Below are 144,179 nucleotides of genomic sequence, written 5' to 3'. Positions count from 1 at the left end.
TCTTAGTGATGAGTGAAGCGATCACTCTAAGCCACTATAACTCTTTTCCACCTCACATGATTTGGCGTTCTGAGGTTTAGTCAATGGGAGTTTTGCCTGAGTAAAGTTAGCTTTGAAATCGTGCTATCCATATAGTGCCATTGATTTTTAGCAAACTCCCCATTGGTTTCATTTGGGGAATTCTAATTCCCTTAAAAATTGATGGCACAATATGATCCATTATTATTCTCTTACATGTGAAACCAAAGTCAAATATTCAGCACTTGGTAAATGATTCCTGCAGTGTAACCCTGGATACTTAACTACTATTTACTTTATTTAGGTCCTTGTCTGTGCAGTTTCCAGAGTTAGCCAAGTACTTTTTTTAAAGTTCTGCAAATCCATTTAATATGTTTCCTTAAAAATGAATCAGAATTATTTTTAAAAACATTTTGTAAATCACATCTGTAACATGCAACAGGATTCCCGCACCCCTAGGAAAGAGAAACTGCAACCATAGTGACAAATCACTCTCTGAACAGTATCTTTTTTAAACAGCGCTGAGAAAATAAAGTCAATTTCCAAGTCTAAGGAGAATTTACACGTGTTTTGGCATCAAAGGTTGATATGAGCATATCAGCCAGAGACTGTCATGGTATCCAAGAACCCATGTATCAGTAGCACGATAACATTGTGTGGTTTACAGCTGTGGCAACAGCTGCATATTTTCTGAATTAACCTAGGCTAGGATTTATATAAACTATCCTTGATAAGATCTGACCAGAGTCCCCCTTTGAAAATGTGCTAAGATCGTGTTCAGCTACAGTGGGTTTCCCTTTTACAACATCTGATCTTCCAGAACACAGAATGAAATAAATCAAAATGAAAGTGATAGCAAAATATGCCTCTTGTGTGGCATTAGAAAGTTATATTTTATTGGATGATGATGATTTTAAGAAATTGCACAAAAAACGAAAACTTTAGTAAAGAAGGTAGAACAATAAAGATGTCAGGCAGCTTCTTGGGAGAGGGCTGGTATGTCTTGTCATGCTTGGACATGAACAGGGAAAAAAATGTCTTTATTACCCAGAATGGTAACCTTGAAGTGCAATGGCCGCCTGATCCTATAACTTTCCCATTAGAAGAGGGCGCCCGCAATCCTACTGAGGCACAATAAGTAGATTATGAGACTCCTTTTGTTTTGCTAAGCAGCAGCTTTTCTTCACAGAGTATCACAAAGGTGTGTCCGGGCCTCCTGAATGGAGCCACTGTGACTGATATGTCGATTTGTTCTGTAGAGCTGAAGAGAAGAATTGAAGAAGACAGCACTAATGTTCACTAGAGCAGTAGGGGGCGGGTGCCAGAGCAGCCTAAATTAGACTCATCAGTATTGAGGCTCTGCCCATTGTGTCCCAGGCTATAAAGCTGTCAGAGGCTAGCACATTTGAATGTTCTCCCATTCCTACATTGGCACTTTCTCTGCTCTCAGCAGAGAACTAAGCCCCAAGGTCTTTTGTTTTCATGAGAAGCCAATTGCATCTAAATATATAAGGTCTTTTAAAGCTCTGGTATGAAAAATAATTTTGATTTGAAATTTAAAGTTTTTGGTTTTTTTAATTGCTAAAGAAGCAAATTGTGAATTTTAATGCTCCTCCTCAAGGCTATTATCTTTATACACAGACAGAAAGTCAGTTAAGATACACACCGCATCACAGTTATGGGGCTGTGGTCTCTTCGCCTTGCGTATTCATTCACATCTACACACCTTATGAAAATGAAATGTCATTACAAATTAGAGCTGGGCTTAGAACCCGAATCAAATACCCCTGGTGTTGAGGGGATGTTCAGATTGGTTCAGGCCCAGCACTGTTCTAAATAGGCTTCAAATCAACCCTCCTGCAGTCAGTCCAGTGCCACTGCCAGACAAACGGATGAATGCTGAGAAAGTATTAGTGACAGAAGAACCACCTACAGGTCCAGGCAGTGGCTTTCAAAGCTGTCCAATGGATTGGATACCCATTTCTTATTAATTTTTAATGACCGCTGGGCATCTGTAGCCTTGAAGCAGCTTTGAAGATCCTCAGACATACAGTTCTGGGTCAGATAAGCACCTGAAAGCTTGCAGGTTCCTCTGGAAATAATGAGCCTGCACAACAGAGGTGTCAATTTCACAAGAGCACCCTATGGTGTGAGATGGCTGCTCCTTCCCGCTTCTGGCTAGGCTGGAAGAACCTGGAGAACAGCCTCTCTCATGTTGCTTTGGCACCGCTGTGAACCTGGCAGCACAAAAATGAAAAACAAAGGAGTAACTGTACTTTTCTGACCCTCTGAAAAGCTCCACTTTGAGTTGGATTTGAGCTCCAGCTGCAGCTACAGTTCTGGGGTTCTTGGTCCCACTGGGTTTGTCTATCCCTTGTAGCTAGGCAAGGTAGGGTCTATTAATAGTCTCTCCCTGGTGTGCAGCTAACCACACCTATTTATTTGTGACCTCCACTCTAGAGATCTCCATGCTGGGCCACCCTTTGGGCCCAGACAGAAGCTTCACCCGGTGGACAAGGAAGTGATCTGACTATTTGACAAACACATTATTCTAGTGCTCCACTAATTGCGCTGGCTTCTAATTCACTTCAGGGTATAGTTCCGGGCATTGCTATTGACCTTTATGGTTTTGGTCCTACCTGTCAGGCTCTGGCTTCAAGGCAGTCAGTCCTGGTGGTCAGAGCTGGAGTCAAGAACAGGTACAAGGGTCAAAGCCAGCCATAGAGTCAGGACTTGGCAGAGGGCAGTACTGAAATTGAGGTATGGGGATAAGCTCTGGGTCAGAACTGAGATCAGTCCGCAGACAAGCCAAATCAAGATCTTAGTTGGAGTCCAGATGCAGGCCAAAGGTCAAAGCTGGGTGGCAGTCAGTCCAAGGGTCAGGAGGCAGGTGCAGGGCTGAAGAACAGTTGAGTTGGGTCTGGGCAAGGCTGAAGTGGGCTGGAACAAGGCATGGTCAAGAACAAGAACTGGATCAAGGGCAGGCTGAAAGCCTAGGGCGTCTGTAACACCCTGAGGCAGCAGGAGGGTTCCTGGCCAAATAGTTCTGTTATACAAACTAACTTGCCGTTCCTGTGGGGTCAGTGAAATACCTGTGCCTGGGGGTTATCTGACCCAGGCCCTGCCCTGGAATAGGCTGCTGCAGCATGCCTGAGTGATGAGTCACTGCAGGCTCTGTTGGAGGGGTGAATTCTGGTATCTGAGTAAGCAGCCCTGGTCTGGCTGCAGGTTTGTCTCTCACTAGCTCTCAGAGAAACTGCCTCTCTGACTATGCGCCAATGCATCAGTTGAGGACAGCCAGTAAACTCTTGATTTAGGCAGCAAAGCACTTGAACACATGCCAAAGTCCTGTTGACTCCAATGGATGGATGCAACATGTGTGTCAAGTGCTTTGCTGAATAGGGGTGCGATTACTCACATGCTTAAATGCTTTGCTGACTCTGTGTGTTACTGTCTAGGGCAGTGGTCTCCAAAGTGGGGGGTGCGCAAGACGATCGATTGGGGGGCGCGGCAGGAGGAGCACCACCGGAGGGGAAAAACGGGGGGGGGGGGCCCTGAGTCCTCCAGCCCGTGGAGGAGCCGGGGCAGCCGTGCAGCCACCGGCCGGAAAGAAGCCGCACTTTCCTCCTTCAAAGCGCCGCTTCTCTCTGGCCGCTGGCTGCGCGGCTGCCCCTGCTCCTCCTGAGTCCTCCGGCCCGTGCACGCAGGGCTGCATTCCGAAAGGAGCTTTAGAGCTGTAGGCCAGGGCCCCGGGGCCCCCTTAGCCCAGGGCCCTGAAGCCCCTAAAGCCCCTGCGTTCCTGGTGGCCCTGTCTGCCGGGGCGGGGGGGGAGGGCAGCTCCCAGAATCGTGGCCACGCGGGTGGTGCTGCGCAGAGCCACCTGCACATCCCCAGCACCAAACAAGAGCTGCCCCAGGTAAGTGCTCTGCACCTCCTGCCTGCCCCAGCCCTGAGCCTCCTCCCTCACCCCCACCCTGAGCGCCCTCCCACACCCTAACTCCCTCCCAGACCCCGCACTGCACCGAGAGCGCCCGCTGTATCACAAAGTGTTAAACCAAGATTTTCAAAAATAATAAAGCATATTCAATCACATTGCTCTCACTAAAAATATTATTAATAATAATTTTTAGTGAGAGCAAAAAGGCTTTTTGTACCATTAATAAATAAATAAAAATATTTTTAAAATATTGTTTATTTCATCTTTATCTCATCGTTTTTTAATTTCTATTTTTTGTGAATGTTTTATAATTTGCACAATATATTAGTACAGTAGTACATGTATATAATTTATACATAAATAAATATACCTATTGGGGGTGCGTGCTCAAAAATTTTGTACTGATAGGTGCGTGATCAAAAAAGTTTGGAGACCACTGGTCTAGGGGGTTTCAGGACCAATGTTTGATTGTCTAGTGGACTCTGGAATTCTCTTCTCCTGTTGGTCCAACAGAGGCAGTTTTCTAATCCTCAAGCCCTGCTGGGGCAAATCCTATCTGTTTAGCTGGGCTAACAAGATGAGAAGAGCAATATTAGACTTGTGGTTGTTACAGCAGAATCTCTGGTACTATTGTTATTATTTATGTGTACTGTGATAGCTGGGCACTGTTAACACACAGAACAAAAAGGCAGTTCCTGCCCAAAAGATCTAATTCTATATTAATGTGTTATTGTCTTTACTTGCACACAAAGATGCAGCAACAAGCATGGTGTTAAATCATTACAAAAGTTCTTCCATGTGCTTCTTCAGAAGGTGAAAAAACTCGTGTCTTTTCCCCCCTCTGTGTCACTGAAATGAGGACTTTCCAGACGGTTTTCTTCTTGCTGTCCAAAATCCTCCTCTCCTTGTTTTTATTTTCCTCTCTCTCTCCAGCGCTGCTCTCGCCTTTGCTCTAGGCACTCTCCAGCAGGAGTTGGGGAGCAGCTAGCTGCCTTCTGAAAGGGCAGCAATAAGTAACACTGTTTGCAGTCAGTGGGCAGCCTCTATGTCTTGGCAAACACCCCTTAGAATCTCAGCATTTGGACAACAATCTTTTTAAAATGTCTCTGCCTGATACTTTCCACGGGTTCTAGCGAAAAGGTTGTAGGCTATTTCTGAGACCTGGTGTACACTGGGAAATTAGGTCAGCGTAAGGGTGTGAAAAGTTCACACCCCTGAGTGACGCAGTTAAACTGACCTAATCCCCGGTATAGATAGCACTAGGTCAACGGGAGAATTCTCCCGTCGACCTAGCCACTGCCTCTCGGGGAGGTGGATTACCTGTGCCAACGGGAGAAGTCCTCCTGTCGGTATAAGTAGTGTCTTCACTGAAGCGCTACAGTGGGTCTGAGGAAGTGCTGTAAGTGTAGATAAGTCCCTAGCAGTTACTGAAGACTTCTAGGTTGCAGCCCCAGGATGCTGTGGTACTTAGAGTGGGGCCCGGTCAGGATTTGATTGAAGGAGCCTAGGTTATTAGGTCTGTCTGCACTTTACTCTTCCTTCTTTTCGAAGCTCTTCTGAAAACCTGATTGCCCTTAGAAAAAGCATCACGGACTGTGATGTAGTTCTGGGCTTTACTGTAGCATTACCTAAACTGTACGATAGGTTCAAAGAGTGCACACCAAGCAAGGTACTAAGCCCCACCTGAGCAATTGACGTCAGTGGGAGATGCCCACAATCAGTGCCTTGTGAGATGAAGCACTTTGTTCCTGGAAGTGACTTCAATGCGGGTATATTCAGGCCCTCTGTATATTTATAGTTTCTAACCTTATTCTGTAATGGTGGGCCTGATCCTGCAGTCCTCACTTGGATGACACCCCAGCTGAAAGCAGGATCGTAGGCCACACAATCAAGCCCTGTATTAGTTCTGTGGAGCATCTGGGGGCATATTTTGCTGAAAGATACTATCTAAAATAAAACATGCTTATCTGTTCGTTTGTATTCACTTTCTTGGCAGATAATTGGTAGAGGGCGGGAAAGTTTGGCTGTTGGAAAACAAACCCAAATCTCTATTGTTAGCAAGGAAAACCAGATCTAAAATAAGGCATAAAACTTCTTAACCAACAAGCTTTGCTATTTAATTCAGTGGGAGTAGGCTAAAAATTGTGAAGCCCTGCTCCCAGCACACTGAATGCAGCCTTTATAAACTAAACAAAATTTAAAAATGGAGACATCTAGTTGTTTTCTTTCTTTCCTTTTTACGCTGGGGGGGGGGGGTAATAGTGATCATATTTCCTTCTTTTTCTGATATTTTTCTGTAAATAATAATTGGTTCCTTTGTGCCGGCATTTACACATTTGCAGTTGCATGCAGTGTTTTCTTGGAGGTGAAAAGAAAAAGGGAGTGATTTGTTTCAATGGGTTATTGTTGAGTGAATGCAAATGTCTGCTACCACTGGAGCAAATAGGAGTGGGGGATTAGGAGAGGGGAGTTGGTTGAGTGGCATAGGCCATCTGTCCTGGTCCTGAGAAAAGAGGATTCTCATTTGCAGTGTATGTTAATTAGCAAGCTGATTGGCTCAGCTGTCACCTCTGTAGATTGAAAGCACACAGGCACAATTAAATGCATATCCTTATATGTTTATCAAAGCACATGTTTTAGGCTGCACTGTTTGAGTTGTAATTTTGTCGTCCTCGGTGCTGGGGTGGTTCTTTGCTATTGTGCCTACAAATATATATAAAAAAAGAAAAGACGTTAATTAAGATGTGATCTGGACTGTTTGCTCAAGCGTCTCTGGCAATTGCAGGCTGCATTCTTTAATGCACTCAAAATTACTCATTTGCATCAATAGGCATTAGCTGAATTTATTTCCATGCAAATGTATTCCCTTGATGTTTCTGCACAAAGTGCTGGGCATGGAAATATCTGTATGGCAGGCTTGGGCTCCTACAGCGTCCCCATTCAAACAAAATGTCAATATCTTACTCCTAAAAGGACACCGTTCGTTAAAATAAAGCACTGGCTGGGTTTGGGTTTGTTTGTTTGCTTTTCCCCTACAGTAACACATGCAAGACAACATCCCAGTAATGTTCCTCTGGGAGAGGAAGCTGTCTGCCTAGAAGCCCCAGGGAGCTATTTGAGCTTATGCTCAAATAAATTGGTTAGTCTCTAAGGTGCCACAAGTACTCCTTTTCTGTTTCCCATGGTGTCATTTTTTTGGTGTATTTGCTTGCTCTGTTTGAGCCCTTGTGCATGGACAATGCCCCCATCTCACACACACCCTCCTCTGTGGGTACATAGGGTCCTGTCTGCAGGTCCTTCTGCACAGGTGCTCCAGCACATCTGTAGAGCAGCAGCTCACTGGGGTCTAAGCAGACAGGAGGCGGGCAGGTCTGGGCTGATGGAGCCACCTCTGTCAGAGCTGCAAAGCCAAACAGCCAGGGAGTGCTTCTGCTGCTGCTCCTTAGCCTAGAGTGGAGGAGTCCTCCCTACTGCCTCTTCAGAGAACCCATAACCCACCCTGCCCAACCAGCTGGGATGGGTGCTGGGAAGAGGCATTGCCATGCAATACCCACACTCAGTGGGACCTGACTAGGACAGGGGCCATGTCCAGAATTCCACTGCAGTGTCTGAAAGAGGAAAGTCGCAGGAACGAACAGACTATCCTTCCCAGCCCATCTTGTGCTTTTGGTGTCAGACTCCCAGAATATAAAGAAAGGGCCACTTCTTCATTCTCCTTGAAAGAGAAACACCCGCCTGCACAACAGGAAAGATGGTATACACACCGTGTGTGTGTGAGCGCATGACTCCCTGTGAGCTGATTTACCAGCCAGGGAGGGGGGAAACAACCCCATCTATAGAGCACTTTAGGGATCACTTCACTGTCAAAATAAGGTCCCAAAACAAGAGCAAATAACCTTAAAATACCGGGCTGCGATAACCAGAGGCGTTCCCAGTGTCCAGCAGCCGGGAGGGGAGAGGACATAGCCTTCCTCTGGTATAGCTCTTCCAGGCGACGCTAGAGAGGACTTCCTGGACTCTGCATCCTCTCTTGGCAACTGCTTCTGTCTAAGAGGCAGGAAGTTTCACATCTGGTCTCCTGCTGGCTACTAGTCATGTATCCTGCAACTGCAGCTTCCAATTTCAGAGTGCCCAAGGGCCACCAGAGCCCTACTGGGAGATGCTTATGCACCCCAAACCTGAGTGTCCTGGTCCCCTTTCCCATCAAATACCTAGTCACTTAAGGGAAAGTTCACTGAGCAGGGAGCCATGAGGCCACAAGTTCATGGGCTGACTGTATTGGCTATTTCCAGCCACTTGTATTGTTTTTAAATGTGATTGTAATACACGGACATATTAATAGACACACAATATATGCACATAAATACCCATCCATGTATGTAAAGTTTTCCAAATCATGTAGGATGATATGGGGCAAAATGTACCAAATAAGTGTAAAATCTTCTAATAATTAGTAAAGCTAAAGACTTTGCTCCTCCTTTGGAGAGCTTATCATATGTCACTAATTTAGAGCTCGGTGCAGAGCCAGTGAAAGAACAGCGTATGGTATTTGTGACTAAATGGGGCTTATCCATGGCACAGACCATCAACCATATTCAACCTTGGAGATGGAGTCCCTCTGTCTGATTAGCGCACTGTTCGCAGGTCTGGTTCTAGGATACTAGGGGCAGGCAACCAGGGTGGTCACCCTAGGTGCCAACTTCCAGGGAGTGCTGTACCATTGTGCCACTCGGCTTTTTTTTTTTTTTTTTTTTTTTCCTCAGCCGCTCAGGGGTGAGCATCAAAAATGTTTTCTGCCCTGGCTGGCAAAAAGCCTAGGCCGCACCTGATTGCATGATCTATGAAAGCCAGATTGGAACTGGTGAAATTTCTCTCCCTCGGTTACTGATGATGAATCCCATTAGGAGGGAGACCCAGGAGAGCGGCACTGAGGTGGCCATTGATGGATGAGGTGTGCTGCCTTGTAAGTATGCTCCGTAATGGAGTTCCTCACAGACTAAATTCCATTTTAGCTTTTTTTTTTTTTTAGTTGCACTGTCCCTTTTTCTAATGATTCATGGGTGCTGGCCAAGTATGAAATTCCCAATCCTGTTAACTGGCAAAATTTGCAGATTTTTTTGTTTTTGTTTTTTATTTTTAAAGTAAAGCACTAAATCAGCTATATGTAGAGGGCTGGCAGATGGCTAACGGACTGTGAGAAAATGGTAATTGTCAGGATTAGAAATCTTAAAAGGGAATTTAAACAAAGCTCAGTGACACTTGATGTGATTGATCTCTGGAATTATATTTAAAATGTTTAAAAATAATGGCCAGAGGCCTCATCATGGTAGTACCTCAGTACCCCTCATGTGAGGCAGGGCAGTCCTATTAGCGCCATTTTACAGAAGGGAATGAGGCACAAAGAGACTTGTTCAAGGTTATATGAGAAGTTGGTGGCAGAGCAAGGAATGGATCCCAGGTCTCCTGAGTCACAATCCAGTGCCTTAACCACCACACCGGTGTTCCATGCAGCCTGCAAGGATCAGGGACCGGGACGGGAAGGCTATCTCCTCTGTGGGCAGCTGGGATATGTCATGTATTGAGCAGATCCTGGGACAGGAAGTGAAAGGGGGCATTGGAAAAGGCAAAGTGCCACCTTCTTGGCATCGTTTCCCCTCACCCAACCCTATAGAAGCCCCTCTGTGGATGCGTCACGAAGTGGAGGATCCATTAGTGAGGAATGGGCAGGCTGAGGGGGCAGCACTGCTGCTGCATCCTGGATCCCATGGGGTTTGATAAGTACAGTGGACCCTGTGATCATTAACGTACCAAGCAGCCCTTTGTGGAACTTTCCAGGGACACTGGCCCGTGGGAAGCCCTGCTGGAGCTCTGCAGCCTAGGCTCCAGGATGGAAACAGGGAGTAGGTACAGGCCCTCCTTGTAAGAGGCCCTCTACTTCACTGTATCTTGGATGATCTTCAGGCTTAGAAACCAGGAGCCAGTTCGGCCAGAGGAGACTCAGGGTCTGTCTAAGCTTGTCTAAAACGTATTTCTATTTAAATCTGTTAACTAACACAGCTAAAAACCCTAGTGTAGACAGAGCAAGATGTATTTCACATATGTCCGCTAGTCCAAGTGGACCCCAGGTGGAATAGCGGGTTCACTCCAATCAGCTAACAGATGCTAAAATACAGCTTGTATTGTTCTATGTTAGGGTTTTAAACTGTATTAGCTCAAATGTTTTAAAAATACGCCTTTTATCCTAATTTACACCAACCCACTCTCTGGAACTATCTTGCTTTAGTCTAACAGTTGCAATGGACAGTGAGAAATAAAACTGTTTTATTAAGAAGTTTAATGCTCAGCACCATGCTGAATGACATATCTATTTCGCCGTTGCAGTTGAAGGTAGAAGCATTGCTCCATCATCAGAACAAATGTCACTGTATGATCAGTAAAAAGAACAAGGAGTACTTGTGGCACCTTAGAGACTAAAACAAATTTATTTGAGCATAGGTTTCAGAGTAGCAGCCGTGTTAGTCTGTATTCGCAAAAAGAAAAGGAGTACTAGTGGCACCTTAGAGACTAAGAATGCATCCGATGAAGTGAGCAGTAGCTCACGAAAGCTTATGCTCAGATAAATTGGTTAGTCTCTAAGGTGCCACTAGTACTCCTTTTTTATTTGAGCATAAGCTTTCGTGGGCTAAAACCCACTTCATCGGATGCGTGCAGTGAAAATACAGTAGGAAGATATATATATACACAGAGAACATGAAAAAATGGGTGTTCCCATACACACTATAAGGAGAGTGATCAATTAAGGTGAGCTATTATCAGCAGGAGAAAACTGAAACCTGAATGATCAGTGATCCTGAGGCTAGAATACCTATGTCACAACTTTTGAGAACTGCCTGCTCTGTGGCGATAATTAACAAGTACAAAAAAATGCTAGGTTGTTATTACTAATTGCACAATTACTTGATCTACCTCTGGCACTAACACTGCCTTGTGTAGCCATTTACATGGCACAAATGGAGTGCAAAGTGGGTGTAAATCGATACTATCAATGTGAATGTCGAAGTCTGATTTACACTCACTTTATCCAAGAGTTAATGGCTCCACAAGGCAGTGGAGAATCAAATCCCTCTATTTTGGCTACAGGACAATATCACAAAGAACAGCAACATAATTTTCTCAATACTTTCTCACCCTGCTATCTCTGAGGGACCATTCCAAGGAGCGAGACTGTCAAGCAGACACACACACATATATGCTCTTTTTCCTCAGAAACACTTGTTGGGTCACCTAAAGTATTCACCCCTCTTGGCTCCTATCTTACACAGCAGCTTCCAGTTCATTTGTCTGCAAATTGGGATTCATAGTCACTTGCATTTCTATTTTGAATCCCTCCTTAGAGCATCCATAATTTCCCTTTTGGAAACAAAGCAGAACAGTTGCAAAAAATTAAAAAAAAATAAACAAGAGAGAAAAAAACTCTTAAGTGCCTCATTGAGAATCAAAGAGTTAAACTATCAAGGGAAGCTCATTTCATAGAAAACCTAGTGGAATTATTTTGAAAGCAAATTGCCCAAGGTATTCCAAGAATGTTGATATCCAAAACTGTCATAATAGTTGACCCTCAGATACATAAATATCCATCCCTTGGGCATAGTCATGGCAATAATATTACAAGTGAAAAGAAAAAGAAAACACTTGTTGTCTTTCAGAAAGAGGAGAGTGGTGTTTTACAGCAGGGATTCTGAGCAGAACATGCAGTGAAGGGAAAGTTTTTTGGTTTTTTTTTAAATAAGCTTCAAGCGCTTCCAGTCAGGAGTCTTTCATCTCCAGCTCTGTAACCATTTAAAGATGAAAGTCCTAAAGTTTCACTGGGAGTGATGAAAAACATTCCCTGGGGCCTTGCTTAAAAGTTTTGCTGTGCTTAAGAGTTTTTCCTCATACCTAAATTATAGGCAAAGAGCCAGATCTTGGAGGAGAGGCTCATCTGCACAGGTTAGGGTGTGTGCAAAAGTGGCTTAAAGCTCACATTTACACGACTCTGAACCTGATCCCCCTGCACCAAGTTAGAGCTGTAAATGGCCCCAAGAGACAAATCTGCCACTGAGGACTGGCATAATACCAAGGCATCCTGGTCACTTTTCCCTGCTATTCCAGCAGCGGGGGGGAGGCGTAAAAGAATCTCTAGGCTGTCTACACCATCACTCACATGGCCCTGCTCCTGCAATGAACTGTATTCGGTAGATCCCTTTGAAATCACTGCAGGATCAGAATGAGGCACTGTATATTACAGGGGGAATTATCTCCTCTGACTGTGGGGATCTGACAGTTTTGCTATATGTGACTGAGAAGATCATTTTCAGTAACCTAAAGTCTGAGATTTGACCTTTGACCCTTGTGATGGGGTGAACTCCCCCCACACTGGATGGGGAAGGGTTGACTCCTCACTGTGGGCAGAAGAAGCCACACCCCCATGTCCCTACTGGGCATGCTCCAGGTGTAGCACCAGTATAAGAGGGAGCAGCCCATCTTAGTCTGGGCTGACTGATGGAGAGGAAGGACACTCCTTGCCAGCTCCTGCCAGGATCCACTGGATCCGCAGACCAGGGAAGCCAGAGGCGCCGAGATCCAAGCAGATGTCCAGCTACCTGTGGACGCCCCAGGGAGGTCTGAGCGACAGGGGGTTACATCAGCCGAGGAACACAGAGACCCCGAAGACACACAGACTGCCACCGCAAGTATCACAGTAGGAATACCGTGGGGGACTAGCCATTGTCCCGATGATGGTCAGCGTGTTGTGGATGGATCCCCACTGACCTAGTAGCAGACACACGCCCCACTGACAGGGCTGGGACCCGGTGGAGCAGGGAAGGCCTGGGTCCCCCTACCCTGGCCGTCACCCATCCCTCCTGGGTGGCGGCCCACATGGTCCAACTGGCCCGTAGGTCATACAGCCTCACCCCAGAGGACAACCCTATTAACTCTGGCTGCTAGGCCATACAGCCCCGCCCAAAGGGCAATTCTATTGACTCCAGCCACTAGGCCATTACAGCTCTGCCCCATAGGGCAACTCTGTTGACTCTGGCTGCTAGGCCTTGCTGCCCTGTAAACCCAGGGCATTGCTATTGACTCTGGCTGCTAGGCCTCACTGCCCTGCAGAGAAAGACCACCCCACTGACGTAGGTTACGTGACCCCACTGCCAGCGGCGTATTAACGCCTAGGCTGACTAGAACTAGGGCAGCAAATTTGCAGGGGCGGCAAATTTATAATAGCAGCTAGAGGCTGCTTCCCTCGGTGCCGGTTCACAACCTCCGCCCCTGGCCCCACCCCAACTCCACCCCTTCCCTGCCCCCATTCCCCACCCCCTCCCTGCCCCTATTGGTCCCCTTCCCCAAATCCCCGCCCCGGCCCCGCCTCCTCTCCTGAGCGCACCGCAGTCCCCCCACTTCCCCCCTCCTTCGCGAAGCTGTTTCGCGCACAAACACTGGCAGGGAGCGGGGAGAAGCAGGACCCGGCGGTGCGCTCAGGGGAGGAGGCGGAGACGGGGCGGAGGTGAGCTGTGGGGAGGGGCCGGGACCTGCTGCGGGCGGCAATTATTTCAGGGCCTGGGGCGGCAAAATCATTAATCCGCCACTGCCTACCGCCCAACCCTGATGCCAATTTGAGACACACAGGCATTGAGCAATTGAAGCACTCAGAATCAGGGCTGCTTTTGCAAATGTTGGCTATTAAACTATTCAGTGGATTCTCGCGAATAACAATTCTGTTCTCGGAAACCAGGATCAGTCAGTGTATGCTTCACAAACAGGGGGGAAAAGGAAGAAATTCATGGGATAATTTATTCAAAATGAATAATTCAGCCAGCAGTAGTGACTACTCCACAGATTGGGTCAAAAGTTGAGTGCTTGAATAAATGAATTGCCCTTTCACAAAAATAAAAAGCAGAAATTTCAATATTTATCATTTGCAGACACACAAATATCCCAGAACAACATTTTATAATGAAGGAGAGCATTCAAATTCTATTGATAACCGGCATTAGAAAAGCAAATAATAACTGACTGGAGCATGTTTATGTATGAAAAGTGACTTTTCAAACAAACTGTCAACAGTGGGCTACGTTATAAGGCTATTAGGAAATAGAAACTCTGTAAATAACTTTCCTACCCTGGCAATTATTGAGCCTGGTGCCAGTAAATAAGCATCGTCTTGAAACACAAACTAAGCTGTTGTGAGTTCTGAGATACATGGTGAAAGCAAGACTGAAAGGTTAGTGATCCACAGCTGAGACCAGGGGACGAGCCGTTGAACCGGACATAAAAGTGAAAGCTTTCAAAGACATCTCAGTATCACAAGCCTAAAGGAGTCATATCAATCAATGGATTTGGTATAAAATATATTCTAAAGTGAAGGCTTATGAAAGGCACTAGATTGACAGAGTGGGAGACTGGAGTCTTCTTTTCATCCAGGTGGAGCCCAGGCAGTGCTTTTGTAAGAGTCTGTCTTTCTAGCTTGGGTTTTATTAGAGCTAGTAGAAAAACAGCAGTGGAGGGAGGGGAAAATCACAATTTTGGAGGGACATTGTTTGTGTGTTTTTGGAATTTAAAATATTTCATTTTTTTATATTGCACCCGTGATATCTATGAGGTATTTGAGCAACTATCCTTCTACACCCCACCAGCTTACAGAGACTGTAAAGTCTTTGGGTGAGGCACCATCTTTTGTTCCATGTTTGTACAGCTCCTGTCACAACGGGGTCCTGCTCCATCACTGGGGCTCCTAGGTGCTACTACAATACAATAAATAAATAAATTAAATTAAATAATAGCCCCATGAACATAAGAACATAAGACTGGCCATACTGGGTCAGACCAAAGGTCCATCTAGCCCAGTATCTGTCTACCGACAGTGGCCAATGCCAGGTGCCCCAGAGAGAGTGAACCTAACAGGTAATGATCTTGTGATCTCTCTCCTGCCATCCATCGCCACCCTCTGACAAACAGAGGCTAGGGACACCATTCCATACCCATCCTAATAGCCATTAATGGACTTAACCTCCATGAATTCATCCAGTTCTCTTTTAAACCCTGTTACAGTCCTAGCCTTCACAACCTCCTCGGACAAGGAATTCCACAGGTTGACTGTGCGCTGAGTGAAGAACTTCCTTTTATTTGGTTTAAACCTGCTACCCATTAATTTCATTTGATGGCCCCTCCTTCTTATATTATGGGAACAAGTAAATAACTTTTCCTTATTCACTTTCTCCACACCACTCATGATTTTATGTACCTGTGTCATATCCCCCCTTAGTCTCCTCTTTTCCAACCTGAAAAGTCCTAGTCTCTTTAATCTCCCCTAATATGGGACCCGTTTCAAACCCCTAATCATTTTAGTTGCCCTTTTCTGAAACCTTTTCTAATGCCAGTAGATCTTTTTTGAGATGAGGGGACCACATCTGTACGCAATATTCAAGATGTGGGCGTACCATAGATTTATATAAGGGCAATAAGATATTCTCTGTTTTATTCTCAATCTCTTTTTTAATGATTCCTAACATCCCGTTTGCTTTTTCTGACTGCCGCTGCTGCACACTGTGTGGACATCTTCAGAGAACTATCCACGATGACTCCAAGATCTTTCTCCTGATTAGTTGTAGCTAAATTAGACCACATCATATTGTCTTTATAGTTGGGGTTATTTTTTCCAATGTGCATTTCTTTACATTTATCCATATTAAATTTCATTTGCCATTTTGTTGCCCAATCACTTAGTTTTGTGAGATCTTTTTGAAGTTCTTCACAGTCTCTTTGGTCTTAACTATCTTGAGCAGTTTAGTATCGTCTGCAAACTTTGCCACCTCACTGTGTACTCCTTTCTCCAGATCATTTATGAATAGGCTGAATAGGATTGGTCCTAGGACTGACCCTTGGGGAACACCACTGGTTACCCCTCTCCATTCTGAAAATTTACCATTTATTCCTACCTTTTGTTCCCTGTCTTAAACATGCCCCCTCCCTATTCTAAATGGACCACCACTAGGGTTGAGAAGGAAATGTGTCTCCATGACTGTTCTGTCCTTAGCTGGTAAGCTGAGGCTACACCAACAAAGCTGACTATTAATGCTAGTTATGCTGTGAGCTGCCTGTTTGGAAGGAACTGATGTGACACCACCAAATCATATCTCACTGCCCACCAAAGCACTGCTGGACAGCAGTGACTTTTGGTCACTGCTGACCTGGTGCTAAATGAAAGCAGTAATTGAGCAGTCTGTATAGCCCATTGCACATACCCTGGGCCATCCAGCTTCAATCAGGCCATGATTCGTGTTTATCAAATCTACATTTTCAGTAGGATAAATTACCCTACTTGGAATAAGCAAAAATACCTAGGCAGCCTTTTCATATTGTCTATATCACAGCCCCAGCTGAGATCAGGGCCCCTTCTGCTAGGCACTATCCAAACACATACAGAGCTCTGTGCCCTGAAGATCTTACAGCTTGAACAGACAATGGGTGAGTGAAAGGAACTATCATAGCCATTTTACACATGGGGAACTGAAACACAGTGAGACATGTCTTCACTGCAAAGTTAATTCAGGCTCTGTCCCCGGTGTTGCTCTAATTCTCCTCCTAGCCACACCCCAAACTCTCTCGGCCAAGTTTAGCATTGCTTTAAATCTGAGCTAGCTGGGGGTATAGGATGGACTAACCACTCAAGTGCTCATGGTCCTCCAGTGCCTTCCAACAGTTCCTCCCCGTGTGCCCAGAAGGACAGACAAATTCTCCTACAGTTCACTGGGAAAGATTCAGAGAGTGGTTCAGCTTACTGCAGCACAAAGACCCATGAGATATGCCCCCTGAAGTCTATGGGGGAGTGCAGCATTAATGAGGAAAAGCAGCTCAGATATGGCTTTATAGGATGGCTACTCAGATCTGCGCTAGGCTAACCGTGGTGTGGATCACCTACATTAACTCTGAAGACATAGCCTAAGTGCCTTGGCCACGGTTACACTGGAAATCCATGGAAAGCCAGGAATTGAACTCCAATCTTCTGAGTTCTTGTCCGGTTACTATAGCCACAGAATATCTATTCTCCTAGATTGCCAGGCCCTAGAAAAACAAGAAGGGTTCTTGTTTGGTTGGTTTTTTGATAAAACACCATTTTTCTGACTGGCAATAAGAATAAAGTATTGTGGACGTAAGAGAGGCTAATGCTGGCCTTTCCTTACAGAACTGATACAGAGGGAAAAGTGTGGTCTAGTAACTGTAGCAAGGGGCTAGGGAATCAGCAGGACTCTGGTAGAAGCCGTTAAAAGAAGTGTTAGCTGTAAAAAAGTTTCCTTTCAGTTTTATAGCTTAACCCACCAACAGGAGAAATATTCCTAACTTCCAGCAAACAAGAATGACTGATTTTAATGGGAATCAGCACCAAAATGAAGGGCTTGCTTTGTAAAATACGTAATATAATCTCTCACCTATTAAAGACCTGTTTCTCCATTGCCCTGCGCCTTGTGCAGTTATTTAAACTGGTGCAAAGTGGGTGTAAAATGCTACCAAAATAGAATTTGCTACTCTCTTATGTCAGTGCTAGTAATATACCCCCACTTGACACAGGTGTGTATGACTACTCAAGACTTCAGGCAAGGCAGAATTAAAGAGGCAAGATTGATAAAGAGCAGTTGAGCAGTGGCCTAGGACTTGGGAAACCCAAGTTCTGGTCCCTCTTATAAACCTCCTGTGTGACCTTCAGCAACTCTCTCTGTTTCAGTCCCCTATCCGTAAAATGGGGTGAATCGGATTTCCCTGCCTCACAGGAGTATTTTGAGGACAAATTCATTAAAGATTCTGAGGTGTTCAGATGCTGTGGTAATAGAAGTCATATAAGTACTTAAGACAGGCCCTATATATATATTTTTTTTAAGTGCATGAGTTGTACATGACTTTAGAGACGAACAGTAAAAACTCGGCAGCAGTAAGGTGTGGCTCTGAACTTTGCCTGAGGTAATCTTAAACTGTTTGACTACCGCTGAATGCTTCAGTTACCATACCGCCTAATATTCCACGGATTGTCAAGGGGATGTTGCAGCTGCATAGTAGGAATGTGTAATGCCAGCAATAAAAGGGTTAACTGGCCCTCCGGCCATATCTACACATTCCATATAGTGTAGCAATCTACTGAAATGTTCAATGCAAAAAAAAAAAAAAAAGGTACACTTAGGCTATGGCTACACTGTGCAGCTTTTAGCGACACAGCTGTGCCGCTACAGCCATGCCGCTAAAAGCCGCGCAGTGTAGTTGCTGTTTGTCGGCAGGAGAGGGCTCTCCTGCCGACAAAAAACTTCCAGCCCCACCTCACGAGCAGCAGCAGGTTTGTCGGCAGGAGAGCGCTCCTGCTGACAAAGCATTGTTCACACTGGCGCTTTTTGTCGGCAAAACTTTTGTCGTTCAGGGGTGTTAACCTCCCCGCCCTGAACGACAAATGTTTTGCCGACGAAGTCCCCATGTAGACGTACCCTTACAGTGTGTATAAACTTTCCATTTGTAATCACAGTAGAAAATACATTACCAGCATGCCAGGGGGAAAGGGCCTTCATAGTACTTCAAGGAGCCATTGGGTTGAATCATTTTGTTGCTTTGTTCAAAAGAAAATTCATATTTTTTGTTTTATTTTTTTCTGTTAATATTTTGGGTAAAAAGAGAGTGGGGGACAGTAGAAGAGAAGAAGTAAAGCAGGGAGAGCAAGATCTGGTGAATGAGACATCTGTCAGAGGGGAACATGGCAGCAAAAGGTATCCCTGAAATAGTTACATTAATTCATCTAGACTCTAGAGCCTTGTGTTCATTCCGTTCAGGGGAGATGGATTCTCCTCTCACTAACAGTGGGGTGGCCACACAAAGGTCAGCGGAGTTGCACCGGTGCAGACCAGGTGGCCATAAGAGGAGAACTGGGCCCAAGGAGTTGGGGCAGCTGTGCCCATGGGGTGATCTCTGTTTGGAGAGGCAGTGACTTTGGCCCCCACAATGAGCCACGTCTCCGCGAGTCATTTTAAACCAGCTTTAGTTAAGATATTGTTGTGCACACCTGCTGTGCTGGGTTCTGCAGGCTGCTGATCTCACCTGTGAGATGCTGGGGGTCCTCGGCTCCCATGGAGGTCAGTGGGGCTGAGGGTGCTCAGCAGCTTGCAGGGTTGAACCCATTGAAGTCTCCGGTACTTGATACAATGTTGCCTTAAGCAATTTTTAACCTTTCTTGGATCGCTCGTTTCTAAGGCAGCTGCCCTGCCTTACTTGTGGAACAACCACCATTAACATGCTCTGAACCGTGTAACGCTGCTGTAAAAAAAGCAAACATCATTCTGGGATGTATCACCAGGAGTGTTGTGAGCAAGACACAGCAAGTAATTCTTCTGCTCTACTCCATGCTGATTAGGCCTCAGCTGGAGTATTGTGTCCAGTTCTGGGCACCACATATCAGGACAGATGTGGACAAACTGGAGAAAGTCCAGAGAAGAGCAACAAGAATAAGGAAAGGTCTAGAAAACATGACCTTTGAGGGAAGATTAAAAAAACTGGGTTTGTTTAGTCTGGAGAAGAGAAGACAGAGAGGGAACGTGGTAACCGTTTTCAAGTATATAAAGGGTGGTTACAAGGAGGAGGGAGAAAAATTATTATCCTTAACCGCCGAGCATAAGACAAGAAGCAATGGGCTTAAATTGCAGCAAGGGCAGTTTAGGTTGTACATTAGGGAAAAACTTCCTAACTGTCAGAGTGGTGAAGCACTGGAATAAATTTCCCAGAGAGGTTGTGGAATCTCCATCATTGGAGATTTTTGAGAGCAGGTTAGACAAACACCTGTCAGGGATGGTCTAAATAATATTTAGTCCTCCATGAGTGCAGGAGAGTGGACTAGATGACCTCTTGAGGTCCCTTCCAGTCCTGCAGTTCTGTGGTCCGTGCTAATGCCAGGACAACATGCACTGTTTAAACAACGTTTTAATGCTTCTCTCTAGAACATTCATTGTTCTTTGTGATGTTGTAGCACCCAAATGTGTACTGGGTGCTTCACAGAACCTGTGGAGAGAGCCAGGGGCAGACTCATCCCTGCTTTAGGGCTGGGGCCTGCACAGAGGGAAGGTGGGTGGTGCATCCCCTATTCATGGACTCCCAGGTTCTGGATCCAGTACACAAAGAAGACAAGAAGTTGGTGTAACTGGGTACCTTGGATTCCTTTGGCATAAAGAGGGTACCTTGGTGGTGCTGACCCAGTGTAGTTGCTCTGTGTTGCCTCCCCGCCCCCCCCACCCCCACTCCAGCCTGTCTCCCGGCATTGAGGCCATTTGGGGGAGGTGGCTGAGGGAAAGAGCGTGTGGCCGTGGGAGGTGTTGCAGCAGGGAGCAACTTAGAATCATTCTGAGACTGCTCCATGTTGTGCTAGGGGACAAACCAGTCCCAACCAAGCCCAGGATCAGAGGATATAAAAGCGGTATAAAGCCACCTGTGCATCTCATCCATCCCCAACTGCACCAGACATATCACAAGCACAGCCGAGCAGCTGGCCTCAAGGATCTCTCAGCAGATTCAATAAACAGATGCAGAGAAACTGAAGAGAGAGAAATGTTATAGATTAAAGAGAACGACTGTGTCTCCTGTAGGTAAGGCACCTGATGCAATGTACGTAATGCAGTGTGGGTCTGAATGGAGGTCAGTCATGGCTGTGTTATCAGCTTAATGGGCTATCATCTTTTATAGCCAATAAGAAAGGAATTGGTCTCTGTCTGATGTCTTTCCGTAAGTTGTCCACATCATACAAACCACCACAACTAGCACCTTTTGTTGTCAGGCTCAGAATAGAGAGGCAAAGGACTCAATGGTCATGGAAACTAGCCTGCTTGCTCTCACAAACTTATCACAAGGCATCAGCAAGGACCTGCAGCAGAAGCCCCACTACATGAGGAGGGGCCCAGCTGTGTCTGCCACTAGAGGGAGACATGGCTGCAGACACTTGGCCAGCAAGGTACATCCCCTCAAGATTAGTCCCTCCTGCTGGGGGTTGAGGCACAGTGACATGTGAGGAAGTTTGCGCTGCTGTTGGCCTGTTTTATGCACATCAGTTTCCAATGTGGCGCGCGTCAGGTACTGTTTATGAGCATAAGATTCATTTCTTTTAAAAGAAAGGAGGAATAATGTCCTGTCAGTGGATAAGCTCACACCAGTTCATTCCAGTCTGTGAGTGAGAGAGAAATGTGTCCATGACCATATCAGTTTTGTCCCTGACTTTTGCTGCCTCTGCCAGAACCACGCTCCTTGCTACTACAGCTAATGCTGAGCTGCAAATATGTCCTCCCAAGATCAGGTTTTGTTGTTTGCGTTGAAGAAATGTATGTTGTGCTGGGTTGCTGTCTGGCTGCAAATAAAGGAGGAGTCCTTTAGCTCCTGCTGAAAGAGGGGAAATGGATGGCTCTGCTTGTGTACACAGATGACCCAGATTTTTGCAAACAGCCAGCAAAATGTGACAGGCAAATATATCCAAACCAAAATAACTACAGCCAAGGGAACGACTATGCCTAAGGAATCGTTCAGTGATACCAACTAACTAATGATCTCATGGAGAGCATCATCCTTCTTACTGGAGCACCATCCATTACTGCACTACTTACTTTAAGCTAATAAGAAACCTCCTTTCCCAGCTGAACTTGTGTGGGCCCCAAAATGCTGAGTGGGTAAATAGGAAGGAGAGAACAGCACAGTACTCACAGTAATACAGGAGGGAGAGGCCCGCTGAGGTTGGACTGGGAATCTCTAGGGGAGCATGGAGACAAAATGTTTCTTGTATCTCAGTTATCTGCTGGGAGCCTGATGAGGGCTGTAGCAATAGGTTGTTTATAGACGGCCTTTACAGCCTGCCCTGAAGGGCCTAACTAGTGCACTTGTGCCCTTTGCATAGACACCTTAGGGTGAACAATGCTGCCTCGAGCTGGTTCGGCAGAGGGGAGGTTGGTGTGGGGATTTAGTCCTTTGATTACTGGCATGGTGGACAAGGCAAGACTCAGCAGTAGGAGATCATGCTCTAAAAAGTGCAGTGCAGCTCCAGCAACTAGCCCACACACACACAGCACCGCCACAGGAAAGGGAATCCTCATGGCCATGTTTAATTATTTCCCCTTCTTGTGTGTGCCCAAGAATTAAACAGATGGCAGAAAACAAGCCTGTCAAGCCACATAGAAGACACAGGACAAGAGAATAAACCTTCATGGAAGTCCAAGGGCATTGGACTAGAATCCACGGCTTTGTTTCCTTGCAATACCTGGGTGACTCTTGGATACATGTTTGGCCTCCATATGCAAATCTATAAGACCTTTTCAGCTGTGGCTCATTACAAAGGCACAGCCTGTTTCTGAATGGAAACTGTAGCAAAAAAGAAAATAGATCTCTGGATGTAAAACTTCTGACATCTTGAATTCATAAACTGAGCGACAGCATTTTTGTGCAGAGTCTGAGGGTGGCCTTTTCGGCACGACCCTCTTTTATACCAGATGAGTCTAACCTCAGTCAGGATGACTCCAGCAAGTATCATTATGCTAAAATGAAGAAAGAACATAACTCAAGTCTTCACTATAAATTACATAAATGGGGGGGGGGGGGGCACGGCGCACAGGGGACTGAGACTGCTGCCATCAATCCATGCTTAAGAAATGTCCATTGACTCTGTGAGGGGCTCCTCATTTCTTGGCCTATGAAGAAGTCTCCAGAGATGGTAATTCTGTGCTAGAGTCAGACAGCTTTGCTCATAGAGAGAGATTTTCCCCGTGAGTGAAATGCCCAAGAAAAACCCAGTAAAACAGTAAAAATACATTATAGAAACAGAAGAATAAACCAACAAACCATCCTGTTCCACGTATTGTATTACCAGACCACCTCCATTTTGCACAGCACACCCAGAGCCTCTCTTGTCAGGAGCCAGCACTGAAGTCAGGCACAGAGTGGGCTTCCTTTTAGAGTAGGGCTAGGGGGCACAGAGTCCCTAGTCCTCCAAGATACATACACCTCCTTCTCAATGATGCAGTGACAAAAAGTTCTTGGGCTCCTTCCAACCCCCCAGAGAGGGAGCATCTCCTTTTCTCTTCCATTTTAACTCAGCGGAAGGATAAGAACAGTTCTCTGCTCAAACAGCAGGTTGCCCTTTAGCAGATTTCCATGGGTATTTTGAATGCAGAACAGCAAGGATTGTGCATATGAATGCTTATCACCTTCATACAGAATCATGTGAAAGAAAGAGATATGGTAAGAATGTCTGGGTAAGCATTTGACAGGGAGGTGGCCATGTGATTAAGGCACTGGGAGATCTCGGTTTTATTCCTTGCTCTGCTACAGACTTCCTGTGTGACCTTGGGCAAGGCATTTAAATCTCTCTGTGCTTCTGAAAAATGGGGATGATGCTTATCCATGAATCCATCAGTGTTGGTGAGGTGTTCAAATACTGCGGAGGTGATGCCACCCTAAGTATCTGGATGCCCAGCATGTAAGGACAATTTGCAGGAGTCACCTGAGAGAGTGCTTAAAGAAAAAGTGACTTTATCTAATATGCTTATCGTGACAGTCCCTCGTTACCATGTGGAGGGAAACTGCCCTGATTTGATCTAATCCTAAACAATGTGTACCAGCCCATACTCTCACAGTAGTAGCAGGTTTCCTTCTTAGAGCTTATTCTGAAACTCCTCCAGCCTCCCCCAAATCATGCTCCTCCGGCTATTCAGCTAAGGCATCACCATTTCCCAGCAGCTTTCAGTGTCTTCCCTAATGTGACCCAGTTTGGGTTCAGTGACAGTATGCACTGTCAGCAGGGCAGTTCAGCTAGCTCAGGCTGTGCGAGCACTTTTATTTCATGATTGTTTTTTAAACTATCAGTAAAGAGAAGTGCAGGCAGCGCACGTCGTTTTCCCACCTGAGCAGTAAGACGGAAGGCGCCAGCTACCCAAGATAAAAGCGCACAGAGCTGTGGTTGTGTGGGTTCCACCTACTGTCACCAGAGCGGTAACCATTTATTCTTAATCTGTTCATCCCCTTTGCTCCATCTTTCCTCATACAGTTTAGTTGTTCACCTCATTCAACAAGTAAATCGTTCCCCTTTTCTCAATACTCTTATTCCTGTGAACCACATTTTTATGCTGGGTAGTTCGTTGCAAGCATAGGACTGAAATAATGGTTTATTGGCTGCAGCAATTCTCACTAGGTAGCTGCCTTTGTTTAACTTGAGTAAATTAGGACATTTTTCCTAACACCATGTAAACAGAGATTTTTATGGGGTGGAGGGAGGGTGTATCTCCTTGAAATCAACTTTCTGACCTAAAGCCAGAAGTGTTTCAACCTGAGACATTCCCAGAAGTTATCAAGAGGCTTCCCCACTCTGTGGCATTCCCTTCATCATTTTGTAAGGTGAAATTGTAATTTTCAACCTATATTTTCTTCCAGAGTAGAATTTATACTAGTCATAGTAATAGTCATTAGCATAGCTGTCCATTCCTTGGGAGAGACACATTAGTTGGTTTTCTTTCCCTCCTAGCAAATGTATCTTGCTATATTTTAGAAAAGAACAACTATTAAACAGTTTTACTCAGAGAGATGCATCCTGGTGTCTCTCATGAAAACCAGGCTACAGCCATATTAGGATGCTCTTTTGTATGCTTCTATAGGCATAGTTTCACATGCGGTTTTAACAGACATGGTTTAGCACAGGGGTTCTCAAACTGGGGGATGTGACCCCCTCAGGAGGTCATGAGGTTATTACATGGGGGGGGGGGTCATGAGCCGTCAGCCTCCACCCCAAACCCCGCTTTGCTTCTGGTATTTATAATGGTGTTAAATATGTAAAAAAGTGTATTTAATTTATAAGGAGGGTTGCACTCAGAGGCTTGCTGTGTGAAAGGGGTTACCAGTACAAAAGTTTGAGAACCACTGGTTTAGCACATGTGGCCTTATTGCAGAGCGGCAGTGTGTGTAAACTGTAATACAATTTTTAACAAGATGATAGCTGTCTTTGAAATGGGGTCAGGACTTGGGTTTCCAAGAAGCTCAAAGCCCAATATACTAGTAAACATTAGGTAAGGTACAGAGTTCAGTATCATGTGCCACACTGCTAACTTTCTGGGAACCCAGAGGTTTTATCTAACCTCCATAAAATGGAGTCAGTGGCAGATGGCCCAATCTTCCATGAGGAGCTGGGGTCCTTGGATGCTGCTTGGCCTCAAGAGCCATCTTCCACTTGGATCAGATTGGGCAGTGCATGCTGGGACTTATAATTTCCATGGGCTGTGCTTCTGTACTGAAACAGAAGACAGCTGTGGCCCACACTATGGGTCACCTTTAGCCCACGGGTTGCATTCTGGCCACCCATATTAGATGGACAATTTACAAAGCTGGAGGCTTGTGGGGGTCCCCTGAGAAATAAAAAAAATAAAGAAATGTTGGAAGTTCTGGCAGCTGTAAAGATGAATTTCTTTGTTGTGGTGCCCAACACTGGCACAGCATGTCAGCCGCTGACGAAAACTCTGCACTCCCTCAGTAAAAGGACCACCAACCAAGAAAACATATTGAACTATGAATGAAATTATTCTTCAGCTGTCTTAATTATACAAGTGAGGCCTTCCATAGCTGTGAGGGTGAGCCTTACTACCTGACATCCAACCTTCTTGATAAAAAAGATTGACACTTTTGCACCAGTGAAATTGAAAAAAGCAATGTCTTGGGGCCAGAGTCTGATAGACTTGCTCATGTTGATTAGCACCTTACTCTGGAATTGTTCCCATTAAAGTCCACAGAGCTTTTTGCGGAATTAAGTGCTATTCATTGAAAGTTAAGGTGACACAACTGGGCCCTCAGTACTTACTTGGGTGTAACTGCTTAGGTCGCTTTGGCTTAGAACAGTGGTGCCCAAACTGTGGGGCGTGCTCCCCTACGGGGGTGCGGAGTAACGTTCATAGGGGTGTGGTGGGGCCCGGGCCAGCTCCCGCGGGGGACAGAGAGTGAGTACCACCCAGTCCCATTCTGCCGAGGCCCCGGCTGCCCCCTGCAGCTCCACTCCCGGCCCCAGCTCCAGCCCCAGCCTCAGCCACCAGCCGCGGCTCTGCTCCCTTGGCCCCATTACCCCCGTCCGCGCCCCCAGCCCCAGAGCCACCACCCCACTCAGCTTGGGGACCACTGGCTTAAAAGGACTTGTTAAATATACTTTATTTACCACAGCTATTGTTGAAGTAGCGATCCACTCTGCAACATCTTGAAGTATTATGGTAGGCCAACAAGAATAATTAACATCAGAAAGCCTTTATATAAAGGTACAGCTTGAGCAGTTAAATGAAATGCAGACTTAAACAAATGATTTAACATAGACAATGGTGTCAAGCTGAAAATCTACCACAGGTAGAGACGGACATCTAAATGCCTCCGAAAGTAAATGCCTCCAGAAAATACTCTGTATTAAATGGAAATAAATTTATAACAAATGGTGAGACCCGTCAGAGCGTTCAGCAACTCTTCATTTCCAATGTTATCCAGAAAAGAAAATGGGACTATCAGGGACATATGTTAAGAATGAAGCGAGAGCATCTGCCAACACAGGAGTGCCATTGGGCAGCTGAAAGAACATGTGACAGACAGAATCCTTCCATCAAACATTACTTAAGAGGGGGGAAACTTATGGGACTTAACATAGAGGATGTGCAAAGCACAGTCCAGCATAGACAGGGATGGCAGAGCATTGTTTGTGCCCTAAGTGAGGTCCAGTGGCACAGGAAAGATTCAGATTGCTAAAATCCTGCAAATAGGTAACTTGACTCTCCAAAGGATTAAATGAAAGAATATGTCATTTTCAACTTGTTTTAAAGAGACCCACCTATTTGAATTTCTTATTCTTGAACGTGCCACCGTATCTCAGAAAATTCAAAACTAAATGACTGATGTTCAATCTACTTTTTTAAAAAGGGCAGTTTGAAAATGTCTTCACTAGATGCTAATTTCCTAACTATTCAGAAAGTTGAAGTCTAGGCTGTGAGAAATGAATGGAATGCAGTGGCCACTCTTTCCAGCTTGCCAAGTGCCTTAGGCCCCGCCCTGGACTTCAGTGGGGCTCTCGAAAGGGTTCAGGGGTCTGCCCATGAGTTCAGGGTAGGACTGGAGCCTTCAGTAGTTAAAACATATATCCATTGTATGCATGATATTCCCTAAAGCTGGGGTGCTTTTAAGGGTGATCACTGTGCCTTTACTCTCTCATTCTTGATCTTATGTGAATTACAAATACTGTATTCCTGTAGCCTGACTGACTGCCTCAGGGAGTACCTGTGCGATTAGAAAAACTGTCAGATATGCAGATGTCTGTTATCTGCAAAGGTATCACCTGCAGAAAAATACTGAGCCTGGAATCTCAGGCCTTTGCTTTATGAAAGAGATAGCATGCCCCAAGTATGCGGTGTTTTCTTTATACGTGTGCATTTTGTACTTTGCAAGTTCTGTCTTTGAGAGAAGCATTATCAAAATGCTGCCAGTTTAAATTCCATAGAACAGATCCTCAGCTGGGGGAAGTCAGTGTAGCTCCACTGAGGTCAATGAAGCTATACTGAAACACACCAGCTGAGAATCTGGCCCTGTTCTTTATGCAGTTCAAGTACTGGTGATAAATGAAGGTCATTTAAAATGCCATTATCAGTTTTACTGGAAGCAGGCTGATTGTGAAAAGAGAATTTGCAATGCTGACAAATTCTAAAGAATGACTCAGTAGAATACAACATTAACTGAAAACCAGTAGGCCAAATCCTCCCCTTACTTAGAAATCCTGTGCAACTCCAATGAAGTTATATGAGGGAGGTATAAATTGATAGAATTTGACCCACAGTCACTGCTTTTATGGTGCATGAGAATGATCCATGTTCACAATGTATAAAGAGATCCAACTTTCTATATGTGTATTAGCTATATGGTTTGCCAGATTCCTGGACAAGGTACATATGTTTTCCATATTGGAGGATGAAGACATTGCATTAGGACACTGTCTCATTTGCGTTGTTTTGTCATCGTGTTGTAATGACTCTGGAAACAGTACTCATCTTCCTCTTAAAATCTTCTGTGCCCTGTTAAACAGTTGACACATTCCATGCATCACAGAGGTGGCTGAATTGTAGTGATGGGTGGAAATGATTTCCTGTAAAGAAAATGTAAGTATGGGTTAGTTTCCTCTCTACTGTCTCCCTCTGCCCACCCTACCCCCACTGTCTTTGTACCCTTCCTTTCTTCCAAAGATACGTTTAGATGGGACAGAGGTCCTGTTTATACTGTAGACTTGGACTTGACAGAACCTTGCTCTTAGGATTTTGGCCTCCTGGGGAACTGAAGTTATAATACAGAACACAGAAAACACACTCAAAATAACACCAAATGATTTCAGCAAGGCAATAACTATCTTTTAGAAGCCACCTACCTACTCTGAAAATCTCAGGCAGGTTTTCTTGGCTTTCTTAACCCAGATCCCAGATCCCCTTATTCAAAGGTGGTCTTGGGACACTTCAATATTACCACCTTACAACTTTACACCCCCTATTGCAGGTGCGGTTAAATAAAAGATGCATAAAACAGGGTAGATAACACCTCCTGGAATCAAATTATTTTTTCTAGATTATGTGACATTTTATGGCCTGGTTTTTTAGTTGGTAGTTAGTGCCTCTTGTTTAGTATCAGACAGATCCAGAAGAGTGTGTGGGTCACATTCTAAATATACAGTACATACAGAGAAAGCCTGGGACATTTTTGAGACAGGTAGGGAGATAACTATGGAATAAAAGAACTAGAATCAATCCAAATGATTATGTACACAATAATAATACTTTATAATATTTTTCATCTCAAATGATGCATACAGCATCTTTGCCAGATTAACAGTGAAAGTTCCAAGCCTTTTTTGTTTTTTTTTCCCCCAGTATGATTCTGTTCTGGCTTTTGAAGAATATATTTCTCCATAAAAATTTCACTGACCCAGTTCAATTTGGTTCATGGATCTTTTAAAGTTTTCCAACATCATCAAACATAAAATAAACATTCATGATGTGAAAGGCTGCTTGATTTTTCAGGTTTTCCCTATCCATTCACAGGAAGAAGCATATATTTACCATTTTTGTGTGTGGCTACAGTGAGGGCCAGGCTGCAAACGGAATGACACTCACATTCTCAACAAGTATCGACAATTTCTCAAGCTTTACTGGTTGTCTGACAGAATGCCTCATTGAACAGACTATCTCACACAGATGTTGCAAACAAACTAGGTAGCAATTTCTCAAGAAGAAGAAAATCCTTCTTCCTGCATAGATAGATGTAGAGATGTGCAGTAGGTAATGCTGATATTCTGAAATGACTTACATGCTTCTAACTCCACATTGATTTGAGGACAGCTCGACATGCCAGGGAGCAGGAAGAAAACAAGGAAAAAAAAGAAGACGATAATGAGCAAAGAATTTGAAAGGTAAATTATTGTTGTTGCCCTTTTTGGCCAAGCAGTAGCCAAAATTTAGGACCTTGCAGTGTGGTCTCCATTTGGATGAGAAATTGGTGACATGGAGCCAGGATATGTTTTTCGTGTAATGTGTTTATTTACACCGTGGGCACACGTCCTATTTCCCTCCACAGTGGTAGGAACAAAACAACACACATGACACAGCTCTCTTTGTACAGAAGCTTCAGACCAGCTACTGCTGACGTCTCTCTTGCTTCTTTCTCTCCAGAGACCCATACAGACTCATAGCAAAAAGGAGAATCCTCTCTGCTAACTGCTGACACAATAATTTTGCCCCAACCTTCAGCCTCTGGGTTTGAAATGCAGGAAATCCTGTTAGCTCCACATTCCCCTCTCAGCTGGCTGGTCTTGCCAGGTGGATCCAGACATCAGCACCGTCCTTTGTCTGCAGCTGTTTTTCCTATACAAGGTAGCTTCACGCACCCACTTTAGTGAAGCCTGTGAAGCGGACCATTAACACCTCTTTCATAACGTTATTTGTATATGTAGAACCTAGAGTACCCAACTAAGTTCAGGGCCCCATTGTGCTAGGTCCTGTACAAACATGTAGCAAGAGCCATTTGTTGCCTAGAAAAACTTAGTCTAAAAACAGACAAAGAATCAGAGAGACACAAAGAGGGAAAGTGAATTGTCCAGGTTTACAGTCAGTGGCAAATCAAGGAATAGAACTGAAGTCTCCTAATTCACAGAGCAGTGATCCACCCAAGTGAAAGTTACATCTGCCCATGGCCAGCATTTAAGGCACCTTTAAGATTTCCAAGGTTAGTACTAGTTGTGGCTGACATTTTCAGAAGGTCTTTACCAGATTTACCCAGTGTATTGGCCTGAAATAAAAAAAAAAAGAGGTGGAAAGGAATGTTAGCTCATCTAGCGAATGCAGGGTTGATTCCCAACAATCTATATTTCCCAGTGCTTTTCCCAAGCCGATTGTAAATGACTTAACAAGGGGGCTTCCTTCCCTCAGAGTCTAATAGAGCTCACCCTTGGCACAGTTCAAGAAATGGCTTCTGTGTAGAGTCTCTCCCTCCAGAGGCCTGCACAGACTCTCTGCTAACTGCCTGAACAATAATTTTATCCCAGCCTTCAGCCTCTGGAAATGCCAACAACCCTGTTAACTCCACACTTTCCTGTGGGCTGTGTGATCTTAACCAGGTCCCTCTGTCCTTCACCGTCATCCTCGAAGACAAAGCAAACTCTTATCTGTGAAGAGCAGCAACCCCAAAGCTTTGGATCCTGAGAGCTGGATCATGTCACATTTCTCATTCTGAAAGGATAATCAACAAGAGGGAATCCCTTTCCTTGGGAATACTCCCAGTCTTAGGGTATGTCTACAATGCAATTAAACCCCCCAGGCTGGCCCATGCCAGCTGACTCAGGCTTGTGGGGCTCGGGTTAAGGAGCTGTTTAATGGCAGTGTAGACATTCAGGCTCGGGCTGGAGCCCAGGCTCTAGGACCCTGCAAAGTGGGAGGATCCCAGAGCTCAGGCTGCAGCTTGAACCTGAACATATCTACACTACAATTAAACACCCTTAGCCTGTGCTCTGGGAGCCCGAGTCAGAGTCAGCTGGCACAGGCCAGCCATGGGTGTCTAATTGCAGTGTAGACGTACCCCTAGAGTCCATCTGTTATGAGAAGTTTTCTAGGCATTTTGCCTGTTTTAAGAACAAAAAATGTCCATTTTTCAAAAAGGTTGTGGTTCTGAACACATCAGAGCTACATGGACAACTGCCCTTTCCCACTGTCATCTTTCATTTCACAGCCACTTGCAAGTCTGTTTACTTGTTGCATACTGTGCTATAACTTGAGCCATAAATTACATCCATAGGAAACATGTTAGAGTATCTAAATGTGTCTTGGAATGCACGGAAATACCTGTCAAAACACGACTCTTGTATCATTGTTAATTCTACTAACATTCTAACTTTTCCCTTGTTGATTAACTGGCTCTGTGTAACTCCTTACCTGCCTCCTGTCCAACTTCTATGTAACTACTGCTTTCAGCACCACAAATATTTTTTCTCTAAGTGATGAATGAAATAATTTATGCCACAATTACTACGTAGAGGCCTTTCCGTGCTGCACCAAGCCAAACCTCCAGGACCACAGATTGCTTTTTTTTGTTTCATTTGATCTGGACATACAATATGCTGCATCGACAGAATCACATAGAAGCCACTTCTGCAGATGTTCAGGAGCAATGAAGACTTAATATACCCTGGTTCTGACAGTGCTGTATTTGATGTCATGATGAGAGCAGAGGACTGAGAGCCAGTTAACCTCTCTGTGCCTCAGACTAACCACCTGTAAAGTGGGGATAATACTTATCTGACAGAGACCATCATCTGAGAAGTGCTTGATAATTGCAAAATTGCTAGACATGAACATGGGATCTGTAAAGTCCACTCTTATTGTTTCATACTGCAGAGCCAAAAAAAATCTCTTCATGATCATTTGATTTTAAAAATGGCTTGTATATTTAATATACTAACATGTGTCCAGTATTCATGGTAGAATCCACACACCCTCTTGTCACAGTAGTATACTCCAAGCAGGGTTTATACTGTGCTTCTAGTCAAAATTAAACTGCCACAAGAATTGCCAAGGAGATACACATACAAATCAGCCACTAGATGAGGCTGGGATGGAGTCAGACACTGTACTGTATCGGCTCTGTCTTGTGGGAATACACTGTCAGTATTAAAGTGGCTTTCAGAATGATTGATTTGTCCCAGCGTTCAGGTCCTATCATAAAGTAAGAAAAAGTGCCACTGAGGAGAAAAGCTCTGCTGGAAGCAGTAGAAATAACATCCTCATCTTGAGTAAAATTCTTCAGTCCCTAATAGATTAAAGACCTCAAATGGTTATTAATTATTGATAATTATTGTTTTAATTAAATGGCCAGTGTACGAACTTTAATAATAACTAATATTCCTCCCCCTCCCAATCAACCCACACTGTGGAGAGGAGAAGTTCCCCTGAAAATCCACAGTAAGGTGATTCCAAGGGAGAAACCAGTTAAGCAGAGTGTTTCCCTTGTAATTTACATAGCCATCTTCCCTTTCTTAGCAAAATATCTGAATGCCCAAGGAGCATGTGGATACAGTAAACAGGGTGAAAGGTTGGAGGGGGAGCCAATGAGAAGCTGCACTAAGCAGCAGGATGGCAGAGGAGCTGCAGGTAAATTAAGGCTGCACTGACTGACACTGTCTGTGCTTCAGAGTAGCAGCCCTGTTAGTCTGTATCCGCAAAAAGAACAGGAGGACTTGTGGCACCTTAGAGACTAACCAATTTATTTGAGCATGAGCTTTCGTGAGCTACAGCTCACTTCGTCGGATGCAATCACGAAAGCTTATGCTCAAATAAATTGGTTAGTCTCTAAGGTGCCACAAGTACTCCTGTTCTTTTTACTGTCTGTGCTTTACACACAGTCACCAAATGGGTGTCAGTCAGCACTAATGGCAGCACAGCCACTGCCCCTTCGGTGCTGGTGGGTAAGGTTGGGGCTGGAGGGGAGTGTGAATGGGGAGTCCCTCTATCCAGCTGGGCAGGATCTTTGGAGATGGGAGCCTGGATCTCCATAGCTCTCCAGCCTACCACTGATGATATGGATAATCCTGCCACTGCCAGTTCTGCACCTCTGCCAGTTCTGTGGATTAGGACAGAAAATGCTTAGACCCCACCCACTTTTATACAAGCGAGGAGCATATGTGGGATGCTGAGGATGACTTACTGATGAAGATTTCAATAAGGAGCTGGGCAAACTGTGTCGACAGAGTCTGTGCATGGCCTCAAACCTCATCGGAGCGAGGTCCACATCTCCAACACACCAGAAGGCTGCTTGAATCAATACCTGAGCTGGTCCACAAAGCCGCTACCCTCTCCTCCTTTAAATCCTGCCTGAAGACCCACTTCTTCTGCGTCACCTACAAGAAGTGAGGTGGATGAGTGGTCTGTTTGCTTTCTTCCTGCTCACTTACTGTGCAAAAAAGAGGCCCAATTCTGGGAGGCAGGTGACGGTGGATCTGGAGCTAGAGATTGTTGGGGAGGAAAAGAGTTTGAGAGGAAAGGGAGAGGGGCTCAGTTGCTGGAGGAAATTTAATGAGTTTATCTTAGAGCAACAAACATCCAACTAATAAGCTGTGGACCTTTAACCTGCCCGATCACTTTGCTGGCGTGTTGCATCCTCTTCCCCCTCCTTTGTCTAGCTTTTCAGACTGCATGTTCTTCAGGGCACAAAAAATGCCTTGGATATTTAGGGCTCTACCTCTGTATTAATAATTAATGAAAATAAGATGGAGCTTTGTATTCTTGCATCTGGGACTGCACCACCATGCTCAAGAGCAGGGCAGTGGCAATCTCCTGAAGTGTGGTTTAGATCTCCTCTACACCAGGCAACAGTGCAAATATGGAGTCACTCCTGACCAGTGGAATTCCTTAAGTGTGGCCGCTGGGCTCCCAGTAAATGGACAACATTGACCTTGGTTTAGGAAAGTTTAGCAGATCCTGCTACAATGCTGCATTAGTCTCATAGGGATAGGAGTACACAAGTAGTCTGCCATTTCAAAAAAATATCCCCTGGCCCCCCGAAGTAATTCTGTCTCGATGGCTATCAAAGGGAAATGTGGTGATCAAGGCTCATTTGAAATGAATATACACTGTGCATGGTGTATATTTGATAGGTCTGTCTGGCAGAAGTATCTTTACATTCTTATTCCCCAAGCCTAGAAGCAGAAGATAATTTTCTTCTAAGGGCTTGATTCAATCCCAGGCCTCTGGTAGCAGAAGCTGGTAGGATCTATGCTGGGGGAGGAAGGTATCCTACAGTCACACGCTCTAGGGGCCCAGAGCCAGCCCATGGCAGTGGAGGAGGTGACATGGCCAGCGTCCCCGGGAGATACGTTGTAGTAGGATTACTTCAGTATCCAGTTCCAAATCTTTGTTTTTCAAACCCTCCAGAGGTTCTCTCCAGCCTTGTGTCTTTCTCTTCTTCTCCCCATTTCCTCCAGTCATCCAGCACTCCCCTCCTCTCTGCGCTTTCATACTGTCTCACTGCTGCAAGAGCCCCCTCCTCTGCAGCTGCTGCAGAAGAGCCTTCCTGTAGCTCGCCAACTCACCAAAGCCTTATCCTTTTACAAAGCTCAGCTTAAAACTAGGGCTTTCAAGCAATTAAAAAAAAATTAATTGTGATTAATTGCGCTGTTAAACAACAATAGAATACCATTTATTTAAATGTTTTTGGAGCTTTTCTACATTTTCAAATATATTGATTTCAATTACAACACGAATACGAAGTGTACAGTGCTCAGTTTATATTTATTTTTTATTACAAATATTTGCACTGTAAAAAACAAAAGAAATAGTATTTTTCAATTCACCTAATACAAGTGCTGAATACAATCTCTTTATCATGGAAGTTGAACTTACAAATATAGAATTATGTACCAAAAATAACTGCATTCAAAAATAAAACAGTGTAAACTTTAGAGCCTACAAGTCCACTCAGTCCTACTTCTTGTTCAGCCAATCTCTCAAGCAAACAAGTTTGTTTACATTTGCAGGCGATAATGCTGCCCACTTCTTGTTTACAATGTTAGCTGAAAGTGAGACCAGACATTTGCATAGCACTGTTGTAGCCGAAGTTGCAAGATTTTTAAGTGCCAGATGCGCTAAAGATTCATATGTCCCTTCATGCTTCAACCACCATTCCAGAGCACATGCATCCGTTCTGATGATGGGTTCTGCTCAATAATGATCCAAAGCAGTGCTTTAGTCTATACCTCATCCCTCTTAGATTTTGGAAGGCACTTCAGATTCTTAAATCTTGGGTTGAGTGCTGTAGCTAACTTTAGAAAGCTCACACTGGTATCTTCTTTGTGTTTTGTCAAATCTGCAGTGAAAGTGTTCTGAAAATGAACAGATGCTGGGTCATCATCTGAGAGCTATAACATTAACTATATGGCAGAATGCAGGTAAAACAGAGCAGGAGACATACAATTCTCCCCCAAGGAGTTGAGTCACAAATTTAATTAATGTGTTATTTTTTTAACAAGCATCATCAGCATGGAAGCATGTCCTCTGGAATGGTGATTGAAGCATGAAGGGGCATATGAATGTTTAGCATATCTGGTAAATACCTTGCCATGTGAATGCCTGTTCTCACTTTCAGGTGTCATTGTAAACAAGAAGCGGGCAGCATTATCTCCCATAAATGCAGGCAAACTTGTTTGTCTTAGTTATTGGCTGAACAGGAAGTAGGACTGCATGGATTTGTAGGCTCTAAAATTTTACATTGTTTTGTTTTTGAGTGCAGTTATGTAACAAAAACAGCTACTTTTGTAAGTAGAAAAGGAGTACTTGTGGCACCTTAGAGACTAACACATTTATTTGAGCATAAGCTTTTGTGAGCTTTCATGAGCTTCATCCAATGAAGTGAGCTGTAGCTCATGAAAGCTTATGCTCAAATAAATTTGTTAGTCTCTAAGGTGCCACAAGTACTCCTTTTCTTTTTGCAAATACAGACTAACAAGGCTGCTACTCTGAAACCTACATTTGTGCATTCTCACAATAGAGATTGCATTACAGTACTTATATGAGGTGAACTGAAAAATATTATTTCTTTTGTTTATCATTTTTACAGTGCAAATATGTGTAATTAAAAGAATAATATAAAGTGAGCACTGTACTCTGCATTCTGTGTTGTAATTGAAATCAATATATTTGAAAATGTAGAAAAACATCCGAAGTATTTAATACATTTGAGTTGGTATTTTATTAACAGTGTGATTAAAACTGTGATTAATCATGATTAATTTTTTTAATCGTGATTAATTTTTTGAGTTAATCACATGAGTTAACTGCGATTAACTGAGAGCCCTACTCAAAAAATAGCACTTCTCCCTGATTTAGGCTTCTGACTTTCCCTCTGTTCATCTGCCCTTATTTATTACACAGTTTGGGCTGTGTGAAATAACTTTTATAAGACAAAGTTGCATTCTCACAACCTTTCAAAGTTCCATGTTTTTCATTTGCAAGCCCAGAGGAAATCTTAGCATGGTAGTTTAGCCTTATGTGATGTTTACTCTGACAATCATTTGGACTCTTACTCTTAGCAACAATGAGTATCAGCTTGAAATTCAATAAACCTGTTTGGAATCTCAATCTCTCAAACTGACGAGTTCAATAAAAAATGGTTTAGCCATTGTCACATCCGTCATTGATACAAATGGATGCTGACATGATCTGTGGCAAACTTACTTCAGTATGCATTTCTATTATGCTAATTCTCTCCAACGCTTCAATTCTAAAAGTTAGGAAACCTTGACCTCTTCTCAAGCAGGCTGATGAAGATCTGATTTTTGAACCAATATTTTAGCCCAGTCTGATATTTAGCTAATGACTTTTTATCAGTCTGGAGAAATAACTTGTTACTGTATTATGTAGGTATGGTATTGAGTGCATCCAAGCCTTCCGGTTATGACAAGATTTATTTTGGCCAAATTCATTGTATGTACATAATCTGATGTGATTCTGAGGTTTATGCAGCTGTGCCTCTGTATAATCCTGAAGCACCTGCTTCAATACATTAAAATGTTCATTAATATTTAACCTGTTTCAATGTTTTGTTCATCCTCCGTATTGATTCACACTTGTTTTCTGTATACTAAGGAGACTAAATATGAAAATGTGATGATCCACTGAATGGGCTATTATATGATAGATATTACATGATGAGATACCAACCACTGTGCTACCTGGACACATTTTACAAGGCTTAAGTTAGGTCCATTAACATTCCAGGTAAGAAGAACAAATCACCATACTCCTCTGCTGTCCACAGCTTTTCATCTGACTATTCAACTAGGAACCCAGGAATTAATAGTTTAATTGATTAAAAAGACCTGAGCAGACAGCCATCTTGCATCTTTCTCTTTATGTGACCAGATTCATACTTAAGCATATTTCTGCAGAGAGTAATTCCAGATCTGTGGGCCCGTCACTAAGAAAGTCATGCCTCTGCCTGCTATGAGCATCATCCTGGGAGCATCAGGTTCAAAGGACAGGTCTTGCAGTGATTCAGAGATAGTGAAAAGAAAAGGAGTACTTGTGGCACCTTAGAGACTAACCAATTTATTTGAGCATAAGCTTTCGTGAGCTTTCGCTGAATGCATCCGATGAAGTGAGCTGTAGCTCACGAAAGCTTATGCTCCAATAAATTGGTTAGTCTCTAAGGTGCCACAAGTACTCCTTTTCTTTTTGCGAATACAGACTAACACGGCTGCTACTCTGAAACCAGAGATAGTGAAGCAGTCCTTCAGGTAACATGGGCCTAGGACTTTCTTTATACCAATTGGTAACTTGAATTTCACTCAGCCATCAATTGGCAAGCAGCACAGAGACCTCTTGTCAGCCAACCACCCCCCCCCCCCACACACACACAGAAGACAGGCAGCTGCATGTCAAGCGAGCTGGAGTTTCCAGATGACTTTCAATGACAGTCAGAGATGCAGCCTATTGCAATAGTCCAACCAATAGGTTATAAAGATGTGGATGAAAATTGCATCTAACAAGATAAGGGGCAATGTCTTTGCCAAAAAAAAAATTTCTGGGAACTAAAGCAACTTGGAAGTCAAGGAGCCGTGTTGTGTCTAGTAAGAACTCCAGTCTATTTGATGACAATTCGACAGACGCTCTCAACTGAGGGAACAGTTGTAGATTTCACCAAGTCCTCAAAGCCCTTCCAACTGCCAATCAGTATCACCTCCACCTTGCCTGAGTTGAATTGCAGTCAGATGTCTTTCCAAATAGATCCTAGTTTTCACCAGACATTGGGTTGCCAGGAGACGACAAGGAGATGCACAGCAGAGTGACATTGGTGTAGTTATGACACTGCTGCAACCCTTATCATCTCACAATCTTATCTAGTAACTTCACATAGATGTTGAACAAAAGAGGTGACAGGATTGAGGATTGCTGAGAGTGGTCAGGAATGAGGAGAAATTACCCACCACCACACGCTGAGAAAGGAATGAGCAGAACCACTTGAAGGCTATTCTATCCACTGTAACAAGTGCCAGCAACACTTTGTGATTGGTTTCAGAGTAGCAGCCCTGTTAGTCTGTATTCGCAAAAAGAAAAGGAGTACTTGTGGCACCTTAGAGACTAACCAATTTATTTGAGCATAAGCTGTCATGAGCTACAGCTCACTTTGTGATTGACTGCGTTAATGGCTGCTGAAAAATTGAGAAGTGTCTTCTTTCAGTAAGGACAGCCAGCGTCCATCCCTTGCCTTCTGAACCCTGATCAAATGGGATACAAAGAGCTTTAGGACATTAAATGGTTGGGAAGCTAGCCAATCAGCATCTTCTAAATGAGTTTTCTTGATAAGGGGTAGTTGGCGAATGAGAGGTAGTTGGCCAAGATGCTCATGCTTAGATTTGATTTCTCTAGTGGCTGCCTGACTATAACTTGTTTCAGAGCTGTCAACAGATTGCCCTCAATAGGAGGCATTGACAGTTTCTTCCAGGACAGGGTCCAGGCATATTAACATGGTGTTAGAACAAAACATTAATAGGATCTGTTGCTGAGAACACTGGCAACATACTTATGTCACGTATTCACAAGAACAAATGCAGCCCTTGCTCTAGCTAGAGCATCTTAAAGTGACTTGATTTTCATCACAGACAACTGTGGATATTAAAGGGCACTTAGAATACTAATGTACAGTCTGTGAACGCACTTTCTATAAAGAGTAAAAACTTAACAAATGCTTAATAATGTTAGTGATTCCTACAGTCTGATAAAGGAAAAAATCCAGTATATTTTTCTTTGTTAAATGTAGCAATAAATTAAGATGAAAGGTACACTCAGTATATCTGTCTGGGGATAGATACTATGTGTCTTTTGGCATAATGACTTCAAAATAAATTCAGAGTGTTGTATAGTGTTTACATGAGCATATAAATTGACTTTTTAGTAAGAATGTGACCAAGATACAAGTCAGAATCTTAGTTTTTAGCTGCATACACTTCATCTAGGAAGCTGTTACAGTTGTCACCACAGAATGCAGTGAGGCAGTTCCCAAAAATCTGTGCTTAAGTGGATCTGTGTTCTACCATTTCAGTTGAATGTACTGGGGGCAAAGTTTGATAAAAGGGAAACCTAAAAATATTCTGCTCTGGGGAAAACTACAAACTGTGAAAGTCTTCTTAGAGTCTTCCTATCTCAATACCACTCTGATTTTCTGTTGCAAAGAGCTCCCAAAGTGTTTAGTTTTCCTCCATATGAAAAACAGTTCAAAACCATTAATGTGTTGAGTTTATATGATTGCATGTTCAGATCTTTACATATCTCAGCTAGCATAAGAGGCAATCTCCCAATTCACTATGCTGGGATCAGATGTTATATTTTCTAAACACAATTCTTGCCCCAAGACTCTGTCAATAACCCCTTTCAGGGTTTAACTTGATCCAACATTTCAATGATTCAAGGTCACGGTAGAATTTGGCTTCATCTGATGTGGCAGCAGGATATAGTGTACTGTGCACAGACCTAGGAGCAAGGAATTCTTTGTGCTATCTCTAGCTGCCTTATGTGGATTTAGGAAATTTACTTAACCTCTCTGCCTCAGTGTCCTCATGTACCATGGACAATAATAATTACTGAAGTACTATGAGGGATAATTAATTGTGTTACTGCTCTCTGTGCAGCGCCAAATTCTGTACTCTAATGATACATGTAAATGAGATCAGAATTTGGCTCAGTGTCTTCAAAAAGACAAGGGCCTAGACATCTTCAAAATGACCATGAGATCACAATGTGCCCCTTTCTGTGCTATGTTAATTTATTATTGTCATTGTAATTATTGTACTATTTATTGATTTTCTGGCACCAATAACTTAGCATTTGTGAGCGACACCATCTTGCAATTTGACACACTAGCAAATGATCCTTGTGCCTGTACAATAACCCTATTTTATTAATGTGTCTGATTCCCACCCCACCATTGTTTTCAGTTAAGATTCATGTTCAAACATGAGAGGGCTGCTGAGATCTGGGGTTTCCTTACCCTAGACCCATATCAATTTTTCCTGACACAGTACGACAGTATTGAGACATCAATATCTCTGTGACTGATAAAGGTATCTTGACAGAATCTGATCTCAGTTACAATGGTGCAATCTCAGAGTAATTCTGCTGAAGTCAAGAGTGACTGACTCCAGACTGGCAAAGAGATCTAAACGTGGATCATCATCTTTAATTTGGTTTACTACAAGGAAATCTCAAAGCTGCCAAGTGCCAAAACATTTGCCTTAGATTTTTACAATTTTGACAATGCCCTGTATCTATTTGCTTTAAGAGGTTAACTATTACACCCGCTTGCTTTATTGGATCCCCCAAGAGCTTTCTCAGCTGATGTGGATAATATCTTCATCTCCCTATCTCAGGGATTTACTATGTCAAGAGGATTAAGACAAAACTATGACTTATTCCCAGCACAAAACAATTTGAATCACCTCTTAGCTGTAAATGATGCATGACAGTGAGTCAACTGTGGTATATTACAGCGCCTGAGATGATTATGGTATATTTGTAAGATTTTAAACTAATTTTAATCTCTCACACATGTGGTGAAGAGGATGGTCTGCTGAAGAGCCTGGCTTCATTCTGGAGGAGCTGATTATGCTGAGAAGAATCTGACTTTATTTTAGGAGAGGGTGGAGTCTTTGAAAACTATGGCTTTCTGGAGGCTGTGCTTCTAATGTTACAATGCTCAGAAGCAACCTAGCAAAATGCTTTTGTCTCTTTTTGTTCTCCTTCTATTAAAAAGATACTAATAATTAATAAATCAGTGTAGCTGATGCCCACCCACAGTTTAGGAAGTTGTGGGACAAGTGATATGATCTACAAATATTTCTCTAGTGAAGATAATAACATGGGGGGGAAAAGTGTGGGATAAAAGAATAGACTGTCCCTGTTAAATAATAATAATTAAGCATAAACAATGAAAAATAGCACTTATGTAGCCTTTACTGTTGGAAAGCACCATATAAATATTAAATAATGAACTCTCATAACACCCTCTGTGTGCATACTGAGACTATAACAGCCTTTGAAAGGATGTTTTCTGTCATTTTATAAATATATATAACTAATGAGACAACAGAAGGAATCACTCAGACCCAAACATTTCTCTTCCCCTTCCCAACTCTCCTCCGCCCCACTCAGCAGAAGATGACCTCAAAGGCCTTTTCCAGCTTGGATTCCTATAACTCCATCAAATCATACAATGTAAGCAAAATAGCAAGAATAACAGGAATCAGCAAGGAGAAACTCCCTCTAGTCCAGTGGTTCTCAACGAGGGGTACGTGTACCTCTGGAGGTATGCAGAGGACTTCCGGGGGGGAACATCAACTCATGTAGATATTTGCCTAGTTTAACAACATGCTACATAAAAAGCACTAGAGGAGTCAGTGCAAACTAAAATTTCATACAGACAATGACTAGTTTATACTGCTCTATATTCTGTACTCTGAATTGTAAGTACAATAGATTCCAAATGATTTATTTTATAATTAAATGGTAAAAATGAGGAAGTAAACAATTTTTCAGTAATAGTGTACAGTTGACACTTTTGTATTGTTATGTGTGATTTTGTAAGCACATACAGTAGTATTTAAGTGAGGTGTAGCTTGGGGGTACACAAGACCAATCAGACTCCTGAAAGGGGTACAGTAGTCTGGAAAGGGTGAGAGCCAGGGCTCTAGTCCATCACCCCTGGCAGTGCAGGACTGTTCCTCATAGCATATTTTGCAGGGCTATGTCCATTCCAGTTTCAGGGGTCCCCAGAGATGTGGCACTCTGCTTGCTGTCTCTGAAAGGGAGCTTAACAGTCTAGCTCTCTGCTCCGTGTTTCCAAACCAACTCGTTCAGGGCCGTTGGGATCTGGGTTCTGGTCCAGCACGTGCTCCGGGACTGGAGTTGGGGGGCAGAGGGGCAGACCCAAACTCTCCCCAAACTGGGAGGGCTCTGAAGCCAGCGTCTTGCCCAGCGCTTAATTTGTGCCAGGAACAGGCTCGGCAGTTCCTAGCCCCGGCACCTCCGGGCTTGCCTCCTCAGTTATGAATGAAAAAAGTGGCTTGCTCCCCAGCACCTCTTGCATTACAAGTGACGCAACGCTCTTGCCGCGAACCCCTCTTTCAGGGCACCGCCGCTGACTCACTGGCCGGGCTCTGACGGCTGCGGCCCCACGTGCCCTGCCCGGCCGGAGGGAGCCGGGCCGGGCTGCGGGCCCGGGGGCAGACGGGCTGGCGCGGAGGGGAGGAGCCGCCCCCTGCTCGGGGGCCGGGGCGCGGGGAGGAGCCGCCCCACCCCCGGCCTGGCAGCCGGGCGGGGGGAGGCGGGGTCAGCGCGGCGGCTGCTCCCCTGCGAGCGGCCGGGCTGCCGGCTCAGACGCGCTGGGGCTGCGAGAGGGAAGAGGCGGCAGCGGCGGCGGCTCCATGAGCAGGCGGTGCCGGGGCAGGGAGCGCCGGGGGCTGCCGCGGGACTCGGGCAGGTAGGTGACCCGCGAACAGCCGGGCTCGGGCTGCAGCGGGAGCGCGGGGCACCGTCCCTGCCCGCTGGCAGCGGGCGCTGGAGAGGCAGCGGGCTGGGCAGGGCAGCCACCGCCGGGCGCCCTGGGGCGCTGCGTCGGGGGGCAGCTCCGCTCCCTCGGGGGCTCTGAGCGGCCCCCTCCCAGGGCCGGCTCGTTCTCCCTTTGGGGGGCCTGCATTGCAGCCGGTAAAGGGGGGGGTGCTGGCAGGGACCCCCCAGCTCCTTGCACTAGCTGGCGAAGGGGCTGCAGCCCGTCCGCCCCGGGGATCCCCAGGCGAAGCCCCCGGGGCTGCTTTGCAGAGATGGAGGAAGCGCATCGCTGCGCCTGGCAGGGGGTTGCTGGGCTCTTGCCTGGGACTTGCGGGCTTGTTTTTCAAAGGGAATGAAAAAGAAAAGTTTCCCAGGGACGTGCGAGAGCTCGCAGCGCCTCTCTGTCGCCTCGCGGCTCCTGGTTGTGCTTGTTCTGCGGCGAGAGATGCAGCCCGAGCCAGCTCGTTACAGTGTGGCCCTCTCTAGAGACCTTCCGAAACGGGAGGGGAGCGGGATGGGGATGGAGGCTTCATTTGCACATTTTAAGAACAAGGCAGAGCGCAGCTTGATTGGGTTACATTTACCTTTGCTGTATTGGGCCGCAAAAATGGAAAGCTGGTAAACAGGGAAAGAAGGACAACCGAGTGCAACTTCTGTGCATTAAAAAAAAAAAAAAGTAGAGAAGCAGATTTTCCTTTAAAAGAAAAGGACAGATTGCAGCGTTGACACACACAAGTCTAAGGTAGTTTTTACACACTGCTAAAAAGCAAACGAGCTGGTGTCTTTAAGTGGCTTGCATCCTGGGTACACAACGCCGATGAACTGTGGCGGCGGTGTTTCGGGAGAGTGCCCCGTTAGTACGTGGTAAAGCAGATCAGTGAAGTAGCTTTTGCGTGGCTTGCAAACTCGTGTACCCCGGAAAGCTGTTAATCGGGTGGTATTTTTAATAACAGTCCTGCAACTTCTGCGCTTAAAAGAAGACGCGGCTGCAGATCGCAACGCTTTCACGTGAAAGAGAAAGTCTGTTGCTTTAATTCTGCGGTGCTGCTCCCTGAGACTCACCGGTCTGGGCGCGTCTCTCACTCTTGTGGCAGAGCCGTGGTGGTGGTGGTGCAGCAGTGATCCCCATCGCAGCCGGGACCCCGGGGAAGGGACAGCATGCGGCCGGAGGATGTCTGAGGCTGGCTGGGGCAGTTTTCATACTACTCTGCTTTCTCCGAGCGTTGCCAGAGGAATGATTGCTGCGTGGGGTGCCTTCTTTTGCTTTTACCTGGTGGTGACTGTCAGCAGCCTCCCAGAAGCCAGGCTGCCCATCTCAGACCTAGAAGACAGGATCACTCGGAAACCAACAGGTAAGGGCAGCTGTACAGGATGCTGGGTGCTGTGAATGTTGGTACCGGTCCCATCCAGCGGTTGGGTTTGCTCTTGCAGTCTTCCAGGGGAGGGGGAATGGGGACAAATCTCCAAGGAATCCTTGTTGCTTTGCCAGCTTACTTCACCAGCAGTCATGATAAATGCACAAGACTTCCATCTCCTTGTGCAGTTGCAATCCTGGTGTTCTCCCAGGCAAACGAAATGTAAACGTTAAGGCAGCAGGAGGAACAGCCCTGTTGAGTGCATCTGAGCTGCACAGCTTTGCAGGTGCATTGTTTTGGCAACACAGTTCCAAACTAAAAAAGAACAGGAGGACTTGTGGCACCCTAGAGACTAACCAATTTATTTGCGCATAAGTTTTCATGAGCTACAGCTCACTCACTTCATCAGAAAAGTTGTTGGTGTTTTGTTTTTCCGGCCACCTTCATCTGCATGGGCACACCAATGAGAACTGGTGTTACTACATTAATTGATAACTGAGGCTCTTCAAGGGGTAAAAATTAAGATACACTAAAACTGCAGTAAGTTCCACCTATACCAGCCAACCAACCCCCTGTCCTAAAAGGTGATTTTTAATCGTTCACAGGGTTTCCAGTAACATTGAATTTGACTTTCAGTTGACAGCCAGGTTTTTTTTTTTGCGTAGCTGCTTAAGAGCATTGTGACAAAGGTGGCCCACAGATAAAGTGAATATATGCCCATCCTCAGCAGAGTGATGGAGAGGGCTAGACTGTATAAATGATAATCTTTATTTATAAAGAGCTACGCCCACTAAAATTCTGGTTAGCAAGAAATATAAGCACCTTTTAAACTCACATAGAGTGACTATCATGATGTTTTAAATATTGGAGTCCAAGGTCAGGATTTAAACTTCAGTTAGAAATACTGTACAAATCCACTCTTCAAACATGCCCTCATGATCTATTCGTCTTGTGAAATGTGTCCCATGCACTTTGTAGTGTTTGCTTTGTAGTTGGATTTTTGCTTACAGAGACTAGGAAAATAGTGAGCAAAAACAGTTATTAAAAGTGGTCTCGTTTAGCGAGCGGGCTTGTTTTGCTTGCTGGCTGGAATCATGACATGTACCGCTGTTACGGATTTGGTTCATGTCAAAATTACTAATCAGAGCTTGGAAAAGCAAAGATAGTTACATGGACACCATACTTCTTATTCTGTATTGATTTAAAATGTCTCTCTATATATTTGTGTGTGTAAGTACACTTTGCAGGGATAAAACCAGAATCGTGGTGTTTTTTTTTTTTATTTAAGTCATGAAATAATGTGTGCTGAATTGTGAACATATTGAGAGAGAGAAAGAAAGTGTTTATGGGAATCCAGTAACTATCCTTCTCAAGTGAAACATTAACGTAATCAGTGAGCAAAGTTAACATACAGGACAAAAGCTGTTTTAAAAATATACGGAATGTTTAAAATTGGTGTCGCTCCGATATGCCTCAGCTGCTACCTGAGTCTGTTTATTTTTCAGAGGCCTTTAATGGAAGGTCGTCTCTCTCTTTTTTTAAAGGTTCCATGCACCAAACAGAAAGTTTCCATTGTTCAGGAAAGGGTTTGAAGCATGTTCGCCAAAAAAGTGACAGGGGAATAAATGTGCTTCGTGGAGGCTGGGAGGTGGGGGCTTTACTTCCATACCCCTTTTGGTTAAAGCTATAAATCACACTGGGGGTTGGTTTTGTTTTCAAGAAAGTACTAATAAAACACTAGATTCTTAGTGTAACTCATTTGGCTCATTTTTCACAGCCAAAATAATTGATTTATGGGGCAACATCTCAGCTACTTTGTCAAAGCAGCTGAATATGGTGTTTTAAGAGAAAACAAGAGCAGCCTGTGCTAGTGAGCTTTTCAGGAGTTCACTCAATTTAGTAGTCCAGATTTTTTCCTGTTTTAGTCTTTTTGTTTTATTTTTTGGCCTGTTTGAGCCAAATTCTGTTCTCAGTAACACCAGGATAAATCGGGAGTGCCCCCATTGCCTCCATTGGAGTACCTCTGGATTTATACCCACAAACTGAGATCTGAGTTTGCAGCCCATGGCACTATTTTACCGTGGTAATGTTCTGTTCTTTAAAGCAACCAGGCTTGCATTTTAAGTTAATAGGATGGCATTTGAAATATATCAAATGATGCACAATCAATGGCTTCCAGTGTGTTGCTAGACTGTAAGTGGTTAAAGAAAATGGTCCTACGCTGATGTGTCGAAGAGCTGAGTTACACTGTGGAATTTCCAAAGTTGGTGGTGAAAATTCTACGTGCAAGTCTATTTTTACCATATTAGCTTTTAAAAGTAATGACACGGTTCTGATCCTGCTGAAATCAATGCTGAAACAGCTATACAACTTCAGATGGGGCTGGATTAGGCCCCAGCTGAGTGCTTCTAAGGTAGAGCATATTTTAAAATATTTCTCCGTTGGTTTCAGTTGTTGAAAATAGCGGTGTTTTTGACATACATCATGTTGATGTGCAAAATGTAACAGTAACAGAGCTGATCTTGGGGAAAACAGGTACATGTACAAAGCCACTAAAATGAGACAGAAGCTTCTGACAGATCTGAAATATGGAGTGAGAATTTTTGGTTGGCTTGTAATGATGATTAATTGGCTGGTCACTCAAGGGTAAGGGACCTATTTTGAATGTACAGGGCACCCTTATTTTGGAAAAAGATTCTGCAAAAGAAACTGTATAAAGAATATAAACAGTTGGAGCCAAGTAAAAACACGTTTTACTTTTCAATCTTTAAATTGAATGGCAAAAAGCAAATTCTTTCTCCTAGTCAAATGGGTCATGGGTATTGGCTCATTACTGAAGGTTGTTGTTCACTAGCTTTCGCATTTACAGTCTAAAGCCTTATTTTCCATAAAGGGGCTTGGAAGGATTTTTCCCTAGTGATCTAATTCTCCACACGGGGCTGTGAAGGCTGTAACAGCTACTGCTTTGTGCCTATGCTCAGCTACATAAAACACACATTGAAGGGAGGCATTCTAGAGGTATGTGTATGTTTGCTAATATGAATACTAGCTATTAGTGGAGGTGGAGGGGGTGCAAGTTTTAACATCTCCACAGGGAGGTGTTCTGCTGTTGGCAGGAAGAAGGCAGATGGCGGGGTTGTTGCTGAATAGAATCCAAACTGAAAACACTAGGGGCCTCATCTAGGCTGAGTTTCTCTTCTCTCCCTTTCTCGGGCTGCTGCAGGAAGAACAATGTCAATTTTTTTTTTTATGAATGAAGGTAGAGAGGCAAGGCAGAATTGAATGTGTTTGTCATTCACTGGCTATGACAGAGATGATTAGGGAGGTCAGTGAACTCCTTTGCTGCCTTGAACATGCGGTCACTCTATTCAGCAGCCACAGAATAGACATCAATATAAAAAAAGCCCTTCCAATTTGCATTAGTATTAGGATAAAGATATTACTTCGTACGATCTGTGAATGTCAAGTAATGCTAGTTGCGTTGTTAGGGAACGGATTGATAGAAATAACAACATTTCACTTTAAATACTTCTGCAGGCTGTCCTGCCTCAGTTGTGCTTATCTTTCATATCAGCCTTGTGTGTGAGAGAGAGAGAGAGATATATGACACACGCACATCATATTAGAAAGGGAAATTTCTCTACATATTAGATCTCTATTCATCTGAATAGCACTTTGAGCTAGAAATCTTACATCAAGAAAGAAGTTTGCATGTGTGTGAGAGATAGGGAAAAAAGCCATCAACTCTGTCAGTGGAACTGAAGTTTAGCGTAGTGCAGTTGTTGCATTTGATCAAGTCCTTGCCAACAGTTAGTGAAAGTTACTGTACTGCTCCAAATAGTCACTTTTCCAAGCCCCAGAAAAAGAGCGATTTTGGTTTGAACTTACCATTGATATTTGAATATTAAGGGTCTCCTGCAACTTCTCCAGTTTGAAATACTGATGGCATACTTGGTTTGTTATTGTCTTCAAACAGCTAATAACAAGTTTGTTTTCCTTTATCCTTCCCAGCTTCAAACTAGCTGAGGATACATAGTCTAGGACATAATTATCTAGGTTGATGGTCATTTTGTTTTATTGTGACTGTGTTCCAGAGTCCACCATGAAATTTAACTGCATTATTGTGAGTTTTAATGGACACGCATAATGTCTATAGTGACGGTCAGCTTTTACACAGTCTCTTAAAGGTATTTTTAAAGGAACTATAAAACTGTGTCACATACAAATTAGTGTCATTCTCTACTTTGTAATTCAGACCTAAAATTCTTTATAATGTGCTGTTTTGAAGAGTATATCTAATCATACTTCTTCAGCTTAATAGATTCATTTAGTCCTTTTGCAGTAGTAACAATTTAAAAAAAATGAAATGTATATGTTAAGATTAGCATATTTCACTGAATCATAAATTAACAGGGCATTAGTAACAGATGATGAGAGTTTTGCACCATATCCTTTAAAGAGCAAGGAGTGAGTTGGCAAATCTGTTGAGTGCAGAGTGTTAACAGACTTGATGCTGGACTTGTACACGTCAGCGTTTTTGTGTCTGTCTAGATTTAGCAGGAGCCTGGATTAAGCCTGTGGTTAGTTGGTTTGATTTTTTTTGTTTGTTTTTTTTTTTTTTGAAGCCTTCATTAACAAATAGTAAATGAGGATGCTAACAAGCTGGGATAAGTGTAAATCTAAAAATTGTGAAGAGAAGCGTCAATCTGCAAATTAGCTGATGCAATTAAAATGAGCCTGCTTGACCATTAGGATAACTTCCATGGGTCCATCTCTCAAAATTTCACCCCAATTCAGGAAAGCATCCGTATTCAGGAGGGTGCTTAAGCATGCGCTTAAAGTTAAGCATGTGCTTAAGTACCATTGAAGTCGGTGGCACTTAAACTTGTGTTTAAGTAATTTCCTGAAGAGGAAATTTCCAAAACTGCACTCTTTCTGTTTGGGGTCCAGTCCTGCCGTCCATTCTAGGATGAAACTTCCATTTAAATGAATGGGAGTTTAGTTTCAGTACACACTGTAACACTAAACTCTTCTTTCTCTATCCAATGAATGAGTAGAACTTTGGCGTAAAATGTGGTATTAGAAAATACTACATACTTTTTCCCCTTCACAGAACTTCAGTGCATGTATCTGCTACTTCAGATACAGAACCTAAAAAATAAATGAAAGTGCCCCAGTTCTCTGTTTCTAACAGTTACGAAGATTTAACTATTATGAACTCCTTTAAAAGTTTACTGAACCACTCGTAAAGGTACATACTGCTAACCAGGAAACAGTTTAGAATTGAAGACATTAACTGAACAATATTTTGGGATAAGGTAAAGGCAAGACCCACTAAAATACCTTTCTGTGACAATCATTTTAATCTACAGTATTGAATGTTGTATAGATCTTATCAAACCCCCCAAAGACTTCTTGAAATGGGGAACAAAGCTATCTATCCTTGATTTTGTAGCTTAGGTGTTGATACCTTTAATATACATGGTGAGAGTGCCCTAGGGATACAAACATGCTTTTGCTCTGAGGTGTTACTGGCATAAGCCGGGGTAGAGCTGGCAGTCATGTACCAAATTCAGAATTTTTGACAAATTTAGTTGGAATATCAAATCCAAAATCCAGGATAGATTTTTCCCAAATTTTTTTGACCAGGTAGAGTTAAGTGTGATTCCACTGATTTTACTCAAATTATACCAAAGTGAAAACAGTTTGAGATGGGAATCAGACTCTGGATATCTTGAGGAGGCAGGCAAGTACCCAGGCAAAGCGACCTGATTATGGGTATAAATCTTTCAAAGATTTATGCAGGTACTTTAATTTTTGCATGTGACTAGTGCCCACTGCAGTCAAGTTTTTGTAGGATCAGGGTCCAGCATGCTTATTGTTTTACACAGTATAATTACATTGATCCTCTGCTGATTGGGGAACCAGTACTATAAAGTGTAAAATATTCTAATCCTGGAAAAAATTACTACCATAAAATGGGATAAAAATGACCAATGTCTGGCAACGTGACTACTTTCTCTCAGCTAGGCTGAATCTGATAGCCAGTCAGCTTATTTAAACCGTATTGATCTGTAGTATTCCCTGTTTCCTGACTCCATTAAGTACCCATAACAGTTTTTCCACTGGCAAGTGCTTGTAATTGATCCTTTGTCAGTGTTGCGTGAATGTGTTTGTATAGCTTTGCACACTGTTCTGTTGTCTTCTCTCTCTCAAATCCAAAACAAAACAACAACCCACAAATAAATCTAGACCCTTAAAGCTGCTCCGTAGCTGTGTCAGATGGCACTTTCTCAGTTTCCCCTTTTACATTTCTTTTTAATACTGTTTAGTTTATAAACCTTAGTCTCCTCCATGCACCAGGCTGAATGCCAAAGAGGAAGGCAACTTCATAAAAATTCGACATAGTCCGTTTCTGCAGATTATTAGACTGCAATTCAACAAATCCATTCACAGTGTGTGTGTAAATGGGCGCTCCAGCCCAAGCGCAAGTGTGAATATCCAGCACCCCAAGTGAAAACTCTTAAGATAGAATCATTATACAAGTTTCAGAGTAGCAGCCGTATTAGTCTGTATTTGCAAAAAGAAAAGGAGTACTTGTGGCACCTTAGAGACTAACCAATTTATTTGAGCATAAGCTTTCGTGAGCTATAGCTCACTTCATCGGATGCAACCCAAAAGCTTTTTCATCATACAAGGGATATCTATGCTGTAGACATGTAAAGTATCTTAGAGACTGCAAGCCTCTACACTGCAAAAAGAGCCTTAGATAATCTTTTGCACTTTGAATGTGCACTTTTCCTCATGCATATCTGAGCTCTATTACCCGTGCAAGCTGTACCTTGAGTGCTATGTGTATGCTTATCACTTTAATTTTCACTCCTGTCTGTTGGTTGTACATCTGGAGCCCTTATAAAAACCCTGGTGTATAATTTTGTCTGAGTTATAACTATCTTCACAGTTCCCCTCTTTCTGATGCACTTTCAGCTTATAGTTAGCAAATGCTGTGGACACTGTGTGAAGGTGCTGTGCTGTGTGTTTGTGAAGAAGGGGCTTCATTATTGCTGAGAATGTGATATTCATTCTGTGCTGCCCTCTAAAGAACACAAACTTGGCTTGAATAACCAGGAAGTTTCTGTAATATCAAAAACAAACAAGAATTCTGAGATAAGACCACAGTAAAACCTTGGGTAAACTTGGTAGTTAAAATGTGAAAGGTAATCAGTTGTAAACCTGCCCTGTCCTTCTGATAGACTATCTGAAGGAGTATTATAACACTGAGGAGTACTGAGACTGGCCAGATGTTGTATTTGCTGTGAGACTCAAGTTGCATAATATATCAAAGCTTCAACTTCAAAAATCAAAACATTTTAGAATAGGAAACACTTCTCCATTGGAAACACTGGTTTAGTTTCAGAAGAACTGGATTAGTATGAAAGTTAGGGTATTTGCTACGGCGCGGCAGCTAGTATGAGATTTGTTTTTTTTGTTTGGTTTTGTTTCAAAAAATAAAACCAAGGGAAAGCTATAGAATTTGTTGAAGACAGTAATTATTTAGATGTTGCATTAAATCTTGGACCTGCATTGTAGAGGGTTTTTTCAAGTATTAGTTTAAAGAAGCGTCTCAGTCATGGTCACCAAGGCAATGGGAACTTTCCAATTGATTCCATTTGGAACAGATCTGTGTTCCAGGATCTATACCTTTAACTCAATGTAAAGTTTCACAAATTATAGTTCATGTGGTGTTGTAAGGTAATGCTCACTAAAAAAAACCACCATGAAATATAGCATAGTGTAGTTTACACCAGTGAACACATTACTGATCTTAAAACCTCAGGTTGACATATGGCAGCTTGTCTTTATTTTCTCTTTCTTTCACCAAAGGCAACCAGGTGTGACAGCAATTTCAGCAACTCAAATTTGAGACTCTTAGGAGGATAAGCAAATTGTGGCTTTTCATGATGTATTGTGCGGTGATACATGGGAATTTGGGGTCAGAAGAATAGATTTCAAACTCTTGTTGCTTGATAATGAGTTTCAACATATGTTACACTTCTGGCCAAAAGCTGAACGCTTAGTAATGTGCATTCATGATCTAAGACTAGGGACCAGTCTATACACAATTTGAGCACAGTGATTGACTGAAATTAGTACAATTTCTGTGTGGGTAGCCCAGCCGTTAAGCCAGGGAGTTTGGTCCAATATCCTGTTGTAGTAGAGCAAATGATGATAAATGTCTAGAGTTTCAGGCTATGTCTACACTTAAAACACTGGTGTAGACACTCATTGTAGTGATGGGAGGGGTGTCTAGGCGGACCAGAAGAATTCTTCTGTTAACCTAGCACTGTCTATACCAGGAATTAGGTCAGTGGATTTTTCACACCCCTAGCCAGGAACTCTTCAGTGTAGACCAGCCCTAAGAGTTTTGAGTTGAGCCAACATGCAGTCAGGGAGCTGTGAAAATGCTAGGTGGTGTTATTGGGCTAAGACCCTCAGTTTATTCGATTTTTTTTTTCCCCATTCAAGTAAACTCCCTCATTGAGGTCAGGGGGGAATTTCCTGAGCAGGAACCAAGTTCGATCTGAGGACCTGAAAACCCACAGGAGCGGCCTGAGGAGAAAAAAACTTCCACACACACACAGCTCCCCGCACTCAGCCCCACCTGAGTTCTGTTAAGGAGCAAGATCTCCATTTGCCCCCCTCCAGCCCCAGCCCCCAGGCTTCCCCAGCCAGCAGCTGCTCCCGAGAGTGCTTTTACAGGAGGGATTCTAACTGTGGGAGGATGGACCAGAGCACGGCAGAGTAATGCAGCCTAAGGATATGTTACATTTCTGCTCTGAGGTCCACCCGGGTGCTGGAGGGATAATGTGTATCCCTTCTGGACCACTCACTTCTTCGCATGAGTGTTGGACCTGCATGCAGTCAGCTGGGGAAAGGAGGAAATGCTGCTGTGGAGGTTGCCAACACCCCCCCCCCCCCCCCCCACCACCACACACACACACTTTTTCATGCAGAAGGGGGATTGCAGCATGTAGAGGGCCCTCTCCCTGTGCAGAACTATGGGACAAGGCTGGTCCCAAAGTAAGGATCTCAGGATTTGGCTGACTATGAACTGAGGAGCTCTATAGTGTTTTTTACAATACTCTTGACATTTGGTTGTGGAGCCTCTACAGCTCTGTCAGAGGCAAGTTTTGTCAGCTCGTTCCATGGGGGTTTTTTTTTGAAGCTTTCTGTATTGCCAGCTTGTAGGTCCTGCCTGGTAAAACACAAACATGGGCCTGATTCTGTGCCCATTGAATTCTGCATCTGAAAATGCCCATTGACTTTCAAAGAAAACAGGCTCAAGCTTTTAACAGATTACAGTATGAGCAGCTATTTAGCATAAGCAGGGATTGTTTGGATCATTAGAATCCTTTCCAAACATTGTACCAAGCAGAAAAAAATTAGTTTATAATACTAGCCAGCTGTGTGTTGTGCGTGCGTTTTGTTTTTTGTGCCTTTTTTTTTTTTTTTTTTTTTTTTTACTGTCTGCTTTTAGTGTTTGGTTGATCCTTGGTCTTCCATAAACTCCAATTTCTCCAGAAATGTGCCTTAATATTGGGAAAGAATTCTTGTGATTTGCCAGTGGCTGTATTTGTTTGTTTGTTTTTATAATTCTTATCTAGATTTGACACAGCCCCCATAACTACTTGCAGTTTGAATCTGCTGAAGCAAAGTATTCTGACAAAGCCACAAATATTGTTTTGACCTACAGTAACTCTTGGTTTGAAGTCTGAGAGAGAGAGAGACAGGATCAGAGGAATGTCAGTCAGTGTCATATTAGCAAGATTCTCATGTCAGTGTGTTTCCATCATATCAATGTCGCATGGCATTAGTACCCTCTGTTGTGATTTGAAGTTAGCACAATACAACAGGGAAAGTGTTAATAATCCACCACAGGGGTCTGTAATTGAGGTGGGGCTCAGACTGCTCTCTGGCAGTCCACGTACTGGAAGGCAGGAGGCCAGCCTCTCCAGAACTTGGAGTGTGAAAAATACTGTAGCAATTTGCATAGGAACAGAAGATCAGTGAATGTGGTGGCACTCTGTGCCTCCTGCTAGAATAAACTGTGGTACAATGGAGAAGGCCTGGTACATTGCGTACCCTCTAAGGAGAGTTCCTCAGAGTTTAGAAGACAAACAGGCTGATGGGATATCAAAGAGAGTTTTCTGAAAAGTTGTTTTTTTTTTGTTGTTGGTTTTTTTTGTGGTGTGTTGTTTTGGGTTTTTTAAGTTTGGAGTCTGAGACTTAGAAATCCTCTCCCAGCATGTATTTTAACCATTTATTTGGAGATTGCAGTAGTCCTGAAGTAGTCCTGATTTTTATAAACGTCTGTGAATAGATCACTATTGCAAATGTGTTGTTACTGACCAGTACTTGAATCCATAAGGAATCAGCACATTGGGTCAGAGCAATTTACCTTGTGAGATTAAATCTAGAATATGAAGGGGAAGGACAAAGTCCAATAGAAATAAGTCGCATGTGTACCTAAAGACACATCCTTTATTACCCCAGTCTCTAATTAAAATAATAACTGGAATTAGGCATAGTGCTATCCACTTTCTATCTGTGTGATTTGTGTCTGTAAGAATAAAGCTTTTTTGGGGGGGGGCGGGGTAGAAGAAAATATTTTAATCTTCCTTTGGTAGCTGGTGTTTCTGCTTTAGAACTGGTAAAAACCGTATTTCTCTCTGCCTTGGAATACACATGCTTTTTGACAGTAGACAACTGTCCTTTAGCACTTCATGAAAGAAGAATAAAGTTTTAAAGAAAAGTTCCCCAACTGAAATAGTAATGTTAATACACTGAGGCTGGGGATTAATGAGTAATTGGGAGGAGTTGATAGCTCAAGGTGCATAAATTAGCTGATAAATGCTGTGTTAAAAATAAAAAAGAACTTGCTATTGAGCTGGGAGAACACTTACTGTACAAAGGGAATGCAATATTTTTTGCCAGTTTGTTATGCATGAGTACATAGTTCTTCCTCTTCCCCCTCCCTGCGTGCCTCCCCCCCACCTCACCCCCCTGCCTTCTGCCCAGACAGCAGATTTTCATGAAAGGTGTTTTTACTGAAAACTCAGAGAGCCTCTTTCTTGCAAAATGTGGTGGAGATGGTTCCCTGGAGGCCTAGAGAAATGAGCCACAGGGATGGAAGCCCAGAACTCCCACTAACAGGCCTAATAACACTTCACACTACAGATACACTTGGGCCTCACAGCATGTATGTCATTAGTTCCCTTTTGCAGAGGTAGAATCCAAAGGTGAGAGAGGGAAAGGAGCAAATTTGCTGTGATTGCAAAAAAGTTTTGTAAAAATTAGCAAATGTTGTCCAACCTCTTCCCCCACCCCCACCCCAACCTTCAAAACAAAATTGCTACAAATATCTGGTTTCAGAGTAGCAGCCATGTTATTCTGTGTCCTCAAAAAGAACAGGAGTACTTGTGGCACCTTCAGCTTGTCCTGAGAAACCGGTGAATCATGGCTGAATGCGAAGTGGTCGTTCCAGGTCAGTCCTAAAACATCAATGTCAAAATTTTCATGAAGTGCCTTACTTTAGGCACTTGAAATCTATAATTAAGCACCAAATTAAGTGTCTGGATTTTTTTTTTCCCAAAGTTTCTCGGCATCCACAGATCCGCTTAGCTTGGAGTTAGAGGCCTATATTTAATAATATTAATAATATTTGGGACTTTTCATCAGTAGATCTCCAGGCACTTTACAAAGGAGGTCAGTATCATCACCATGCTACAGAAACTGAGGCACAGAGAAGGGAGGTGCCCATGGTCACCCAGCAAGCCAGAGTCAGGAGTAGATCCCAGATCTTCTGAGTCTTGATCTGGTTCTCTGTCCACCAGCTCACACTGAGACCTCTAGATTTGAATATCTTGACCAGGGTTTACATTTGCAGGTACTTCATAAAATCCCTTTACAATTTTCTCTTCTTCGAAGTGAATCAGCTACAGTCTCAGCTGAGCTTGCCCCTCTTCCGTCAGTTGTTGCTCAGAGGCAGCTCATTGGGAAGACAGCAGTTTCAGAATCTAGCAGCTGATGCTCACAAACTCTATTGGGTGGGGAAGAGCGGAATGACCATGCTGAGCAGGGGCCTCAACTCTGCCTCCATTCAGCTCTTTAGCCATTCAGTGGCCAAATGCATTTCAGGGAGGGGAGCACTCATAGGGCCGCCTCTTCCTTCCCCCATTGCTGCTGCAATCATTATCAGATGGGGGGTGAGGGGGGGGCATGTCAAGTGGATGGGGCAGCAGAAGGATATAGGGACTCCAGAAAGACCAAAGATGGGGGGAGGATTGTAGTGGCGTTTCTTTTGGCTACTGATTCAATTAAATAACGCCATTATTTGGATCTGAAGCCAAAAGAAACCCAGCCATAAAACCTCTGTCCCCAAAAGTGTTTTGAAATCTTCCCCCCGCTAAACCACATGCACACACAACTCAGACAAAAATGAAACTAAGTCCCTGGATGTGTTTATTGATTTGTACTGTGACCTCAACATGTGTATTATTTAGTGAAGAAATAAATTAGTCTTTGACTCACTTTTATTTATAGTTATGGTGGTAGATGTGGGTCTTAAGAAGGAATTTGAAAGAGAAGGTCATGGGCTACTTGATCAACTCAGGCAAGGATGCGTGGGTGGAAAACCACAGAGTAGATAGTTGTATATGAACAGACAGCTTGTTGAGGTTGGCGTCAGTGCCTGAATAAAGGGATTGGGGTTGATACAGTAGTTTGGTGTTCTGGAGAAGGGATATTTAGGTCCATATCCATAAGGTAATTAGGCTGCAATTTTCCATTGATTTCAAATACCTTTGTGGATCTGGGCCTTTGTGATTAAGGCCACTGAAGCAGGGCTTAGGGGAGACCTGGGTTGTGTTCCCATCTGTGTCACAATTTGCATGTGTGACCTTAGGCAAGTCACTTGATCTCTCTGCGGCTCGGTTCCCCATCTGTACAATGGAGATAATGCATCTTTTTGGTTACCTTTTGTTATCTTTGTTTGGCCTGAAAGCAGCTGGGGCAGGGACTGTTTCGTACTATGCGTTTGTAGAGTGCCTAGCACAGTGGGCTCTGATCTGGGTTGAGGCTTCTGGCTGTACCATAATACCAGAAAATACATTGAACTATCTATCTGAAATAATACCATGTGATCCAGTACTTCACTGTGACTGAAACACAAATCCTCCTTACAAGGAGGCATTTAGAGTAGGATAATACAGAAGATGGAATGTGTTAGTCCTGGCAAAAATGCCTGAAACTTTTTTTTAGGTATTCTCAAAAATGTGTAAATATTTAATTTACTGTTCATTGGGGGAGGGGGAGAATCCTACTGTAGAATTAAAGAAGTCCCTACACTCTTTACAGGAATTAATTTGCCAACCTACTGCTTGAGTGCAGCTACCTTTGGGGTGAAAAAGTATCAGCCGTTTAACGATGCAGAGCAATACCACACAATATTTAAGGATAGAAAGTGAAGAAGAATACTGTATCCATATGAAATTGGACAAAACTAGGTAGGCAGAATTTCATTAACCAGACTAGAGTTTGGCAACTGAGGCTAACATACAGCTCTGCCAAAGAGCCGTTCCACATGTTCAAGACCACAGGTGGTCAGGACCGTAGTTTTATATCTCATTGGAAAGACAGTGTCTCCAGAAGCATGCAAATGCACCATTGGTTCAGAAAGGATTTGTAAGGCCATCCGCTGAACCACTAATGCGATTCCCTACAGTAGGTTTTCCCAGCCAAGTTATGAGAAGACTCAACATGTCTCAGCTTAGAGATATGACCAAATCACAACCCAGTATGTTCTTTTAGGCCATTGTAAACCCAGAAATAATCCTCAATGTGACCAGAAACTTCTATTTCTATTGTTCAAGTAGGAAAGCAAATATGAAAAGAATCAATTTCTTTGTCCTGGACAAAATGTCCATTCTTGCTACTGTTCTGTTGTATGCAGGTTGGATTCCACCCCACAAGTGATTGAATCTAAGTCCCCATATATGGTACAAATATAATTGTCAGGGAACATGGTGACAACGCAGTTGTCCCCTGACTTAGCTATAACAAAATTACAGGTTTTGATCCTGTACTTACTGAGGTCAATGGTAAAGCTGCAGTTGATTTCAAAAGTGCAGGATCAGGCCCCAGAGTTGTAGCATGGCTGGGACCTAACTATGTCCTGGTAGCTGGGTCAGTCTTTGACCATCTAATGCTTTAGCTTAGTTAAATCACTTCCACTCTACACACGCTGACTGTGCTGAAACTGTGTCCTGAGTTATATTTGTAGCGTGGGTGAGCAATAAGTGGTGGTATATGTGAATAACTGGTGGAAAGCCTTTGGAGTTGGTAGTGATATCTAAACACGCAGTATACCAATCCATCAGACAAAGCCTGCTGGTTTTTGTTTTGGTCTTTTTTAGTCTGATAAATCACCTTGAAGTCAGAGATGGTTTTTCTTCGGTAAGGGCCATGGGATTTGGCCCAATCAACAAAAGATAGTTATAGTCTATATTCAGTTGTCAGAGGGCAAGAATGGCCTTTGGGGTTAAAGAACTGCCCTGGGACTCTGAAGATCTGGACTGAGTTCCAGCTCTACCAAACACTCCCTGTGATGTTGGGCAAATTGCTTAGGCCACTGAGGCACAGAGAGATTATCGTTAAAATGGGGACAACGATACTTCCTTCTCCCACCCTTTGTCTTGTCTATAAGATTGTAAGTTTTGGGAGGGCAAGGACTGCCACTTACTGTGTGTATGTACAATGAGGCCTTGATCTCTTGTTGGAGTGTTTATGTGCTGCCGTAATACAAATAATTTGTCCATTCCTAATTGAATGATGAGGGGAAAGAGGTTCTCTGAGAGTTCATTCTCAGCTGTCACACAGGAGTGTTTTTAAAACTAGCAATTTTGGGGGAGTGGGAAGGGAGGTTTGGTGGTATAGAGAAAGGTTTGAAAAACTTCAGGGTGGGAAGGAAAGAGAAAGTTGTCAAAATCCGGAGATCACAGAGGGTAAGCAGGCGACTGAAAGTGGCGAGGGATCTTTACCTAAGGAAGTTAGTAAATATATTCAGAAGTTATATAAAACAGTGTACAAATGTCTGTAGATTACAGAAACAAAACAGACTTCTATTTTATTCCAAGACACAGGAAAAGACCAGTCTTGGAAAGTGCATTTCCTTACGGAATTATTAAGGGAGTTTAGAACAGAAGTATTAAATTGAATCTGGCATTTCTGTAGCCGAATCTGTTTCAGAATTTTGGACTGATTTGTGAAAGAGGATGATTTGGAAATGTTAAAATTTGTTTTTTCGAGGGGTGGGAACAGAGACACGCATGACTTCCTTGAACTCTTTCTTAATTTATTATGTGCTGTTAGAAACCCATTGTAATAGATACGGTTACACAAGACCATTAAAAGATCAATTCTGTTGAACTTGATGCCCTGCTGCTGGAAATGATCAAATGTTACATTTGATCGGATTTGTGTATGTGTATGTAGTTTTTAAGCCGCCAAGTTCTGATAATTTAGGGTTTGTTTTCCACGTCTGTTTTGTATAACTTCGTGGACTTAATAAAAATAAAGAACTGACTGTATTTCCTACTAGAGACATGGAACAGACATTACCATGTCATTTGAGTGCAGCAAGGTGAAAATAGAAATTTGTGTAAAAGAAAAGATCAAACAAGCTGAAAAAAATCTAGAGGCCAATTTAACAGAACACTGAATTTGGAGCTGTCTGCTCCCTTTAGTGATTTTTTTTTGAGAGAGAGAGAGAGAGGGAGAAATAAGAGAACTTCTGAACACCCACTTTTTATATAGTGTCAGAAAGCATCATTTTTTAAAGCTGAAGGATGAGAGCGAAGTTTTACAGTAGATGGAATGTTGCAGCCTCTGCTTTTAAAACCCATCTCCATGATTTCTGGCTTAGGTTAAAATGAATAAAACTCAGTAAAACCCCACAGAAGGGGAAATTGGAGACTACAGACAAGCTTTTCAAACTGGGAAGCCTGGCATCTAAATCCACCCTTAGCACTGAAATAACTGGTGTGGTTTTGAAAGCTGTCGAGCAAACACAGCTTCCATTGAATTCAATGGATTCAGCACCTTTATAAAATCAGGCTACTAATTTTAGATTGGGATTTAGATGCCTAGCCTTAGACCCCTAAACTTGCGAAGTTTGGCCTTCAGTTTTGTTAAGTGTACAATGAAAATACACCAAAATTATGTATTTTATTTTATTTTTTTACCCTATTAAATATAACTAGTAGAGAGGAGTCTAAGCCGTGAAGACACTTGCTCTGAGCTCATCCTTAAGAATAAGGAACTATGGAAGGGGCCCATTTTATATCATTACAGGAAGACAATTTTTTTGTTTGGTTTTGCTTTACTCCCAGTATACATAAAAATAAGCGCCAGAAACCTTTACCATCTCCTAATATGTGTTGTGAGAGTTTTTTAAAGGGTATTTTTTAAAATTGCTGAACTAAAGGCAATTGATAGTTTCATAATTACAAACACTAAACCATAGTCTCCAGGTAGAGGAGTTTCCCTCTTTATATGGAGGAGAAGGTAGAGTGAGGAAACAAGGCCAGGAGTTTTGAGGTTTAATGCTTATTAAAGTTTTAGTGGGTGGGAAAATTCAATCAATACATTTTGTTTAATGCACTGAAACTGGTGTTAGCTTTCACTAGCTGCACTGGAGAGTAGTTTTCATTTTGAAACTAGGACACTCGTAGTTGGAATGACAATTAATGCTGAGTGAATATGGTCCCAGTTGGAAGCCCATTTTTGAATAGAATGAAAACTCCCCCACCTCCAAACATTGGCTCCAGAGTGTAGTAGCTTCCGTTTTTAATTAGCAAGCCAGGCAAAATTTAGCTCATTGTGTCTTTCTCCTCCTTTGGCCCAGTGGATAGCTTGGATTTCTCCATCTTGTTGTCAGGAGGCTGTTCTTTTTATTTCGCTTCGTTTTTGGTGCAGGGGGCTTTCAGGATGCTTAGGATTAAACTCATTGTTCTGGGGTATTTACAGGCAGCTGCCTGTATTAAATGAAGATTAGAGGAGCGCACATTAAAAGTGCAAGGAAACTCAGAGGAACTGGGATTTGGTATCTGCATAGCTGTGAATTGAAGGGGAAAGGTTGGGGCTTTATGGCAGATTTTTCTGATGCCATGTGATCTCGAAGCAGACTCCATAAAGCATTACTAATAAATGCCCAGGCTGGTCCTGGCTGGGAGTGAAAAAGAAACTATGAATCTTTGCTGTTTCAGTAACTGCCTCAGAAACAAAACTCAAATCTAAACTTCTCCATTCAGGCCTGCTGAACTTTGCACTGTTTAAATGTTTGTCTCATGACACATCCAGAGCACTCACGTGTAGACATTAACTGATTGTCAAAACACCTCTCTGAGGTAGGTAAGTCTCAGCATGCGGGAGATTAACTGTTTTGGAAGGAGGTGGAGGAATTAAGGGAGGGAACGCAATAAAAAATACCCCAAAACAGCCTTTAAATCTTTGCAATATTTGCCTTTATAATGATGATGTACATGTTTGAAAGATTTTATAGCAAGGTTAAAAAAAAACTTGCATTTCCCTCCTCCTCCTACGCCTCTTGTACTACTTGTTTGCTTAATTGACTGAATCTTGTTGCAAGCTTCCCAAGAGCCTAGCCAGTACCCTTCGCAACAGCCCAGCTGTGTGGGCTGGTCCGGCAAAGGGAATAGGGATGTTGTGGTTATGGTCAAGGTTTGGATGTTGGGATGCTGAGGTTTTGTCAAAGGTCACTAAGGAAGCCTGTTGCAGAGGTGTGACAAGTATGTGTCCTGCTCCCATAAAGATCAGTGACAAGACATCCATTAACTCCAGTGGGAACAGGATCCAGTCCTTAACCACCCTGTGCTCTAATTTCCCTATCTGTGTTGTAGGTTTAATATTTACCTACTTTTTAGGGATATTGAGAAGCTGAATCTCGCAATTGTTGCAAGGCCTTCTGAGATCCTTGGGTATAAGGAGAGCAAATCAAAATACTAACAATACATGCAACGTTGTGTTAGGGGCAGCCTCCTTTCCCCTTATGCTTGAAACATTGTGAGAGCAGGAGGCTGGTTGCTGCTTTTTCTTGTATTTATACAATTCAGCCTGCCTGTCAGTAGCTTCTCTCAGGTGCAGCAGGATATTCAGTCTTGTTCCTCCTTGTCACTTTGTCACTTTGCCAGTCTAGCTTCCCCCTGTAAACGGCTCAGATCTTGAGGAGAGCTCCAGAATGTGCTATGCGTGTGTTGCCACCAGCTGTTAGCCAACTTTGGAATGTATTAAAATGCAGCCTAAAACATAGCCTGCAAGTTAAACATGGCCCAAAGAGTTCTAAAATGTAGGTCTCTATTCCCTCATCTTTAATAGGGAGCTTCAATCCATGAGGGCTACAGGTCCCAGCATGTAGCGCCCCATCTTGGTCCAACAGTCGTCATCTTGGATCGAGGCGGTGCGTTGCATTCTGGAGCTTGTCGTTTCCATGGCTGTTTTGAGCAACTATGTCTGCAGTCCCAATTCAGGTAAAATGTGGGCACCTCACAACATCCTGTGTGTTTGCTATGCAAACATGTGCAAGTGTCTCTGCCATACTCTTCTCATTTACAATATGACCCTTTAGGACTGTTGATTAGTAAGTCGAGGATACTTCAAATCTGTTTTTAGAAAATGCTTCTGAATCATTATTGGGATAAAATCAAAGTTGGTCATTGTCTTTTTCATTTAAGTTCTGTTTGAGGATCTCCACATTGTGAAACAAATGCAAACACATTTGAGCTATATAGTGCACCAGATTTTAAGAAGACCTCGCCAGTCACTGTGCCCCACTGCTTTTAAGAGAAAAAACACAGATCCCAAATCCTGCCCTCAATTCTGGACACGCAATAGCCATCGAAGTCCTGTGTCTAAGGGTAGATTTTAAGTATTCCCAATTTGTTAGATGTATCTAGTTTAGTATAATGAGACATGTTTGACTTACTACCTTATGAGAAAGGAAAGTAAATCTGAGCTAGAGTATGTCTGTAACTATTTTGTATGTGTTACTTTATTTCTTCTTCTGACTCGGTATATCAGTTAGGTGATTTAAGAAAACACTCCATTAAAAACAAAATACTGTAGAATCCTGATGAATCCTGTTTTCTACTTGGTTGATGAAACAGAAAGCTAATTGCTAGTAGTAAATCCATTCAAAGGAGGATTGGAGGGAAGGAGAAAAGTTAATATTACTCCTTGAATGCCACTTAATCTCTGAAACCTTTCATGCAGATGTAAATTAGGATTTGCACAACAGAGAGTCAACAGTGGCTCAATAGATGAGGCAGATTTGTAACATCTGCTTTTCCATCCTAGAAGCCCTTCAAAGTCAGTATGACTGTATCCAATCCAAACGCTAATGATTTTTTCCCATCAGTCCGAGTTTATAAAGAAAACAATATACAAACAAAACAAAATCTGCTTATCATTTTTAATTACATTTAATGTTGTTTGTTTTTTTTAATTAAGTCTTTACTAAGAGGACTAACATTTTTCTACCTACGGTTGTGGTCATATGATGGCAGTTAATCTGTTTGCTTTTTTTTAGTAAAAGAACATTAACTTCTTAGGAAGAAACCTAGGCCAATAACAGTTCCAGAGTATGGAGGCTCTCATAGTGATAAACTGTTTTATACTGCAGTGGTTCTCATTATTATTTTGAAATCCATTTAAAGCTTTTTAAAAACAAAAAACCACAAACTACTGCTGAAAGATGAAATTGCTTCTTCAGAAGACTAGGGTCACATGTTTAAAAACTTGATTTCCTAAAGTCAGGCCACTAGATTGCTGTTTAGGCACCTATACAGATGACCTGATTTTTCAACAATGTGGAACACCCAGGAGTTCCCGTTGACTTCAGTCAGGCAGCTGGGTGCCCATTGCTTCTGTGAATCAGGCCGCTTCAGTGTTCTATTGTAGATGCCTGTGATTTTCAGGAATGTTGGGCAACCCCAATCCCTATTCTTGTTGCCTGTGAAAATCAGACCAGATACCTGGATTTAGGTGCATAACTTAGGCAACCAATTTTGTGAATTTTGGCCTTTTGTCCTTTGAAGAATTTGTCATCTTTCATCTGATCTGAGTCTTGTTTTTAAAGGTTTAAAATAGATTGCAGAATAGTACTGAGAGATGGCACCCTTCTGTTATTAAAGAAGCAAATGTTTTTTTGCCCTAGTAGTCTCTGAACTCCTGAACAATTACTGATCTTTGTTTCTTCCAAAGAAGCTAATGCAAACACCTACCTAGTGAAACATCCCAGATGGCATTGTTATCTGAAAGGAAAGACACTGTTTTTCTTGCGCCATCACTGGTTACAGCCTGATACTGTGGAAAAATGATCCATGAAGGTTGAGAACCGTGCATTGAATTTTTTCCCCCCTTTTGTCAAAGATCTTACACAGAAAGCAGCAAAATTGGTTTTGCCTGACAACGCTGCTCATTTGATTCCTAACACATGTTGGCACATTTATGTAACCATTATATTAAGTCTGTAATGGCATCTTCAACAAGGCACTACTGCTTCATTGGCATTATAATACCACATCTATGTAATGTGATCTCTGCAAAGCAGTATAAATATCTCAGGGCAATGTCTAGCTGAGCCACATTGCCCTCAAGTGCGGGGAGCATTGCAAAAGGACTGGAGTTGTTGGGATCACAGCAGCCAAAAGGGGCGGGGGCAGGGGGGTGGGTGGAATTTTGTGTTATGTAAAGTTGGAGAGCACTGCAGAATAATTTCATCATGATAGCCTGACATTGTTTGGTGACATTTCATCAACATTTGATGTTTGCTGCCCTGGATCAGCTCCCCCACTCACTGCAAGGGTCATTCCCTTGACCTTATCTTTACTGACAAAATGTGCTTTATAAACAAGCAATCCCACAATCTTAATTGTAACCCATTGCTCTCCCTTCCACCTCCCCTCTGTTTCTGTGTTACCAATTTTAATGTGATGTCTGGACGTAGATTGGGAGCTGCTTGGTTCAGGATCTGTTTCTTCTCCATGTTCTGTGACATACCTAACACACTTTACTCACCCACTTAGAAACATAATCATTCAGTATTTCCACGCTAACATGGCAATGCAGTGTTCATGTCACTATGTATCTCTGCTTGATGAGAACCTTGGATGCCCTTGCATTGGGGAGTGTGGCTAGAGCTTAACGTATGCAGGTAGTGAGGGGGTTTATAATAGGAGGAGGAAGGAAGAATAGCAGAAGCACAATCAGGTAGCACAAGAGTTTGCTGAGTTCTGTTCTCTCTGACTCTGATTTTTATGATACTGTAACTTCCTTGACTTCATGGAGTTACTCCTGACTTCCTCTGCCGGGAGATTGATCCAGATTCCAGTTCCAATGGACTCAGTGCTCAGTTGTGTCTATTAGCTTCTGCCCTTAGGTGGGTGAGGAGAGAGTAAGAGCTATTTGAGACTTCCTGATCCTGGAGCTGGCCAGAGCTGCTCTAAATTTTTTTGGTAGGGTTATGGCCCTCACGGGACCAACTGCCAGCTGGGGATGGCTAGAACATGGTGGTGCTCTGGCCATGTCCCCTTCCTGGAACCACCCTTACAGACCCTATATGCTGGGGAAGGCAGAGGAGCTGGCTGTATCAGCTCTGCCAACCCCAGGCAAAGTCTGCTGTGACGTAGAGGGTTGAGTGGGCCTCAGAGCTGTGTTCTCATTGCTCCACAGAGTCATCTGTATAATTTTGAGCTCAATTTCCCATGGAGTGATCATAAATTAACTTCAACAGGTGAGCATACCTTGCATGGGTTGTATTCTAGGTGAAAGGTGGGTGGAGCAGGTTAGCTCCCCTGCAGGTAACAAAGTATGTTCTTCACAATACCAAATTAATCAAACACTTTGATAAGATTGTGGAGTGACTATCTTTTTGTGTGAGGCTTCATGTGCAATATGAAATACGTCCACCTTAACTAGAAAGGAGGTGCAAATGATAAGAGGTCCGATAATTTCATAATGTGACTCATTGACTTCAGTGGAGTTTCAGCAGGAATAAATTAATTTCAACCTATGTAGCTTTCCCCCTAAGACAAGAATAGCTTTCAGTCAGTATAACGAGAAAAAACACAGGGAATGGTAGAGAACTCACCATGCCTGTGTCTTCTAGAACAGAAATTGCCTCCAACCTGATTCACAAGTAGACGTTTTAATGAGGGAAGCAAAGATGTTTGACGTGAAGGCTAAAAGTGTGTCCTATGGTACCTGGATATTTTGCCACATAGAAGTTCTATATTGAGTCAGTGAGTGCTGTGGGCAGATAATTATGACCCCCTATTAACCCTTGTATGGAAGTCACCTAAGAGAAGGGAAGTCAAATCTGAAGTCTGATGGAATAAACTGATTACCCAACAAAGGAAGGATGGTCTGGTGGGTAAGGAACTGGGCTGAGATGCAAGGGATCTGTCTTCTACTCCCATCTCTGCCTTAGGCTTCCTGTATGACCCTGGGGAAATTATTTAATCTCTCTGTGCCTTAGTTTCTCTGCCTGTAAAATAGGGATAATACTTCCTTCCTCACGGGGGTGTGGTGAGGTTAAATTCATTGCTAGTTTTGGGGTGATGAGATTCTCTGAAGATATGGGCCATCTAAGTATATACAAACGCATTTCCTTACTTCTGGCCTCACACTGTTGGCCAAGTACTATATGAGTGTAATCCTCTGGAAACAGGACGCCACTCTCAATAGGCATATGGTCTGACACTGTATTTTACTCCCATGTTCCTACTTAATCAGTTGTCACAACAGATTTTGCATGATAAAATATAGTTGCTGAATTATGTAGTATGGCGTTTGTCTATAGAATTAGAATGAAGCAAGGGATCGATACAGTGTAATTACCACGGTGCTTATTAAAATCTTGCATGTTACCTGCCCAGTTTTCAAAGAGTAAAATATCCTCCATTTAAAAGTAAAATAGCAGAATCATTTAGTCCCTTGTTACAGAGGACTGTAAAATGACCCTGTAAAACATCATTGTGGGGTTCAGAGGGTTAGCTGCATGATAGAGAGAGAGACATAGAGAGTGAGAGAGACACAATTCTAACTGTACTGACTGCTGCAGTTTAAAAACAGTTGCAGGAGTTAAAAAAAAAAAAAAAAAAAAAAATTGGTTTCAGGTTCATCCCAAAATGAGTTTTGATGCCTAAGAGGAGTAGACATCTGATGGAAATACTAGCACACTTAAACATTGGAACTACAAACCACACCGAAAGGGAATTATTGCAATGGATGAGCCAAGCAAACAGGGAGATATGAAGTATCTTATAAGTGAACGCGCACACAGTCATTTGAAAGAGCTGAGCCAGTTGCTTTTTATTGTAGAAGACATTTCTTTATTAGCTCTTGTAGCAAATCTTTTTTTAATTCTCACCAGTCTGAAAATGGTATCTTTAATAAGTTTGCTACAAGGTCTTTCTAGCAGTGACATGCATTACTACAAGAGCTGATCTTCGTTAGAAGGGCCTCTTGGTAATTCTCTGCTCATTAGTGCTTTGGATAAACTAATAAATGGTTGAATTTTAGTCATATCATGGGAGTCCAAACCTAAATTACCTCCTCCTTTATAAGAACCTATTAAAGCTTCATACTCATTAATTCTAGCATGGTTGGTAAGTGACATAATAAGCTCCCATAACCCTTGTGATAATTTATACCTCTGAAAGTATTTGTTTGTAACTGTCTGTGGATTTTGAAGAGACACTGTTAGGTCATTTAGGTCCCAAATTAAGTTTTTTTTTCTTTTGGGGGTGGGGAGGAGTTTTATGACCTAATTGTAATAGAAATAGTTCATGAAAGTTTTTGAAAGAAAGGTCATTGAAAATGCTATTCTCTTTGGAGTGAGGGTGGTCTTGTGGTTAAAGCACTGGACTGGGACTAAGGGGATCTGAATTCATTTTCTGGCTTTGCCCATAAACTTCCCCTTTGACCTTGGGCAAGTCACGCTGAGAGTCGTAGTTTAAGGCCAGAAGAGACCACCAGATCATCTATTCAGTCTGACCTCCTGTATATCATAGGCCACCAACACCTCCCAGCACCCGCACGCTAAACCTAGCTGTGCCTCAGTGTCTCGTCTGTGAAACGCTTCCCGTCTCCCACGCTTGTCTTTTCTTGTTTTAATTGTAAGCTCTTTGTGGCGGGGGTTGTCCCTCTAACTATGTCAGGCTGCAGTCACTATTGGAACCTCTAGGCTCTACCATAGTACAAATAAATAACAATAGTAACAGATGTTGCAAGACTAGAGAGCCCAGATATGAAACTAATGATTATTTTGACAGTTCCCAAAGTTGTGCTAGGCATTTCACAGGAGAGAAGACCAGAGAAACTGCCTACAATGACATGTAGCCTATTTGTGACCGCCAGTAGTAAATATCTCTAATGATGGACACTAGATAGGGAGGCCTGAGTTACTACAAAGAATTCTTTGCTAAGTGTCTGGTTGATGGTGTTGCCCACATGCTCAGGGTGTAACTGATGACCATATTTGGGGTTGGGAAGGAATTTTCTCCCAAGTCAGATTGACAGAGACTATGAGCAAACTAGAAAAGAAGCCTAGAAAAACAGACCTGTCTATTTTCCATTCTCTATGCGGATTAAAGTGTATATAGATAGATACAGCTAAGTAACTCAGTTGAGATCCAGTCGGGCAGCACTGTAGGGGGGGAAGGGAAAGGTACCTTCCTAACAACCCTCATCAAAACAAAGCTGTCAGAAATGACAGATGACGGTGCTGTGGCCACAGCAGAGACCTCAGACCCCAGCTGTTGCCAGTCCAGAGCCTAGAGTAAATGTGTCCTTTATTACAGTAACCCCAAAATGGCTTTTGTAAAAATAGTTTGTCGCTTTGTCATGAAACAGTTTCATTATCACTTTAAAAGGGAGGCTTATTTTTAAATGGCTGTTCCATTCAGTGCAGTTTGCATTTAGTCTGGGCTTGTTCCTGTTTGGTGAATTTATGATATAAACGCCAAAATATACAAGTCTTGATCACTTGGCAAACAACTTGGGTAAAACCGTGTATTTTATATGGATGAATTGTGCAGCTGCATGGGGTTTGTTTTCTAATGGATTAAATTAGCAAGAACTTCCATCAAGGTCAATAGACAAAGAACAGTACTCAGGCTTGCAAGTGTGAAGCTATATATGGGGTCCTTACATTGCAGGTCAGAAGTTAGCACTATTGAAGTAATACTCGGGTTGTGGTGCAAACCAGCAAAACCAAGGAAATTCATAGTTAAAATGGAAAACACCATAGTGGTGTTTCCTCTCCTCAGCTGTGTTCTGCCCAGGGGTCTTACAGGTCTGATGTCCATGAGGAGTTTTCCTCAAAACTGTTGTTCAGTGGGAAATTGGGTTTTTGACAAAATGGAATTTTTCATGCAAAGTATGTGCCTTCTCCAGAAACTTAGTTTTTTTCATCAAAAAAATGAACACTTGAAAACTGAAATATTTCAGCGTGTGAACGTTGCTGCAGTGCCTCTTGGGGATTCGAGTTCAGCTGCTTCATGTTCACATTTTCCTCTGTGGGCCAGGCTCCCGGCCAGATGACCTCTCCCATGAGGGGCCATGGCCAGGGGCTCACATGATGCACCATCTCCCGCTCCAAGAGCGGAGGCCATTGTGCATCATGGGTATGTCGTCTGAGCATGAAGCCTATAGAGAAGAATGGGAACGTGAGGCAGCTGACCTACAACTTCCATAAAACAACTGAGCAGCATTTACAAATTTAAGTATTCAAGTTTATGGCTGAAATATTTTGATATTCAAATTTCCACTGAAAATGAAAAATATCCAGGGGAGGCAAATTTTTTGACCAGCTCTAATCCTAACGCTTAATTGCCCCAGGACAACCTAAAGATAGAGGCCCAGATCTTCAGCTAGTGTCAACTGGTTTCACTACATTGAGCACACTAGCTGAGGATCTGATCCACTGATGTCCAATTACAAATCCAGACCTGAACTTCCTCCGATCGGGACAAGGATCTGAAGCTGAGCTAAATTTAAGGTGTATTTGAATCATAGGTTTGGACCCATCTTTGAATGATGGAGGGTGAAATCCTGGTTCCATTGAAGTCAGTGGAAGTGTTGCAATTGACATCAGCAGGACCAGGGTTTCACCTTGAGGTTGAGTGGCAGTTTACTGATTATTCTCATTAATTGGTGTAAACTGGGAGTAACTCTGTTGAAGTAAATAGTTACACCAGAGTAAAATCAATGCCAGTGCAAAAGCAGACCCTGGAATTGCGGTCTCAATGTGTATGTATAACTGTTGTTAAAATTGATGGAAGTTAAACAAACAGCTTACCTATGAGAAACATCAAGGCTTTAAACTTCTTTTCTTTTGTCACCATCTCATATAAAACTAAACACGACAGATTTCTACTACAGTAAGTGCCCACTATGCTGCATCATTGTTGCTACGAGCTCTTGTGTTTTGGAACATCATGATTGAATGTAGATGCCTGGAGCTTTGTGTCCAGCCTTAGGGTTGTTTTGTCTGTGCAGCTCCTGGCTGGCAGGATAGATAAAATTCTGCTCCATTTTGAATGCAGTGGCTATTTCAGAGCTACTGAATGGGTCAGTTAACTTTTAAAACTCTTCCCGCCCCTTGTGCTCTGCCCAACCTTCTCTCCTGGAGTCTTCGTCACCCATTCTGTGGGCACCATCACACCACCTCATATTTCTGAAACAAAGTCTCCATTAAGGTCCATGAGTTCCATGAAACATTCCAGTGGTACTAACCATATGCAAGTCTGTGTGTGTTCTACATTGTAAAGTATGACCACGGGAAGGACCAAATCCTCAGTCACGTGAGTATCCCCATTGAAATCTGTGCAGCGACTCTCAGGGGACTAGGATTTGGACTCTGGACCATGAGCCCTTCAAGTCAGGGACTTATTTGTTTGCCCCAGCCCACCCAGCATGCAGCATCGTATGCGGTTATGACTCCACTGCATTTTGTAGGCTATCCCATGTTTTGGCCATTTTTCTAGCCTTTTCCTGCCTCAAGAAGGAGTGGAGACAGCCTCTCTAGCCCTGCCAGAAACCAGGCTGTACAATGGCGCTGTGTGTGCATGACTGCGATTCTAGTGATTTTTTTTTTTCTTTCTTTTTGCCTTCCTGCTTGCTGGGGAATCAGGAGGAGGGCAGGGCAGGGCTTAATTCTGACAAGCCGCAGGAATGGGAGGCTCTGGGCAGAGGAGAGCAGCAGCAGCAGGAGCAGAACTTAGATAACTTATTGTAGAGATGACCCCCATGTTTCCGCTTCCCAGTTAAGCATAGTGGTTTATAAAGTGTTTTGAAGTGAAAGATAACACATTAGCATAAGGGGTGAAGTCTTGCCCCCTTGCAGTCTGTGGGAGCTTTGACATTGACTTCTCAAAGGCCAGGATTTCACCCTAGATATTAACCTTGGGTTATCCATTTGCCATAAGATACACAAATAAGGGAGCCAAAATCATCCTCCCTCATGAACTATTTGTCTTTTCTTTAAAATAAAATAAAATTAAAATTGGCCAGAATAACCTTTTGTTTAATTGAAGAAAGAGAAACGGCCCCAGGCCTGATGCCTAATGTAATGAGCTTCAGCTTACAGAAAATGTCTGTAGCTCAATTACAAACCTCAAAAAGAGAGAGGGCTTTGTAGGGGCAATGCTGACACAACTGCAAAAAAAAATAAAAACAAAAAAACCACCCCAAAAACAAAAGGCCCAATCCTGCCTAGTCCTGCTTCAGTCCTGTTGACCCGTGGCATGTTGTAATGTGAGGCTCTAGGGAACAAGTTGTAAACCTGGTGGCACTAATTCCAAAATCATTTATTTCACTGACAGCACCTACTGTTTTCGTACTGCAGCTTTGCTTGAATTTCATTCACTTCATTGACCCTGCTCACAGTGAGTAAAGCAAGCAGGATTTAGTGCCATCAGTACCTCTAAGTGAGCTGCTGTTAAAGTACCAGCAGCCCTCGGCTCTATGACGTTCGAGTTACGACAAAAGGCACTTAGGACGTTTATAAATTGTCATAGTGTTTTGACTTTACGACGCTCGAGCCAACATTGTTCCTATGGGAAATTCGAGTTATGACATTTTCGACTTATGGCTCGATTTTCAGGAACCAATTGTGTCGTAAGTCCAAGGACTGCCTGTACTCGATCTAAACAGCACCTGTATGGTGCTGAGTGCTGTTATCTGACTAAGGTAAACCATTGATTGTCACCAATTGATGGTATTTCCGCAGGTTTCATCTCTTGGCTCCTAGGTGCATGAGATTAGCAAGGATACAGGTGCCATGGCTGCTGTCATCAGTCAAGCCAGGCTCTTTGATCACTGTTTGATCCCTGCGTTATTTAGTTATTTATTTTTCTTCTCCATCACAGAATATCTGGGGAGCGAGACTGCCTTTCTGGAGGAATTGGTGTTTGGAAGTGGAGATACCATTGAACTTTCCTGTAACACCCAGGGCTCTTCCATGTCAGTTTTCTGGTTCAAAGATGGCATTGGGATTGCACCTACCAACAGAACACATATTGGACAAAAATTGTTGAAGATAATTAATGTGTCATATGAGGACTCTGGGCTGTACAGTTGCAAGCCACGGCATTCCAGTGAGGTTCTGGGTAACTTTACAGTCAGAGTAACAGGTGAGTGCTGTAGTGCAAATTTTTTTTTGTTTTGTTTTTTATTCTTGTTTCTACAGATGGCCAACATAGCTGGCATTCGTTCTCTGTATTCTGCGGGCTTCTACATGAACTCTCAATTTCTAGCAAAGTCAAAGTAGACAGAAGTAGAAACCACTTTTCTGTAATGCATGTTAGAGTCTAGAGACTCATATCATGGGAGCTTTGGAAATGCTGTTATACAGATTGAAACCAAAATCCCCCTGAATGCTTATAGATGTTTAATTCACAGTACTTGGTAAAGTACTATAAACGATACACATCCCTTTGAGGTATTTTATGGATGGGTAAACTGAGGCTCACTGAGGAATAGAACTCAGGAGTCCTGACTACTAATCCCCAGTTCTAGCTGATAGACAGTACTTCCTCCCTAACCACATGACATAATTTTGCGGATCCATTTTAGAAATATCATTTTTGTACACAATCTATTTGGGAATCTGGTGCTTAATCTTAGGGCATTAAATTTATTATTGCATACTACATCTTTGCACTGGTGTTGGCACACAAAGTGGAAACACAGACTTTCACAGATTCTAAAGTCAGAAGGGACACTGAAATAATCTGATCTTACCTCCTGTGTAGTACAGGTCATAGAACTTCCCCCAAATAATTCCAAGAGCAGATCTTTTAGAAAAACATCCAGATTTTAAAACTTGCCAGTGATGGAGAATCCACTGCAACCCCCAGTAAATTGTTCCAGCACTTAATTACTCTCACTGTTAAAAATGTACATCTTATTCCCTTGGCCCCTTTCATCCCTCTGTCATTAGCTGCTGCTTCCATCTGCTTTGTGGTGTTATGAAGAACCTTTAGCGGGAAGGGCAAAACAGTCCACCACAACATTTCTCTTGGGCACCCTCATTTCCTCGCACCAGTTGGTTTCCACTTGACAGCTTCATGTGGAGTCTGTGTCTTGACATCCAGAGTATGTGCCCCAAATATGTGCAATGTCCCCTTCTCATTCTAGTGGAATGGGCTCCTGGTTTTCAGTGGCATTAAACGGAACATATCAAAACTTTCAAACAAATAGTATCAATGAAACAGCTCCTGTCATTTGCCTAACCTTTTTAGCATAATTAAGATAATTAGGGCTGGACAACCATAAACTGCTCCAAACATAGATTACTGAACTCTAAGGTGCCAGAATGTCTCTGTTTCTGACAAGTAATTAGTAGATAATTAGCTAAGAACACCCATCATTATTGAAAACTGCTGGACAGGTGGTTGGATAAACATCAGTGTCATTAGTTGATAATAATCCTGATTAAATAGATTAAGGCAGTGGTTCTCAAACTTTTGTATTGGTGACCTCTATTCATACAGCAAGCCTCTGAGTGTGACCCACTCACTATAAAATTTTAATTTTATAAATTAAAAACACATTTTTTATATTTAACACCATTATAAATGCTGGAGGCAAAGCAACATCTTGGGGTGGAGGTAACATCTCGCGACCCTCCATGGAATAACCTTACAACCCTATGAGGGGTCATGACCCCCAGTTTGAGAACCCCTGGATTAAGGCCTGGTTTTCAAAGTATCTACGGATTTTGAGTCACCTATGGGCACTTTGAACCTATCTCCGTTTACTTCCTTTGGAGTTGAGTGCTAAGCATTTCAGTAAACTAGGCCCTGGGCCCAGATCCTCCAAGGTATTTAGGTGCCAAAAATACCTTTTGAAGATATTGGCCTGGGTGTCTCAAATTGGACACTCAAAAATGGAGGCACCCACTTCTGAAAATTTGTCCCTAACCTTTTACAGTACCAAGTCACTCTTCTACTGCACCCGTAGTGATAACCAGACAGATGTAGTCTGAAAACATACACTCAGTCCCCTCACAGGGGGTCTCTCACCATAGCTGGAACATTGTACAAATAATGAAATCCAAATTGTTTAAGGAAAAATCTTAACAAAAACATCTGATTGTAATTGAACATTATTGGAGATCACTGTGAACATTTCAGGGTCATATCAATTAAATGGTTAAAGAAGTATTTGGCTCTTGAAAGATTTTCTTTAACTAGGTGCGATTATTGGGAATAGGGAACTTCAGGTTGTTAAAAAAAAAAAAAAAAAAAAAATACAAACATTTCTAAAGTGTCATTAAAATGCTTTTGAGTTCAAGGGGCAACGGAGGCAGGAAAGGGCAGCTGGCTATACTGAAACAGCTGTCAGACCAAAAAGTGGTAAAGTGAGAAATTGTTTTTAATAGTGGAAAGACTGATAATCTTGTGCTTTTAAAAGTTTAAGCCCCTGTGTTTTTCTTCTTGGCTAATAATAGCTAATAACCGCTTGAGAGCAAGTGAGTAACCTGAACCACCATTCTGCCAACATTATGCATCTTTGATTCTGTTAGCTCAGTGTCATTACAACCAAAGTGCTGCTGGGAGTTTCAGTTTTAGCTGTCAGCCATGTTTGTTTTAAACTTTGAAGCCTTTGCGTTGGGTGGCACTAGTGGCTCCTGTTATATTCGCTTATGTTTCTTCATAATTACTACTGATTGCTTAGCGTTCAACTCCAAGAGTGAGACGGTAATCTGAGAGTGGGGTTTACATTCCTGCATTTTAAAAGTAACACCAGGGTTAGTTAGAATTCCTTAGATATCTAAATATGTGTTCGCTAAGATTATGTGGCATAATTACTCAGTTACCCTGGTATTGGTAGTAACAAACTGGAGTTTACTCTGTAACTGAGCAAAAGTAGGTCCTTTAAACTTAGACACGCGTGTTTAAAATTTCCGTTTAATAAATGGTACAGGTACCTAGTGTCTCTGAGAGAGAGCTTCCTTCTTAATGATGCTTCCAGACCCTCATTAGATTTACTCAGGAGGGCCAGATTATTATGTTAATGTCCATCCCTTCCGGGGTAACTAAGTTCAACAAACACTTCCTACACCTGGTGTCAGGTCCTGGCCCCTGACTGTGCTCATGCTGCTTTGCCAGTGGTGGCCAGGCACTCCCCTCTACACTAGGTTCCAGCCCAGGGACCCTATAACTGTCAGCCATGGTTTACATAGTTCCCTTGCCGGGGGGTTTCCCTGGGTCTCTTCCTACCCAGCCTCTCTCAGCCTTTCTTCCCCACAACTTCCCTGGGTTGACCCTTCTTTCAGGGTTAGGATCCCAGGGTTTATTCTTCCTTCCCTCCGTCCATCCATCCAGGTTTCTTCCGCTGTTCCTAAAGAGAGTGAGTGCGCGCTTTCTTTTGCTCTTAGCTTCCTGGCTTTGTACTAACCAGCTTGCTCCTGCTCAGCTGGGCTTCATGATCAGTTAAGCCTGGTTTTCCCTCAAGGTCCAGCTAGGTACCATAGTTGGCCTGTCAGGTCCATATTAACCCTTTCGGGGCCTGTGTGAGGTGTATACCCTCTATCACAAGGAGTAAAACGAATCAACTTTTTCATTAAGGTGATTTGGAAATCAGGTTCAAAATTATTGCCTTGTACAGTAAAGGTTAATTAAAGAATAGATTTGTGTATGAATAGACTTAGAACCTTTTAAGCTTTGTCTTTAAACACAGGACCCTGGGTGTGGGTGGGATTCAGGACTTCACTAGTTAAGAGGGGATAGCCCCATTTCCCACCTGCAAACATTAATGCTTACATCTGTCTTTAAAAAAAAAAAAAAAAAAAACTTCAGAATTGATCCTGCGTGCCAATTATTGACGCTCCAGTTCTGCAAGCCTCCCATGAACAGAATTGCCCTTGGAGCTGATGGGTGAGTGGAGTCATGGCAGGACAGGATCTCAGGTTACTAGTACTTGCTCTTTTCTCACAGTGCCAAAATGCAGCTTTTGAAAACTCCAGGCCAAGATTTTCAAAAATGGGTGCTTAATGCTAAGGTCCTGTGATCATATTTAGGCACCGGCACAAGTGACTTGATTTTTCAAAAGTAGTGTGTGCCCAGCAGGTCCCATTGAATTCAGTTCCAGTCTGGAACTCTCAGCACTTCTGAAGTCAGTCCACTTCTTTAGGCACCTGAATATGAACTTAGTCTCCTAACTTTAGACACCCATTTTTAAAACCTTGATTCTAGTCTTTCTGAACAGACTCAGCATTGTGAGTAAGATGAGACAGACCGTTTCTTTCTGTCAGTGATAACACTTACCCTGATAGGAAAGGAAAACACCATCCATGAAATCTGTTTGATTTCTTGTCAAAGTATAGTATTTAGTGAAGAATGTGCTCTCCCCCCCCCCCCCTCCCCCGCACACACAGTTAAGACTAGTATATTTTAAAGCATATAAATATCATTATAATCATGCATGCCAAAATAAGGATTACCAAACCTCATGCTTTCAAGATGCAGGGTGAGGAAGGATTTTACCCCTTCCCTCTCCCTTGTACAGCAGTGCACGTTTGGTCATGTTCTTGCCTTCATCAGGGTCTGTAGCAGATATTGTCAAAGGACCCAGTTCAGCAAAGCACTTAAGCACATGGAAAACTTTCACCAAGTCCCATGGGATTTTAATGGGACTTAGACACATGCCGAAAGTTGTGCACATGCTTAAATGAATCTGGGCCAAACACAGGATGCTAGGTATGATGTCCCGATAATCTAATGCAATATGGTAACTCCTGTGTTTCTATACTGTGAATATTTCTGCAGGTTTCTCCAGATTCTGTAGAACAGTAATACGTTTATTAGCTTTTTCACTGTATTTATCAGTCAGCTGGATAGAAGACGATACAAAAATTGCAAGAACTCATCTTGGAACAAAGGCTGTTCTGCCCAACTTTGGCTAAATTCGATGCATTACGTTTCTGGCCACATGTTGAACGTTCATAGAATTTCCTACTGCCTAAAAATCTACTGCCAATTTCTTTTACTGCTATATCAAAATGTAAAAACAGCTGCATAATATTATGCCTTTTTTATATTTACTGGAGATTATTTAAAGTAAGAAGCAATGAATAATGCTCAAGCTTACAAACAGGCTTCAGGGTATTATTTTATTGGTTGGTGGTTTCTAAACTAACAGTAGCCACTCAGAAAAAAAGAACTAACAACCTTTTGTAGACAGCTCAATAAATGCAAACATGGTGTTAGGTGATGTGAAATGGTAGGGGTGAATATAGAAAATAATATAAAGCCATTACATATTGGTAATATGCTCTCACCTGGCATATGCATTTTTGGTCTCAAAAAGAATATATCCCATTGCAGAAAGGATATAACCAAAAAAGAAGAGATCCAGAGAAGGGTAGTAGTGAAAGTGCCTAGAAGCATGGAGTGACTTGGATATGAGGAGAGATTTTGAAAGATTGGGGTTGTGTAGCTTAGAGAGGAGCTAACAAGAGGTGACATAACAGTGGGGTATTAATTTAATGAATAGTCTAGAGACGACAAACTAGATTCTCCCATTTTCCCTTTGAGACCTAATGAAATGAAAAGAGCTCAGATTTAAAGCTGGCAAAAGGAAATACTGTATTTGTCAAAGAAGCTTCCCCTTTAGCCTTAGTCCATTGTTATGGGGTTTTTTTACATCTGAAATACCTGATGCTGACCATTACTGGATGTGGGGTATCGGAATAGTGGACAATTGGTTGGATCTGGTCTGACAAGTCTCAGTGTTAGTCAACTGTGTGAGGAGATAAAGTGCATCGTTGGGCCTCACACCCGCAAAGTGCAGTGGGAGCAGTGGCTCTATTACATGATGCCTCCCAGAGGCGGCGCGTGACCTCACATGCTCTCCCCCTCCCCCCGATTTCTGCCTTCCATTTGGCCCTGCTCCCTGAAATGCTGATGTAGCAGGGCAGAGCCCACCCAGTCCCATGCTGTCTCTAGCCCCCTACCCCAAGAGTTACACATTGTTTCTGATCCCACCTGACACCCAGACACTTCAAAGCCCTTCTGCATGGTCAGGGCTTTGTGGCTCCTGGAGGCAGAGCAAGGGAGCAGCTGCTTTGCATGACATGGACTGTTTGGAACCAAGGAATTTTTCCATCAGAAATCTACCGAGCTGTAGTAGCTGCAGAAGACTACCACGTGATTCCTCTGGGAGGGTTTTGTCCAGAACATCCATATAGACTGGACGCCCTGGCTGTGACCCCAGCTTCCCCTCAAATCCTCCCTCACTGTGTTTCTACAGAGCAGCACAAAACAGGCAAGAGATGCAGAGCACCTGTACCCACTGCCCCCACCCAGTACTGCAGTTCAGTTGCTCATGCCTATAGGAGCATCATGACCTGGCCATTGCAAATATGTGCGCTGAGTCTCTAGAGCTGAAAACACAAACAACTCCACTGGCAGGCAGAGCTGCACTTACATAAATACCTGCTTTCCTAGGCTGGGTCTGCACTGCGTGCGTACTTCAGTATGAAAAATCCACATCCGAGCGACGCGGTTTTGCTGCCCTTAACCCCTCATGTAGACAGTGCTGTGTTGGCAGGAGACTTTCTCCTGCCAACTGTCACGGAGGTGGATTTATTAAGCCCACAGGAGAGCTCCCGTCAACTTAAAGCGCCTTCACCAAATGTGACGTAGCGGCGCTGATGTAAATTTGTAGTGTAGACCTGCCCCATGTCTCCTGATTGTAATGAAGGCACCATGCTGCAATTGTGACCGAGTGGCAAATGGTGGGTTTCCCTGTCCTCCTGTCTCAAGTATCTTCCCCTTTGTAGTACTTAGTTCCCAAGAGTGTTAGTGGAAAGACCTGGTCTGGGGAACAGGTGAGAAGAGTCTGTGACAGAAGAATAAGGGTGAGGAGGATGAAATGAAAAGGAAATAAAATTCTAATTGAATCGCTCTTGTGATTTCACCATTGCACTAGTTCACTAGTCATCATAGGCCTTCAAAGACTTAACACACATGCTTAATGTAATGCACCATTTGTGATCCCATAGCAATGTGGAGTCAATGGGACTACTCAGAGTGTGTAATGTTATGCACACTGGTAAGTCTTTGCAAGATCAGGGATTCAGAGTCTTTCAAGCCTAGACAGGAGCTGAGGTCCGGCTCCTCAAAAATATTGAGGCACCTGGCGCCCATGAGTTAGGCCCCTAAATACTTTTGAGCATCTGGACCTGAATATCTAAGATTTGAAATAACCAGACAGGATCCTTCTTGAGGAAAATACTTTCCGGCAATCTTTAGCCACCATAAAGAACAAGAAAAAAATCACAAGTCTTGGGGGTAGGAGGTTGTTGGTTGGTTATTTTGGTTTTTTTGCTGATCATCTTTAACACAAGGTTGAGGGAAACAATTCACACTTCTGCTGCTTCTGCTGTTTGGTTAGCTGTTCTACATGGGCAAGTTGATAGCAGTGGAAAGAAGGAAAGCTTCCTTTATTGTTCTCTTGGATGAAATCTTAGATTCTGCAGAAGACAGTAAAAAATCGCAGAAAGGCCCTGAAGTTAGAGTTTCTGAGACACATAGGGCCTAGTTTTCAGTAGGGCTACAGCTGCCCTCCGTTTTGGCATGCACACGCCTGTGGTATTTGTCCATCAATCTCCATTCCCCCAGAAGTGACCGATCCTCTTTTGGACAAATGTGAAAAATCCTCTCACTTGTGCCCAAAAATGCAGTTATGGAGGGTGGGGGAAGGTGCAACGTTTCACATATGGAAGCTGCCTCTCGAGAGTCTGCTCCATAGTGGTTTAAAAAAATGACTGAGTTTAATCTACCGTTTCTTGTAGTGGTATCAAGAAAATGAAATACTGAAACACCAGTAGTAGTAGCACAAGAAGTGACTTTTTTTTTTTGTTTCTTCCCTTTCAAGATTCTCCATCATCAGGTGACGATGAAGATGATGATGATGAGTCTGAAGACACAGGTAATGGCTTGTTTCTGAATGCATCGTCTGTTTCTTTAAAGATGTCGTTCATACTATTTCCACTCAAGAAGATGGTGTTTTCATTGATTACAATATAGGGCATACAGCATATTATTATTATTCAGAATGTATATGGGGAACTGTGCAGCTTGGTGGATAGGGCACAATCATGCACTCAGGAGACCTGAGCTCTTGTCCTATCTGTGCTGTGGACTCACTTGGTGACCTGGGACAAGGGACAGAACATCTCTCTGCCTCAGTTTCCCTGTCTGTAAAACAGGAATGCGTTACCAGCTTTTGAAGTGCACTAAGGAGGTATCTTAGCTCATTCAAAGTTGAAGGTGATAGCCTGTAGCATTGGAAATAAGAATTCCCCTAGATTTGGTACCTAGCCACCATAATGATGTGTGCTCTAGAAGTTCATAAATGATGATAGGGCAGATATTTATTATAAGGTCTTTATATTTATGCTCAAATACCAGGGTGGTGATGACCTTCTAAAAATCTAGATAGATTTGACCTATCGCTTCAGCTTCTTGAACTATGGTATTAAACCTGTCCTTATATTTAAATTCAGGCAAACTCATTCTACCTGTGTTTTTTATTTCAGTGTCGCTATACTGATTCTACACCAATGGAGTATCTGAGCCTGTATTTTCTTTAGCCAGTTTAATGTTTTTTCTTTACTAGCTGGCTTTTTGAGGGAAGGAGCAGCCTTAGGCAAGATTCATTGGTGCCCTAAGCAAGTACAACTCCATTTGATCTACACCCTCTGATACTCCTAGTGAAATCAGCCCCAAATCTGAGCCTCACATTGTTTTCCTTTTTCAGTTAGGCTCTGTCAACCCTTGTGCGTGGTACTTCGAGTGTAATCTCATTAATCTGGATCATTACATGCTTCAGAGGCATTAGTGTTGTCTTTTATTATTCACTTTATATTTCTGCAAGGCACATTGCTTCTGTGTGTGTGTGTGTGTGTGTTAATAAATCTATGTCTAGTATTTGAACTCCAAATCAGCTCTGTACCTTGGCAGAAATTCAGCATGACTGGAACATTTCTCCTACCCACAGCATTAGATCTCTAGGACTCTGTAAAACAGGTCTGCCACTGTAATAAATTTGTACCAGGGTGTCTTGCAAGAGGTGAACAGTAATTGGGAGTTACGGTGCCAGCTGAGCCATCAGCAACAGTTAGTGGTTTTCTGATACCTGCTCGTTAAGGGCCTGCTACTGACCAGCACCTCCTGACAAACACTCAGCACCTTTAATGCTTTGAAGCCAGTGGAAGTGAAGCAAGTAGTCAGCACTACTCAGAATTTGGCCCTGACTTAGAGAAACTCCTGATTTAACACAATTTATCGTTCTTTGCTTGTTTATGTATAGATATTTTTTTAAAAATATGGGTTATGGTAAACTGCTTCATCTCTTAGCACCGGGTGTCACAAAACACGGGCTGTGTGGTGTTACAAAAGGACACATTTTTCTTAAATTAAAAAGAAAAACCACACGTGTTTTGCCACATGTATTTATAGCTTATATTCTGGGTTTCCTTGACTTTCAGGGCTTCTTTTTTTAGAGCAGAAGGTAACCACTAGATTTACACCAAGGCCTCGCTATGAAGAGCTGGATTCTCTTTGGCTATACAATGGTCAATTAGGCTAGTGTGCGAAAACAGAAAGCTGTGAAATCATGTGGCTTGTGGCAGTGTGAAAGTGCTTTTTCCACCAGATGTAGGCGGACCCGCCGGTTAATCTTTGTCCAGTGTTCCTGAGTTTATTGCATAAATGGGAACCATGTCGTCAATCCCTTTGCTGCTGTATGGGACGCTTTGACACATGACCATCTATGGTATGGTAATCGTAAGTGCCAAAGATGGAAAAGTTGTGTTTGATCATCTAGGTCTCCCCCTAACTCCCAGGGCAGTGTATTCAGAGTTCTTCACCCCATGGCCTTGTGTGTAGCCCTGATCCCACACTTCCCACTGGCAAAAAACAGGAGGTACATGCCAGTGAAAACCATGCTGACTATTAGCGGAAACCTTCTGTATGTGCACGTGTGAAAAGGGGCCAGTCTGGGGGGATGTCCGTTGTTCCTTCTCCCCCCACCCTCATTGGCTCATGCAGCCAGAGCGCGAGCAGGGGTCAGTACAGAGGCCCAGTGCTTCCTCACAAATGGCCCTGTGCCTCTTGCAGAGATCTGCACGGATCACGAGGGAGCCATACCATGTAGGACCCAAGCCCCTTGCCCTTCCACAGGAACCTGCCCCAAGAAGAGTCCTCCACGGGAACCTGGCAGAGCTTCTTCCCCACTCTCTCTCAGGTTTTCCCCACAGGAGAGAGAATATTGTGACCCTTCGTTCTCAGTCCACGATTTTATGAGGAGTCTCACAATACGTGGAGTTTTTCTTAGAGCTCCAGTTCCTGGAGTCATGTGATAATGTGAGACTCTCAGCTTATTTCATTTTGGTTTTGGTTTTTAAATTGTTTCTAGCTCTTGTGGCTGCAGAGAAAAGCTTGAAAATGCAACCCCCAAAAGTTTCCAAGATCAGAAGGGAAATATAAGACCCATCCGCCCCCAAGTGTATTCTTTTTCTAATGTTGTGGGTTTTAAGCCAATCTCGTGATCTTTTGGCGCCTGACTTGTGATTTTTTTGAATGATTGGGGCTGGCAGCATCAGAGCTGGGAAACAAAGCAAAGACTCTCCTAAGCGGGACAGATACATGATGCAGAAACCCTGTAGAACGTTGAGGCAATGCATCTGCATAGAGTTCTCTGCTACTTCTATCTTCTTTTAATCCTCAGAAGTTTACCTGGCTAATACAAGTGGCACTTCTTGGATGTACTACTCTTTGGATCCATGCATATGATACAAAGGTATAGACAGAGATAGTCAGTGACTTCAGTGGAGCTGTAACAGTTTACAGCAGCTGAGGGTCTCTCCCATTAAGTCAAGTTTTCGAGGACTAAGCCAAGCATGAAGTTCTAGAGATTACAGTCTGGGCACATCTAGTTCCATGAGAAGATACAAAACTGGGCAAAGGCCCAGAATTATTGCGGGCTTCAATGGAAATGGAAACCTAATAGTAAAATTGGAGGTGACCCCTCCTTAAAAAACAAAAAACATCTGGGAATAGCTTCTGTAACTTCAAATCACACCCAGATTTGCTGCAGCCAAGTTACAAATTGTGATCTGTGCTTGCAGCACCTAAATTATCCACAGCTGATTCTAAAACTAAAATAAAACTTCTTTCAGACCCACCTTCCCTACCCCTCCAATTTTATCTATTTATTCGGAGTCCCTGCTGCCTGGCCGGAGCACCTTCAAAGAACCAGTGTAATCTCCAATTAAATCTGACTGTGTACTCAGAGGCATCAGATGGGGAAATTACACAATTAGACTTGATTCTGTCTGGTGCGGAATTTCATGGCAGTACTTAATTGTTAAATGAGCGCTCAGCTACATTAATTATTCCAAGTATCGCTCCTCTTTTTTTAATTAGTCATTCAAATAGAATGGGTGGCCAGAATCTTCAACAAATAAAGTAGATCATTAGGCTTAGTATGTGATTTGTGGGAAAGGATCTAGATAATATTTGCTGTTCCATTTTTCACACCAGTGCATGTAGATTTACTGCCCGTAGTTAATTTAGAGGGTATTTATTTAAAATTTCACTTTTTCGCCCTCAGCGTTTTGTGCTCGAGGCACTCACAGGGGTTTGTGATTTGCATTTCAGAGAAGACTTAGCAGCATTTTCTCCCATACAAATAAAAAACGATCTACGTGCAAGTTACACTAAAAGCGCTGGTATTCTGTCAGCTTCCCTGGATAGCAAGAATGAACACACCTTAAATGGGAGACTGCCATGGATATTTATTCTCAGGCCAAGCCTGACGCTAGTTGTGTCCAAATTGCACAGGGGTGGGACTTCAGCACAGGAGATCCCAAGATTTTAGAGGTCCTTTTATGAATGTGCAGTCATGTGGAATAGGACTCCAGTGAAGGAGGTAGGTCATGGAATAGAGCAATTAGTTTAATCGCTGTGGGCCTGATCCTGCTGGTGCCCACTGCACTGCCTCCTCTGCCTTGCAGGCTTTAAGGGCCCAATCCTGCTCCCCACAATGTCCAGCAATAAAATGTCCTTGGGTTTCAGTGGCAGTATTTGTTGCCAGTGATTGATGCAACCTGAACTTCTCTCATTAAATTCAAACGCGTCTTTAAGTGAATTTTGATCTGAGTGAAGTTCCTTTTGCTTGGGAAGTTTAGATCTCAACCTTGGCCTGCCCTGCTCCCCACAGATTTGGGAAGATAGAAATGGGGAGGGTGTGGGGTCTAGAACATCTGAAGTATAACATTGGCAAGGAGCAGTCGTCATGAAGCATCCCCACATGTCTGTTGCTTTGTGAGTCATGAAGCCAAAGCTCCCAGCACCTGTGAACTGTGGCTGTCTTATTACACCTCAGTTATTATATGGCATTTGAAACCTCTCTCATGTTCGTTTGCTGTGTACCCAAGTTTACTGCATCCGTGATATCGAAAGAACATGTTAACTGTACAATTCCTACATTTCCTTTTGTTGTTGTTGCTTATTGCTACAAATGCTTTAATCCGGTTGTAGCTGGCACAGTTCTGATCCCAGTGGAGTCAGGGCCTTAAGCTGTCTACTCAGCATAGTAATGTTTAAAAACTAGGTGAAATGGGGGTGATTTTGCTGCTAGGGTCAGATTCTGACTTCTGAGATGCACAAGCAGCTCCCACTGGAATCAACGAGAGCTGTTCAAGCATGTATGAGGAGAGAGTCAGGCCCTCAATACTTAGTCTTCATGATTACAGTTGTTGAAAGGCTGTTGAAATATTTGGGTCCATGTGGTCTGCAGTCTGGTTGGTGAAGCGTTAAAACAAATTAGAGTTGAGAGCAGTGCAAACTATACAACTCTTCTCCGCAAATAAAGAGATGTGCACTCCTGAGTCTACAGTTTCCACCGCCTTTCTCACAACCTGATGGCTTTCCAGCAAGGCAGGACAGCTACAATGAAGTGGAGCTTGTGTCTCATGTTTGCAGATGCTAAAAATGCATGCTGGCTGGTCCAGTTTATGAAGCCTACGCTACAAGAACTTGTTTGCCAGTTCCTTGGGCCCTGGCATCAGCTAGCTTAAGGCACGCATTTTTAACAGTGAGAGTAACTATCCATTGGGACAGTTTACCAAGGGTCATGGTGGATTCTCCATCCCTGACCATTTTTAAATCAAGTTACGATGTCTTTCTAAAAGATCTGCTCTAGGAATTATTTTGGGGAAGTTCTATGGCCTGTGTTATGCAGGAAGTCAGAGTAGGTGATCACAATGGCCCCTTCTGGCCTTCGAAAGCTATGCCCAGCTGGAGAAAGTAGGAGGGAATGGAGATTAGATAGTGAGGACTCTTAGTGAGGTGCATGTCACTTCAGTGAGCTATGCACTAAGCAATTGAAAATCTAATCTCAGCAGAGACAGTCACTTTGTCAAAATCTGCTCCTGGTTACAATGATGTACATTCAGAGTAACCACCCCTGTGATTTTAATGGAAGGACTTCAGATTGTAATTATATTTATAGTACTTCACAGCTGGGGGCTAAGGGAGTTAGGCACTCTTGACTCAGTGGGATTCAGGCACTTGACTCCCTTAGGTACCTTTGAAAATCCCAGCCTATGTGTTATCAATATTAAGGATGAAATTCTTGTCACATTTGGATCCATGAAGTTCACTTTACAAGCTTGATTGTGCCCAGCTCTGCATGGGTGCACATGGAGGTGAAGAGGGTGCAAAGAGCATTCCCCACATGGTTGCACCCCTGTGTCCTGGACTCAGTGCAAGAGCCCGCTGAGATTAGCACCTGTCCAAGGGGGCAGGGAGGGGTGGGATATCCATTCCTGCTGTGCTTCCTTGAAATCTGGGGGTCATCATGCTAGCACAGTGTCTTCGGCAGCTTTCCTCTGGGGTGGCACATAGGGGTGCAGGTCGGGTGATGCCCCCAGCACATGGCCGTGGAGGAAAAGTGCTCACTAATTAATCCCATCCCCTTCTTTATCCTTTGGGCCATAGCTTTGCAGGTTAGGTGATGCAAACGCCCAAGGAATTTGCAAGCAAGTTCTTGTAACTCAGACTAGATAAGCTGCAGCACCCAGATCAGGAAAAAATGACTTCATGGCCCCGGTGTTGGTGTGCTGTTATAGACAGGACAGCTTGGGCTCTATGATGTAAGATCAGCCCTGTTTTTATTTTTTTAGATACAAGTAGAAACATGAAATCTGTTTTGGGGAGGAGTAAACTGGCAACTTAACAGAAGAAAAAATAACTCTCAGTGCTAGGTGTTGGCCCAAAGGGATTCTACAGCATTTAAAAGTTTTTTCCTGGAATTAAAATTTAAATACTGAATTAAGAACCAGCAAGAGGGGAGGACTTTCCATGTTAGACATGGACACTTTTAGCCTCAAAATCATCCAGTCAGTTTAATTCAGGTATGTTTGTTAAATGTGTTGAGACCCCTCCGAGGAAATGCAAAGTGTAATTGCTGCACCAGAAGTTTACCTGGCTAATACAAGTGGCGCTTCTTGGATGTACTACTCTTTGGATCCATGCATATGATACAAAGGTATAGACAGAGATAGTCAGTGACTTCAGTGGAGCTGTAACAGTTTACAGCGGCTGAGGATCTCTCCCATTAAGTCAAGTTTTCGAGGACTAAGCCAAGCGTGAAGTTCTAGAGATTACAGTCTGGGCACATCTAGCTCCATGAGAAGATACAAAACTGGGCAAAGGCCCAGAATTATTGAGGGCTTCAATGGAAACCTAAGTGGCAGCATTTCTCAGAGCTGACACACGCGCGTGCGCACACACAGAGTAGGTAGTTTCTAATCCTTTGGACGGTAGCTGCGATTTACTATTGACCCATGGCTGGCCTGTCGCAGCAAGCCTTGATTACACATCATAGCTGAGAAAAATAAATGAGAGTAACCCTGGCAGCCTCCTGCTGGGTGAGAATTGACGCCATTCCTTTATTGTGCTGCTGTCTGTAACCCGTCAGTGGAGAAGAAACATTGCCTGGGAGGCAGTTTGGAACTCTGATAATGTCTCCCGCAAGAGGATGTCTGAGGTACAGTGAAGCTACGTCCATGCTAGTCTTTTTTGCCAGCTAAGGTTTCCTATTGGTCTATGTATGGTCCTCAGCCCTGTAGTGGCTGGGTGCCTCTGAAATGTCAGTGATGTTCCCCTCCACATTTTACAGATGGGAAACTGAGGCACAGAACGATGAAGTAGTTTACCCAAGATATACAATCAAGTTGTGACAGAGCCTAGAATTTAACTCAGTGGTTGGAGCCCTAATGTAGACAGTTCTCTAGGCAGCCATTGGCATGTTACTCCCATGTTGTCAAACCCTGCTCAAAGCATTTCTAGGCTTGTCTGTGTCTGAATTGCAGACAGTGCTTTGTCTGTGCTAAGCTCCCACCCAGGTGTCTGCACTTGTGTTAGCAATGAAGGAAAATCTGAGGCAAAAAAAGTCTTAATGGAGACAAGGCTCAAAAAAAGGGAGAGGGAAGGAGACTGGGTAACATTTTCAAAAATCCCGTTGACTTTCAGTGTCATTGAAATTCATTATGGGTGGCAGAAAGATGTTGGATTAGTGAAAACACTTGATTTTCAATGGAACCTAGGTGATTTGGCGTATGAAATGTAGGCTCCTAAGCCACTGTGGTGCTTTTGAGAATGTTAGCAAGGGAAGGAGGCAAGGAGGTTCTCTTGCGTGTAGGGTCACATGAGGGGTTTAAAGGCCTTGCTATGCTCAAACACCATTCTCACAGGTGTACCTGTCTGTGTCAGAGAGGTGTCTTCCTCTTTGCAACAACTGGTTCGCATGCCCTGCATCTCCAGAGCTGGCATTCTGCTGCTGGATACTTCCTTGCAACTTAGATAATGTATCATCTTAGCCGCCAGCCTTGCCTTCTTCTCCCAACCACTGCAAGCCATTAGGGACAGATTCTGCATGCCTGTGTCTCCCCCTGATTTCACTGGGAGCCATATGCATTAAAGGGCAGAACGTAGCCCGCTGGGTGACATGAAAAACACCCAGAAATACAACCGGGTAATGTTTCCTTAAGCAGAAATCACACTTTGGGAGACTTTTTGTGTGTCCCTCCCCCACCCCCCCCCACACACACACAATGTAATAAGTTTTCTGCCACTGTCTTAATATGTATATATGTAATGGTTGTAGCAATGCCAAGAAACATTGCTGTCTACTTAGGCAGATTATAGAAGTATCTTGTGTGAACAGCAGTATTTAACACTTATCCCTGTTCAACGGTAATATGAATCCTTAAAACTAAAACCACTTGTAGTTTAAGAAAGCGAACATGATAAACCAGTTTGGAGTTCGGTTTTTGTCTTTTGTTTTGGTTGGGGGGTGGGATACAATCCCCTTCACTTAGAGGCAAACTCTTCCAATGCTTTCTGCTAACATTACTTTACCTTGGCTCACTGCTTGGACCCTCACAACTCTTTCACAGTTCCAACACCTTCCTGCCACCCACAGTTCTTGGCTGCCATTCTGTTGAAGTTATATGGATGCATTTGTAGAGTCTGAGGGCCAGATTCTGATCCTAGTCTGGAATAACTCCACTGGTTGATTGCAGTGGAGTTACTCCAGATTTACGCTGGTGTTACCAAGAGCAGAACCTGTCTGTAAACAAAGTCTTAAATGCAACCACTCTATCCGAATATATGAGAATCATTTGACTGGAAAGTATTTCAGTATAATTCATCGTAACTACAGCAGGGAGCAATTTAGTTACCACTCCACATATGCTGAAGCTTCTTAGAAAGCAACTGCTCCACCTCATGTTACGTTCTACAGAAATAAGCCTATTTGTTTTGTGTCTTTCACTTCTCAGGTGCTCCTTATTGGACCCGTTCAGAAAGGATGGAGAAGAAGCTGCTCGCGGTGCCAGCAGCAAATACCGTTCGCTTCCGTTGCCCTGCAGCAGGCAACCCCACCCCATCTATATACTGGCTGAAAAATGGCAAAGAATTCAAGGGAGAACACCGAATTGGGGGCATCAAAGTAAGGCATTGTGGGTCTAATCTTGACCATGCTGTGTTCATTAGTCTCTGGATCTATTATTGATGGATCAATCGGAGCCAGAGTTCACTGAGCAATCCTGACAGGGGCAAGTGAGCATGAGATCGCTGGCTTTACGTAGTAAATATTTCCATGACCATTAGGGCTCGTGACATTTTTCTGCTCAAGATGTTTTTTCTGAAATACATACAAATTGCATTTCCCTCAATACTGCCCGTAATCCTGGCAACTTTATCGTAAGTGAGAGAGAAGGATATCGGTGTGTATCATCATGAACCACAGTGACTGTGCCAGAATGGGGATATTTTTGATATTCATACTAATTGTTCAAATAATTGTTAAAACTAGCTGCTGCCCATTTTGGTGGAATGCCAACTCTGAGCATTTGCTTGTGTTGCTAGTCTTTTTAAAAGTAACCTAATAAAAACGGATCAGGTGTATTGCTGTGCTGGCTGCAAGAACTAGAATCAACAAGGTACAAAGAGGTTTTTATCCAAGTTACAAAAGTGCAAATCCAGAGTGATACCACTGAAATCAGTGAAGTGACTCCTGACTTACACCTGTGTAACAGAGATCAGAGTCTGGTCTAAGCTCTTAAGCATACCTCTCTCTGTCATCATTCAGACATGTACCACGAGCCCTGCAGAAATACTAGGACTCTGTTCTGTTTGGTGGTCATTGACATTCTTGTGACGTAAATGACTGACCTGTGGTGAAAAGATGGAAGCCCCTTTGCCTTGGGTAATACCAAAGAGGGACAGGTTGGCAGTGTGATTTTGAAGGTATTGCGGCCATGATGTCTATGAACAGAGCCCACGGACACCAAAAACCAGTAAATGAATGCCTAACCAGGCGACTTATCTGACCAGCATTTTCCGTGCCACCTTGCAATTGTACATCAAAATAAGGTAGTAACTTAGCAGGAAAATCAGTTGCTCTTGATTTCCAACCCCGCCCCCCCCCCCCCCCAAAGTAGTATACAAAATGTCTTCCCGTTTACCATTTTGGGGAACAGAATAGCTGGTGGGATGGTTATAAACACAGCAGAGTCACAAGAAAGAAAAATCTCCCTTTTTCCAGACTGTTTTCGTCCTTCGCTCAGGCTGCTCTCCTGGAAGAGCTGAATATGATTTTCACTTAAACCTTTGAAGCTTCCTAATCAGCACATTGTGGTTTGTTGACAAGGTTGAGGGCACAGAGGCAGTTCTAGATCTGTGCCACAAGTACTCCTATTCTTTTTGAGAATCAGGGAGGTAACTCCTCTTTGCAGCTGATCGGATAACCGATAACATTTCCAAGTCACCCAGTGCAGCGCACACATTTTGTACTAATTACATGCTGTGCGGATCATCATGAACTGCTTTCAGGCTTGCGTGTGCAGTTTTAACTGCTTTATGCAAAAATGTGTGATGACAGCTGCACTAAATTATGCTCGCAGAATTAAACCTAAAGTTAAAAGTAATTCCACTTCCCACTTTTCTGTAGGTTGAATCTACCCTTGAGTTCAGATAGAGAATTTTCATCCTCTGCATCACAGTAACATCTCTTGCACCATAGCACTTTATTTTCTCTAGAGGCACCTTCCAGCAATAAGGAAATGTTTAAAAAGCTATCAGAGGCATTTTGGGGCCTGCTAGAGCCCTATTGGTTTAATCCCTCTGTCTGTCTAGACACAGATCTCTCTCTTCATCTCTAGATACAGAGACATCACTCTGTTTCTCTCTTTCTTGACCCCTACCCTCATAGAGCTTAGATAGATACCCTCGTCTGCTGTAGATATGCCAACTTATATCAGGTGAGGATCTGCGCCAGAAAGAAAGTAAAAAATAAATCAGTTCAGTGTATCATTTATTGAAGATTAAACTCTCCAGTTACAATTGAGTTTCTATCCCAGGATTTAGGCCCAATAAAAGTGAATGGCCAGATCCACAGCTGGTGGAGCTTGGACGGTTTACACCAGCTGTGGATTAACCTGCAAAGCCTAGAATCACAAACTAACATTTCCTCTTTCTCTTTTTCTCCAGAGTTCAGAATAGTTTAAACTCTGCTGTTGGGAAATCTGTGGCCAGCAGAAGAAAGCTGGAACTTGCAACATGCAAGTTCGGACTTTTTTTTTTTTTTTTAATATCCCATCCTAACATCTAATTTTTGCCTCTATTAAATGGCATTTAGATACCACCTAATGTGCATCAAAACTCAAAAGGGGGGGAAGAGAAGACTTCCAAACATGGATGAAATAAATTATATACAGTTCATCCTTAAATGGCAGAGGAGTGAAATTCTTATGACTTACCACATGAAATTTCCCAAAGAGAATTAATAGTTAAATCCTTGCTGGAATCTGTAATATTATAAGCCTGTGTGTGTTAAATGACCCTAGAAGGGAATGGTGGGTGGGGGCATGCTGGGTGGGGGAGATTGAGGATTATCCCTTCCCTAGACCATTGCACCGGCTTGCATACCAGTCTAGCAAACATGGGCTGAGTTTTTAAGTGTGTCTGCAAATGTTTGTCTCACAAGGAGCCAAAAATGACAACACCAAATAAACCAGAGGGATTTCCAGTATCTCACTGATTTGATTAAAGTCTGCAATGAGTTACTTCATGTTTCTAATGGTTTATCAAGTACAGTGACTGCCCAAAATTGGGAACATCCTTCTTGTGATCCCTTGGGTCTGGACTCAGCTTTCGACTAAAACTTTTCCTTAGTTGTTTTTAAAAAACCTTTCCAGACCGGAACACAACTCTGAGCCACAGTTTGAATCTGTATTCAGATCCCGTTTCCCCAGAACTCAAGTCCCATACAATGAGGTGATGGACACTTTATGTCTAGAATAGGCAAGACACATGGCTGGATGTTTGGAGTGTTTGGATCTGGATTCATGACACAGCTTTGCCACGTGATTCGTATCAGGAGCCAAGCTTTACCAGAGTTCAGATCCTAGATACTAACGTGATGGGTGCTTTACAAATGCCTAGGAGAGCAGGATAAAGAGGGTTGTGCCGATGCAAGGCTATGATACAAGCCACTACAGAGATAGGTCATTAACAGGTTTAGATTGGGGGGGGAGGAAGGGTTTTTTTTTCTCAAAGTTCTGGCATCAAGTCTGGTACAGTTTCACATGTAAATTACATGACAGACTGCCCAGTGGAATCTCCAGGAAGAGTATCAGGAAGAGATGGGCCAGTAAAGAGATGCTCTAATCACGGTGAAATTTTGGTCCGGATTAAGCCCTCAGATGCACGAATGCAGTCCTGCAAGAGCCCATTGGATATCAGGGGGCAGAACTGGACCCATAATCCTCAGCAGCCAAAACCTTTCTGCAGTCAAAACCTTTGTCTTTGTTACATATACATTTAAATGCAGTGACATGCTTTGATGTCAACACTTAGAAACGAGGTTAGGAAAGTGGGCCAGTCAACACTGTTCCTTGTGCAGATGCTGAGATACAAAAGGTTGGGGGAAAGTATAGCTTTATGGCAAGAGCGTGATTTCCTCCATTAAAACCTTACACCCAATGCCCAGTACAGTAACACTGCTTTTGACAGTTTAATTATGCTCTGATCCCTTTAAAACAAGGCATGGGGATCCAGAAAACAACTAGTGAAAGACGATTACAGCAGCTCCGTTTGAATTCACCTGCTGTAGCTAAAAGTGCTGACAGTTGATTACACTCATTTTCTGCATCAGCCCTTGGTCTTCTGTTGTGTGCAGAACTGGCATCACTGATGTCAGTTGGTTCTGTGTACCAAGAACCCGCTCCAAAACGCGTTGTTAAAATACTGTTGATAGCTGTTTGGGGGCAGGTGGCTTCTAATTAATGTCCAGAGGCTTGGGAAGGTTAACGGACTCTGCTCACATGTGTGTGCATGTGCATGAATCACTTTGAGTCTTGATGGCTCACAGTTGCTTTCTACATCAATTCAAGATTTTCAGTGCTACCCACATATGTGATCTCACTTAACTAACTGAGAGTTGTCTAGTGAGTTATGCAAGGACGACAGCATTCACTGTCAACCCTGCAACTGATGGGCCCCTGTGACCTTGGCCAAGTCACTTAAAGGGGACACCATTGGTCTGAAATCCAATCAGTTAAAAAAAAGATAGAGAGTTTCATGTCCTACACTTGAGCCAGTGTCACCCTGACAGTTTTGGGCTTTACACTCGTGGTTTTCCTATGGGTTTTTAATGTTTGTCTCTCACTTGTTACCCAACAGAAGACATACCCAATGAGAAAGGGAAACGGGTAACAATATAAAAGAAATAGTGAGGCTGGCTGTACATAAAGTGCTGCCTAATACCCAGAATAAACAAACTGTAAAAAATATATATTTTTTTTCTCCCTGGTCTCTTTCAGTTCTACTGATCGGTGGGTGGGTGTTACTGGTAACACAAGTAGATTAAAGATTTGCCAAAAAAACCCCAAAGGTGTAGTTCTTTAAGCTAATGGAGTCCATTTAACTTCTCTGGCCCTCAGTTGACTGGAGTATGGGATGCTAACTTATTTAATGTCTTGGAAGCACTTTGAGGTCCTCTGATGAAAGGCACAAGATAGAAGTGCAGCTAGCAATTATTTGTTTTACCTTAGCACCTATGAGCTCTAGTTGAAGACCCGGCCCTCATTGTGCTGGGTGCTGTACAAACATAGAACAAAAAGATGGTCCATGCCCCAATGGACTTACAGCCCATTATTTATATTATGGGAACACCTACAGCCCCAGGCAGGATCAGAGCCTGTTATACAGCCCACTGTTCAGTTGATTCACTGGGCTTGATTCTCACATAAGGACCACTTTACACCAGGCAGGCAGCGTAAATTGTCCTTAAGGTGGTCATAACTTACATTTACAGATGTGCTGTAGCCCCGTCACGCTGGCAGAGTGGGAGTGAAAGAGGCGTGGGAATAAACAAGAATGAGGCCCATTGTATTTTGCTATTTGTTCGTTGATTATAATGGTCCAGTGAAATATTAGCTGGTGATGTCTTATGCTTGGCTGGGGTTTTTTTCCTCCCTCTAGTTACGGCATCAGCAGTGGAGCCTAGTGATGGAGAGCGTGGTTCCATCCGACCGAGGGAACTACACGTGCGTTGTAGAGAACAAATATGGCAGCATTAGGCACACTTACCAGCTAGATGTATTAGGTAAGATTTCTCTACTTCCTCTTAACTTCTGATATGCAGTCGTCATCAAGCAGCTGCTTGATGGCTTCTGTGCAATGATGATTTTGGGCTTAATCATATACCTTGTCCCCTGAAGTGACTGATGCAGGTCCATGACCACAAACCCACCTGGCACTCGTGCTCAGCGAACGTTCAAGGAGCGAATGCACTGTCCTAGACATGATGCTTCCTGCTCAGGACTGAGGCACGTTGATTGGGGCAGTGTCGGGGAAGCCTATGCTGCAGCTCCCCGGGCGTACCCCCTTTCTGTGGGTGAGCAAAGAGTTGTGTTCTCTGGGATTGCTCATCCAGTGCCTTTCATGAGCCCTAGTCCAAGCTCCTGTGCAGACACTGGTAGTGGTGCTGAAAGCTGCAGACATGTTCAGTGGGGAGAGGTGTTAAAAACAGGTTCCCCTTTTTCATTTCAGAAAGGTCACCCCACCGGCCTATCCTCCAGGCAGGACTGCCTGCCAACCAGACTGTGGTGGTAGGGAGCGATGTCGAATTCCACTGCAAGGTGTACAGTGATGCCCAGCCTCACATCCAGTGGCTGAAACACGTGGAAGTCAACGGCAGTAAATATGGATCCAATGGAACTCCCTATGTCACGGTGCTAAAGGTTGGTAGACGCCATTTGCTTCCTCATACAAGGGAGGATGAACGCCTCCTCTGTGTTGGTCTCGGTATCTCAGTGATGCCATCTGAACTGCTTAGATATTTCAAGGATTTCCAGAAATGTTACCTTCCTGGATCCCTGTTTTGTCCCATGCTAATACAGTATTGCTAGAAAGTTATGGATCCTCATGTTAATCCATAGGGGTGTGCTCTGTACTTCCATGGCAGTGAATGTGAAGACTCCCAAGTTAGCCAAGGGATAGAGGTGCCTGTTCAAAACAACCAGTCACAAAGCTTGAAGGCATAAAATTAAGGAGACCTTCTGAAAATGTACATCCATAGGGTAAAATCCTGACTCCATTGAAGTCAGTGGGGATTTTGCCATTTACTTCAGCGGGGGCAAGATTTCACCCATAATGGGCGAAGTAGATGAGATGGTTTTTATGTTCAGCCCTATTAATTTGCTGTATTACTAATACAGGTAAGGAATCTTTCTTTTGTGTTTAAAAATGTGATGCCAAATCCAGTCTTCAGTGACCTCTGTGCAAAAATCAAAGTTTGGCCCATGTTTTATACCTTGACAGTTTCACTTTTAATTAAATCTGTGCATTTCAAAAAAAAAAGAGAGAGAGAGAGAAGTGAAAAACAGTTGTGTTCTAAGCCTTGCTCTGTCAGGAACTCCATTTTCTGCCTTTTTAGGATCATGTTTTTGCAGCTAGATGAGGCTTTGGTACCTATGTTGATGAGAGACAACAATGATATCTAGTGTCATGTTAGATTAATTACAGCTAAGTATTGTCTCTGACTGTCAGAGGACATGTACAGTCATCTGCCCTATCACAGTCAGAGTTGCAATGATTACTAGCTACTGTGCTTCATTGGTGAAATTTATAGCTGGTGGTGTGGGGGAGAGGAGAGACACAGAGAGCTCAGAGCTGAGGACTGGGGTGAATACAGCACTGTGCAGGTGACATCATTATTTGACAATTTGTTAAACCACCCACAAGTGTATAGATGAGGGGGCAAATAAATGCCGTTAAGGGTAGCATTTTCAAAAGTGACTTGTAGGCCGATAGGAACTCAACTTTCATTAAAACTCAATGGGATTTGTGCTCCTAAACTCCTGTGTCACTTGTGAACATGATCTTAGGCTTCTTAGTTTATTGAGTGCATCTGAAAATTTTGCCCTAAATGTTTAGAACCAGGAAAGATACAAGTTAGAGGGGTTGGTTTTCCTTCCCCTTGTTCTTCTCAAAAATCAATCTCTGCCTGTAGCTGTACAGCGCTTACATGGAGAGTTCAGTCCAAAGATTAGGTGTTCTCATTCGTGGTGAGACAGTAAGCTTTATTTAGATATTCATAAACAAACTCGAAACTGGAATTCTAAAACACAACAAAGCCCACCCCAGCAGCATCAACAGTTCAACACCACAGGTCCTAGGGGGGAAAGTATTGTTTAAATCACATCATCTGTGCGTTCCAAGTTTCCCTTATATAATTGTTCCAGTGTTTATAGGGGAAGGATAATGAGAGTAATCTGAGCAGATAGGATATCTTTTTTTTTTCTTTTTTCTTTTTAAACTATCTTTAAGTGGCACACGAAGTCAGAACATTTGGCTGTAAAAGTCCCTTTTTACAGTAAAATATCACAAGCATGTCATTTAAAGTAATGTCCCGTCCCCCCCCCATTTTTTTCTGGAAGCAGGATAGGAAAGTGTCTTGAACAGCTGTGCAACGGTTTGAGCCCAAACTGAAACTGTCAGAACTTATCTGATTATGTACACTAGCCTGGATAAATACCGTGGGTAAGCAAATGGGTGTGAGAGTCATGACACTTGTGCGGACTGTGTTGTAATGAATGATATGCTGTCAGGTGAAATTTGACCTAAAATGGAGGAAAAACCCCATGTTTACATACATGTGTGCATACACATACCCCAATTTTAACATATAACCATTCCACAGTGTTTGCACCCTAAATAACACCACATGGTGCTAGTGCCTGAGAACAAGGATGTGACCATGAGCCTGATTCTCTTCTCACGCCTCATACCAGCGACATTAAAGCAGTTACTCCTCATCCAAGCCCAGATTCAGGAAAGCATCCCTAGATGGCAAAGTACTTAAGTCCCACTGAAGCCTAAAACTAAGCATGTGCTAAGTACTCTGCTGAATAGGAATGAATTTGAGCATGTGCTTAAGTGTTTTCTTGAATGGGGCCTTCCAGTGTTCTGAGAGAATACGGCCCAGCGACAGCAAACAAAACTAAAACCAACCGGTCCATTTTCCTGGATTGAGCAAATGCAAAAAGAAAACCGTGTAAACCATAAAAAGTGTATTACTTTTAAAACTCTTCGCAGTTTACTGCGGTGCTATATGTAAGTACATTTAAAATTCATAGGACTCACTGGAGTTAGTCCAGATTTGCAGTTGTATCTGAGAACAGAACTTGGCCCTTGATTGTCAACCCGACGATGTCCCTTTTACATAGCAGATCCAGCATATTGTCAGTTTCAAGGCACACTTTTTTCCTACATGTGAAGTTAAAGAATGATCAGGCTGTATGTACAGTACTGTAACTCAGCCAGTTACATGATAATGGAAGCCAGGGACCCTGGAAATCATTACCCAGATTGAACTCACACATTGGAAGAAACGGTGGGAGACTGTTCTTCAGTATTTGGCACCACGAGTTGATAAAACTTGTTGTTTTTCTGGCTGTGCATAAAGATTTGCTTAAAATATGCATGTATTAATTTCCCAGTGATTTCACAGCAAAGTACCAAGTGCTGTGTCACATGCCACTTGGTATAGTCCCCTATGTGGTCCTTACAGAACAAACCGCTGCTACCTCTGGAAGTTCACAAAGTTGTGCAAACAGCAGATTGTGTCACAAACCCAGGCTCCTACTCTGCTGTGGCAAAGAATTATACATATAAATAGTGTTTAAAAATTAAACACTGAGCAGCAGAGGAGTTAGATTATTAGAACTGCCAAATGCCTTCTCCTCTTTGGACGGAGTGAGCTATGCCTTCTTAAAGGTGTGAGCACAGGCAGGCGTTTGGAAACAGAAGTTTGATTTTATTTTTATTTAATGGAAGCAGCACACGTATCCTTGCTACCTCTGATTAATTGTGACTGCATCTGGTTGTGTTCACGCTGGTTTATGGCTTCGGGGTTCAGAGTGTTTCCATTTCAGGACGCATCATTGTGCTCAAATACTGGGCTTTGGTTTGGTTTTGTCAGTCTCGTCTTTGTATGGGTTATTTTTAAAATGCTAAAGATAAGGCAAAGTGCTAATATCTTGGAGCTGAATTGCCCCTTCCCTTTGGAGCGTCCCCCACATTATTCTGTTACGGAGCAGGGTTTGTTCTGCCCCTGAGGGAGGAGACAGTGGCTCCGATCTCAGTCCCTAGCAGTGCGGCTCTGCTGGAGTCATGCTACCAAGATCTCCCATGGCCATGGTTGCCTTAAAAGGGATTCCTGGCTATAAGTCTCTCCAGTGCAATCTCCACCGGGTTGGAGGGACGTGATGCACTTCCATGAGGCTGCCCAGTCTCCAGATTCCAGGCAAATCCCTAGTCCAGCAGAGGGGCTTCTGCGGATTCCAGAATATGGGTTGGATGGCACACTGGAAGCGGCTGAGGCCCCTTTCGTGCAGGAGGGAAGGAAGAGCTGCATGTCAGGATTTCCCTCTGCATGTGGCTCTGGGGGAGCACAGTCTCTCCTGATCATTAAATTTAATGCTACACTTTAATCCGTTCTGAAATTGCTTAACAAAACCAAACTGCCATCTGGATCAGTTACCACAAAGCTGGGCCTAATCTGCGAACAAAAAGAATTCTGTAGAACACAGGAGGAATTAGCAGGATGCGCCGAGGAATGTCATCCATGTGCCAGTCAGGGGGACTGAAAACTCCTCGTTCCAGTCTCCAGCAAGGGATGGTGTTAGCCCAGGATAAACTGTACCCTCGCGATCAATACACAGAGAGTTTAATTATAAATAATGAAGCAGTAGCAAGGAAACTTGCTTGCTCGTCGATTTAAAGATGGATTCAAACAAACTTTGCGAAGTGTGAATATCAGCAATGAGATGGGGCCTGAAACTGCAAAGTCCACATCAGAATTTGAACTCTAGGCTCATCTGGAATGAGCTTAAGTTCCTAATTATGGAGCTGATCCTGCAGTTCTTTTTGCGGAATCAGACCCGAACGTTGTGGCTGTAGACTGGGTCAGGCAGGGGAATAACACAGCGCTATCACTTCATTTTATCTTCCAGAATTGAAAGGGGTATTTTTCTAGCCTTTCAGGCATGTGTTGAGACCATCCAACAGGGTTGCACAGTTTCAGACAAAAGAAAAACAAGTGTTTAGAAACAAACCTATGTGCCATTGCAGCAGCTTGGAAGACAAGAAATAAAACCCCGTTTAATGGTCTGAAGTTGGATTGATTTATATGTACCACTTTATTTAGTAAAGAAGAGTCTCCTATGTGAAGTGGAAAAAGTTACAGCTAATTTCTGAAAGGCAAAGTCAGCAGTCGGCTTCAGACTGCCACTGCTTATATTTTGTCTCCAGATTCTATTTTGGAATCCTGATAATTGAAACAGTATTTGCCGAGTTGGGTTGCAAACACAAATCTCCATGTAAGCCCTTTTCCTGCTGCTTCAGTCTACAGCGTTATTAAGAAACCATAGAATCTTTGGCTTCCTGGCTGCTGTTAGATGCAGAACAGGGTAATTATCTTTTTAAAAGAAAGATTATGTTTGCCTTTTAATTGGAGAAGCACCAGTAAAAGGAGAGGAGTGAACTTGTGCGCTGTTAGTGGGCCACATCCAGGTCACTTTGCTCACTCAAGTCTTCAGTAGTTCTCCTCACGTGAGTAAGGTGAGCAGAAATTAAAGTATAAAATGGTCATGCTCAATCAGTCCTAAGCTAACATAGCTTCGATGGAGGTATTGTTTGGTTTACTGAAGTTCAGGTTTCTGTCTGTTCCTGCAGTCTTGGATCAGTAAAAACGCTGAAGCCGATGCTAACCTAAATCTGTTCAATGTGACAGAACAAGATGAAGGAGAATATCTGTGTAGAGCCAACAATTTCGTAGGCATAGCCGAAAAACCATTTTGGCTCCACATTCGCAAACCAAAACCAGGTAAACTATAGACTCTGTCCCAAGGCCCTAGCAACTGCAAGAATGAGCTTTAACATTTTAAGACGCTAGTGATTAAAATGACTATTCATTTTGTATTAAACCCTGTCAACTGATGCTGAATGGCTTTACCTTATTTCCTTGCTAATTATTTTGAAAGAATTAAATGCCTGTACATCAATTGCAATGGAAAAATTCCCACAATAAAATGACTGTCAAATTTTGCTATCAGCTTTTTCTGCTCGTATTCCTTTCTCTTCCTAACAGCTGAGTGCTGATAACAGGATTGCATGCTAATGACCTTTGATGTTCGAAGCTCTAAGAAATCAAATTCACTTGAAGATTTTTGCCCATATTAGTATAGTCAGTAACCAGACTTTTTCCTTTCCAATAGTTATTCACAATTAACATTGGTATTAGATCATGCAGGCAAACACATAAGTAGAGAACAGCAGAGTCCAGTCAGTCCCTGGTTTAACTCTGTTGGTTTACACTCCAGAAGGATTTTGCCTGAGTCTTGAAAATTTTCAACTAATTATAAAGTGAGAGGCAAGTCAGCCAGTCTATGTCCCTGATAATGTAGGAATGTTCCCTAAAGGGCGCTTTCTAATGATGATCCAGAATTACATTTTCGCATCAAGAGCTGTATTATTAATAGATAAGCTTTTGGTGTTGAAATTGACATTAAAAATGTCCTCCTGATTGAATATTTTTCTTTATTAAGTCACCATTTATCTGGTCAACACTTTACTCTTTCCTCTCTACATCTCTTCTTTCTCTTTTTCTTACAAGCTCTGCTTTTTTCCCCCCACACTCACCCTGCTAACCAACAGTCAGTCCTATTGTGGGGGCAGTTTTTCCTTTTGATGCTTTTGCTTGCATGCTTCATTAGTGGGACAGAGTAAGAGCCTGGTGAAGGGAATCTTTTGCTTTTACTACAGGTTGCAAACGGGAATGAATAAATAAATGTGGAAGATGGGCCACTGAAAACAAACAAACAAAAAAAATCTTCATCTGCTTTGGAAATTTGCCTGTAAATCCGTGTGGTGTCCTCAAACTTGCTGGGAATGTGGCTTATCCTCTGTTTTTCCTCTTTCTATATATGTGTATTTTTTTTCCTCTGTAGACGGCAGGTGTTAACACAACGGATAAGGAGCTAGAAATTCTGTACTTGCGAAATGTTACTTTTGAGGATGCAGGGGAATATACTTGTCTCGCTGGGAATTCTATTGGGTTTTCACATCATTCTGCTTGGCTGACGGTTCTACCAGGTATTTCCTTCTGCGCTGTCCCCTTTCTTTCCTCTTGGTGATGCTTCAGTGTTCAATTTAGAAATGCCAAGTTTCTGCAAACTCTACATTACATGGAGCAGTGAGTTTTGATCTTTAGTCGACTTCTCTGCAGAAAGAACTCTCCTCTCCAGTTTGCTGTGCAGATCTCTAATCCAAACTGTGGTTGCATGTTAAATACTGACATGTTTCATGTGTTATCTGAGGCTCACAAAGCACTTTAGAGATCATAATGATCTGAACATCTCAAGATCCCTTTGATTTAGGCATGGAGTATTATTCATACTTCAAGATAATTTCTCAGCCTGCTCATCTATAAATGGAAGATCACTGTGAGAGTCACTTGTAGAGATGGAGGTACAGAACCCAGGAGTCCTGGCTCCCAGGCACTGCTGGGCTGCTTTTCAGAGGTACTAATGCCCTGAGCACCAACTGAAGGGAATGGAAGCTATGTAGGCTTGAAAATGGAGGCTGAGATGACCACATCTTGTGCTCATTCAATGTGCAAGAGTTACATTGGCATAGGACAAGTTCAGAACATGCACTAGAGAGATCTGCACTGCTGATGAGAGAGCCTGCACTATCCCACGCCCTGAAAGCTGGCCTTGTGTTAAAATGCATGAACGCCTCGTGTGTGGGCTGGGCTGCTTGGGGAAGGTGCAGTCCTTCCTCGGGCAGCATTCCCCCTGAAGCTGATGGGGGTTCTGCCCCAGAACGGTTGCAGAAGCAGACCCAAATTCAGCCTTTGCTTTTTATGTAATACTCATTTTAATAGTCCATTGAATGGGCAGCAAATTTTATTCTCTCAAATTCCCTGGTTATAAAACACGTTTTGAGCCTCCCTACCACCACCACTGTTGGTAGCCCGTGCGAACGGACGTGCCCCAGAACATTTTTCTGAACCAGAAACTTTGGCATTTCTAAACCCTGACGTTAACTGAATTGGTGATTTTTTTTTTTTCATATTAATTGCCATTTTTAGGGGTCAGAGTGTCTCCTCAAAGACGAGCCTTGAGGCAAGTGGGATCTGCTGGTTCTTCTCTCTCTAAAATGGCTGGTGTCTGATTCTGTTTCCGCTTCTGCCATCCCCTTGATTAAAAAAAACATTTCTGTTGGTTTACGTTCGGAGGTTTATATTATTATAAGAATCTGCCTAGATCGTATCATCAAATTGTTGCATTGGTTTTAAAATGTATGAACTCATAACATATTAAAAAAGAGAGAGAAAGAAAAAAAAGCCCGGCTAAAGTGGAACTTTATAGTGAACTCGGATGCAAGGAAGTTCCAGGTGTAGCAAACTGGAATGTGGGCTCCAGACTGCACCAACGATTAGAGAGATGCAGATTGTAGTCAGTCTGCGGTGACTAGGGTGACCAGACAGCAAGTGTGAAAAATCAGGACAAGGGGTGGGGGGTAATAGGCACCTATCTAAGATAGAGATCCCAAAATCGGGACTGTCCCTATAAAATCGGGACATCTGGTCACCGTAGTAGTGACCCTTCCACTTTCAGCAAAGGGAGAAAAGGGGATCAGAGACTTCAGAGCTTTGAACCTTGGGGTGTGATCAAACGCAGCAGAACCATCCCAACAGTATTTCATAGCATCTATACTCCCGGCCCTTTGGGTATAGGGCCTTATCCTGTGAGGTCCCTCAACTGCTTCTGACTTCACTGGGGGTTAGCAGAGCTCTGCTCCTGCCAGGGTCAGCCCCTGTACAAAGGTTCTCTGCTCATCTGGTAAGCTGGCTCACAGCCATGTAGCTTGCCGCACAGTGTGTATGTGTATATGTAGACGATAGCCATGCCCTGTTTATGGGTAGAACCCCCGTTTTTTGCATTGCCACATTCCTTCAAGGACACAGCCACTGAGAGCCTGATCCAAAGTCCAATAAAGTCAGTGGAACGACTCCCATTGAAATCAATAGGCTTTGGGGTGGAGCTTGAGTGGTTCCATATCCCCTTTGCCCATGAAGAAGTAGAGTTCCCCCATGAGTTTTCTTCACTACTGCGCCCACAAGTACAGCTGCCTGGCTGCTTTCAAGTCACGTGCAACCAGCTCAGCATTTAGCCCAGAGTGAAGTGACTGTGTGAAAGAAAATAGTGATTTCACTATAAGGCGTTCCACTGCTGATTAAAGAACCATTGGGCATCCTCTTTCTGTTAGTATGATTTTGGTTTTGCTTTGACCCCTTGTAAATTCAGAAGTGCCTGGACTGAAGGGAGCAGATGGGGAATCAGTCTTGATTTGTGCTTTGCTTGAGGAGGGGTTGCAGGATTGAGCTCTGAGTGCATAATGCTAATTATGTTATAGCCATCAAAATGATTGGGCTCATGACTGTTCAGTGGGCCTACGGGAAGTTCTGACCTTCTGGAATCCTGAGGTGGGATTTTTGCTAAAATAATTGGGATAATCTGTCCTTTTACTTGTCCAAACAAAATATGTACATCGTGAATTATAATATATTAATGTATAATTAAGCCAAGTTTCCCATTTATCCTCACCCAAGTATCACATTTTTAACCTCACTGTACTTTGGAGACAGGCGTGATTCAGGTGGGATAAACTGAAATCTTAGCTTGAGTTGTCATATTAATCCCTTGTCTGGGGCACATCTGTTGCCAGCACTGGGGTCAAAACCGATGAGTGAAATAGAGGAAGGGCCCAATCCTGCATTGTTTGCAAAAGCAAAACACCCGTTGTAGGCATTCAGAGCTCTGGGTTTGGGAGGGCTCCTGGGTCAAGTCCAACGGGGTTACGCATATACAAAGATGTGTCCAACCTAGGCCTGATCCAACTCCCACTGAAGTCAACGGGAGGATTCCCATTGGTGACAGTGAGCTTTTGCTCAGGTCCTACCTGAATTTCTCACACTGCATGTGTACATGTTGGCTGCTGTCGCCTGTCCTCGCTCCTCACTTCTGTCTCTTGTTACTCTACAGAGCTAGTGGAGATGGATGATTCTGGCTCCGTTTATGCTGGCATCCTCAGCTATGGGACTGGCTTCGTTCTCTTCATCCTGGTGGTTGTCATCGTGATTATCTGTAGGATGAAAATGCCCAACAAAAAAGCCATGAACACCCCCACTGTACAGAAAGTCTCCAAATTTCCTCTCAAGAGACAGGTAACAGAAAGTAGATACAAGATTCCTATCCCCCCTATAGCCCCAGCCTACCTTTACATTTCATTTCTATGTTAGGAACCTGACCCTGTGTTTCTTACTCAGGCAAAAATCCCATTAATGTCAGCAGGGCCTTTGTCTGAATAAGGGTCAGGCACCGTGTCTCAGTTTGTTTCACTTATTCGTTTATTTTTTTCAGTGAAAACGTAGTGTGTGCCAGTTAACTCTTTTTAGTTTGCAATTATTGTTTGTCAGAGGCCAGCAATTTCACAGAGACCTGTGCTTACCTAGGACTAATAAAACAGACCTTTAAACCAGCCCTGCTGGCCACACGTAACATCATCCTGGGGAAAATTGACCTTCCAGAGAATAGTCTACCATCCTGCTCCCCTAGCCAGCGTGAAGGGGAGGAGTGGGAGAAGAAGTGTATTCTTGGACGTGTTCCCACTGAAGTCGCTAGCAAAACTTCCACTGATTTCTGTGGGTCCAGGATTGGGCCTTCTTTCTGCAAGGGACAATGATGGCACTCTGTACCATAAAAATCCCATCCAGTCGTGCATCAGTTACTGGCACTGCCGAGCAGTAAACATAGGAATTAAAAAGGACTGCAAACCCTGCTGATTCAGCCTCTCTGGCTGTAAACTGTTGGCTTTTACAGGACTGGGAATGGAAAGCTGGGACTGACTACACGGACACAAACATGCCCCATGTATATGGGCCAGAACTTCAGCTGGTATAAACTGATGTAGCTGGTGTAAATCAATGGAGTCCTGGGTTCAATGAGGCCACTCTGGTTTACACTGGCTAAGGATCTGGCTTTGCATGTCTAGATATATACACTCCCATAATGTGAGACTGATCTTTTTAATTTCTAGGTTACGATTTATTGTAAGTCTTCAATAAACAAAGATTAGTTCAAACTGATTTTCTTGGCTGGATCCTTTTCAAGCACGTCTGCAGGTATCTGACACAGAGGCAGTTGGCAATAACATTTTATTTGCTCTATTCAAGCAGGTGTCATTGGAGTCTAACTCTTCCATGAATTCCAATACCCCGCTGGTCAGAATCACCCGCCTCTCATCCAGCGATGGGCCAATGCTAGCGAATGTCTCGGAGCTCGAACTGCCTGCTGATCCCAAGTGGGAATTAACGAGATCTCGGTGAGTCAAACCCACACGCTGAATATACGTGTCACTCTTCTGTCTTCATTCCACTTCTCAGCACAATCACACATATTAATTCATTTGTTTGTGTCTGTCACTTCAGCCTGACTCTGGGGAAACCTCTGGGTGAAGGTTGTTTTGGTCAAGTGGTGATGGCAGAAGCGATTGGGATCGATAAGGACAAACCAAACAAGGCCATCACTGTAGCTGTCAAGATGTTAAAAGGTACAGAGAACAGCACCATGAAGGAATGGCAGGAGGTGGGGCTGTTAGAGAGGCATTTGCCCTTGGCATTTATCTTGGTTTGGGGTTTGTTTTTTATTTTAAAAATATGACTACATAAGAAGAGCAAACCTAAGGCCAAATTCTCCCTTTGGCTTCCATAACCGATGCTTGTTTCCACAGGTTCGTGTTAGGGTGGGTCACAGGAAGTGATAAGTGTTACGTTAAGGATAGCTAAGTGGATACAGCATTGGACTTGGCCACAGGAGACCTGGGTTCAGTTCCTAACTCAGCCCCAAATTTCCTGTATGACGTTGGACAAGTCACTTTATCTACCCTTTATCTGAGCACCCTGCCTTTTAAAATAGGGATAATGCTTCCCTATCTCCCAGGGATATTGAGTATAAAATCCATTCAGGATTGTAAAGTGCTCATCTACCTGGGGGATGAGGGCCGTATAAGCACTTCAGTAGATCTTCATATCAAATTGAACCCTGGCCAAGCTCCCTGAGGTTACATCTCAACAGTTTAAGAAGAGGCAAAACAACAAGGTTGGTTGGGCTCCTCCAGATTCTCCTCTTTTCCCTGCCTAAAGCACAGAATCTGCAGTAACTTGACTAGTTTTCCCCTCCATGCTGTGGAAAATATCTGGTGGGGAGTGGCATGGCTAAGCCAAAGCAAGGAGTGCTGAGGTTCTGCACTGTGTTAATACTAGCACCAGCTGAAACGTTTTTCTAATGAAAAATTTTTCCGTGAGAAAGTGGGGTTTGACAAAACCTCGTCAGTCAATTTTGATGAAACTTTTTTTTTGATGGGGAACATTTCGGTATTGCCAGACGGAAACATTTTGATGTTTTGTGTTTTGGTTTCATTTTGGAAACTGAATTATTCGGGGGGCTTTTACCATTTTTCCATTCTTTGTAACTGGTTTTTCTAACTGGAGAAAGTTGGAAACAGTAAAAGGTATGAAAATTGTTTTTCACCCATTTTATCGTATCTTTTACCGGCCCCTGATTCTTTCCAGTACGAAAAAAAATGGGGGAAAGTTTGTATGTATGTATGTAAAAAGGAGGGGTAGAATGGAGGTGAAGCCCCAAAAATCCTAAAACAGAAATCGGCAACCCAATTTTTTTTTCAGTTTCTAAACATCCAAACAAAACACACAATGTTTTATTTCCCTATCAACATTTTTCAGAACTTTTTGTTTGGCAACAAGTTTTGATGTTTAAGTTTTCACCCCGATTTGGAACACTGGAATAAATTGCCTAGGGAGGTGGTGGAATCTCCATCATTGGGGATTTTTAAGAGTAGGACAAACACCTGTCAGGGATGGTCTAGATAATACTTAGTCCTGCCCTGAGTGCAGGGGACTGGACTAGATGACCTCTCGAGATCCCTTCCAGTTCTGTGATTCTATGATTAACATTTCCCACAGGATAAAAATTTCATTTCCTGACCAGCTTTCATAAATGCTCAGCTGGTCAGATGGCCAGCCTCCATTCACTGAGTGTATAACATATTGTATAGTACTAATGCACTCTAGTTATGCTTTTACTTTCTAGACTGTAAGAAATGCCTATTCCCTTCCTAACCGTTTCTTTCTCTCTCCCCCCCCCCCCCCGTCTTCTCCAGATGACGCTACTGATAAGGACCTTTCTGACCTGGTGTCCGAAATGGAAATGATGAAAATGATTGGGAAACACAAAAATATCATTAACCTCCTAGGCGCCTGCACACAGGATGGTATGTTTCGGAGAAAGCTCTATGCTACCATCGTACTTCATGATTTCAGTGGTAAACAGTCCCATTCTGCTCTGTGATGCACATCGTACTAGCTCAGCCTTGTGTGCACACAGTTGCTCTTCCATACCTCTACTGCAGGTTCCTGGCCCAGCAAGCATCGGGGTTTCCCCCCTGTAATGTAATATTGTGCTCCTGGAGCCTCTTATTTAGGTTGTGTCGAGGCCAGGAGGATTTTACCCTTTCCTCATGCATCTGAATTGGCCACAAGATTAATTGTGTGCACAGACATAACTAACTGTGCTTTGCTCAGTGAGAAGTTGGGTGGCTTTTTGATACTGGAGCAAATATATGGTGTTAGGAAGGTCTCTACTTGTTATCAATACTGGTTCTTATTTTGTTTTTCAAATGCTTTTCCTTAGTGTCCTTCCCCTTTTTTGGGGGAAAAAAAAGGAGCTGGAAGCGGAGAGATTTGGTGGTTTGACTGTCATTTATTATTATTTACTCACTGAATGCCCAAAATATGCTGGGCAAGACTCGTGATTAGAGCTTTGGCTTTGAGTCCCAACTCTGTGGGTTTAGGCAAGTCACATAATACCATCTATGTCTAAGCCTCCCCAGCCATCAAACAGAAAGGATAATGCTCACCCACAGGGCAGTTAGGCGGGTGAGTTAATGTTTGTGAACGGCTCTGAAGAGATGTTTGTCAGAGGCCACTTGGCTAGGGAACCTGACTGGAAGTCAAGAGACCTGAGTGCTATTCCTGTCTAACTTTCTGAAGTACTTTGGTGGCCCTCAATACTATAGTATCTGAGCACCTCATCGTCTTTAATTCATTTATCCCCAGAAACTGTGTGGTAGGGAAGTTCACAGATGGGGAACTGAGGCACAGAGACAAAGTGACTCTCCCAGGGTCACACAAGAACTTTGAGGCAGAGCTGGGGCTTGAATTTGCGTTTACTAGGCTAGTGTTCTAACCACTGGCCCATCCTTCCTCTTCAGTGCTACATTTGCTGCTGATTTGTCATGTGACTTTGTGTAACGTCACCTGACCTCCTCATTCCCTTTCAGTAAAATGAGGCTAGTGACACTCACTCCGTGTTGCAAGGCGCTTTGTAATTATGATATAACAGCCAGGCTGTGACTGTTCTTTGTTGGCAGGCCCACTTTACGTTCTGGTAGAATATGCTTCAAAAGGGAACTTGCGGGAATATCTCAGGGCTCGTCGGCCACCCGGCATGGACTATTCATTCGACACCTGCAAGCTGCCAGAAGAGCAGTTAACATTTAAAGATTTAGTCTCGTGTGCCTACCAGGTGGCCCGTGGCATGGAGTATTTGGCATCTCAGAAAGTGAGTTGGGAGACTTGGAGTCTGTTGTTTATCACATACGTAAATATACATGTCGTGCCATAGGTGTGCAAAGTGCATTGCTGGCAAATAAATGACTGGGTTCTGCCTTTAAGAGCCTACAAGTACAGGAGTTATTTTTTTCAGTAAGAAATGCATTGCTACTTGCAAAGCAGCTCTGTTTAGAGACCTAGAAGTCCATTTGTGTATTATCACATCATAGAATTATAGGATATCAGGGCTGGAAGGGACCTCAGGAGGTCATCTAGTCCAGCCCCCTGCTCAAAGGGACTAATCCTGCAGGACCAATCCCCAGTTTTTGCCCCAGATCCCTAAATGGCCCCCTCAGGGATTGAACTCACAACCCTGGGTTTAGCAGGCCAATGGTCAAACCAGTGAGCTATCTCGCTCACAAATGGGACGGGGGTGGGGGGGACTTAGCTGGGTGCCGCTTTGCTGTAATCAACAATCCACCAGTAAGTGTATGAACACTATGGCAATACATGGACGCTGCAGAGTCCGTATGAAAGGCAGACCTCAGTTGCGTGTTTTCAGTGAGCAAACACAAAGGTCACACAACAGAAACCTCTAAATACAGAGTTAATTGACTTTCAGATGTCCGATCCTCAGTCAATCTCAGCCACTATCCAAGGGTGGCCACGGTCAGATTTAGAGCCATGCTGAGCTGTATGCTGCATCTTGGTGGTGTCAGCATGACAGCAAAATTGAAAGTCACTTTGAGAGGTAATCTCATCTCAGACAATAGAATCAGGAGCCTCTGTAGCCCCTTTTCAGTAATGCTGAAAGTGCAGAGCATCAAGGCTGAGGCAGAGACCCAGCCTGTGCCAAACATTCGTTTGTTAGAAGAGCTGTATCTCTGTTAAGTTACCAGGTGATCATAGACTCCCTTGGAGTTGCCCAGCAAAGGATTTGGCCTATTCATAACAAGACCTGACACTTAGAGCTATCCATGGGCTCCAAAAGCACTTTACAAACCTTGGACCTGACACTATTCTCACACTTGCGTCACTGGAGTTACTCCTGATTTACACTGATGTAAGCAATTGGACAGTCAGGCTCATTTTACAGATGGGGAAACTGGGCCATTAGTTTATACACAGTGAGTCAGTCGTACAGCAGGGAATCAAATCTTAGTGTCTTGATTCCCATTGCCTTACTGTAAGTAAACCATAAGCCCACACTCTGCTCCCTGGTGTGGCAGCTTGGTGTACAGCCCTGGGATCTCTCTGCTCTCCCGTGTAGGAGAAGGGGCCGGTCTCCAGTCCGAGTGTCCCATCCTGAGAGAGCAGATGAAGAAGCACTGCTGTCTTGCCACTGAAGGCGAGTGTGTGTGTGTTAGATGTTGCTAAGAAGCAGTTTGTCTGAGACTGCATGTGGCAGCGATGACCTAAAGGGCGAAGAATTAAATGGTGCAGCTTTATTGGCTTTCAAGTAAATGAAACGGCACTTCATAAACCACGAATCGTAAGCAGCTTAACGAGCCCATATTTATCTCTGTGCTCACCTTTCGCAGTGCATTCATCGAGACTTGGCAGCCAGGAACGTGTTAGTCACTGAAGACAATGTGATGAAAATAGCCGATTTTGGCCTAGCCAGAGATGTTCACAACATCGACTATTACAAGAAAACAACCAATGTGAGTATGCAGCTGCCAAGTGCATGGGAGTTCCCAGTGGTGGAGGAGTCAGCAGCACATGCCCATGGTCCACACCTTCTTTTTAAACAAATTACTGCATTGAGAAAAACAGTTTGGCCCTGATCCAGCAATTGGTAGCAGACAGGCAGGCCCCCTGCACCCACAAGGAGCCCCGTTGAGATCAGTGTAGTGCTGCCTAGACACTGCAGTCCACCCATGCACTGTCAGTTGAAGGATTTGGTGCCTTCGTGGCATTTTATTACAGTTATTTCTAGTAGTGATGGGATCCATTATATCTACGCATCATGAGCTTTGACAAAGTGAAACTCACTTTATACTGAAGGAGAAAACAAGCCACCTTGGTTGTTCCTATTCACTGCAGCTGTGGTTATATTGACCCTGCACTGCTCATATTCATAGCTTTCCAGTACCTCTCACTTCAAGGGACGTAACTCATTCTAGTACTAAAGTTACCTGCATTTCACACACATGAAATTTCTCTTATAGCTGAAAAGTATTTGCATCAGATACAAAGAATCTTAAGGCTGGAGCTCTAGAAGGAGTTATTTACACTACAGGAATTAATCTTGCAGCATTTTAAGTTTCCTTGGGAATCATTTTTCATATAACCCTCGTTTTGGGTCTCTGTCACACATTGCATTCCCCCTTTGGGCCCCTGGCAGGGTGAGAGGGATAGTCCTGTTGAAATGATAGAAACACCCTATTTGATTTCAGCGGAACCATAGTGAAGCCATTGGGTGAATTCACTCTGTGCATTTCCCCCTATAGTTCAGACTAAGCAGCATTTTTGCATTGAGTGAAATGGTCTCTTCAAGCCAGCGAGGCCCGTGTGTGTTGGTCCCACTCTATTTTGAGAAGGTCCAGCCCCACAGCTGCCTTTGTACACGATGGATGCTGTTTTTCATACAGAGATTTAGATGCCTCAATACATTAAACCTGCCTTGGCAGTGAAATGCAGCATGCAAGAGGGAGGGTGTTTATAACACACATAGTCAGTGAAGACCGGGGATCAAATGTTATAATCTGTTTACATGTGGCCACTACTGCCTGCACAGTGATCAGGGAAGCAGATGTGGTTGCTAATGAAAACGTTTCAAACTGGATTAGAATAGAAGATTCAGATGGTGCCGTTGTGGCTGAGTGAATATGCTGATGGAACATTCCCTTTGTCTTCCTAATTACAGGGTCGGCTGCCTGTGAAATGGATGGCTCCAGAAGCATTGTTTGACCGGGTCTACACTCACCAGAGCGATGTGTAAGCATTACCCACATTAAAAAAAAATTGAAATAAAAGCAAAACAAAATACCGGAGGATCAGAAAGACAAATGTGCTGCTAAGCACAAATGGGACTCTGAACTCTGGGCTCAGTGCTGGTGAAGACTGATTGCAAAAAAACAAAGCTCTTCGCTCGACCATAAGCTTTGTAATTGATTCTGAAATACAGTTCTGTATGTGCGACATTGCTCTGCCCTCAGATAGCAGCTTTCATCCAAAGATCTCCAAGCTCTTGAGCTCTTAGTACCTGTATAAACACAGGCAAGTGTTTCATACTCCCTTTGTAGATGGGCAGACTGAATCGCAGAAAGGCTTGATCTTACAGTCTTTGCTCAAGCAAAATTACCATTGACTTCGATCTGGACACTCACACTTAGCTACAGTAGGAGGCTCAGGTCCTATATGACTTGCTCAGAGTTACTGGAGCTGGTCAGACAATAATTCATTAAATACATTATCTGATCAATTTTGCTATTTTGGGGTCAACTAATTTATTGTACAAAACTATATTTACTTTAACCTAGCTAGTTTTAATGGCTGTACACTGTAAGAAAACGGCATAACTGGAATGAAGAACAGAACAGGCTGTTAAACTGTTTCGGGTCATGGCTGAACTCAGGGCTATCCACTTTAATTTATATGAAAGCTGAATTTGCCCAGCTAAGCAAGATGGCTATTTTATTTTTTAATAGTGGGCTCCTTGTGCCAGTTTAGCAGAAAATCTGTGGGCCTGCCAAATACGGCTGTTTCTCTGCTTAGCTGCAGACAAATTTGTATTCTCTCTTTCTGTCAATTTCACCTGCTGTAGCTTCGATGATCTGAAATCATAGTTTCAACACGTAGGTAATGCAGCAATGGACACGTCCGTTTACCTAAATTAGAGAGAGAGAGAATCTCTCTTTTAAAAAAAGAAAATTAAGGAGGCAAAAGATATTTTGAAAAAGAGGGCATTTAAATGTAGCACAGCTGCTGTGCTAGGGCATGTAACATTAGACCTCTGCTGATTTTTTGTAGGGGGTGTTTCTTCCAGTCCGGCCAGTGAAATAAGGGTTGTAACAAGCAAGTTTTGATATCAGCTTGCACAGTGGCCTGTGGTTCCTAGCCTGCAATTCAGTGAAGCTGTGCATGAATAATTTGATTTGTTCCATTCAGTGGAGCTGGTGGAAGACCTAACAAAGAGCCAGGGGTAATAAATGGGCTGTCACCTATCTGATTAAATGCTCATTTCAGTTTCAGACATGGTGCCTGGGATTTCTTTGCTATTGAGTTGGATCAGCAGAGATCTCCAAGTAACTAGTAAAAATGGCCTAGGCAATTAGTCATGCTATTGATGGCTGTGTTAGCTATGCATGGCTGCACCGAAAGAAAGCAAAAAACAAACAAACTAAAAAACCTCATTGAATTTTAAACACCTTTCTTTGGCTCCCAGCTGGTCTTTTGGAGTGCTGCTTTGGGAGATCTTTACTTTGGGTGGGTCTCCCTATCCGGGAATTCCAGTCGAGGAACTCTTCAAACTCCTAAAAGAAGGCCATCGGATGGACAAGCCAGCAAACTGCACTCATGACCTGTAAGTGAGAACATGGGAAGGAGTAGCCTTACGGCTTCATTTCTAGAAACCTTGACTGATGCAGGAGTTTATTTTCCTTCTTAATTCAGTTTCTCCAGTCCCCTTTCCAGTGTGTGTATAAATATCGCTGCCCATTCCTTTGTCTGACCCCCACTTGCTACTATTGAGCTGGCCCTGCTGTGCGATTGTCCAGCTGGCTCCAGATAGACTTACCGTGCCTGATGCCTTTAGGCTCATTATGTCACTGACAGACAAAATATGCAGCTACGCTTGCTATGCTTGGTCGATTCATGTCAACCCATGCCCAGCTCAGGTCTGTGGATTTGCCTAGTGAGGCTCAAGCATAAGCAGACTAAGCAATTGCTTAGGGCCCTGAGCAATATGTGTTGGGGGGAGGATAGTCCTGCTTAGAGCCCCCAATGGGCTAGCACCGCGTCTGGTGACTTACCCTTTGAATACAGCTTTTCCTGCCTGATGTATTTGTCTGATTGCGGCACTACCCCAGAAACAAGGGTTTATATTTCATGTGACCCCTGTAATAAGGAACTTTGAGAGATTGCTCTTCAGAGCCTCTTTCCGTTCAATATACAGTTGCCTATATAAAGAGGGCCAGATTCTGTCTTTTGGTAGAGTTAAGTGAGATGTAAGTCAGGAGAGGGTTTGGCCCACCCAGATGACAGTGACAAGTAGTAATAGGGACATAAGCTCTTCTGTCTGGTCCCAGCACATTGGTCACTGTGCAGATGAGAAACGCTTTCTGTGGTCCTGAAACCATTGCTAGGAGGCGGGTTCTGAGCCTCAGAAAATGGCATCATTATGTTTAGTTTCCTTCCTTGTTGTTTCAGCTTCAGTAATGCCCTAAACAAATGTGAATTAAGTAACATTTAATTGCCTGTGTCTAACTCCAGTCAGTACGCTGGGACTGAGGCAGGACAAATCACTATTCAGTGAGTGTCTTGCTAGCAATACTCCATTTTAAGCCTGTTGTCTTGCCATTCCCTGCTGTTGTCTTTTAACTCTTCCCTGGTCCAGTTAGCTTTGCCTACTCCACACTGTGGACAAACCAGACCTGCTGTAGGCAAAGCTTTCCCTGCCGTATGTTGGATTTAAAAGCAGACTAATCTGTATGAAATTAGTATGTGCTTATGTTTCATAAGTGCTGCATCTCTGTGGGAGGACTCCTTCTTCTGTAAACGTCATTGGTTACTGCTCAGGGGAGAGGGCACCCAAGACCAATAGGGCCTGTTGAGTGTCCTCTTGCTCCCAGCAAAGCTCCTTATCATTGTTTACCATGCAAACCAGATTTCTGACTAGGACATTAGGGGTTTCTGTTTGGATAATCCAATGGCTTCCTCTTCAAATGTGATCATTTATGGGCAGCTTTGTGATTTGTAGGTTGCCCACGTTGTTGTAAAGGGGTGTGCGTGCATGTCAAAGAAATCAGTGTGAATTTCCTCCTCCTCGTTTTCCGTTTGGGGCCTCCAGTCCTGCTGCCAAGACCATGAATGCTGGGGCTACGTAGAGCTCCGAGCCATTGGCAGCCTTAGGCCTCTGCTCCTGATGCCTGTTGCCAAGGACCGTGTGATAGACAGCTACAGTAGTAAAGCTGCTGATAGACCCAGCTGCCTTTCTCGGTACTCCGTAGCCTGGGCTATCCCTCCTTCTCTTCACCCAGTTTCCATACCTGCCCCTCTTGGGCTCCGGCACTGCAGGCTGGAGAGGTTTCCCTAGGTAATCCCCTTTCTTTACTTTACTTCTGCTGCAGGCATACCAGCTGGGTTGTGTTATGCCCTGCAGCAATGCACTGACTGGTGGCCATGTCTGGGCTGGGCAGTGGGTGCAGGCACAGAAGGAGATGCATGTCTCACTTTGCTTAGGGCAATGCAAAGGAGTGGGGGCTGGCTCTGCCCCAGCAGTTGCTTAGGCCGAAGCCTGGCTGTGCTGGGACATGTGTATCTGCACACATGCTCTTCTCTCTTCCCCCCACACCCCTACCCGATCACAGGGAAGACCTCTTGCTCTTTGTTCTCCTCAGGTACATGATCATGAGGGAGTGCTGGCATGCAGTCCCATCGCAACGGCCAACCTTTAAGCAGCTAGTGGAAGACTTGGATAGGGTCCTTACTGTAACATCAACTGATGTAAGTGTTTCTCTCTGGCTAAAGATCAGTCCTGAACAGAGATGGGCCTGAACCAAAACCCTGCAGTTGATCTCTCTTGAGCTCTGGAGGTGGTTTGAAATTCAGACCTGGTCCCTATCTTTATGATGGGCTAAGCGAAAATCCCAGAGCCCAAAACGCTCATGCTTCAGGGGTGTTCAAAACCCAGCTCTGGCATTTCCAGATCTAATCCTAATGCTTGTGGTAACTGAAAAGCATTGCAGCATCATTAGCTATCTCTTCTCCCCAACCCTCGACCACATAACCATGTGACTTTTCTCCTTGCAGGAGTACCTTGACCTCTCCGTGCCATTCGAGCAGTATTCCCCCGCCTGCCAGGACACACACAGCACCTGCTCTTCGGGAGACGATTCCGTGTTTGCCCACGACCTTCTGCCAGATGAGCCATGTCTTCCCAAACACCAGCAGTGCAATGGTGTCATCAGGACATGACTCCAAAAACACAGACGGACCATGGAAAAAAAACTCACGAATGTAGGCTTGGGGGAGGCCGAGGACAAACGGTAGTGAAGGATCTTTGAATGAAACTGCTTGGTAATTCAAGAAGTTTTTTGTTGTTGAGCCGTAGAAGGGTTGTGGGGGTTTGGGGTTATTTTTTTTCCCATTTTGCTGTATAAGAAGTCAAAAAGCACTGTTTGGCCTGAAGGAACTAATCTCTTGCCAAGATGATTATTATATATATATATTTCAAAAAAAAAAAAAAAATGTTAAATCTAGGGGTGCTGATCTCTGGACCTCCGGTAATGTATTATCGAGTGCCAGAGTTGCCATTCTGTGCCTGCAATACAAAGAAGAGGAAAAAAAAATCTTTCTTTTTCTGGGGAAAAGTGTAAAGAATCTAGAAATTCTTTGCTTATGCAATCTGTACATGAACCTTTTTGGTGAAGCTGAAAAGCCACATTGCCTGCAGGGATTAATATATTTATATAAATAGCTGTATTTTTGTTGGTTGGGTTTTTTTATAGTCGCTTGATCATTACCCAGCTACTTAGAATTCCCCTCCCCCCCCGCACCCCCCAATTCCTTTATTTTGACATAGTCAAAATCTCAAAGGAGTTAATGGTTTGGTAGCAAACAGCAGTTTGACTGTAACAGATCATAACCCACGCTTGCACTAGGGTTGCGGGTGACTGGTGTATATACAGAAGAGTCGGAACATTCCAAACGGAAGGGCAACTGCATGAAGGTCATTGTAACATGTTCATTTTTGGGTTCATAGGGAGGAAAGCATCAAAGTGGCAGGTATAAAGGTACCGCATGTCTCCAGGGAATTGCTAAATAATTAAATCACAAGCAGAATTAGTCTCTGATCTTGCAACTTCTTACACATGGGCATCATCAAGAGCCCCATTGTCTTCATGGGGGGCTTTATGTGAATGCAGTATTTTGCCAGTGTGCTGCATGCTGCAGGATCAGGCTCTAAGAATGTAAAATTCACGCTCTTCCGATGGAGATTTGAGTTTTGGGGTTTTGCCTTTAATGCCCAAGAGAAGCAGCTGTTTCAGGACTTCTCCCCTTTAAAGCCAGCAAGTTGTCTCCATTCCATCCGCAGTGACTTGGAGAGAGAAATTACGGGTACCTGTAGGCAAGAGCCTTTAACTTATATCAAAAAGGTTTATTCCAGAGAATTGTGTACATATCTATAAATATATACTGTATGTGTGTGTGTGTATATATATATAAAAGAATGTATAATACTAATGCAAAGTAAAGCAGTACTGAGAGGGAAATCTCTCAGAATAAGAGCATTGCAATCTAGGATATACTGATCTGGGCAAAAGATTTTGTTTTTATATCTTCACAGTTTTGTTTTAAAAATTGTATCTTAACATGTATATTTGTAAATTTATTTATAGACATTAACATATCTGTTCATTGGTTGAAATAGCATAGCATTACTGTAAACTTTAAAATTTACTGCGTTTAAGTTCTTTAACTTATTAAATATGGAGAAAAATATATTAATCAAGTTTTTCTTTTGTGTTTACGGGAAATATTGAGAGAATGTATAGATGTACAGTCCTTTAACAAATTACATTTAATGTTATAAATATATATTCATTTAAAAAAATTAGTTTATCCTGGATTGCAGTGAGCAAAGGTAAGTTTATTTTGCAATACATCGTCAGTGGTTAAATCCAAACAAATAACAGAGAGATGATTTTTACCTATTTGAAAAACTAAGGCCAAGAATTCTTCCATCAGTTTAACCGCTGTGCATTAAGGGGTTGTGGGTGTTTATTTTTCTATTTTTGAATGAAGGTATTCTTTGTGGTTGGTCTTAAAAACAAGTATGCAGCAAAGCTAAATGTTGACTTTGAATGATGCACATTTATTTATTTTTTTTCTCTCCTTGCTGGTATCATTGCATTTTTGGATTTAAGAAATAACACACTGGCAAAACAGCAAGAGGAGCCACATTCTTTATAGGGGAAGTACAATGATTGTATATCGTTTTAAGTCTCATGCATGCTAAAAATGCCAATAATGCCTAATTTGCTGAACTTAAATTTGTATGCTATTTATGTGCCAAATCACTGTTTAAAAGCACACTAAATAAACAGGGGAACTTTAGTATGGACCAGGAAGGCATGGGGAAGTATTTTTATGAGAAGATTTTAACTCTTTTACTAACACAAAGAGTCAAATATCATAATTACATGGTGGTTTGGTTTATTTTTTTCCCCTGTGCATACAACATATCAATGATTCAAAATAACAGGCCAACAGCATCTCACATTGGTATTATTTTTTTTAGCACCACAAGGCTCTTCTCATAAAAGTAGTAATTTATAGTTTGAGGTTATGTCAGTGGAAGTTCTTGAGAAAGTAGATTTCTATAGATTTGTTTCTTTTTTTTTTTTAAATTAAAAAGAAATTTTGGTATTTTCTTACAAATGTCTGCTAATTGTACATTCCAAGTACCTAAAGCATTAGGTTTCCCATTAAAAATGTACACATTTGTGCATGATTTCAAATGTTATTAGATATTATAAATATATATATAATTTATTGAGGTTTTTACAAGATGTATTTGTAGACTTGTTGACTTTAACATTTCTTATACAATGCTTATATAGTTTTATAGCCTGGACTGTTATCTTTTAAAGCTTTTTAAAAAAAATTTAAAATTCCGATTTTGTTACATTTTATACTGTTGATGTTACAATCCACAGATTTGCATAGTGTGAAATTTTTTTTGTTGGTGAGCAACTTTATTCAGTTTATTTTAATACTGTATTTCTTTTCCTGACAGCTGCAACTGTCAAAGGTGTGAAATGAACACTAAATAAACCTATTCTGCTTTTGTTAACATGAAAAAAACGTTTTTACCCAAAAATACAAATAAATGAGTTGTTGAATTTGTTTTTCCAGTTTTAATGGGCCTGTTCAACAATAAATCCTGTTTTCAAGTGTGTCTTTAGTGATTGTCATGGTAGAGAGAGATTGTATGGTGCTGCGTTGTGATATTTATTTATAGGCCTAGACTCCACCCAGATTTTGTGCAGCTCTAACTATTGTGGTTAGGGGAGTAATTTTTACCAATAACAGTTATTCCACTACAAGCCCTAGTCTACATACAGCGTACAGGTGGCCTATACTACTAAAAAGTTTATTCCCCTTCCTGTACTGGTATAAGCACCTTTACAGCAACGTAACTTCATCCACAACGTGGGAGGGCACGTGTGAAGGCAGTTCATCTTTTGCGTGGAGATAAAGCCTTACTCAGTTGGTGAAATCCTAGCTTTACTGAAGTCAACAAGAGTCTTGTCATTAATTTCAGTAGGGCCAGGATTTCCCCTAGATGAGTAATATTTACTCCCCTGGGTCAGTGAGGCTACAGTGGTGTAAAATACTCTTCACTGTGAGTAAAAATATCAGTCTGGTCAGTGGAGACTATTTGGATTTGTCATTGTTGTCATGGGCCCAATCCTGTTTTCCTTACCCAGGCAAAAATTGCATTGATTGTAATGGCAGTTGGCTTTAATGTGGACGACAGGGTTGGTGCATTTAGTATCACGAAAAAACTCAAGTATTCTTGCAAGGTCCTGAGTGGCCTCGGCACCCATTGAGTGAGAGGTGAGGGCAATCAGACTTGGTCTTCAAAGGCATTAGATGCCTAACTGCCACTGATTTTAGTGGGAGTTAGGGTGCCTTTAAAGATCAGGGCCTCAGTACCTTGCAGGATGGGGCCCTGCTACAGCCAGTCCTGCTGCCAGTGAAGGGCTGGGAGCCAGAGGGGGCCCAATGTTTTGCTTTGTGTTGAGGCGTGGGTTAGGTTTTTGCATTAAGTTGCCCCTGGTGGGATTTAAAACAGCTGACCGATGTATCAGAAGCTTGAGCAGGCCTTTAACTGTAATATCACTGCTCTCGAGCACCTAGGTTTCAGCTGTGCAACTAGCCAGACCTACTGAGCTCCAGTCCTTCAAAGACTGGTGTCCATATTTAACTTCAGTTACAGGCCATGTCTACAGGAGGGAAAAGGTGTATTTTTAACATATGTTACATTCCTAGTGTAGACAAGGCAGCTGTAGTTTTAGCACTTTAGCCGGTCAGTGGAAATACTGCGACGGGGAGCCCAGCCAGTGAACACAAGGCCACACTGTGTCAAGTTCATCCCATCCGTAAGTCTCTGCAGAACTGGTGATGAACATGACAGATGTTAGCTGCAAATACAAGGGGGGAAAAGGAAATGTGATTTCTTGGGTTTTAGATTTTCCTTTGCATTTTAGGGAACACACACTTTTGGCATTCTATGACATGTTTTGAAAGCAAACTGGATAGCTGAGTGGCTTATTTTTCATGCTTTGGGGGCACATTTTAATTACATGGAGTAGTGCTGTGGGCTATGTCTACGTTATAGACCTGACAGAGGCACAGCTGTACGGTCTCCTGCATAGCCACTCTGTGGTGATGGGAGAGAGCTCTCTCCAGCCAGCATAATTAAACCACCCCCAACAAGCGGAGGTAGCTGTGTCGGTGGGAGACGCTATAGAGCTACCCACACCGACACTTCTGTCAGTGAAACTTGTCAGCCAGGGGGTGTGAAAAAACACCCCTGACCGACATAAGTGGTAGTGTAAACAAAGCCTTAACTGATAGTCACCGCTGACTCCAGTGGGACGAGTTAGGCACGACAACTAAGGGTATTAGAATTGACCCTTAATTTTTATATTGCTGCTTCCTGTCCAGTAGGAGGGTGTATTCTCAGGCATAGCCACAGTCACATATGATCAAAGCTTTTTGTTTTGAACCCAAGTCATTTGCTGAGCATATTGTCTGTGGTGAGTGAATTAGTAAATGTCTTCAGCTGAACATGAAGACTGTCAGGGCTTCCTTTTCTCTGCTTATTGGAGCTGTAGCAAAGAGAGCTCAAACCTACAGGTGTTTCTACTTTTGCCTAAAGGGTACCAAGACTATACATGCTTGATGAATGTGTAGCCTTGTGTGTTAATTAGCCTTGAGTCTTTAACTGGGTGTCCTGAAACATTTCAGATATTGCTGTCAGGACATGTTGTGCTAACATGCTATTCTAGGCTACACCTTTAGCCTTAGATGTTAGGATTGAAAAGAATCCTTGATATCATCTAGAAGTCCATCCCTGAATCGCTGCAGATTTCTGCAAAATCCTTGTTTCTTTCTCTGTCAAATTTTGCCTGGAATATCTGCCAGCATGGAGGTGGCATGAGCTCCCTGGCATGTTATGTCATTGCCCTAGTGATTGCTGCCACTTTGAATCCTACCCAGGTTACTAGTGAGTAGAAGCTATTACCATGTGCTGACTGCCTGGTGGCCAGTTTGAAATGGTGGGGGGGATGGTTCTGAATCCATCTCCCAGAGGCAGTCTATATCACAAAGAACTGTGATCACAGTCATTGCTGCCTTCACTTTCCTCTCCTCCCTCTGACTGGAGGGGTGTTCACAGGCCACTTCCCCTTGAATGGTCCCTTGAAATATGTGTTAACTACTTACACACTAAAGAATCTGTTCAGATCTTTTATTTAGCAGTGATACTCTGAGTTAGGGCAGGGTTAAAGTGCTACCGTGGCATAAAAAACCCACCTCCGTGAGGGGAATAGCTACCAGCACAGCTCCCAACACTGGTGCACTGTCTACACTGCCACTTTGCAGCTCTCGGGGGGGGGGTGTTTTTTCACACTCCTGAGAGAGAAAGTTGCAGGGCTGTAAAGTGCCCATGTAGACAAGCCCTTAGTTTCTCAAACCAGAAGAAGAGCTCTGTGTAAGCTCCGAAGTTTGTCACTCTCACCAACAGAAATTGGTCCAATAAAAGATATTATCTCACCCGCTTTGTCTCTCTGATAACCTAGGAGCAACATGGCTACACCAGTGCTACATGATGGCGACTGGCACTCAATGGTGAGCAGCCATTGCAGCGAGGCTGAGATGAAACCGATGTGGTTCCGGATCTTCTTTTTATGTTGGTTTTACACCAGTGGCTTGTCTACCCTATACACCTACTGTGTTGTAGCCAAGACTTGAATCTGTTGCATGAAGTGTAAAATAGTCTGTTCAAGATGCTCCCCTCAGGTGAGGGTTAACCCACCTTCCTTAGCTATGAAAGACTCAGTATTGCCACCTGTGCTTCAGAGATGACTGCAAGATACAGGCTGTCAACCTCACACCAGCAGAAATAAGTTCCCTTGATTTCTCCCCTCTGCTCACCAAAATGAAGCAAGAAGGAATGGTTGCAAGTGTATATAACCCAACTACCTACAAAAGCTGGTCTGGTAGTGAGCATTCCTTGGGTAACTACTGTCTGTAAAATAAATACCCCTTCTGCAAGAGGACTGGCAGTAAGCCTACCTTTCCTGACACAAAAATTCCTGTAGGCACTGACAGAAAGCATGGGAAAAACTCATGGAGAGTCAGCCCTCTGCCCAGACCACCAACCTGAGAATGGAAATGGTGTGATATGTGCTTGCTGTCTTGGGTCTCATGATGTCATTCTTCCTTTACTTACCTTTCATTAGCAGCAGTATTAACTTGGTGGGGTTGGGTTTTGTTGGGCGGCTTCGGGCTCAGGCCCGCGGAGGCGGAGTGGAGGTGAGCTGGGGTGGGGGGGCGTGAGGAGGGCCGCCCGTGCCACAGCAGGTAACCCAGGGGACATGCAGGGGAACCGCTCCCCGCCCCAGCTCACCTCCGCCACCCTTGACCTGAGCATGAAGTCGCCGCCTGCTTCTCAACCCTCCCCGGCTTCCCATGCAAACAGCTGATTCAGGGGGGCAAGGAGAAGCAGAGCAGGGTGGTGCGTTCAGGGGAGGAGGCGGAGGTGAGGTGAGCTGGGGCTGGGTGGGGAGCTGCCGGTGGGTGCTCTGCACCCACCAAATTTTCCCGTGGGTGCTCCAGCCCTGGAGTACCCACGGAGTTGGCACCTAAGGCACCACTTTTGATGTGATCAGTGGGGGGAGCGGCTGCTCCCGCCCCCCATCTACGTTACCCTGCCCCTAGGAGCCAGAGGGACCTGCCCCAGGTAAGCCCAGCCAGGACTCCCCACCTCGCCCCTCCCCCCCAGCAGGTCCCTCTGGCTCTTAAGGGTGGGGTGGGCACCCACTACGGTGGCCCACAAGACCCTCCTGCCCGGTTCTGGGGGCAGTCAGGGGATAGGGGAGGGGGGTGGATGAGGCAGGGGTCCCGGTGGGGGGCATCAAGGAACGCACAGGGTTGGATGGGGCAGGCGTCCCAGGGGGCAGGGGTGGGCAATGACCCCCTCGTGGGGTGAGGAGGGAACCAGTTGTTACGATTTTGGCAGCTCATCACTGGGCACATCACCTTGAATGGTCCTGTAGAATACTTATACTCAACAAGCTGGTCGATCTTGTATTTAGCTGTGACAGTCAGAGTACCTTTCCCAGACCTGAAGAAGAGCTCTGTGTAGCTCAAAAGCTCTCCTCTCTCACTGACAGAAGTTGGGCCCATAAAAGATAGTACCTCACCCTCCTTGTCCCCCTAACGTTTCCCTGCTCAGTGCTATGTGAAGTTCTTGAACAAGTCCACTTCTAACACTGTGCCCTCACATGTGGGCATGGTGGTGTAGGCTGGCCTTGCTTAGTACATAACTCTTGTAAGTGGAAGAGTGAGGCACGGCACCAGCATCATGAGCACAGGAGAAGGCGGCAAGACCTTTTGAACTCAGCGCTGGTGCCACGTGAGAAGGTGCTAGCCCTGCACCACGACCAAAGGGAAAACAGGAAGCACCATGCCCGGTTTTAATCAGTGGGAAGGCAGAAAGCTGCAGTAGCCAGCTGTAAAAAACGCTATTTTAGGGCTCTAGCAGTGCCAGCTCCCAAAAGACATGCTGGGAATCAAGTTCCTCTAAGAAGGCAAAGCAGTACTGGGGAGAGGTCGTTGGCAGCAGGGCGTCACCAAGAAAGATTCTCCTCAGAGGGCGTTCTCTGCTGTGTCTTATCACCACTGTAGTGCATTCGCCCACTGATACTTGCTGTGACCATGCCTTTGACTCAGTTTCCCTGACTATAAAAAGGGGTCGATAATCATCATAGGTTCGGAAATTCCATGGCATACGATGTATGCGGCATGTCAGCTAGAGTGTCACTCTCTGCACCCAGGAACATACAATCTACCCTTACTGGGGCTCAGCGTTGTGGCGATTGATACATTGGGGGTCGATTTAGCGGGTCTAGTGAAGATCACAGATTGCTCTCCCATCGACTCCGGTACTTCACTGGAGTGAGAAGCGTAAGGTAAGTCGACGGGAAAGTACCAGCACCTAAGCTACGTCGACTCCAGCTACGTTATTCACTTAGGTCGACTTAGCGCCGTAGTGTAGACCAGGCCTAAGACAGAACAGATCACACAACTGGCATCAGAACGCCCAATAGCAATTTGGACCATGAGGCAGTGAAAAGAAACTGGAGACGAGGTTGGTCCGCCCCGCTCTTTATCTCCTCGGGCAAAACCATGATGCAATACAGGGGCACATGCACGGACCACTGAACGATACTACTTTCATAAAGCTCTGGCTCTGGGCTCAAGGCACATAGTCATAACCCTTGGTGGCATACAATAGGGACCATCACTTGCAGAAGAACCAGGCAAGATATAGTCCAGGGGGTGGTTTGTACTACACCCCTTCAGGACACAATGAGCTCAGTAACTCCAGGCAGCCTTTCCAAAACAAGGCCTGGCATACAGTTTCTGAAAGTCCTTTGCTAACCTAAGACAGGCAAAAATTAAGACACTTCAGCTTGGGCAGTTCCGGGCCAGAGCTCCCTTGAGCCATGCTGTCATCAAAGACATCACGGCTATCCCTGGCTATGTCCCTTTTTGCTTAGTTCCAGGAGAGAGCTGCTGAGTTTGTTCCACCAGCCAGCTATTAATACCTCCCTCCCCCATCCCAATCAACCACTGCTGAGAAAACATTCGATTCCCATGGATACTTGTCAGTTGTTTGGTCTTTGTGGCTCAAATTGTCTTGGTGGATCCTCCATTGATATACCTGGGTTTTAGCCAATCCTTTTTCCAGCCCATTCATTCCACCAACTACTTGACAATACCACATGCCTCCTGCGGAACCTCAAGAGCAGCTTTTTAATCCTTTTGCACACATTGGGTAGCAATGCAAAGTACAGAGAGAAACAGAGGCATGCATAGAAATCAGAAAAATACTACATGTATTAATAGGCAGCAGGTTTAAAACAGAACAAAAGGAAGTATTTCTTCATACAATGCACAGTCAACCTGTGGAACTCTTTGCCAGAGGATGTTGTGAAGGCCAAATCTATAACAGGGCTCAAAAAAGAACTAGATAAATTCATGGAGGTTAGGTCCATCAATGACTATTAGTCAGGATGGGCAGGGATGGTGTCCCTAGCCTCTGTTTGCCAGAAGCTGGGAATGGGTGACGGGATGGATCACTTGATGATTACCTGTTCTGTTCATTCCCTCTGAAGCACCTGGCATTGGCCGCTGTCGGACGACAGGATACTGGGCTAGATGGTCCTTTGGTTTGACACAGTATGACCATTCTTATGTAAGTTGTTGACACCCAAAAGGAGTCTCAACCCAAGAACTGTGAATCCAACCCATGAGCCCTCTGGCTTTTGAAAGAGAGTCATGACTGAAAATAGCCAACACCTTATTCAGGGAAAGCCTCTTCCCTTCCTTCTTCATAGCCTCATAGACCTTAAGGTAAGAGGGGGCCATCATAATCATCTAGTCCAGTAGTTCTCAACCAGGGGTACATGTATCCCTGGGAGATTCAGAGGTCTTCCAGGGGGCACATCAACAGGCTGCATACCGAAGTCAGTACAAACTAAAATTTCAAACAGACAATGACTTGTTTATACACTATACTGAAATTTAAGTATATTTATATTCCAGTTGATTTATTTTATAATTATATGGTAAAAATGAGTAAGCAAGTTTTTTTAGTAATAGCGTGCTGCGACACTTTTTTATGTCTCATTTTGTAAGCACATAGTTTTTAAGTGAGGTAAAACTTTGGGTACACGAGACAAATCAGACTCCTGAAAGGGGTACAGTAGTTTGGAAAGGTTGAGAGCCACTGATCTAGTCTGACCTGCACATTGCAGGCCACAGAACATCACCAATCCACTCCTGTAATAGACCCCTAACCTCTGGCTGAGTTACTGAAGTCCTGAAATCATGCTTTAAAGACTTCAAGTTACAGACAATCCAAAACCTGCAAGTGACCCATGCCCCATGCTGCAAAGAAAGGTGAAAAACTCCCAGAGACTCTGCCAATCTGACCCAGGGGAAAATTCCTTCCCAATCCCAAATATGGTGATCAGTTATGCAGTCTCATCAGACCACCAGCCCTTCTATAAACAGATATAAGCAGGGTCTGACAGCTAGCTGGGGAGGGGGAGAGACTTCAGGAGCAAACTGTAGTTACATGAACACATCTACTCTGCGTAGGTATCCAGCAGACAGGAGCTGTGTAGCTTCAAGTGATCAACTTTGCCTGGTGTTGGGTTACAAATCATTTTAGTACTGAATGCAGGGGTAGTGAAATGTTGTTGTCGATGTTGTTATCTTTATTGCATGACTAAAGGGGAGCAGAACTGTGCTGAGCTTGTCCGGATTGCTCAGTTGAAAGGGACTCGCTAAGCTTGGGGCTCAAATGCCAGACTCCTGTGGAGTGAGAGGGGTGGGGACAAGTATCCCAGCCAGGAGGAGTGGATGCTCCCTAAGAGTCCCTTGTCTGGTTTAACCTGTTCCTCCCCACTCTTCAAAGATAGAGCTAAATAGGTTCCATGAGAAGCCTTGTTACTTTAAGTTCTCTAAAGAGCTGACAATCACTTGCATTGGGACAGTGTCGCTCCCCAGCCTCAGAGCTGGAAATCACTAAGAGCTGGGTGCAACCTCAAGAGACTGACCTGCAGAGGTCAAAGCAGAGAGGCAGGTGGCAGAAGGTGACAGGTGAGTGGAACAAGTGGCTGGCGGGGTGGCCAGCGGAGAGGAACCACAGCTGGTGGGGCGGCCAGGTGGCAAGGAGCTGCAGCTGGCAGGGTGGCCGGCCAGAGCAAGTGCTCAGATGGCAGAGCAAGCAAGGTGCCTTCTTCCTGAGGTGGGAGGTGAACTCACACAGATGCACCTCAGAACCCTGGGTCCTCACGGACCCAGGACATCCACTGTGAGTGGGGTATGGTATGGGGCAGAGAGGGGCAAAGTAAAGGAACTATTGGTTGTAGAACTCAAGAACATGAGGCAGAAGATACTACCCCACGCATGCTGGGGTGGGTGTCCTGCTCACAGTTTTATGATTATGAATCCTGCTTGTGGCATTTTCCCTAATTAATGTCAGCTGACTTTCCTCCTTTCATTAAAAGTTTCTTTTCTACACTCAGACTCTGTGCTTGTGAATGGGGAAGCATTGCCTCTCAGAGGCACCCAGGGGTGGTGTGTAATGTTCCCAGGCTACTGGGTGGAGCGCTGAGCTGGTTCTGTGTCGTATTGTTGAAAAGGAACCCATAGATATTGAACTCGGCCCTGGTTGCTGCCGGCACCACCTGGCAGAAGGGTTACACACACAACAGATTGATCAACACTGAAGAAACACACCCTGGATATATTGGTTCTAGCCAACTATTGCCCAGTGTCAAACCTCCCCTTACTGAGCAAGTTCATAGAGATGTTAACCAAAGGCCAACTAGATGCTCATCTGGTTGACGTCAATATCCTAGAGTTAGGCCCGTGCGTGGGACAGACAAACTTTAGTGGCACTGATGGATGATCTCCTGCTGACAGTGGATAGAGAGCAGACGTCCATTCTTACCCCCCTTTAGAGCTATAGCGTGTGACACTGACAACCATAATACCCTCCTTTTCCACCTGAGAAAGGGAGTTTGGGATCCAGGGTAATGCACTAAAATAGTTTAAGTCTTTCCTGGTTGCACCCACTGGAGCAGTGATGGCAAACTGCACCTCCACCGCCAGACCCCTCACTCGTTGAGTCGGGCAAGGATCAAGTATCTCACCAGTCCTATTCAATATCTACTTGCAATGACTTATTGAACTGGTCAGATAACGAGGACTCAAGTGCCAGTAATATGCAGGTGACACACAGCTCTGCTTATCCTTCACCACACAGAAACACACCATTAACACCAAAATGTGCTGGACAAGATCAGCTCATGGATGAAGAACATCTGGCTGAAGCTGAATCCAAGCAAGACAGAGGTTATGCTGGTGAGCAGAGGAAAACATTTTGAAGAATTTGCAACCACTGTGCCGTCTTCTTTGGTTCAAGGCACACCCACAAGCCGTCAGTTCAGTCCATAGCTCAGGGATTCCTTGCTGACACTGAGCTCGGATGTAGCAGCATCTGCAAGTAACACTTTCTAGAATCCCCATTGGCTAGGAGACTCCATCTCATTCTGGCAAATGATGACCTAGCCTCAGTTATATGTGCCTTCATCACCTCTCAGCTGGACTACAACAACGAGATACACGTGGGCAAGAAGATTCAATGCTTAAGAAATTCCAGCTAGTACAGAACACTGCAGCACGTCTCAGCAACACAGGCTACGACAAGCACATCCACCCTGTCTTCTACGCCCTACACTGGCTTTCCACTGAATATCGAACAAATTCAAGGTCTCTGTCGTTAACTTCAAGGAGCTCCGTGGCCTAGGCCCAGGGTATCTAAAAGATGGACTAAAGCTCTGAGATGAAGACTGTGGTGGAAAACTTTGCTCCTCTGGCACAAGGGAACTTTCTACAATAAGGGTAGAGCTCGTCTGTGCAGGAGACGGAACTTTCTCAGGGGCTGGCCTGACACTACAGAATGACGTCTCACAGGACCTGAGGACCATCACAAACCTCACCACCTTCGGCTCCAACTGCAAGGCACATTCCTTTGATTCTACCTTCTCTAGCTTATTCATGTTGTTTTACATTTATATAGATTTTAAAACACCTCCCCAAACAAAATGCCCTACTCCACACGCTCCTCCTCCTGGGGAGCGGATAAGAGAACAAACACCCCAACAGATTGGGTTTTGGCCTAGGTACCGAAGGCTCCATCTCCTTCCACACTACTCCAAGAAGATGGTAGGGTACAGCTGATGAGCCCAAGGATCAGTGCGGGAGAAGGCATTCTTGGGGAAGGATGCTCTGCTGTGGAACTCCCTACGGCAAGTGATCAGGGTAACTCCCTTGACTAGATAGATTTAGAGCACAGCACAGGATTCATCCTCACCTCCACAGAAGTGGTGACACTGCTGAGCAAGCTTTCTTCTCCCCCAAAAATCTCCCAGAAAAAAAAAAAAGGCAGCCCATGGAATACAACCCAAAAGGACACAGAACAGAGAAGATTCTTACCCGGACAACGCTGACGTTTAAAGCTCCTGTATTTGGCAACCAAGCAATACAATGACTGGTAGATAACTATGACTATGTGGATAAATACAAGAAGCACAACAAGATAAATACTAAAGATAAAGATTCAGGCTGAGATCCTTGGCTGTGACCAAGAAGCATATACCGCAACTCAGAAGAGAGATGCAAATAAACTACCTTTGTACTCCCCTGATCCCTGGATGGCTGTGCATCAGGCCATCTTGTGCCAGCAGAGCTTGCCAGTGGGGCTGACCAGGATCCGGGCTTAAGGATTTTCTGTGGCCCCTATACATGCTAGGATTCTAGGATAAGACTACTTCTTCAATTTGTGTCCGTCACCAGGATGAAAAACACGTGCACTCCACCCACTGCAGCACATGGATACCTGGTCTCTCGCTTGCTTACTCTCTCTATGCTATAATATGCAAGTCTACTTGAAATCAACTATTATAGTTAAAGCCAGAACAAATGGGCACACGTTTTTGTGCTCTTATGTAGTCAGGAGAAATACAAGGACTGTGGGTGCATTTTAAAGGTTTCTACCAGTTCTACTGGCATTCACCAGCATGTATAGGAACTCTCAAACTAGGAGAAGCTTCAGACGGATAAAAACATTTTAGGTATGATTTCTGTACCTCTGTTTATGCCCACCAATTAGCACGTGATGAGGTGCAGCTGGTAAGTCTGAAATATTTTTGTGGGGGGTCTAGAAGTCAGGACATTTGCACCATATTTTTTACGTGGTGCTGTGTTTTGGTTTTTGCTAAGATTGGAGTTTGTTCTAATTTATTGAAGAATAAAATATCAGTGGGGTGTAAAGAATACTGCAACCTTCAGATACTGAAGTGAATTTTCAAGCAATGCCACACTATCAGATTTCTCTTTGTCTGAGTAAAATTTTATTACATTTTCCGTAATGAAGCTTGCAAAAACAATACTGTTACTGGATATGCAGTAAGCAGAAAGGTAAGTACAGTATACGTTACAACATTAGTGCTATGTTGACATGGAAAGACTTGTCTGATAAATGAGTTTTAGATACAAGACTGGTGGGAAAGTCAAAAGGAAGAAAGAAGAAAAAGTAAAGAAAGGAAGAGGAAAAATATAAGGGAGATAAATCCTTATTACTAAAGACTAGCTTGGCAATCATAGAATCATGGAACTGTAGGACCGGAAGGGACCTTGAGAAATCATCAAGTCCAGCTTTCTGCACTGAGTAAACACCTTACAGATGTTTGTCTAACCTGTTCTTAAAAACCTCTAATGATGGGGGTTTCATAACTTTCCTTGGAAGCCTGCTTAACAGTTTAACAGTCCTTATAGTAAGAAAGTTTTTCCTAATATCTAACATAAGTCTCCCTTGCTGCAGATTAAGTCCATTACTTCTTGTCCTACCTTCAGTGGACATGGAGAACAATAGACCACCCCCCTCTTTATAACAGCTTTTAACATATCTGAAGACTTATCAGATCCCTCCGCTGTCTTCTTTTCTCAAGACTAAATATGCTGAGTTTTTTAACATTTCCTCATAGGTCAGGTTTTCCAAAGCTTTTATCATGTTTACTGCTCTCCTCTGGACTCTCTCCAATTTGTCCATCTTTTCCTAAAGTGTGGCACCAAGAATTGGACACAGTAGTCCAGCTGAGGCCTCACCAGTGCCCAGTAGAGCAGGACAATTACTGCCCATGTCTTACAGATAGCACTCCTGTTAATACAACCCAAAATATTAGTCTTTTGCAACTGCATAAAATTGTTGATTCATATTTAATTTTTGATCCATTACAACCCCCAGATTTTTTTCAGCAGTGCTACTGCAAATGCTATAAGCACACTCTCCACTCCATTATCCAAGTCATAAAGAAAAATATTGACTAGTACCAGACCCAGGACTGACCCATGTTGGGCCACTAGATATGCCCTCCCAGTTTGACAGCAGCCCATTGATAACTACTCTTTGCGTAAGTCTTTCAACCAACTGTGTACCCACCAGATAGTAATTTCATCTAGACCACATTTCCCTAGTTTGCTTATTACAGTGTCATGGGTGACTGTCAAAAGCCGTACTAAAAATCTAGATATAGCATATCTACAGCTTCACACCTTGGGAAGTAACCCTGTCAAAGAAGGAAATCAGATTGGTTTGGCATGATTTGTTCTTGACAAATCTATGCTGGCTATTCCTTATTATCCTATTATCTGCTTACAAACTGATTGTTTAATAATTTGTTTCAGTATCTTTCCTGGTACCAAAGGGCCAACAGATCTATAATTCCCTGGGTCTTCTTTGTTCCTCTTTTTAAAGATAGGCAATGTTTGCCCTTCTCCAGTCCTCTGTGACCTCACCTGATCTCCAAGTAAAAAACTGATCAGTTATACTGGGTCCAAGCCCGCCATTTTCAAGCAAAAATATCCAGTGAAGTTAAGGAATGTTTGTCAATGCAGAAGGGACAACAGAATAATGACCACTGGGCATGTGTACTTGTGTGCATAATACACAAAAACACGTATTGTTTATGCAACATTAAGGTTGAGAAATCTAGCATCAAGAAATGCACAGCTGAGGTTGAATGATCAGCTTTAGCTCTGTCTCCTGTGCTTATGCCTTAAAGTATGATCGCTCTGTACATCTTTAGGAATTAATGCAATAGGCACTATGCCAAAGCCAGAAAAACTATAACAAACCTCTTAACTATCACCTATAAAAGCAAGGACATCAGTTGCTCCGAATATTAGCATTCTTACGCTGCCCACAGAGTAACACACCAGCCGTGATTCCTGGATACAGGTGGGCTGTGCTTGGCCAAGGAACTAAGGGGCACACACAGGACACGGCCCTTTGTGGGAAATTGCACCTTTGTGCAAGACTGTACATCAGACAGGATTTATTTCAGGCAGGGACATCAAAATGGAAGTTGAAACTCAGCCTTAACGGTAGCTGTGCCCACTATGCTGGGGAGAAGAGCACCTGCCTGTCTATATGCAGAAACACACACAAGTATATTTCATCAGATGGCTCTTCAGTGGCCTATGGGCAGTGAATCTAGTGGCTTCAGTCCAGGTCCTAATGCCCAAACAAGGGTGCACCAGAAAAGAAATCACCACCGGAGACTGCCTAAAATGGCGCCAGAATTAAGATGTTGAGTGTTGCCTCTTGTGTAAAGTGGCTGAATGTCCTTAGTCCCACTGAACTCAGGGCCGGTTGGAAGTTCTCTGCACCTCCCACCTGAGTGGACGTGGAGTATGAATGGCTTTCTACAGACAGTCCCTCCAAAACAGGGTTGAGAACCATGCTGGAGCAATGCCTGCACTTTGCCTGTTTACAGGAGATGGGGTGACCAGACAGCAAGTGTGAAAAATCAGGACAGGGGGTGTGGAGTAGTAGAAGCCTATATAAGAAAAAGACCCAAAAATCGGGACTGTCCCTATAAAATCGGGACATCTGGTCACCCTAACAGGAGAATCAAGGTCGAAATTCTGGCCCATTGGAATCAATGGGAGCTTTGCCATTGACTTCAGTAGGGCCAGGATTTTCCCCCAGAGACTTGAGTCTATACTGCCCACCCACAGTGGACGGGGGTGGGGAAGGGGTTCTCTGTGACCATGGGGCCTATTTCTGCTCTCCTGTCCATGCATGCTTCCAGGCAGAGCTCCTGCATGATAGTCCACTGGCTCCTTAGACAGGTTTCAGAGTAACAGCTGTGTTAGTCTGTATTTGCAAAAAGAAAAGGAGTACTTGTGGCACCTTAGAGACTAACCAATTTATTTGAGCATAAGCTTTCGTGAGCTACAGCTCACTTCATCGGATGCATATTGTGGAAAGTGTAGAAGATCTTTTTATATACACACAAAGCATGAAAAAATACCTCCTCCCACCCCACTCTCCTGCTGGTAATAGCTTATCTAAAGTGATCACTCTCCTTACAATGTGTATGATAATCAAGGTGGGCAATTTCCAGCACAAATCCAGGGTTTAACAAGAACGTCTGGGGGGGGGGAGGGGTAGGAAAAAACAAGGGGAAATAGGTTACCTTGCATAATGACTTAGCCACTCCCAGTCTCTATTCAAGCCTAAGTTAATTGTATCAAATTTGCAAATGAATTCCAATTCAACAGTTTCTCGCTGGAGTCTGGATTTGAAGTTTTTTTGTTGTAATATCACAACTTTCATGTCTGTAATCGTGTGACCAGAGAGACTGAAGTGTTCTCCGACTGGTTTATGAATGTTATAATTCTTGACATCTGATTTGTGTCCATTCATTCTTTTACGTAGAGACTGTCCATTTTGACCAATGTACATGGCAGAGGGGCATTGCTGGCACGATGGCATATATCACATTGGTGGATGTGCAGGTGAACGAGCCTCTGATAGTGTGGCTGATGTTATTAGGCCCTGTGATGGTGTCCCCTGAATAGATATGTGGGCACAGTTGGCAACGGGCTTTGTTGCAAGGACAGATTCCTGGGTTAGTGGTTCTGTTGTGTGGTATGTGGTTGCTGGTGAGTATTTGCTTCAGGTTGGGGGGCTGTCTGTAGGCAAGGACTGGCCTGTCTCCCAAGATTTGTGAGAGTGTTAGAGTCCTCAGAGCAATGGGCCTTGTCCAGGGTTCTCTGTGAGGTGGCCCCCTTCTGGTTTTGACCCCATGACCTGCACCCATCTCTGATTTTTGCATGCTTTGTCCCCCCCATAATTGACTGATAAGAACTGTGGCCCCTCACCTCACCTGAAGAGATGGACTTTTCATTTTCCTTGTGGGCTCCACCCACCAATGCAGGATGCTAGTTGGTGGCACCTTTCCTAAGCATTACATTCATTGGTTTCAGAGTAGCAGCCATGTTAGTCTGTATTCGCAAAAAGAACAGGAGTACTTGTGGCACCTTAGAGACTAACCAATTTATTTGAGCATAAGCTTTCGTGAGCTACAGCTCACTTCATCGGATGCATAAAAGTGGAAAATGCAGTGAGGATGTTTTTATACACACAGATCATGAAAAACTGGGTGTTTATCACTTCAAAAGGTTTTCTCTCCCCCCACCCCACTCTCCTGCTGGTAATAGCTTATCTAAAGTGATCACTCTCCTTACAATGTGTATGATAATCAAGGTGGACCATTTCCAGCACAAATCCAGGGTTTAACAAGAACCTCTGAGGAAGGTGGGGGGGAGGGGAGGGGGTAGGAAAAAACAAGGGAAATAGGTTACCTTGCATAATGACTTAGCCACTCCCAGCCTGTGATGGTGTCCCCTGAATAGATATGTGGGCACAGTTGGCAACGGGCTTTATTGCAAGGATAGGTTCCTGGGTTAGTGGTTCTGTTGTGTAGTATGTAGTTGCTGGTGAGTACTGTGCCCACAATAAGCTATTACCAGCAGGAGAGTGGGGTGGGGGGAGAGAAAACCTTTTGAAGTGATAAACACCCATTTTTTCATGATTTGTGTGTATAAAAACATCCTCACTGCATTTTCCACTTTTATGCATCCGATGAAGTGAGCTGTAGCTCATGAAAGCTTATGCTCAAATAAATTGGTTAGTCTCTAAGGTGCCACAAGTACTTCTTTTCTTATTACATTCATTGTAACTTTAAGAGAAGACCTGTTATGCTTTTAGCTCCTAATTAATTTTTAAAGACCCCATTTTATTTTTCAGAATTAAGTTATGGAAATAGGTAGGGCAAGAACCAGATCCATTATCAGTATAACAAAATAACAGGTTTCAGAGTAACAGCCGTGTTAGTCTGTATTTGCAAAAAGAAAAGCTAGCTTACGAAAGCTCATGCTCAAATAAATTGGTTAGTCTCTAAGGTGCCACAAGTACTCCTTTTCTTATAGCAAAATAGTTTTCCTTTGAGAAATTAGATCTGCTGTCTACAAAAAGACAGACCTTCCCATTTCCACATCCATTTCAAGCCTTGCAAAGCAATTCTGAGTGACACAAAGCCATGCTGATCTGACCTGTATTTAGTTCTCTTTCCTGAAGGATTGAGTACTTTGTTCGGCTAGGAATATAGCTTTAGCTATCAGTTCAAACAAGTGCTAACTGCAGCCACTAAAACCTAACACTCAATTCTGTCCTCAGGGGAGACAAGCCTCAGATAAGGGGGAACATCTCACTTTGGTCTGGCTACACACTAATCAGACTTCTTTGTGGAATTCAGGCATGAGCAGGATAGAACTTAGACGTGGAAATCAGTACAGCAGAACCTCAGCATTACGAACAGCTTGGGAATGGAGGTTGTTCGCAGCTCCGAAATGTTCTCTGAACAAAACATTATGGTAGGTCTTTCAAAAGTTGACAACTATCTCTAAGTTCCGAACAGCTTGGGGGACGTACCTGCACTAGCTCTGATCGAGCTAGGGTGCTAAAATTAGGGCTTGGCTACACTTAAAACCCTACAGCAACACAGCTGTAGTCCGTCAGTGAAGATGCCACCTATGCTGACGGCAGAGGTTCTCCTGTCAGAGTGGGTAATCCACTTCCCCGAGATGCAGTAGCTAGGGCGATGGGAGAATTCTCCTGTGGCCCTAGTACTGTCTACACCAGGGGTTAGGTTGGTTTAAGTGGGGCACTCAGGGGTGTGGATTTTTCACATCCCTGAGCGACAGTTATACCAATTTCCTGGAGTAGACCAGGCCTTAGAGTATAGCTGCCATGGTGAGAGCTGTTGGAAGAGCTAGCCACCTCGAATACATACCCATCTGAGGCAGTAGGTATAAACTCGGGGCAGCTAGCCCTTTCTACCCCTCACACCGCTGCGGGTACCCACTATTTTTAACACACTAGCTCCAACACAGCTAGCGCGGGCCCATCTCCTGGAGCTGGGAATCAGGTCCCAGCTCGAACGTAGACGTAACCTTAAAGGGTGTGTCTACACAGGCGGTGACAATCAGCCCAGGTTGGCAGACTTGGGCTCACACTATTGTGCTAAAATTAGCTGTGGAGACATTGCCGCTCAAGCTGAAGCCTGGGGCAGGGTGGTAAGCTTCAGAGCCCAACCTCCAGTCCCAGCCGCAACTTCAAAGCGCTGTCTACACAGCTATTTGTAGAGTGCTAGCGTGAGACCAAGCCTGTCAACCCGGGCTGAGAGGCACGCTGCCCCAGGACTTGTAGACATAAGACACCAAAGTCTGAAAACTTTTCTGTTTTTTAAGGGGTTCTTCCGAAAGACCCACCCTGGCCCAACAGAAAACTTCTTGATATTTAGTATTTACCTCAGAAAGCCAAAACACTGAGTCAAACCTGCTGGGAATTGAACACATGGCTTGAGGAAGCTTATGCACAGTACATAGTTTATTCCAGTCAGCCCTTAGGGATGCTCTCAGGAAAAACAATCCTGACTGGTTTCCACAGCATGGAATCCATACACACAGCCTCACACAGACCCCCCGCCACATCCCAGCATTTATTTTTCCTAAAGTAATACTGTTGCATCAGTGACTCTGACTATGGAAGCGTGTCTAACACATCCAGTTGCCCTGCAGCCAGGGCTTTACCTGCACTCACTCACCATAAAACCCCTGTTGTTCTGTGGGAACAGCTGCTCCCTCCTGCTACACCGATACACCCTGCACATTCTCCAGGAATTTTTCTATAGGTCTAGTTACATTTTGCCAACAGCAATATACACTTTGCATGCTAAACAGAATATTCAAACGGGAGGGAAATGTTTTCTGTATACATTATTCTTGCTGGGCAATGGAGGGGAGGTAGACACACCCTACCGTACAATGGGGAACCTGTCTGCAATAGAAATAGACTAGGGATAAAAGGCCTCTCATTCTCTGTATGTTATTCATCAGAAATTCATTTCTAATCTACCTACATTATTTGCAAGGCACTGGTCATCATGGTTTGTTGTCATTGAGGGAGACTGGAGGGCTCCAAGTCATGGAAATTTTCATGTCTAGGTCACTGATTTGAATCTAAGCCATGTTAAAAAAAAAAAAGAAAAAAGCAAGTGTGGTTTCCACTCAATGGTTCTGTGTAGGGCTCTGTGAAATGGAGTTGGTGGTCTCAGTCCAGTTCCTGCTGAGAGTGACCAACACAACTGCCATTCATTGACCCCCTTGTTGCCATATGTACCAGAGGCACCAAGGACGGGATATGCATGGAGGCTGAAAAACTGTGAACTGTCCCTCCTGTTCTAGGTTGAACCCATTGGTGGGGCAGCCTGGAGAACCTTGTGCAGTGTGGTGCATAGAGAAATCCAGGCTCTGGCTTTTCATGTTTGGCATCCCAGTATTACCAACCCCAAGCACTCTCATGTCAGGCCCATATAATCATGAGATTTAATCATTTGGGCTTCGTTTATTTGCTTGCTGGTGATTGAGCCTTCAGGGTACACTGGGGTCACCTTCTCAGCTTTTCTCTGAAGCCATAAGGACTAGAAACTTGCCTTGTTGAGATTATCGCATAATACCATGATTCCTCGAGCTGGGACTTTAAGAAAAACCTCCATCATCATAAGACTCACAATAAAATTGTGAGAGATGGCAATCCTGCTTTTCACGTACACTTAAAAACACACAAAAAAAAATAAGTAAGAAAAAGTAGTTGAGTTCATAGATAATAACGTATAAATTCTGCACATCTAGCTGATGGCTCAATTCTGGCTACAGCATTTGTGTTAACTTTGGTGTTATTGCTTAGAGTAGGAGGTATTGCTTGAAGCCGACTTTTTAGGTCTGTGTTGATAATATGCAGTTAAAATCCTCAGGGTGAGATGGTGTTTCAGTAATACTTGTGTTGCATACTTGCCCTTGAACCATAAAAGTATTATGTATTCACTTGCATAACATCACATTGCTAATCATACTGGATTTATTACCATAACTTGCCTCTTTCATGGCTATTTCAGAATCTGCATAGTGCTGTTCTTCAGTTCTGCTTCTCCCTTCACTTTTAATGCGTTACCTAGGGAGGTGGTAGAATCTCCTTCCTTAGAGGTTTTTAAGGTCAGGCTTGACAAAGCCCTGGCTGGGATGATTTAACTGGGAATTGGTCCTGCTTCGAGCAGGGGGTTGGACTAGATGACCTTCTGGGGTCCCTTCCAACCCTGATATTCTATGATTCTAATTTAACTTTTGGGTGTGTACTTTCTCATCAGAATCCAAACCCCGCTTTTTCTAGGCTAGTTCAGAAGACCTTCCAACTTGGGTAATATTATTATTGCCATTATCATATCCCAGTAGGGCCTAGAGACCACTACCAAAATTGAGGCCCCATTGTGCTAGGCACTGCACAAAAACATAGCAGACAGTCCCTGCCCCCCAAATGTTTACAATCAAAGCGCACAAGACAGACATAGGGTGGGAGGAAGAACAGAGATAGAGAGAGATAAAGTGACTTGCCCAAGGTCACATGGCGGAGCTGGGAACAGTACAGCCAAGCCACCTACCTACACCCTGCTGCATGCAGGCCTCCTGAGTGCCCAGCCCGTGCCCTACCACTAGCTCATACTGCCTCTCTGTATTATACCTTACATCAACCAATCGCCCTCCACACACCTTAATTGATCCTGTGCGAAGTTACAATACTGACTCCCCTGGTGGTAGGTGAAAGGGTTAATTTGTAAAAGCCAGCTCTCAACAGCTAACTCTTGCATAACAGCTGCTCATGTAATGCTTGTTACCATATACAATGCCAGGGAGGTTTGGTGGACGGAGTTTCTGTAAAACCAGTTAGATCCACAATGATACGCCTCTTCAGTTTGCTTATGTGGTTTCAATTAATTCCAGTTGACTTAATCTCATAATTGAGCCGGTTGCTTTTATTCTAAGTTTGCCTCCAGTCTCCTAACAATTCTTACTCCAAGCACAGGGGCTGTTGGTAACTCAGCTCTCATTGGGCGGCTTCACTCATCACTGCATCACATTCAGCTCCGAAAATGCTCGAGGTGACCACCAGCAGCTGAGCTACGTACGGCATGTTCTGCACCAGCAGAGTTCCAGGCCCTCTCTCGAAAAAGTCCATGTTGCTCCTATGGAGCCTTTACCAAAACTCTGTTAAATCACCCACCTTCTTCTCATGTTTCTCAAGTGTCTTCTCTTATCAGCTGGGCTGTTTCACCAAGATTACTAGCAGCAGGCAAAGCAGGAGGCTGCAAACTAGCTGATCTTATGGGAGAGTGGGCAGGAAGAGACCTTGAGCAGAACTGTCCTCGAGTTGGTTAAACCAGGTACTCCTCAATTCTAATCCCAGCTCAGCAAACTGTTTAATTCTTTGTCTGCCAAATTAAATGATTATGCACCTCAAACGGGGTTTAGGGCAATTAATTCATGTGTTTACAGTACTTTGAAGGCTCATGGTTAAATTGACCTCTCGGGTGCACAGTTGTATCTCCACTCAGGTCAACCGAATGGTACCCCTTTAATTTCAGCCACAAATTTGGACCACAAACTCCTAATTGTTACTGTTAACTATACAGGTACTGTAGGCAGGCGGCCAGCCTACAAGTCTGGTACCTAGTCATATTTGCTACAGCAGGGCAAAGAGTTTGGCAAGATAAGCCTCAGAACCAGGCCCATAGCAGGGTCTTTATTTCATCTGACTCACGATGCTCTACTTTGCACATTGTGGTAGAGGACCTAGATATGGTTCACCTCAAGTGCTGTATAAGTTAATATTGTAGTAATCCAGGCCAGTGAAAGCCGGGAATTCACACACTCATCTGACACTCATTCAGCCATCACCTTGTGCACAGGCATGTATTACAGCATAGGTGTTACATAACACCCCTGAATCCAGCAATATGAGATGTGGCTGGATTGTCAGTTTTCTCTCTGAATTTCCTGGCTTTTCTCAGTGTCCTCACTGTAACACAACTTAACAACATGGTTATGGCAAAGGTGCTAATGAATACATGCTATGGGTTATTGATATAAATACTTGGGATGGAACTCTCCATAGACAGAGATAAGCAGAAAATGTCTAACCCAAAGGACCACATGAGGACTAGCTACAACCACCCCTCCAGATACTGAGTAGGGGGACTGGGTGGGAGAAGAGCTCTTTTTGTCTACAAGGGGGAAAGTGCATCTTGTCAGAAAATATTAAACACCGCTTTGCCCTTAGTGTGGCAAGGATAGAGTTAGCCACAAACCAGCTAACACCTTTTAAAACATGACCATCTTTGTCTACACTAAGGACACAAAGCGGTGTTTAACATGTTGTTAGAACACTACCAACCCCATCTGCACTCAGCACAGGGTTTAACAACAACATGCCAGCTAAGCTGTGTTAGGTAATGTGTTTTCCAACATGATGCATGTTCCCAGTACTGCCAAGCCCTAGTGGCTTCAGCAGATATGGAGTAAGTCTAACCTGTCTGAGGCTCCCGGTATGTTACCAGAACAGCTGTGCTAAAGGAAGGTCAGCATTCACCCCAACTGAAGTCAATGGGAGTCCTGTTCATGGAGGGCATTATGAATGGACTCCAGGGGAGACAATCCTCCTAACACCACGCACAACTGCCAGTCATGTCAGTGAGAGCTCTGTGCACACCAGGGCTGAACTTGACCCAGCATATCTAATTAGCTATTGTAGGCAATTTTGGCATATTGCTGGGGATGCATGTGTTGGTTCCAGCCCATAGGCTGGAATAGCAACAGCTGCCCTTTGAGGCCCACCATGCAAGGGTTTTGAGCCGTGCGATCCATCGGTCTGTCTAGGCACTGATCTCGCCCCATCACAGCAGTAGCTGACAGCCTCATAAACATGACCCTTCTGGGACACTGGCTCCTCTCCATGCCCTCCCAAACTTCTGTAACCCTCCAACTGTGACAGGAGTGCTCTATAGCTGTATGTATGTCAATAATTGGCTAACAGATAAGGTGCCACTAGCTGTGGTCAAAAATATGTAGCAAAGTTCCTGGGTTGTGTAGGACCAATAAAACATAAATTTTAAAACTTTTTGGCCCAGATACGATGGACCTGCTAAGCTGCACACAGCACAAGTCCAGGGGAGCAAAACCAATTCTGCAGTTCCCAGCTCAAGGGGCCAACAGTCACCATCCCAGTCCTCCAAAGGCTGCTCTATCTTACATCGGCTGCCAACAACCGAACAGGACCCATTCTGACAGCTGGGGAACAGCCAGGGAAGGGGCACTCATTGCAAGCCACCTCCCCCAGCCATGCCCCTTATTCCAAGTACCCAGAGTGGGGATTGCATACTAAGCAGCCCAGGACTGCTGGACAATTCCCCTAAAAAGCAGAATCCTTCGCTGCCCAGTTAAAGCAGATTTGCCCATGTGCTTTGTATTTCCACATTGGCACAAAGCAGATGTGACAGACAATCCAGCTCTGGCTCTTTACCAAATTCCACAAAAACGCTCTACCCTGCGATCAGAGGTGGCCTGCAAAATTCCAGGAAAATCAGTGGTATTTTGAAGAAGTTGTGGGGAGGTACTGTTGAAAGTCAGGCTAATAATGGGGATCTAGCTTCAATCTTTACATGGGAGCAGGTACCAGCATCCTAGAACAGATTTGGTGCACAGTTCTTCAGCACAGATGGGCCAGGCCCCCATGCACCTAGGAGGGTTGTTGAGCCCTTTGTTTGTTCCATTGGAAGGGGACTCAACCCTGTCCTGACTCTGAAACTCCATGAACAGAACCTTACAGAATTTTTCTTTCTCCAGAACTCCCCACCCATACTTTTCACCAGGCCAAAGGGCAAGGAGAGAGTTAATCTCTAGTCACACATGTTTGGTTTTGGCGGCCTACCCAGAGAGAGAACATATCTTCTGTTAAATAAATGCCAATCCAGCAGGAGTAGCACATTCCCAGTAACAAGTTTTAAAATTGTTTCTATTTGCATTGTAATGAATTTGCCACTGGCAAAGGCTGGGACTCAGGAGTTAATGTACTGCAGGTTTATGGTAAGTGAATACTTTTGGAGCCATAATTCATGTTAATTGGCAGAAACTGTCTGCAACGCTATGAAATATGCTCGTTGTAGCTGCAAAACAGGAATCCCTGTGTACATCGGAAAACAAACATAGCGTCTTTTGCTTCCAAGCTCCACGGTTACTTCTATTTTTCACGTTAAATAATAGCTGCCTAGAGAGGAGGTGTAAATAATGGCAGATGCATCTGTTTAAAAGCAAAAAAACAAAGAACTGGAACCCAAGTTTACTTGGGAAAAGACATACATTCTCTTTCATTCCAGGCTTTGATTACAATCACATTAAACCATCAAGCCAGCTCAGTGCTATGAAAATTATAAGGCAATTACAATTTGTGTTTAAAGGTTAAAACACATAAAAGGAAGTATTACTTCACACAACGCACAGTCAACCTGTGGAACTCCTTGCCAGAGGATGTTGTGAATGCCAAGACCATAACAGGGTTCAAAAAAGAACTAGATAAATTCATGGAGGATAGGTCCATCAATGGCTATTGGCCAGGGTGGGCAGGAATGGTGTCCTTAGCCTCTGTTTGCCAGAAGCTGGGAATGAGCGACAGGGGATGGATCACTTTATCATTACCTGTTCTGTTCATTCCCTCTGGGGCACCTGGCACTGGCCACTGTTGGAAGACAGGATACTGGGCTAGATGGACCTTTGGTCTAACTCAGTAGAGCCATTCTTATGTTCTTATGTGTGACCCACTCACAGTGCCTCATTAGAAACAAAGGGCCAGAACCTCAGCTTACGATTATAAATGGATATAAC

At 43.6% G+C, this 144,179-nt stretch overlaps 1 protein-coding gene across 11 annotated transcripts; it reads left to right on the top strand.

Annotated features, from left to right (window-relative positions):
- The first annotated feature begins 42,944 nt into the window (after positions 1-42,944).
- FGFR3 (fibroblast growth factor receptor 3) lies at positions 42,945-120,082 on the top strand. 11 transcript variants are annotated; one of them, XM_043544816.1, is made up of 18 exons: positions 42,945-43,051; positions 44,214-44,471; positions 72,983-73,246; positions 81,000-81,053; positions 89,977-90,146; positions 95,183-95,306; positions 95,753-95,943; positions 102,214-102,358; positions 105,316-105,497; positions 106,509-106,654; positions 106,761-106,882; positions 108,512-108,622; positions 109,781-109,971; positions 111,503-111,625; positions 112,831-112,901; positions 114,352-114,489; positions 116,525-116,630; positions 116,937-120,082. In XM_043544816.1, exons 2-18 carry the CDS (start codon positions 44,291-44,293, stop codon positions 117,099-117,101), a joined length of 2,484 nt encoding a protein of 827 aa, XP_043400751.1. In that variant the 5' UTR covers positions 42,945-43,051; positions 44,214-44,290; the 3' UTR covers positions 117,102-120,082. The 11 variants fall into 11 exon arrangements, with proteins under 11 accessions (XP_043400751.1, XP_037754160.1, XP_037754158.1 ...); XM_037898232.2 differs by having other exon boundaries at positions 106,506-106,654; XM_037898230.2 differs by lacking the exon at positions 102,214-102,358 and adding an exon at positions 100,940-101,090.
- Positions 120,083-144,179: the final 24,097 nt, after the last annotated feature.

The sequence above is a fragment of the Chelonia mydas genome, chromosome 4, assembly GCF_015237465.2.
Source record: "Chelonia mydas isolate rCheMyd1 chromosome 4, rCheMyd1.pri.v2, whole genome shotgun sequence".
Lineage (NCBI taxonomy): Eukaryota > Metazoa > Chordata > Testudines > Cheloniidae > Chelonia > Chelonia mydas.
Note: the sequence above shows the minus strand (reverse complement) of the source record. Positions and strands in the feature narration are given on the sequence as shown.

Bases quoted from the DNA above. Each gene is read 5' to 3' on its own strand.
- FGFR3 (XM_037898227.2), top strand. From the start codon at position 44,291: ATGTCTGAGGCTGGCTGGGGCAGTTTTCATACTACTCTGCTTTCTCCG. The intron at 90,147-95,182 runs GTAAGGCATTGT...TCCTCCCTCTAG, and splicing joins ACCGAATTGGGGGCATCAAA to TTACGGCATCAGCAGTGGAG. The intron at 101,091-105,315 runs GTAAACTATAGA...GTTACTCTACAG, and splicing joins CATTCGCAAACCAAAACCAG to AGCTAGTGGAGATGGATGAT.